At 44.6% G+C, this 144,179-nt stretch overlaps 1 protein-coding gene across 1 annotated transcript; it reads right to left on the reverse strand.

Annotated features, from left to right (window-relative positions):
• Window positions 1-49,613: 49,613 nt before the first annotated feature.
• ARID3A (AT-rich interaction domain 3A) lies at window positions 49,614-101,512 on the reverse strand. Its single transcript, XM_044284277.1, has 8 exons — window positions 101,163-101,512; window positions 98,612-98,855; window positions 66,790-66,862; window positions 63,280-63,463; window positions 61,182-61,432; window positions 60,822-61,082; window positions 54,934-55,026; window positions 49,614-49,879 (listed from the first exon to the last, which is right to left on the reverse strand). The coding sequence occupies exons 1-8, from the start codon at window positions 101,510-101,512 to the stop codon at window positions 49,731-49,733; spliced, it is 1,605 nt and encodes a 534-aa protein (XP_044140212.1). The 3' UTR covers window positions 49,614-49,730.
• Window positions 101,513-144,179: the final 42,667 nt, after the last annotated feature.

The following is a 144,179-nucleotide window of genomic DNA, read 5'->3' on the forward strand; positions in this document are numbered from 1 at the left end:
CCGAAGTCTGGCGTGAGTGAGATCCTAAAGCGCATGCGCAAAGATATCCCGGCCGGCGTACTCAAGCAAGCAAGATAAGTGCAGGAAGATCAACAAGTCTGGTAAGCGATACCCAGCTTTCACTAACAGTATCACAGAAACAATACAATGTTATATGATCATAAATATTGTTCATTATGGGACATGATATCTAGCCCTATTGGAGCGCAACACCTATAGTAAATTTGTCCGGTATTAAAAAGCCCACCGTGCGAATTGCAGCATAAGTGTGAACTGTTATAATACAAGGAAAATACATGGCTCTGGAGTGTGGGGAAAAGAGCCGTCATTTGAGAGGATACATGTGTGAGCTGTACATGTGATTATTAAAGGGACCGAGACCTCATTAGTATTATTTTAAGATTTTTTTTTAAGTGTATGTATTTTAAACGGATATTAAATATTTTGATGTTACTGTGAGCCAACCGTATATATATATATATATTTAAATCTCTATAATGGCAAGATTTTACAGTGCATAGCAGGCATCTGCCACCCAGCAAACAGGGGATGTACCACCACCCCCCCCCCCCCCCCACCTCCGTCACCAAGCATCTCAACCATGTCACACGGCAGTGTTCAGCTCTCCATCTCACAAACATTTGAGAGAAAGCGTAAATTCCCACCTAGCCACCCTCGATCCCTGGCCCTGAATGCCAGCATTTCTAAACTACTGGCCTATGAAATGCTGTCATTTAGGCTGGTGGACACAGACCGCTTCAAACAGCTCATGTCGCTTGCTGTCCCACAGTATGTTGTTCCCAGCCGGCACTACTTCTCCAAGAGAGCCGTGCCTTCCCTGCACAACCAAGTATCCGATAAAATCAAGTGTGCACTGCGCAACGCCATCTGTGGCAAGGTCCACCTAACCACAGATACGTGGACCAGTAAGCATGGCCAGGGACGCTATATCTCCCTAACTGCACACTGGGTAAATGTAGTGGCGGCTGGGCCCCAGGCGGAGAGCTGTTTGGCGCACGTCCTTCCGCCGCCAAGGATCGCAGGGCAACATTCTTTGCCTCCTGTTGCCACCTCCTCCTACTCAGCTTCCTCCTCCTCTTCTTCCACCTGCTCATCCAGTCAGCCACACACCTTCACCACCAACTTCAGCACAGCCCGGGGTAAACGTCAGCAGGCCATTCTAAACTCATATGTTTGGGGGACAGGCCCCACACCGCACAGGAGTTGTGGCGGGGTACAGAACAACAGACCGACGAGTGGTTGCTGCCGGTGAACCTCAAGCCCGGCCTGGTGGTGTGCGATAATGGGCGAAATCTCGTTGCAGCTCTGGGACTAGCCGGTTTGACGCACATCCCTTGCTTGGCGCATGTGCTGAATTTGGTGGTGCAGAAGTTCATTCACAACTACCCCGACATGTCAGAGCTGCTGCATAAAGTGTGGGCCGTCTGTTCGCGCTTCCGGCGTTCACATCCTGCCGCTGCTCGCCTGTCTGCGCTACAGCGTAACTTCGGCCTTCCCGCTCACCGCCTCATATGCGACGTGCCCACCAGGTGGAACTCCACCTTGCACATGCTGGACAGACTGTGCGAGCAGCAGCAGGCCATAGTGGAGTTTCAGCTGCAGCACGCACGGGTCAGTCGCACTACGGAACAGCACCACTTCACCACCAATGACTGGGTCTCCATGCGAGACCTGTGTGCCCTGTTGCGCTGTTTCGAGTACTCCACCAACATGGCCAGTGGCGATGACGCCGTTATCAGCGTTACAATACCACTTCTATGTCTCCTTGAGAAAACACTTAGGGCGATGATGGAAGAGGAGGTGGCCCAGGAGGAGGAGGAGGAGGAGGAGGAAGAGGGGTCATTTTTAGCACTTTCAGGCCAGTCTTTTCGAAGTGACTCAGAGGGAGGTTTTTTGCAACAGCAGAGGCCAGGTACAAATGTGGCCAGCCAGGGCCCACTACTGGAGGACGAGGAGGACGAGGCATGGTCACAGCGGGGTGGCACCCAACGCAGCTCGGGCCCATCACTGGTGCGTGGCTGGGGGGAAAGGCAGGACGATGACGATACGCCTCCCACAGAGGACAGCTTGTCCTTACCTCTGGGCAGCCTGGCACACATGAGCGACTACATGCTGCAGTACCTGCGCAACGACAGCAGAGTTGCCCACATTTTAACGTGTGTGGACTACTGGGTTGCCACCCTGCTGGATCCACGCTACAAAGACAATGTGTCCACCTTACTTCCTGCACTGGAGCGTGATAGGAAGATGCGCGAGTACAAGCGCACGTTGGTAGACGCGCTACTGAAAGCATTCCCAAATGTCACAGGGGAACAAGTGGAAGCCCAAGGGCAAGGCAGAGGAGGAGCAAGAGGTCGCCAAGGCAGCTGTGTCACGGCCAGCTCCTCTGAGGGCAGGGTTAGCATGGCAGAGATGTGGAAAAGTTTTGTCAACACGCCACAGCTAACTGCACCACCACCTGATACGCAACGTGTTAGCAGGAGGCAACATTTCACTAACATGGTGGAACAGTACGTGTGCACACCCCTCCACGTACTGACTGATGGTTCGGCCCCATTCAACTTCTGGGTCTCTAAATTGTCCACGTGGCCAGAGCTAGCCTTTTATGCCTTGGAGGTGCTGGCCTGCCCGGCGGCCAGCGTTTTGTCTGAACGTGTATTCAGCACGGCAGGGGGCGTCATTACAGACAAACGCATCCGCCTGTCTACAGCCAATGTGGACAAGCTGACGTTCATAAAAATGAACCAGGCATGGATCCCACAGGACCTGTCCATCCCTTGTGTAGATTAGACATTAACTACCTCCCCTTAACCATATATTATTGTACTCCAGGGCACTTCCTCATTTCAATCCTCTTTTTATTTTCATTTTACCATTATATTGCGGGGCAACCCAAAGTTGAATGAACATCTCCTCTGTCTGGGTGCCGGGGCCTAAATATATGCCAATGGACTGTTCCAATGTTGGGTAACGTGAAGCCTGATTCTCTGCTATGACATGCAGACTGATTCTCTGCTGACATGAAGCCAGATTCTCTGTTACGGGACCTCTCTCCTCTGCCTGGGTGCCTGGGCCTAAATATATGACAATGGACTGTTACAGTGGTGGCTGACGTGAAGCCTGATTCTCTGCTATGACATGCAGACTGATTCTCTGCTGACATGAAGCCAGATTCTCTGTTACGGGACCTCTCTCCTCTGCCTGGGTGCCTGGGCCTAAATATATGACAATAGACTGTTACAGTGGTGGCTGACGTGAAGCCTGATTCTCTGCTATGACATGCAGACTGATTCTCTGCTGACATGAAGCCAGATTCTCTGTTACGGGACCTCTCTCCTCTGCCTGGGTGCCTGGGCCTAAATATATGACAATGGACTGTTACAGTGGTGGCTGACGTGAAGCCTGATTCTCTTCTATGACATGCAGACTGATTCTCTGCTGACATGAAGCCAGATTCTCTGTTACGGGACCTCTCTCCTCTGGCTGGGTGCCTGGGCCTAAATATATGACAATGGACTGTTACAGTGGTGGCTGACGTGAGGCCTGATTCTCTTTTATGACATGCAGACTGATTCTCTGCTGACATGAAGCCAGATTCTCTGTTACGGGACCTCTCTCCTCTGGCTGGGTGCCTGGGCCTAAATATATGACAATGGACTGTTACAGTGGTGGCTGACGTGAAGCCTGAGTCTCTGCTATGACATGCAGACTGATTCTCTGCTGACATGAAGCCAGATTCTCTGTTACGGGACCTCTCTCCTCTGGCTGGGTGCCTGGGCCTAAATATATGACAAAGGACTGTTACAGTGGTGGCTGACGTGAAGCCTGATTCTCTGCTATGACATGCAGACTGATTCTGTGCTGACATGAAGCCAGATTCTCTGTTACGGGACCTCTCTCCTCTGGCTGGGTGCCTGGGCCTAAATATATGACAATGGACTGTTACAGTGGTGGGTGACGTGAAGCCAGATTCTCTGCTATGGGACCTCTCTCCAATTGATATTGGTTAATTTTTATTTATTTTATTTTTATTTTTATTCATTTCCCTATCCACATTTGTTTGCAGGGGATTTACCTACATGTTGCTGCCTTTTGCAGCCTTCTAGCTCTTTCCTGGGATGTTTTACAGCCTTTTTAGTGCCGAAAAGTTCGGGTCCCCATTGACTTCAATGGGGTTCGGGACGAAGTTCGGGTCGGGTTCGGAACTTCTCGAACCCGAACATCCAGGTGTCCGCTCAACTCTAATTATGATGGATCAAAACGGAATGCCTCTTCTTCATACTCATGCAGTATGTTTCCGTCTTATTGATTCAGTTATTTTCCATTATAACCATGTTATAATGGAAAGCAATAACGGAATGCATAACGGTGATGTGAACCTGGCCTTACAAGCAACTGAGTTGGTTGCTGACCCCTGATATACTGTATGATCTGCTGCTCAAGCATATGTCTTTGTGCACCTGTGCACTAATACAACTGAAATGAAATAGTTTCCAAGTCACCTGAACTGGTTTCAAACAGGTTAGGCAACCCAGAATAATAAAGAATATTACCTTGTTTACTTCTAATAGTTGACATAGATTGGAAATATGTCAGTGGCAACTGCCTAAAAGTATTTATTTACACTCCTTGACTACTATATACTGGAACCATATTGTCTTTAGGAACAAACCCCGGTCCTGTTTGGAACCTGACAACTGCTGGTGTCATGCTCTAGGGAGCCATGGCATACAAGTCAATCACCCCTAGTAGTTATAAGACAAATGGTAACAACTGAGAAATTCAGTATGTGCAAGACATCCCGAGGCCACATGTGATGCCCAACTCTCATTTTTCAGTAGGATAATGCTACCCACCCCACCCCCCCCCCCACCCCCCCACACACACACACACACAGCAAGGGTCTTCCAGGAATGTTTCCACCAGATTAAAACACTTCATTGGCCTGTCTAGTCGCCAGATGTCTTGATTGAGTATTTATGGGACCATCTGGGATGCTAGCTTTGACAGTATACGAGTGTGCCGGATCTACAGGCCCAGGTGTAACCTCTGTGGGCAAAGGTGCAGCAATATACCATGCCCAACTGTATGTTCTCTTGTATCAATGCTAGAGAAGGCCCAACAGGGTAGTAAAGCCTCCTTTGAATTGTACAGTTTTCCCCAATAAACATCCTTTCTAATATTGTAACCACACATATATATATATATATATCTCACTCAGCAGAGCTGGAGAATGCAGAGTTGAAGCAGCGCAGAGCAGGGAAGGGAGATCTGTCATCTGCTCAGTGTATAAATGAAAGCAACATGTGGTAAGAGGACCCCTTTGTGCTGCAGTAGATTAACCCTTTAGGGGGGAGGGCTCTGGTTACTGACACTTTTGGGGGGCTATTGTTACTGGCTAGTGAGGGCAGGCGGGATTAGCCTCAGGGTGAGGGCAGTGGCGGCCATCTTAACTGAATAGTGAAATTGCAGTTTTATGCAGACTGGTTGCTAAGGGCTGAATCTTATTAAATATGGGGTAAGTCAGTCTAATAGTAACTGATTCTGGAATATCATGTGATTAGTAACTACATATATGAAAATTTAAATTAGGATCTAAGTGTGACAGTTAATCCTTTAACCACCTCAGCTCCCCTAGCTTAAAGGGCTTCTGTCACCCCACTAAACGCATTTTATTTTTATTTTTGTGTACTTATAATCCCTATCCTCCCATTTGCCATACATTATGTTATTAATAATTTTCCAAAAACTTACTTTTATGATATGCTTATTACCTTTCTACTTGCTGGTAGCAGCCGCAGAAAACCGCCCCATACTCCTGTTGATTGACAGGACCAGCCGCGATCTCCTCCTCCGGCCAGCCCTGTCAGCCTTTCAAAAATCGCGCACCTGTGTTGATTCGGCGCAGGCGCTCTGAGATAAGGAGGCTCGCTTCCTCAGCACTCCCTCAGTGCGCCTGTGCTGATGACGTCACCGAAAGAGATGGCAATATGGCAGGATAGGGATTATAAGTAGACAAAAAAAAAAAGCGTTTAGTGGGGTGACAGAAGCCCTTTAAACCAGACCACTTTTTACAATTCTGCACTACACTACTTTCACCGTTTATTGCTTGGTCATACAACTTACCACCCAAATAAATGTTTTCTCCTTTTCTTCTTACTAATAGAGCTTTCATTTGGTGGTATTTCATTGCTGCTGACATTTTTACTTTTTTTTTTATTAATTGAAATTTACAGATTATTTTTTTTTCTTTCAAAAAAATGACTTTTTACTTTCAGTTGTAAATTTTTTAAAATAAAACTACATTTATATATACATTTTTATCTAAATTTATTGTTCTACATGTCTTTGATTAAAAAAAATGGGTAAAAAAAAATGGTTTGGGTAAAAGTTTATAGCGTTTACAAACTATGGTACAAAAATGTGTATTTCCACATTTTGAAGCAGCTCTGACTTTCTGAGCACCTGTCATGTTTCCTGAGGTTCTACAATGCCCAGACAGTAGAAGAACCCCACAAATGACCCCATTTCGGAAAGTAGACACCCTAAGGTATTCGCTCATGGGCATAGTGAGTTCATAGAACTTTTTATTTTTTGTCACAAGTTAGCGGAAAATGATGTTTTTTTTTTTTTTCTTACAGTCTCATATTCCACTAACTTGTGACTAGGGATGAGCGAACCCGAACTGTATAGTTCGGGTTCGTACCGAATTTTGGGGTGTCCGTGACACGGACACGAACCCGGACATTTTCGTAAAAGTCCGGGTTCGGGTTCGGTGTTAGTCACTTTCTTGGCGCTTTTTGAAAGGCTGCAAAGCAGCCAATCAACAAGCGGCATACTACTTGCCCCAAGAGGCCGTCACAGCCATGCCTACTATTGGCATGGCTGTGATTGGCCAGTGCAGCATGTGACCCAGCCTCTATTTAAGCTGGAGTCACGTAGCGCTGTACGTCACTCTGCTCTGATCAGTATAGGGAGAGGTTGCAGCTGCGACGTTAGGGCGAGATTAGGCAGTGATTAACTCCTCCAAAAGACTTCATTCAGAGATCGATCTGCAGCTGTGGATGATTGAACTGCTGCTATTGAATTGCTCACTGTTTTTAGGCTGCCCAGAGCGTTTTTCAGTCACTTTTTTTCTGGGGTGATCGGCGGCCATTTTGTGTATTGTGGTGTGCCAGCACAAGCTGCCACCAAGTGCATTTAACCCTCAATAGTGTGGTTGTTTTTTGGCTATATCCTACATCAGGGTGAAGCTGTCACACCAAGTGCATTTAACCATCAATAGTGTGGTTATTATTTGGCCATATACAGGGAGTGCAGAATTATTAGGCAAATGAGTATTTTGACCACATCATCCTCTTTATGCATGTTGTCTTACTCCAAGCTGTATAGGCTCGAAAGCCTACTACCAATTAAGCATATTAGGTGATGTGCATCTGTAATGAGAAGGGGTGTGGTCTAATGACATCAACACCCTATATCAGGTGTGCATAATTATTAGGCAACTTCCTTTCCTTTGGCAAAATGGGTCAAAAGAAGGACTTGACAGGCTCAGAAAAGTCAAAAATAGTGAGATATCTTGCAGAGGGATGCAGCACTCTTAAAATTGCAAAGCTTCTGAAGCGTGATCATCGAACAATCAAGCGTTTCATTCAAAATAGTCAACAGGGTCGCAAGAAGCGTGTGGAAAACCCAAGGCGCAAAATAACTGCCCATGAACTGAGAAAAGTCAAGCGTGCATCTGCCAAGATGCCACTTGCCACCAGTTTGGCCATATTTCAGAGCTGCAACATCACTGGAGTGCCCAAAAGCACAAGGTGTGCAATACTCAGAGACATGGCCAAGGTAGGAAAGGCTGAAAGACGACCACCACTGAACAAGACACACAAGCGGAAACGTCAAGACTGGGCCAAGAAATATCTCAAGACTGATTTTTCTAAGGTTTTATGGACTGATGAAATGAGAGTGAGTCTTGATGGGCCAGATGGATGGGCCCGTGGCTGGATTGGTAAAGGGCAGAGAGCTCCAGTCCGACTCAGACGCCAGCAAGGTGGAGGTGGAGTACTGGTTTGGGCTGGTATCATCAAAGATGAGCTTGTGGGGCCTATTCGGGTTGAGGATGGAGTCAAGCTCAACTCCCAGTCCTACTGCCAGTTTCTGGAAGACACCTTCTTCAAGCAGTGGTACAGGAAGAAGTCTGCATCCTTCAAGAAAAACATGATTTTCATGCAGGACAATGCTCCATCACACGCGTCCAAGTACTCCACAGCGTGGCTGGCAAGAAAGGGTATAAAAGAAGAAAATCTAATGACATGGCCTCCTTGTTCACCTGATCTGAACCCCATTGAGAACCTGTGGTCCATCATCAAATGTGAGATTTACAAGGAGGGAAAACAGTACACCTCTCTGAACAGTGTCTGGGAGGCTGTGGTTGCTGCTGCACGCAATGTTGATGGTGAACAGATCAAAACACTGACAGAATCCATGGATGGCAGGCTTTTGAGTGTCCTTGCAAAGAAAGGTGGCTATATTGGTCACTGATTTGTTTTTGTTTTGTTTTTGAATGTCAGAAATGTATATTTGTGAATGTTGAGATGTTATATTGGTTTCACTGGTAAAAATAAATAATTGAAATGGGTTTATATTTGTTTTTTGTTAAGTTGCCTAATAATTATGCACAGTAATAGTCACCTGCACACACAGATATCCCCCTAAAATAGCTAAAACTAAAAACAAACTAAAAACTACTTCCAAAAATATTCAGCTTTGATATTAATGAGTTTTTTGGGTTCATTGAGAACATGGTTGTTGTTCAATAATAAAATTAATCCTCAAAAATACAACTTGCCTAATAATTCTGCACTCCCTGTACTACATCAGTGGCAAGCTGAGCCTGTCACCAAGTGCATTTAACCCTCAATGGTGTGGTTGTTTTTTGGCTATATCCTACATCAGGGTCAAGCTGTCACACCAAGTGCATTTAACCATCAATAGTCTGGTTATTTTTTGGCCATATACTACATCAGGGGCAAGCTGTCACCAAGTGCATTTAACCCTCAATAGTGTGGTTGTTTTTTGGCTATATCCTACATCAGGGTAAAGCTGTCACACCAAGTGCATTTAACCATCAATAGTGTGGTTATTTTTTGGCCATATCCCAGTCTAATTCTGACTGTAAACGTATACCTGTCACCCAGCGCCTAAATAATAGGCCTCATATTTATATTCATCCAAATCTGTCATTATTGCTGTAGCTGGTCAAGTTATTTAGTGTCCGTCAAAGCACAGTTTTTGTTCTGGGTTGAAATACAATTCCCAATTTTGCAATTTCCTAATTTAGTGGTTTCTGCTGTATCAGACCTACATTAAATCTATCCCTAAAAGGGTATATTAGATTCAAGGTGCACATAGGGTCATTCTCAATAACTTCACACACACGCTACTGTGCATATCCCAGTCTAATTCTGTCTGTAAACGTATACCTGTCACCCAGCGCCTAAATAATAGGCCTCACATTTATAGTCATCCAAATCTGTCGTTATTGCTGTAGCTGGTCAAGTTATTTAGTGTCCGTCAAAGCACAGTTTTTGTTCTGGGTTAAAATACAATTCCCAATTTAGCAATTCTCTAAATTAGTGGTTTCTGCTGTATCAGGCCTACTTTAAATTTATCCCTAAAAGGGTATATTAGATTCAAGGTGCACATAGGGTCATTCTCAATAACTTCACACACACGCTACTGTGCATATCCCAGTCTAATTCTGTCTGTAAACGTATACCTTTCACCCAGCGCCTAAATAATAGGCATCAAATTTATAGTCATCCAAATCTGTGGTTACTGCTGTGCCTGTATTAGTGTAATACGGTACCTAAATAGATAGCCAGATAGTGTTAGGTGTCTTTAAAAAAAGGCCTGAATTTGAATTCAATACATTGGGCCAAATAATATTTTAGTTGTTGTGGTGAACGATAACAATGAGGAAAACATCTAGTAAAAGACGCGGACGTGAACATGGTCGTGGTGGTGTTAGTGGACCCTCTGGTGCTGGAAAAGGACGTGGCCGTTCTGCCACAGCCACACGTCCTAGTGTACCAACTACCTCAGGTCCCAGTAGCCGCCATAATTTATAGCGATATTTGGTGGGGCCCAATGCCGTTCTAAGGATGGTAAGGCCTGAGCAGGTACAGGCATTAGTCAATTGGGTGGCCGACAGTGGATCCAGCACGTTCACATTATCTCCCACCCAGTCTTCTGCAGAAAGCGCACAGATGGCGCCTGAAAACCAAGCCCATCAGTCTGTCACATCACCCCCATGCATACCAGGGAAACTGTCTGAGCCTCAAGTTATGCAGCAGTCTCTTATGCTGTTTGAAGACTCCGCTGGCAGGGTTTCCCAAGGGCATCCACCTAGCCCTTCCCCAGCGGTGGAAGACATAGAATGCACTGACGCACAACCACTTATGTTTCCTGATGATGAGGACATGGGAATACCACCTCAGCATGTCTCTGATGATGACGAAACACAGGTGCCAACTGCTGCGTCTTTCTGCAGTGTGCAGACTGAACAGGAGGTCAGGGATCAAGACTGGGTGGAAGACGATGCAGGGGACGATGAGGTCCTAGACCCCACATGGAATGAAGGTCGTGCCACTGACTTTCACAGTTCGGAGGAAGAGGCAGTGGTGAGACCGAGCCAACAGCGTAGCAAAAGAGGGAGCAGTGGGCAAAAGCAGAACACCCGCCGCCAAGAGACTCCGCCTGCTACTGACCGCCGCCATCTGGGACCGAGCACCCCAAAGGTAGCTTCAAGGAGTTCCCTGGCATGGCACTTCTTCAAACAATGTGTTGACGACAAGACCCGAGTGGTTTGCACGCTGTGCCATCAGAGCCTGAAGCAAGGCATTAACATTCTGAACCTTAGCACAACCTGCATGACCAGGCACCTGCATGCAAAGCATGAACTGCAGTTTAGTAAACACCTTAAAAACAAGGAAGTCACTCAGGCTCCCCCTGCTACCTCTTCTGCTGCTGCCGCCTCGGCCTCTTCCTCCGCCTCTGGAGGAACGTTGGCACCTGCCGCCCAGCAAACAGGGGATGTACCACCAACACCACCACCTCCGTCACCAAGCATCTCAACCATGTCACACGGCAGCGTTCAGCTCTCCATCTCACAAACATTTGAGAAAAAGTGTAAATTCCCACCTAGCCACCCTCGATCCCTGGCCCTGAATGCCAGCATTTCTAAACTACTGGCCTATGAAATGCTGTCATTTAGGCTGGTGGACACAGACAGCTTCAAACAGCTCATGTCGCTTTCTGTCCCACAGTATGTTGTTCCCAGCCGGCACTACTTCTCCAAGAGAGCCGTGCCTTCCCTACACAACCAAGTATCCGATAAAACCACAGATACGTGGACCAGTAAGCACGGCCAGGGACGCTATATCTCCCTAACTGCACACTGGGTAAATGTAGTGGCAGCTGGGCCCCAGGCGGAGAGCTGTTTGGCGCACGTTCTTCCGCCGCCAAGGATCGCAGGGCAACATTCTTTGCCTCCTGTTGCCACCTCCTCCTACTCAGCTTCCTCCTCCTCTTCTTCCACCTGCTCATCCAGTCAGCTACATACCTTCACCACCAACTTCAGCACAGCCCGGGGTAAACGTCAGCAGGCCATTCTGAAACTCATATGTTTGGGGGACAGGCCCCACACCGCACAGGAGTTGTGGTGGGGTATAGAACAGACCGACGAGTGGTTGCTGCCGGTTAGCCTCAAGCCCGGCCTGGTGGTGTGCGATAATGGGCGAAATCTCGTTGCAGCTCTGGGACTAGCCGGTTTGACGCCCATCCCTTGCTTGGCGCATGTGCTGAATTTGGTGGTGCAGAGGTTCATTCACAACTACCCCGACATGTCAGAGCTGCTGCATAAAGTGCGGGCCGTCTGTTCGCGCTTCCGGCGTTCACATCCTGCCGCTGCTCGCCTGTCTGCGCTACAGCGTAACTTTGGCCTTCCCGCTCACCGCCTCATATGCGACGTGCCCACCAGGTGGAACTCCACCTTGCACATGCTGGACAGACTGTGCGAGCAGCAGCAGGCCATAGTGGAGTTTCAGCTGCAGCACGCACGGGTCAGTCGCACTGCGGAACAGCACCACTTCACCACCAATGACTGGGCCTCCATGCGAGACCTGTGTGCCCTGTTGCGCTGTTTCGAGTACTCCACCAACATGGCCAGTGGCGATGACGCCGTTATCAGCGTTACAATACCACTTCTATGTCTCCTTGAGAAAACACTTAGGGCGATGATGGAAGAGGAGGTGGCCCAGGAGGAGAAGGAGGAGGAAGAGGGGTAATTTTTAGCACTTTCAGGTCAGTCTCTTCGAAGTGACTCAGAGGGAGGTTTTTTGCAACAGCAGAGGCCAGGTACAAATGTGGCCAGCCAGGGCCCACTACTGGAGGACGAGGATGAGGTGGAGGAGGATGAGGATGAAGCATGATCACAGCGGGGTGGCACCCAACGCAGCTCGGGCCCATCACTGGTGCGTGGCTGGGGGGAAACGCAGGACGATGACGATACACCTCCCACAGAGGACAGCTTGTCCTTACCCCTGGGCAGCCTGGCACACATGAGCGACTACATGCTGCAGTGCCTGCGCAACGACAGCAGAGTTGCCCACATTTTAACGTGTGCGGACTACTGGGTTGCCACCCTGCTGGATCCATGGTACAAAGACAATGTGCCCACCTTACTTCCTGCACTGGAGCGTGATAGGAAGATGCGCGAGTACAAGCGCACGTTGGTAGACGCGCTACTGAGAGCATTCCCAAATGTCACAGGGGAACAAGTGGAAGCCCAAGGCCAAGGCAGAGGAGGAGCAAGAGATCGCCAAGGCAGTTGTGTCACGGCCAGCTCCTCTGAGGGCAGGGTTAGCATGGCAGAGATGTGGAAACGTTTTGTCAACACGCCACAGCTAACTGCACCACCACCTGATACGCAACGTGTTAGCAGGAGGCAACATTTCACTAACATGGTGGAACAGTACGTGTGCACACCCCTCCACGTACTGACTGATGGTTCGGCCCCATTCAACTTCTGGGTCTCTAAATTGTCCACATGGTCAGAGCTAGCCTTTTATGCCTTGGAGGTGCTGGCCTGCCCGGCAGCCAGCGTTTTGTCTGAACGTGTATTCAGCACGGCAGGGGGGCGTCATTACAGACAAACGCAGCCGCCTGTCTACAGCCAATGTGGACAAGCTGACATTCATAAAAATGAACCAGGCATGGATCCCACAGGACCTGTCCATCCCTTGTGCAGATTAGACATTAACTACCTCCCCTTAACCATATATTATTGTACTCCAGGGCACTTCCTCATTCAATCCTATTTTTATTTTCATTTTACCAGTATATTGCGAGGCAACCCAAAGTTGAATGAACCTCTCCTCTGTCTGGGTGCCGGGGCCTAAATATATGCCAATGGACTGTTCCAATGTTGGGTTACGTGAAGCCTGATTCTCTGCTATGACATGCAGACTGATTCTCTGCTGACATGAAGCCAGATTCTCTGTTACGGGACCTCTCTCCTCTGCCTGGGTGCCTGGGCCTAAATATATGACAATGGACTGTTACAGTGGTGGGTGACGTGAAGCCTGATTCTCTGCTATGACATGCAAACTGATTCTCTGCTGACATGAAGCCAGATTCTCTGTTACGGGACCTCTCTCCTCTGCCTGGGCCTAAATATATGACAATGGACTGTTACAGTGGTGGTTGACGTGAAGCCTGATTCTCTGCTATGACATGCAAACTGATTCTCTGCTGACATGAAGCCAGATTCTCTGTTACGGGACCTCTCTCCTCTGCCTGGGTGCCTGGGCCTAAATATATGACAATGGACTGTTACAGTGGTGGGTGACGTGAAGCCTGATTCTCTGCTATGACATGAAGCCAGATTCTCTGTTACGGGACCTCTCTCCTCTGCCAGGGTGCCTGGGCCTAAATATATGACAATGGACTGTTACAGTGGTGGCTGATGTGAAGCCTGATTCTCTGCTTTGACATGCAAACTGATACTCTGCTGACATGAAGCCAGATTCTCTGTTACGGGACCTCTCTCCTCTGCCTGGGTGCCTGGGCCTAAATATATGACAATGGACTGTTACAGTGGTGGGTGACGTGAAGCCTGATTCTCTGCTATGACATGAAGCCAGATTCTCTGTTACGGGACCTCTCTCCTCTGCCAGGGTGCCTGGGCCTAAATATATGACAATGGACTGTTACAGTGGTGGCTGACGTGAAGCCTGATTCTCTGCTATGACATGCAGACTGATTCTCTGCTGACATGAAGCCAGATTCTCTGTTACGGGACCTCTCTCCTCTGCCTGGGTGCCTGGGCCTAAATATATGCCAATGGACTGTTCCAATGTTGGGTGTACGTGAAGCCTGATTCTCTGCTATGACATGCAGACTGATTCTCTGCTGACATGAAGCTAGATTCTCTGTTACGGGACCTCTCTCCTCTGCCTGGGCCTAAATATATGACAATGGACTGTTACAGTGGTGGCTGACCTGATTCTCTGCTATGACATGCAGACTGATTCTCTGCTGACATGAAGCCAGATTCTCTGTTACGGGACCTCTCTCCTCTGGCTGGGTGCCTGGGCCTAAATATATGACAATGGACTGTTACAGTGTTGGCTGACGTGAAGCCTGATTCTCTGCTATGACATGCAGACTGATTCTCTGCTGACATGAAGCCAGATTCTCTGTTACGGGACCTCTCTCCTCTGCCTGGGTGCCTGGGCCTAAATATATGCCAATGGACTGTTCCAATGTTGGGTGACGTGAAGCCTGATTCTCTGCTATGACATGCAGACTGATTCTCTGCTGACATGAAGCCAGATTCTCTGTTACGGGACCTCTCTCCTCTGCCTGGGTGCCTGGGCCTAAATATATGACAATGGACTGTTAAAGTGGTGGGTGACATGAAGCCAGATTCTCTGCTATGGCTTCAATGGGGTTCGGGTTCGGGACGAAGTTCGGGTCGGGTTCAGATCCCGAACCCGAACTTTTCCGGGAAGTTCGGCCGAACTTCTCGAACCCGAACATCCAGGTGTTCGCTCAACTCTACTTGTGACAAAAAATAAAAACTTCTATGAACTCACTATGCCCATCACAAAATACCTTGGGGTGTCTTCTTTCCAAAATGGGGTCACTTGTGGGGTAGTTATACTGCCCTGGCATTTTAGGGGCCTAATGCATGAGAAGTAGTTTGAATTCAAAATGTGTACAAAATGCCCTGTGAAATCCTAAAGGTGCTCTTTGGAATTTCTGCCCCTTTGCCCACCTAGGCTGCAAAAAAGTGTCACACATGTGGTATCACCGTACTCAGGAGAAGTTGGGCAATGTGTTTTGGGGTGTCTTTTTCATATACCCATGCTGGGTGAGAGAAATATCTCTCTAAAAGACAACTTTTCCCTTTTTTTTTTAAACAAAGTTGGCATTTGACAGAGATATTTATGCATGGGTATATGTAACAAGACACCCCAAAACACATTGCCCAACTTCTCCTGAGTACGGTGATACCACATTTGTGACACTTTTTTGCAGCCTAGGGGCGCAAAGGGGCACAAATTCCTTTTAGGAGGGCATTTTTAGACATTTGGATTCCAGACTTCTTTTCACACTTTAGGGCCCCTAAAATGCCAGGGCAGTATAAATACCCCACATGTGACCCCATTTTGGAAAGAAGACACCACAAGGTATTTCCATGAGGGGCATGGCGAGTTCATAGAAGATTTTTTTTTTTTGGCACAAGTTAGCGGAAATTGATTTTTTATTTGTTTTTTTTTCTCACAAAGTCTCCCTTTCTGCTAACTTGGGACAAAAATGTAAATCTTTCATGGACTCAATATGCCCCTAAGCGAATACCTTGGGGTGTCTTCTTTCCAAAATAGGGTCATTTGTGGGGTGTTTGTACTGCCCTGGCATTTGAGGGTCTCTGCAATCATTACATGTATGGCCAGCTTTAGGAGTTTCTGCTATTCTCCTTATATTAAGCATACGGGTAATGAGATTTTTTTTTTCCGTTCAGCCTCTGGGCTGAAAGAAAAAAATTAACGGCACAGATTTCATCATTCGCATCGATCAAAAAAAAAAAAGAAAAGGAGGGGAAAGGCGTCTGCCAGGACATAGGAGCTCCGCCCAACATCCATACCCACTTAGCTCATGTGCCCTGGCAAACCCGATTTCTCCATTCACACCAATCGATGTGGATGAATAAATCATTGCCGTTTTTATTTTATTCTATATATACAAAGTGTTTGCCAAAGCATATGAACACCACGCGCCCTCAGCTCATAAGCCTCGAAAAAACATATCTTTTACTGCAGAGGAGAAATCTCGTCTTGCAGCACCGCATACACCGACTTTTGTGTAATCTGACAGCAGCGCAATGCTTCTGTCAGAATGCATATCAGTGCTGCAGCTGGTTCATCAGTTGGTCCACCAAGAAGGTAAAAAAAAAAAAAAAAGAAAAAAGAAAAAAACAGGCCGCAACGCAATAAATTTATTAACATTATAATAACAGTTGAACGGAACATTAACTTTTATAAACTTTATTTAACTTTTTGAACAGAACATTAACTTTTTTGCTTACCGGTGATTTTTTGGTTTTTTTAATTTTTTTTTACCTTTTTTATAGGACAAACCTCTCCTTCCCCATGGGACAATGTGCAAAGCGCAAAGCGCCCAGAGATGTGGCGAAGTACATTATGCACTTTATCCCAGGTGAAAGGAGAGGTTTGCAGCAGCTGTATGTGAATGGGCCCTAATAGCCCTGTGTGCCTGTCCTGGTGAGATGTGATCCCTATGCTAGGTGTACCTGTGAGTGGTACTTCCGGAAACACTCCCCTAAGCATAGGGCAGGGTAGTCAGGGCAGTCAGGACAGAAATAGCGGGTGTCACGCCTTATTCCACTCCTGCTACAGACACAACATCTTTTTCGGGGTGACGCTTGGGTTGAGGTACCAGAAACCACATTGGGGAAATGTCGCTCGTGTAGGCAGCTCACTACACTGGTGGATGGGGCCACGGAACCTCCTGAATACAGGAGGTTTTCGATGATCTCTTCTTGAAATTTGAGGAAGGATCTTGTTCTCCCAGCCTTACTGTAGAGAACAAAACTATTATATACAGCCAATTGAATCAAATATACAGACACCTTCTTATACCAGCATCTGGTGCGGCGGGACACTAAATAAGTAGCCAACATCTGGTCATTGAAGTCCACCCCTCCCATGAGCGAATTATAGTTGTGGACAGAGAGGGGCTTTTCAATGACACTGGTTGCTCGTTCAATTTGTATTGTCGTGTCTGCGTGAATGGAAGAGAGCATGTAAACGTCACGCTTATCTCTCCATTTCACCGCGAGCAGTTCTTCGTTACACAAGGCAGCCCTCTCCCCCTTGCAAGACGGGTGGTAACGAGCCGTTGGGGGAAGCCCGCGCGACTAGGTCGCACGGTGCCACAGCAGCCAATCTGTTCTAGGAACAAATGCCTGAAGAGGGGCAAGAGTGTAGAAATTGTCCACATAAAGATGGTACCCCTTGCCAAATAAGGGTGAAACCAAGTCCCAGACTGTCTTCCCACTGCTCCCCAGGTAGTCAGGGCAACCAACCGGCTCCAGGGTCTGATCTTTACCCTCATAGATCCAAAATTTGTGGGTATAGCCTGTGGCCCTTTCACAGAGCTTATACAATTTGACCCCATACCGGGCGCGCTTGCTTGGGATGTATTGTTTGAAGCCAAGGCGCCCGGTAAAAGAGACTCATCTACGCAGATGTTTTGCTCAGGGGTATACAAATCTGCAAATTTAGTGTTAAGGTGGTCTATGAGGGGCCGAATTTTGTGGAGCTGGTCAAAGGCTGGGTGGCCTCCTGGACGGGAGGTGCTGTTGTCACTAAAGTGCAGGAAACGCAGGATGGCCTCAAATCGTGCCCTGGACATGGCAGCAGAGAACATGGGCATGTGATGAATTGGGTTCGTGGACCAATATGACCGCAATTCATACTTTTTGGTTAGGCCCATGTGGAGGAGAAGGCCCAGAAAAGTTTTAATTTTGGAAACTTGGACGGGTTTCCTCCGGAAAGACTGGGCATAAAAGCTTCCCGGGTTGGCGGCTATAAATTGAGTGGCATACCGATTTGTTTCTGCCACGACTAAGTCCAAGAGCTCCGCAGTCAAGAACAGCTAAAAAAATCCCAGTGCTGAACCGATCTGAGCTGTCTCAACCCGAACTCCAGACTAGGCGGTGAAAGGGGGAACTAATGGTGCGGTTGAAGTTGGGGGCTGCCAATCAGGGTTTGCCAGCACCTCAGGGACTATAGGGGCTCTACGGGCCTGTCTGTGCGGTGGCTACGACAGGGGAACTACTGCACGTGCCACCGTACCAGCTTCAACTGCCCTTCTGGTGCTCGCCACTTCACCATGTTCTATGGCAGTGCTGGTACTAGGTCCAGGATGGGCTGCGCTGCTGGTGTATGCCTCACCACGTAATCCGACAGTGCCAGCCCCACTCTGCTGCCCTTGAAGCGGATCCTGCGCAATCTGTGGTCTAGCAACACAGGGCCGGGTACGCCTGGTGGTATCAGGGACCTCAACCTCCTCGTCCGAACTTTGGGTCAGACTGCCACTGCTTTCTACAGGTTCATATTCTGACCCGCTGGATTCGTCCGATGAGGGTTCCCATTCCTCATCCGACTGGGTCAGAAGCCTGTAGGCCTCTTCAGAAGAATACCCCTTATTTGCCATTTGGACTATTACATTTAGGGGGTATTCCCTGAGACTACCCAAGAAAAAAAGCAAGCCTGTCTTACAAATGGGAGGCTAGCGAAGTACCGGAGGCCGCAGCGCTTGTAAAGTGAAATTTTTGTCACTGCGGCGGGGCTGGCGTGGGTGAATGCACGTGTGGGCGACCGATCAGGCCTGATCAGGAAAACACTGCGTTTTGGGTGGAGGGCGAGCTAAGGTGACACTAATACTATTATAGATCTGACTGTGATCAGTTCTGATCACTTACAGATACTATAACAGTACAAATGCTGATTAGCGATACGCTAATCAGCGAATCAGTGACTGCGGTGCGGTGGGCTGGGCGCTAAACGATCGCTAACTACCTAACAAAGGGGCCTTAACTATCCTAAAACTATCAGTCAATACCAGTGGGAAAAAAAGTGACAGTTTACACTGATCACTTTTTTCCCTTTCACTAGGTGATTGGCAGGGGCGATCAAGGGGTTAATTGGGGTGATGGGGATTGATCTGGGGCTAAGTGTACTGTTGGTGTGTACTCACTTTGAACTGTGCTCCTCCGCTAGAACCAACCGACGAAAAGGACCAGCAGAGGAGCACAGCAGCCATTTAATACATTATATTTATAAATATAAGGTGTTAGATGGCTTCTGATTCGATTTTTTTGAAAATCATCAGCCTGCCAGCGACGATCATTGGCTGGCAGGCTGATGACGAAATTGTCCTGAAACTTTTGCCGGCCCGCGATGCGCATGCGCGGACCGGCTGTGAGCGTCATCTCGCGTCTCGCCTGAGTGAGCAGCCTCCGGAACGCGATCCTGCGTTAGGCGGTCCGGAGGCGGTTAGGGACTCGGCCCTATTTCACCTTAAGGACTTGGCCATTTTTTGCAAATCTGACCAGTGTCACTTTATGTGGTGATAACTTTAAAACGCTTTTACTTATCCAGGCCATTCTGAGATCGTTTTTTTTTGTCACATATTGTACTTCATAACACTGGTAAAATGGAGTAAAAAAAAAAACATTTTTATTTATGAAAAAATACCAAAATTTACCAAAATTTTGTTTCCAAGTTTCAATTTCTCTACTTCAATAATACATAGTAATACCTCCAAAAATTGCTATTAGTTTACATTCCCCATATGTCTACTTCATGTTTGGATCATTTTGGGAATGCCATTTTATTTTTTGGGGACGTTACAAGGCTTGGAAGTTGCAAATCTTGAAAATTTTCAAAAACCCACTTTTTAGGGACCAGTTCAGGTCTGAAGTCACTTTGTGAGTCTTACATTATAGAAACCATCCAAAAGTGACCCCATTCTAGGTATTCAAAACTGATTTTACAAACATTATTAACCCTTTAGGTGTTCCCCAACAGTTGATAGCAAATGGAGATGAAATTTCAGAATTAAAATTTTTTGCCAAATTTTCAATTTTAATCAATTTTTTCCACTAACAAAGCAAGGGTTAACAGCCAAACAAAACTCTATATTTATTGCCCTGACTCTGCGGTTTACAGAAACACCCGATATGTGGTCGTACACCACTCTCCGGCCCCATGTCAGGGCGTAGACAGAAAGGAACGCCGTGTGGTTTATTTACACCATGTCCCATTTGAAGCCCCCTGATGCACCCCTAGAGTAGAAACTCTAAAAATGTGACCCCATTTTGGAAACTACGGGATAAGGTGGCAGTTTTTTGGGTACTATTTTAGGGTACATGTCATTTTTGGTTGCTCTATATTACACTTTTTGTGAAGCAAAGTAACAAAAAATAGAAATTCTGAAATTTCATCTCCATTTGCCATTGACTCTTGTGGAACACTTAGAGGGTTAAAAACGTTTGTAAAATCAGTTTTAAATACCTTGAGGCATGTAGTTTCTTAAATTGAGTTTCTACTCTAGGGGTGCATCAGGGGGCTTCAAATGGGACATGGTGTCAAAAAACAAGTCCAGCAAAAACTGCCTTCCAAAATCCATATGGCATTCCTTTCCTGCTGCGCCCAGCTGTGTGCCCGTACGGATGTTTACGACCACATATGTGGTGTTTCTGTAAACTAAAGAATCAGGGCAATAAATATTGAGTTTTGTTTGGCTGTTAACTCTTGCTTTGTTACGGGAAAAAATTTGATTAAAATGGAACATTTGCCCAAAAATGCCTGTTTTGGCACAGTTTTTATTTTTTATTATTTACAACGTTCATCTGACAGATTAGATCATGTACTATTTTTATAGAGCAGGTTGGTACGGACGCAGGGATACCTAATATGTTTACTTTTTTAAATTTAGTTAAGTTTTACACAATAATATCATTTTTGAAACAAAAAAAATCATTTTAGTGTCTCCATAGTCTGAGAGCCATAGTTATTTATTTTTTGGGCGATTGTCTTAGTTAGGGTCTCATTTTTTGCAGGATGAGATGACTGTTTTAATGGTATGATTTTGGGGTACATATGACTTTTTTTGGAAGTAAGGTGACAAAATTATGGCTTTTTTTTACACCATTTTTATTTTTACGTTGTTCACCTAAAGGGTTAGATCAAGTGATATTTTTATAGAGCAGGTTCTTACGGACAAGGCAATACCTAATATGTGTACCTTTTTTTATTTATTAAGGTTTTACACAATAATATTATTTTTTAAACCCCCCAAAAAATTGTTTTAGTGTCTTCATAGTCTGAGAGCCATAGTTTTTTTATTTTTTTGGGCCATTGTCTCATGTAGGGGCTCATTTTTTGCAGAATGAGACGACTGTTTGAATGGTACTATTTTGGCGTACATACGACTTTTTTAATCACTTTTATTACTTTTTTCTTAAGTAAGGTGAGCAAAATTTCAATTTCATCATAGTTTTATTTTTTATGGCATTCACCGTGCGGGAAATGTAACATGACCGTTTTATAGATCGGGTTGTTACGGACGCGGTGATATATTTACATGTGTAGGGAATTTTATTTTTTAAATCGGGGATAAATGTTTTTTTTTTATTTTTACTTTTATTCCCTTTTTTTTTTTTTTTACCCAGACCCACTTGGTTCTTGAAGATCCAGTGGATCTGATGTCTGTATAATACAGTACAGTACACTATATAGTGTACTGCACTGTATTTCATTCACACGTTGTCTGAACAGATCTCTGCCTTTAGCACAGATCTGTTGGGCACCATGGACAGCAGAATACCTGAGAAGGCATCCTGTTGCCATGGGAACCTTCCCCGTCTGCCACAACTGAGCAGAAATATAACAATCACAATTTATTGCAGAACGGATAATAGGAAGTAGGTTTATTTCCCTTCAATACACCCCGTAAATGGCTGTAGTACAATGTAACTTGACCGCAGAATGGCAATTAAGACGTATCCTTTTTCCTATTTCTACACCTCAAAAAAAGAAATATAACAATCACAATTCACCGCAGAACGGCAAATGGGACATACGTATATTTCCTTTAAATACACCACGTAAATGGGTGTAGTACAATGTAACTTCACCGCTGAACGGCAATTAAGACATATATTTTTATCTTTTTTTTCCCAATGATTACACCCTACCAAAAGTAAAACAATGTAAAATCAACGCAGAACGGCGAATAGGATGTAGGTATCTTTCCTATTAATACACCCCATAAATGGCTGTAGTATAATATAACTTCACTGCTGAACGGCAATTAAGACATATTTTTTCTTTTATTAATACGCCCCCCAAAAAAGATATAACAATCACAATTCACCGCCGAACGGCTAATGGGGCGTATGTATCTTTCCTATTAATGCACCCCGTAAATGGCTCTAGTACAATGTAACTTCATCGCTGAATGGCAATTATGACATATATTTTTTCCTTTTTTCCCCCCTATTAATACACCCCAAAGAAAGAAATATAACAATCACAATTCACCGCAGAACGGATAATGAGACATACGTTTATTTCCTTTTAGTACACCACGTAAATGGCTGTAGTACAATGTAACTTCACTGCAGAACGGCAATTAACCACTTCAGCCCCGCTAGGTGAAACCCCCTTCATGACCAGAGCACTTTTTACACTTCGGCACTACACTACTTTCACCGTTTATCGCTAGGTCATGCAACTTACCACCAAAATGAATTTTACCTCCTTTTCTTCTCACTAATAGAGCTTTCATTTGGTGGTATTTCATTGCTGCTGGCATTTTTACTTTTTTTGTTATTAATCAAAATGTAACTATTTTTTTGCAAAAAAATGACATTTTTCACTTTCAGCTGAAAAATTTTGCAAAAAAAACGACATCCATATATAAATTTTTCGCCAAATTTATTGTTCTACATGTCTTTGATAAAAAAAAAATGTTTGGGCAAAAAAAAAATGGTTTGGGTAAAAGTTATAGCATTTACAAACTATGGTACAAAAATGTGAATTTCCGCTTTTTGAAACAGCTCTGACTTTCTGAGCACCTGTCATGTTTCCTGAGGTTCTACAATGCCCAAACAGTAGAAAAACCCCACAAATGACCCCATTTCGGAAAGTAGACACCCTAAGGTATTCGCTGATGGGCATAGTGAGTTCATAGAACTTTTTATTTTTTGTCACAACTTAGCGGAAAATGATGATGATTTTTTATTTATTTATTTTTCTTACAAAGTCTCATATTCCACTAACTTGCGACAAAAAATAAAAAATTCTAGGAACTCACCATGCCCCTCACAGAATACCTTGGGGTGTCTTCTTTCCAAAATGGGGTCACTTGTGGGGTAGTTATACTGCCCTGGCAATTTAGGGGCCCAAATGTGTGAGAAGAACTTTGCAATCAAAATGTGTAAAAAATGACCGGTGAAATCCAAAAGGTGCACTTTGGAATATGCGCCCCTTTGCCCACCTTGGCAGCAAAAAAGTGGGACACATCTGGTATCGCCGTACTCAGGAGAAGTTGGGGAATGTGTTTTGGGGTGTCATTTTACATATACCCATGCTGGGTGAGAAAAATATCTTGGTCAAATGCCAACTTTGTATAAAAAAATGGGAAAAGTTGTCTTTTGCCAAGATATTTCTCTCATCCAGCATGGTTATATGTAAAATGACACCCCAAAACACATTCCCCAACTTCTCCTGAGTACGGCGATACCAGATGTGTCACACTTTTTTGCTGCCAAGGTGGGCAAAGGAGCGCATATTCCAAAGTGCACCTTTCGGATTTTGCAGGCCATTTTTTACACATTTTGATTGCAAGGTACTTCTCACACATTTGGGCCCCTAAATTGCCAGGGCAGTATAACTACGCCACAAGTGACCCCATTTTGGAAAGAAGACACCCCAAGGTATTCCGTGAGGGGCATGGCGAGTTCCTAGAATTTTTTATTTTTTGTCACAAGTTAGCGGAAAATGATGATTTTTTTTTTTTTCTCTTTTTTTCTTACAAAGTCTCATATTCCACTAACTTGCGACAAAAAATAAAAAATTCTAGGAACTCACCATGCCCCTCACAGAATACCTTGGGGTGTCTTCTTTCCAAAATGGGGTCACTTGTGGGGTAGTTATACTGCCCTGAAAATTTAGGGGCCCATATGTGTGAGAAGTACTTTGCAATCAAAATCTGTAAAAAATGACCGGTGAAATCCGAAAGGTGCACTTTGTAATATGTGCCCCTTTGCCCACCTTGGCATCAAAAAAGTGTCACACATCTGGTATCGCCGTACTCAGGAGAAGTTGGGGAATGTGATTTGCGGTGTCATTTTACATATACCCATGCTGGGTGAGAGAAATATCTTGGCAAAAGACAACTTTTCCCATTTTTTTATACAAAGTTGGCATTTGACCAAGATATTTTTCTCACCCAGCATGGGTATATGTAAAATGACACCCCAAAACACATTGCCCAACTTCTCATGAGTACGGAGATACCAGATGTGTCACACTTTTTTGCTGCCAAGGTGGGCAAAGGGGCACATATTCCAAAGTGCACCTTTCGGATTTTGCAGGGCATTTTTTACACATTTTGATTGCAAAGTTCTTCTCACACATTTGGGCCCCTAAATTGCCAGGGCAGTATAACTACCCCACAAGTGACCCCATTTTGGAAAGAAGACACCCCAAGGTATTCCGTGAGGGGCATGGCGAGTTCCTAGAATTTTTTATTTTTTGTCGCAAGTTAGTGGAATATGAGACTTTGTAAGGAAAAAAGAAAAAAAATGAAAAATCATCATTTTCCGCTAAATTGTGACAAAAAAAAAAAAATTCTAGGAACTCGCCATGCCCCTCACGGAATACCTTGGGGTGTCTTCTTTCCAAAATGGGGTCACTTGTGGCGTAGTTATACTGCCCTGGCAATTTAGGGGCCCAAATGTGTAAGAAGTACCTTGCAATCAAAATGTGTAAAAAATGGCCTGCGAAATCCGAAAGGTGCCCCTTTGCCCACCTTGGCTGCAAAAAAGTGTGACACATCTGGTATCGCCGTACTCAGGAGAAGTTGGGCAATGTGTTTTGGGGGGTCATTTTACATATACCCATGCTGGGTGAGAGAAATATCTTGGCAAAATACAACTTTTCCCATTTTTTTATACAAAGTTGGCATTTGACCAAGATATTTTTCTCACCCAGCATGGGTATATGTAAAATGACACCCCAAAACACATTCCCCAACTTCTCCTGAGTACGGCGATACCAGATGTGTGACACTTTTTTGCAGTCTAGATGCGCAAAGGGGCCCAAATTCCTTTTAGGAGGGCATTTTTAGACATTTGGATCCCAGACTTCTTCTCACACTTTCGGGCCCCTAAAAAGCCAGGGCAGTATAAATACCCCACATGTGACCCCACTTTGGAAAGAAGACACCCCAAGGTATTCAATGAGGGGCATGGCGAGTTCCTAGAATTTTTTTTTTTTTGCATAAGTTAGCGGATATTGATTTTTTTTTGTTTTTTTCTCACAAAGTCTCACTTTCCGCTAACTTAGGACAAAAATTTCAATCTTTCATGGACTCAATATGCCCCTCACGGAATACCTTGGGGTGTCTTCTTTCCGAAATGGGGTCACATGTGGGGTATTTATACTGCCCTGGCTTTTTAGGGGCCCTAAAGCGTGAGAAGAAGTCTGGAATATAAATGTCTAAAAATGTTTACGCATTTGGATTCCGTGAGGGGTATGGTGCGTTCATGGGAGATTTTATTTTTTGACACAAGTTAGTGGAATATGAGACTTTGTAAGAAAAAACAAAAACAAAAACAAACAAAAAATTTCCGCTAACTTGTGCCAAAAAAAATGTCTGAATGGAGCCTTACCAGGGGGGGGGGGGGGGGGGTGATCAATGACAGGGGGGTGATCAATGACAGGGGGGTGATCACCCATATAGACTCCCTGATCACCCCCCTGTCATTGATCACCCCCCCTGTAAGGCTCCATTCAGACATCCGCATGATTTTTTACGGATCCATGGATCGGATCCACAGAACGCATGCAGACGTCTGAATGGAGCTTTACAGGGGGGTTATCAATGACAGGGGGTGATCAGGGTAATCAGGGTGATCACCCCCCTGTCACTGATCACCCCCCCTGTAAGGCTCCATTCAGACATCCGCATGATTTTTTACGGATTCATGGATACATGGATCGGATCCACAGAACGCATGCGGACGTCTGAATGGAGCCTTACAGGGGGGTTATCAATGACAGGGGGTGATCAGGGTAATCACCCCCCTGTCACTGATCACCCCCCCGTAAGGCTCCATTCAGACATCCGCATGATTTTTTACGGATCCATGGATACATGGATCGGATCCACAGAACGCATGCGGACGTCTGAATGGAGCCTTACAGGGGGGTTATCAATGACAGGGGGTGATCAGGGTGATCACCCCCCTGTCACTGATCACCCCCCCTGTAAGGCTCCATTCAGACATCCGCATGATTTTTTACGGATCCATGGATACATGGATCGGATCCACAGAACGCATGCGGACGTCTGAATGGAGCCTTACAGGGGGGTTATCAATGACAGGGGGTGATCAGGGTAATCAGGGTGATCACCCCCCTGTCACTGATCACCCCCTGTCACTGATCACCCCCCCTGTAAGGCTCCATTCAGACATCCGCATGATTTTTTACGGATCCATGGATACATGTATCGGATCCACAGAACGCATGCGGACGTCTGAATGGAGCCTTACAGGGGGGTTATCAATGACAGGGGTGATCAGGGTAATCAGGGTGATCACCCCCCTGTCACTGATCACCCCCCCTGTAAGGCTCCATTCAGACGTCCGCATGATTTTTTACGGATCCATGGATCGGATCCACAAAACGCATGCGGACGTCTGAATGGAGCCTTACAGGGGGGTGATCAATGACAGGCGGGTGATCACCCATATAGACTCCCTGATCACCCCCCTGTCACTGATCACCCCCCCTGTAAGGCTCCATTCAGACATCCGCATGATTTTTTACGGATCCATGGATCGGATCCACAGAACGCATGCGGACGTCTGAATGGAGCCTTACAGGGGGGTTATCAATGACAGGGGGTGATCAGGGTAATCACCCCCCTGTCACTGATCACCCCCCCTGTAAGGCTCCATTCAGACATCCGCATGATTTTTTACGGATCCATGGATACATGGATCGGATCCACAGAACGCATGCGGACGTCTGAATGGAGCCTTACAGGGGGGTTATCAATGACAGGGGGTGATCAGGGTAATCAGGGTGATCACCCCCCTGTCACTGATCACCCCCCCTGTAAGGCTCCATTCAGACGTCCGCATGATTTTTACGGATCCATGGATACATGGATCGGATCCGTAAAAATCATGCGGACGTCTGAATGGAGCCTTACAGGGGGGTGATCAATGACAGGGGGGTGATCAATGACAGGGGGTGATCAGGGAGTGTATATGGGTGATCACCCGCCTGTCATTGATCACCCCCCTGTAAGGCTCCATTCAGACGTCCGTATGCTTTTTGCGGATCCGATCCATGTATCCGTGGATCCGTAAAAATCATACGGACGTCTGAACGGAGCCTGACAGGGGGGTGATCAATGACAGGGGAGTGATCAGGGAGTTTATATGGGGTGATCATGGGTGATCAGGGGTTTATAAGGGGTTAATAAGTGACGGGGGGGGGGGGGTGTAGTGTAGTGTAGTGTTTGGTGGGACTGTACTGACCTACCTGAGTCCTCTGGTGGTCGATCCTAACAAAAGGGACCACCAGAGGACCAGGTAGGAGGTATATTAGACGCTGTTATGAAAACAGCGTCTAATATACCTGTTAGGGGTTAAAAAATTCGGATCTCCAGCCTGCCAGCGAACGATCGCCGCTGGCAGGCTGGAGATCCACTCGCTTACCTTCCGTTCCTGTGAGCGCGCGCGCGCCTGTGCGCGCGCGTTCACAGGAAATCTCGCGTCTCGCGAGAAGACGCATATATGCGTCCAGGAGGAATAAAGCAACCACCTCCCGGACACATATGTGCGTACAGCGGTCGGGAGGTGGTTAAGATGTACTCTTTTTTTTTATTTTTTTTTTACTGCACCCCAAAAAAAGAAATATAACAATCACAATTCACCTCAGAATGGCTAATGGGACGTACGTATAATTCCTTTTAATACATAATAATAATTAATGGCTATAGTACAATGTAACTTCACCGCTGAACGGCAATTAAGACATATATTTTTTTCCTTTTTTTTACCCCTATTAATACACCCCCAAAAAAAGTAAAACAATGCAAAATCAACGCAGAACGGCGAATAGGACGTACGTATCTTTCCTATTAATACACCCCATAAATGGCTGTAGTACAATGTAACTTCACTGTTTGCCCAGCGGTCCATGCCGGCGCTGCTGCCCCTAACCGCGGGCAGGGGCGCTGGGCTCCCTCTTTACCTCCTGTGCGCCGTGCTGACAAGCGCGGGCAGCAGGTAACTTAAATATGGTATCTGTGATCCATGCCATCGTTTCCTTCTTGCTGAAGACTTGTACTGGTGTTTGAGCTGGCGTAGGTGTGTCTCTCTTCACCATTTAAAAGGTGTATTAAAAGAAAATAACATATACGTACGTCCCATTAGCCGTTCTGAGGTGAATTGTGATTGTTATATTTCTTTTTTTTGAGGTGTAGCAATAGGAAAAAGAATGCATCTTAATTGCCATTCTGCGGTCAAGTTACATTGTACTACATTGTATTTTACAGTATGTCAGACAGGTGACATGCCCTTCAAAGGAAACGGCCAGTGGCCAAAAAATTTCTGTCGCAGGTAGCAGAATAAGAGGGGGAAGGTGGCGACAGGAGTCGCAGTGAGAGGCCTGAACTCCCAGTGTCATCTAGCGGTTGTGTCTTGACCAGCAACCCAGCGGTCAGTGGCATAGGGATCGCCATAGCATCCATAGCAGTGGCTATGGGGCCCTACGCCACTGGGGGCCCGCCTGGGCTGCCTTCTGTTTTTTTATTTGCATACACTTGACTAGTGCTGTCCATGGGCATTCCGCGGCCCGCGCCAGCTCGGGCCTGGCTGGGGAGAAGCAGTCAGGAGCAGAAAGCAGGGCACGGGGTCGGGCAGCTGATGAGATAGGCCGCGGTGGAGGGGGCCGGGCCGGGATCACGGGGTGTACTACCTGGAGTCTAGGTGGGAGTGGTCCCGAATCCTGCCGCGGCGCCATTCAGATTCCCGCCGCAGCAGTGTCTGACTGAGACTGAGTTTGTCTCACTCAGTCTCACTGCTGCCAGCCTGTGCCTCAGCATGCCTGCGCTGTGGGACCGGTCCGAGTCCGACCCTTCTCCAGTTTGCTCGGTACCAGCCAGTGCTCCTGCCTCCTCCTCAACTAGTCTCCACTCCGGCATGCGGCGTCCACTGTCTACAGTCCCGCCTCTGTGCCTGCCCAGTGCCTGCTGTAACAGCTGTTGCTGTTCTGACTGTGCCTTAGCCTCTAAAAGTAAGTAAAAAGAATTGTGAGAAGAACTAAGAAGATTATGATGAGAATGATACTGAGTGATGATGTTGATAATGATGATCTGAATTCTGAAGTTAAAAAGAGCTGCCTGCAGACTTGACGTGAAGGAGGGTGCGGGGGCCCCTGCCTCCTTCCTTCTCTTGGGGCCCCCGCGCCCTCCTTATCATTGCAGGTATGCAGGCAGCTCTTTTTAACTTCAGAATTCAGATCATCAGACTCTCACTAATTACAAATTTACAGCACACACCCCTGTAGTATCCACCATCAGACAGAGGAGGGAATAAACCCCAAAACAACAGTGTGCCCCCCAACTCGGGTTTCTTCCCCTCCCCTGTCTGATGGTGGACACCACAAGGGTGTGTGCTGTAATTAGTAAGTGAGAGTCTGATGATCTGAAGTGAAAAAGAGATGCCAGCAGTGATAAGGAGGGCGCCCCTTCCTTCTTTTGGGGGGCACACTCTAGTTCTGGGGTTTCTCCCCCCCCCCCCCCCTTATATGACAGACTAAGGCCTCGTTCACACTTCAGTGTTTGGTCAGTGATTTGTGAGCCAAAACCAGAAGTGTAACCTCCACAGACATGAGGTAGAAGGGAAAGATCTGCTCCTGTTCTGTGTTTAGAGTTGCACCTGGTTTTGGCTCACAAATCACTGATGGAAATCACTGACCAAACACTGAAGTGTGAAAGAGGCCTAAGGGGACTTTTACACTTGCGGCAGGACGGATCCGACAGGCTGTTCAGCCTGTGGGATCCGTCCTGCCGCTATTTCGCTGGACAGCTGCTCTGTCCCCATTGACTATAATGGGGAAGGGGCGGAGCTCCGGCGCATCACGGCACTGCACAGTGAGAGGCTACCGGACAAAAAAGTTGGACTTGCAGTACTTTTCGTCTGCCAGCCTTTCACCACACACTGCCGTGCTGCACCGAAGCTCCATTATAGTCAATGGGGATGGAGCAGCAACACGGCGAAATAGCAGCATGACGGATCCGACAGGGTGAACAGTTACTACACTTTTTTCAATTCTTCATGTTACAGATTGGCCACTTTATCAGTTACTGAATGGTTTTCAATTTTGAATAAAAAGGTTCATATACTTATTAGTTTTTTCCTCTGACTTTTCTATGCTCATGGCGGTGGGAGCTCTGGAAGGGGTGGTGGGAGGCCCGATAGATATGTGGGGGTGGGAGATTGGGGGGCCCTCATGAATTTTTTTTTTGCTATGGGGCCCATGCATTTCTAGCTATGCCCCTGCCAGTGGTGCTTGAATGGTTGACTCGGTCTTTTGACTTCGTCGCAAGTGACATCAGACACCCCAAGCCAAGAGTCGTGGGTTGCTCTGACACAATGCCCTGTGCCCCCACCTGTCGTGAACCTTCCTCTGTTATTTTTAGTTCCCTCAGCGTGAGAAGTGTTATACGCCGTAGGCTCGGCTCCAGTTTTTGGCGAGGACAAGCTACTAGAGGACAGTCAGTAGCTACTGCCCAGCCAAGATCTGGAGGAGACATCCGCTGCTTCCTCTGGCAGGCGGGAAAGTAGTGATGATGAGAGTCGCATGGGAGCAGGTGTTGCGAGTGGTCAGGCTCCTGGCCCTGAGACTGTTGAGGAGGACATCAGTGACGTGCAGACAGTAGCGGATGATGATGATGTAGCCGATCGCAATTGGGAGCCGGGTGAAGAAGGGGCTTCATCATCATCAGGAAAAGAGGATGGCAGCTTGCGCGTGAGGCAGCGGCTGCCAGCAGGGTGGTAGCATGGCTGTGAGTCATCAGGGTGGCAGCAATGGGAGGTCGGGAGCAAAACGTGCCTGGGGTAGACCATCCGCTTCACAGGAGCCTACTGGCCCAGAAAGTATCGGTGCAGGGGTTCGCAGAGGCAGCAGTAGCAGGCAGTCAGTCAGCAAGTAGTGTTGGGGGGAAAATGCCATATTCGGCGGTTTGGCAATTTTTTGTTAGGCTGCCGGAGGAGGTGAACATGGCCATTTGCCAAATTTGTGGGCAGAAGGTGAAGCGTGGCCAGGGTGCCAATGTTGGAACCACGGCCCTGCGTCAACACATGCAGCGTCACCATAAAGTGACCTGGGAGAACCGTGGCTGATGTCGTGGTCCAGCCTGCCGCAGCAACCGCTGCGTTACTCAGTGGCACGGACCCAATTTCATGCAGTCAAGGCTCCTCCACCTCAGCTAAAGGGAGCTGTCTGTTCTTCCTATCATCTGCTGGTCCTGATGCTCCTGCTCCTCGTCAGTCATTCTGTCAGCAATCGATCACCGAATCGATTGCCGAGAGACAACCGTATGCGTGCACTCATCCTACGGTGCAGAAGCTGAACATGCTCCTGGACAAGTTGCTGGTGCTGCAGTCCCTCTCTTTCCAAGTGGTGGGCCAGTCCTTGAGCCTGTCGGTGTCTGCCAAAGTGCACGGCAGTGCTGACATGTGGAGCTGTAACTACGTTTAAGGACAATATATGTCCTTTACGGCCCACTGGGTAAATGTGGTTCCTGTCCAGCCACACCAGCAACTTTGCCAGGTGACGCCACTTATGACGTTGGTCCTGCGACAATGTCCTCTGCCTCATCCTCCACCGTGTCCTCAGCCTCCACTGCAGGGACAATTCACAGTGCTCCTCCAGCATACCACATGTGCGGTGTTCTGCACTTAGTTTGCCTGGGCGAACAAAGTCACATAGGGGAGGAACTGCTCCGCGTCCTTTAAGAAATCAAATCCTGGCTTTCTCCTCGACAACTCAAAATCGGAACCATGGTGACCGACAATGGGAAGAACATGGTGTCGGCGCTGCATTAAGTAGGGCTGAGCCATGCGCCCTGCGCCCTGCATGGCGAACGTGTTCAATCGGGTTGTAAAGCGGTTCCTGAAGTCTTCACCCCATCTGCAAGATATCCTGAAAATGGCCAGGAAACGTTGCATGCACTTCAGCCACTCACACACCACAAAGCACACCCTCCTTGAGCTGCAGCGGCCTGGGCGTCCCTCACATAGGCTGACATGTGATGTTCCCACCCGTTGGAATTCCACCCTCCATATGTTAGACCGATTTTTATATGAACAGAGAAAGGCAATAAACGATTTCTTGATGATACAGGCGGACAGAGGTACTCCCATGTATAACTTCGATGTTAGCCAGTGGCAGCTCATGCGTGATATCTGTCGTTTGCTGAAGCCCTTTGAGAAGGCCACTTTATTTGTCAGTCACTAGGACTACAGGATGAACAACGTCACGCCACCGATTCATGTCCTGGAGTACATGCTGCTAAATCTGGCTGGCCAGGGGACAGGAGATGTGGCGACTACATCTCAGCGCCACCTGAGCCCTGTGGAGAATGAACTAGAGCAGGAGGAGGACATTCAAGCACAAGCAATGCATAGAGACATGGCAGGTGACAGGAGAAGCAGCCAGAGGAGCTACATTGCGATGAGGAAGATGAAGCAGAGGACCCAGACACACCGTGGCAGTATGCAGTGGAGATGGAGGCAGGGAGTCCCTCCGAGTCAGTTGCTTGCAGACGTGGATCAGCAAGGATTTTCAAACACCAGTGCCTGATGCATCAGACTAGATCAGGGATGGCCAACCTGAAGCTCTCCAGCTGTTGCAAAACTACAACTACCAGCATGCCCACACTGCCTATAGCAGGGCATGGTGGGAGTTGTAGTTTTACAGTAGCTGGAGAGCCGCAGGTTGGCCATTCCTGAACTAGATCATCCATGGTGCCACACCTATACTTTGACAAGAAACCTGTTTCTTCTGGCTACCTGCTTCAGCTACTATTCTGCTGCTGCCACACGCCTCATGCCAATGCTCTTACTGCGACCCACCATCTTCAGCTGATACTGCCCCCCACCTCCCTACTCTGTCACTGGGCCACTCTATGGTCTCCTCCTGCTGCTGCCACTTCAACACTATATCACCAGGCTGCTCTGTGGTCTCCTCATGCTGCTGCCACCTCCCGTCATTGGGTCACTGTGTACGTCTCATGCTGTTCCCACCCTCCCAACGCCATGACTGGGACACAATTTTGCCTTTTTGGCCTGGTTGACATCATCATTTATTTGACCTTTTTTTCTGATCTGTCAGAAGGAAGGAAAAATGAGACGCACAACGGATCCTGTCTATGTAGCAGCTTTATGGCCTGTATGACATGGTCCCTGTTTTGCATCAGAATTGGCTTACGGTTTGGTAGCCAAAAGTAGGAGTGGGTACAAAACAGAGAAGACATGCAAATATTCCATTCATGTGTGATCTCTGTTTTGGATCCACTCCTGTTTTTTTGGGCTTTCGCAATACTGATGGATTACTGACCAAATGCTGACTGAGTGAAGGCGGATGCTCAACAGACAGGATCCATTTTTTTAGGGCAATTGTTCAGAGAAAGGGCAAAATAATCAGTGACGTCAACACAAACTGTGTCAGGGGGCTCTACTTGTATAAGCATTTAATAGAACAGGTTCTGTAGACATCTGTGTGGAATCAGCTGACGAGGGTGTTTCACACTATAGTAGGATCTTGGGTCTCTGCATGGTTCTTTATACCTGACGCTAACATTGACCTGTAAGGCTGAGTTCACACTTGAGTTATTTGGGTAGTTATAGGCCAAAACTGACCAAATAACTAAAGTGTGCAGTGATTCTAAGAGCGACGCCTGTCATACTGACTCACAGTATTGGCAAGCATGAGGAGCCTGCATCCCCTGAATATAATGGAGACCATTTGGGCACCATAAGAGGCATAATATAATGTGGGCTCGGCCTGCATTCCCTCAATTTAATGGAGTCCAGTATGGCACCAGTTGATGTGGTATTTAGTGTTCGGTTCCTGTCTTACTGAGATCACCTTGACGTTTGGCCGATGGGCCCAAATAATTTTGTTCAAAATGATTTGCCAAGCATCTAAAATTTATTAGCGTAGCATTTGCACCAGAATACTTACTATTATTTTGCCATTATTGTACTTTATTTGGTTTGCAGAGTGCTGTTGCATTGTATATATTTTTTGCCTTTGATCTTGGGTCTCTGTATGGTTCTTTATACCTGGCGCTAACATTGACCTGTAAGGCTAAGCTCACACTTGAATTATTTGGTCAGTTTTGGCCCCATAACTGCCCAAATAAGTGAAGTATGCAGTGATTCTAAGAGCGCCGTCTGTCATACTGACTCACAGTATTGTTTCACTACCACAGCACACTCCCTATGCGTTACTGCAAGACACAGTGCTCTATACCACTATACAGGCAATAGCTGTTTTTAAAGCGATTCGCCACAAATAAATTCGAATCGAAACCTTTCAGAAAAGTCGGTGAACCGACCGAAACTAATTTTTGAGAAATTCGCTCATCTCTAGTCAACATTATCAAGTCTTTCTGGGATTACATAAAGAGACAGAAGGATTTGAGCAAGCCTAGTACCTAGAAGAATTGATGCTGTTTTCAAGGCACTTCTATTATATAAAGCATTCTTAGGCCTTTTGTACACAAATGTTTTTTTTTTTCCATTTACGTTCCATTTTTTCAGTTCCATATATGGAACCGTTTATCTCAATAGATCCGCCCAAAAAAAACTAAGGTACTCCGTATGCCTTCCATTTCTGTTCAAAGATAGAACATATCCTATTATTGTCCGCATAAGGAAGCATTCACACGACCGTGTTGGTTTTGCGGTCCGCAAAACACAGAGCCGTGTGTTCCATATGTCTTCAGTTATCTTTCCGTAAGTCCGTATAATACGGACGTGGTGCTTCCGTGTGTCATCCGTTTTTCACGGTCTGTAAAAAAACTGAAATGGGGTTTCCTAGAATAATTACAGTCCAGGGTCCGCAAAAAACGGATGACATACGGATGCATTTCCATGTGCTATAAGTTTTTTACGGACCCAATGACTTTCTATGGGGCCACGGACCGCAATTTGCGGCCAAGTATAGGACATGTTCTAAAATAAAAGGAACGGACAGCACACGGATGACAATGAAAGACATTCTGCAATTTTTGCGGACCCATAGAAATTAATGGGTCTGTGCATTGTCCGCAAAAAATTGCAGAATGGACACGGAAGAAAAACACTGTCGTGTGAATGCTCCCTTACAGACAAGAATAGTACAGTTTTGTCAGGGGGCAGCTGTTCCATTCCACAAAAACCGGAATGCACACGGACGTCATCCGTATTTTTTGCAGACCACAAAATACAGCAAAAGCCATACGGTTGTGTGCAAGAAGCCTTACTTTGTAGCATTTTTTTTCCACACCTGCCTAAACGTTTTGCAGAGAACTGTGTATATATAATGCCTTGAAAAAGCATTCATACCCCTTGAACTTTTCCAAATTTTTTCACGTTACATCCACAAAATTTATTTTATTGGGATTTTATGTGATAGACCAACACAAAGTATCAAGTATGTGTAAAGGGAAAAGAAAATGATACGTGATTTTCACATTTTTTTAATAAATAAAAATCTGAAAAGTGTGGCATGCATTTGTATTTAGCCATCTGTACTCTAATACCCCTAAATAAAATCCATTGTGATCATTTGTCTTCAGAAGTCACCTAAGAGTCCACCTGTGTGTTATTTATTTTCAGAGCTGTTCTGTGAAGGCCGCAGAGGTTTGTTAGCGGACATAAGTTATTAAACAGCATAATGAAAACTAAGGAACACACCAGACACATCAGGGATAAAGTTGTGAAGAAGTATAAAGTAGGGTTATGAGATATCTCTCTCTCTCTCAACATCTCACGGAGCACTGTTCAATCCATCATCCAAAAATGGAAGGTATATGGCACAACTGCAAACCTTCCAAAACATGGCTGTCCACCTACACTGACAGCCCAGGCAAGGCGAGCACTAACTAGAGAAACAGCCAAGAGGCCCATGGTCACTCTTGAGGAGCTGCAGAGATCAACAGCTCAGGTGGGAGAATCTGTCCACAGGACAACTACTAGTTGTATACTCCATAAATCTGGCCAACAAGAGCATACAATTTAATAAAAACGAATAAACTGAAACAGGCTGTTTTTCAGCTGATCAAAAGTTTAGGAGCCCACCTCCAAAAAAATAACTAAAACCCCTCCAAAACAGAAATCCAACTTCCAAACATGAACTCAGTAATGGAGTAGCTCCGCCATTATTGTTTATCACTTCCAAAATTCGTTTCGGCATGCTTGATGGAAGAGTTTCCATTTTTGTAAACTTCCCTTGCCATCCATCCCCAAAGGTTCTCTATTGGATTTAGATCAGGGGAACACGCAGGATGGGCCAAAAGAGTGATGTTATTCTCCTGGAAGTATTTTGTCCTGCGGGCATTGTGTACTGTAGCTTTGTCCTGTTGAAAAACCCAGTTGTTACCACACAGACGAGGGCCCTCAATCATGAGAAATGCTCTCTGCAACATCTGGACATAGCCAGCGGCCGTTTGACGCCCCTGCACTTCCTGAAGCTCCATTGTTCCACTGAAGGAAAAAGCACCCCCTCCACTGTGGCGCGTAGAAAAGATCTCAGGTGGGATCTGCTGGTCATGCCAGTAATGTTGGAAACCATCAAGGTTAAATCAGAGAATAAAATTTCTTCCACCTTTCAATGTCCCATGTTTGGTGCTCTCTTGCAAAGTCCAAACGAGCAGTTCTGTAGCGTTCAAGGAGACAAGGTCTTTGAAGACGTTTTTTGTTTTTGAAGCTCTTCAGTCTCAGATGCCGTCTGATGGTTATGGGGCTGCAGTCAGCACCAGTATGGGCCTTAATTTGGGTCGAGGATCATCCAGTGTCTTGACGGACAGCCAACTGGATCCTCCGGCTCAGTGCTGACATTATTTTGGGTCTTCCACTTGACTTTTTGTTCCATAACACTCAGAATTATTTAAGAAATTCCAAATGACTGTCTTACTGCGTCCCACCTCAGCAGCGATTGCACGCTGTGAGAGACCCTGCTTATGCAGTTTAACAACCCGACCACTTTAAAAAAAAAAAAAGGGAGTTCTTTTGCCTTTGCCATCACAACGTGTGACTACCTGACAGAAAATGACAATGAATGCACATCTTTGCACAGATTTGGCCTTTTAAAAGGCATGTGGTCCTGAAATTTGGAATTTGCATCAGCTGAAAAACAGCCTGTTTCAGTTTCATTGTTATTTTCAATTAATTGAATGCTCAAAAAATGTTTTGTCTCACTCTCATTTCTTCTTGTTGCATGTTGAAGCTCTACTTGGAACATTGTTAAGATCCAACAATGTAAAATATTATTTTTTGCCATTTTTCAAGTGGTCTTAAACTTTTGATCAGGACTGTACTATATATAAAATTTTCAGTAGGCCAACATTTCTGTATTGAAAATAATTTTTTAATTGGTCTTATAGAATATTCCAATTTTCAGAGATACTGACTTTTGGGTTTCCATTAGCTGTAAGCCATAATCATCAACATTAAAAGAAATAAACACTATAATAGATCACTCTGTGTGTAATGAATCTATATAATATACGAGTTTCACTTTTTGAATGGAATTCCTGAAATAAATAAACTTTCCAATGACATTCTAATTTATTGAGATGCACCTGTATATGCAGGGGTCGAATGAGAACTTACAGTAGCCCTGGAAGAACTAACTGCATGTTGTAGGCTGGTCCAAATTAACAGAAGGCAGGGCAACACAAGTAAGCAGGGCCAACACAAGTAATTAGGGCTAATAAGTAGGTGTCAACAATACCATAGTGCAGCACAAAATAGCTTCCTAGTAGAACCAAATATCACAGTGCCAAATATACTGAAGAAGCTCTCTGTGGTGGCCATGAATATTTGCCCCATTCTGTCCTCCTGTGATTGTATCCAATTAAGATATGGAGAAAGAACTTTAGGAGGCAAGATGCGGGCCACAGCACCAAGCAAGCCTTACCTTCAGCATGGTGCCTGGACTTCCCCTAGTGCTGATCTCTATAGTGCCCGAACAGTGAGTAAAGAAGAAAATATTAAAATCTCAGAGCGCCGTTCCAGGTCGCTGTCTCCAGTGCAGACCACAGACGTTTTTCAGTCTGCGGCCTGAGATTACTAATGTCCCTGTGACATTTCTACACTGCCACATATTGTGGCCTATAAGAGTGAACAGCAGCACAGAGAATTGTAGGCTCTCATACCCTGCCTGATGCTCCCAGCTTAAATTATCGTTTAAAGCATCAGTTCATTATGTACACAGCCAGCAGCAATGAAGAGCACTTGGGTGGCACCCTGGGCATTGGCGCACCAGCAAATTTCCATGCAGGGTTTATGGCCTTGTCAACCCTGCATATATGTACCACCTACATACACATCCTTTTGTAGTGTTATATTACTAAGCAGCCAATGCCACTAAACGCAGTATAGGGGTCTGAGCAGGGACCTATTCTTGCTCAACATGTTGCAATTTGGTTAGTAACCTTTCACTCTAAAGCTGCCTATACACGTTCAATAGCTGTCAAGTTCGGCCAACATTATCTCTACTGACTCCCTCCCCTATCCCCCACACACATACATGGCTCAGCTGAATGTGTATTCTATGGGAAGAGTAGCGAAAGAAGTTGCCATACACCTCTAGTGGTGGCTTATCTCCCAGTAGAAGAAAAGGATTAGGAGAAACTATTCATTTTACCCAATCTTTGTCTTCCCCGACATCCTCTGTTGTAGGAGAGTTGAAAGCTCCCCACACACATTAGTGTGTCGGCTGAACCTCCCATTCTTGGTGGGTGCGGCTGACAAAAGACTAATATGTATGGTCACTTTAACTGTATCCCACTGTACTGGACTTTACTGTAATATTTACCTACAATTATGTACCAATTTAGTGGCATTGGATGTATGTTGTGGTACAGATGAGTATATATTATAGCAATAGAATAATGCAATTTACTGTATCAATATCTGTCCTCATAACATTGTTTTATTTATTCTATGGGTTTGGGATTCTTGTGTCATGTGGCGATAGATTTGCTTTATAGAATTGAGATTTAATGATAATATAGATGGTACATAAATCTGCGATATAGGCATTTTGTGCGTTTTTTTTATATTTTTTTTAGCATAAGAATGCATTAAAAAGCTCAGACCTGAAAGAGTTAACTAATGCAGTAGCTGAAGAAGTTAGCCTGAAATAAGAGCCTAAATAGATTTTGGGTTTCTCTCCCCTCTTTCAATAAATGTGCATCCTGTGCACACAAAGCCTCTTCCTGTCATCTGAACATAATACTAATTAAACAGTCAGTGTCTTAAATTGGGATACCAAAGGCTTCCTCCCCCTATTCAAACAGAAGGATACAAAAAGATAGGGGTGGAAATTGGTGTTAAAGAGAGATGTACTTAAAACCTATCATAAAAGAACAAGGTCCACGAAAGCCTTCATTAAAGGTTTTATACTTAGGAAATGTGAATACAGCTGCCCATTAGGGCTGTAGCTAAATTATGAAATATTAAAAGTATAGAATTAACAAAATGAGAAAGGCTATCATAAATTTAGAAAAATCCTTTACAATTTCCTCCAGAGCTGCTAAAAACAACCACTGTTAATACATATTTATCATCCAAATTTGTGTAGGCTACTGTTAGACCACTATATTTCTCACTGGGGTCAGGGTTTCTTCAGGGCACGGCTTGAGTACGGCTATAACATAAAACGTCACTTTTTGGTATATATAGGCTTAATTGAGTAAAGAACCATTGAGGTAGATGCTGACGTCCATGGAATTTTTTTTTAGGCTTTATTCAGTCAGCTCCATTAAAGATGTACACACAGATCATATGAAAGTTGGCCAAATCCACCAATCATCTAATTTGTATGGAGGTGAGGATTGGTCAGGCCAGCTAGGCTTATGTGTGGTGGGAAACTGATGTAAATACCCATTACAGGAGAAGCTGGAAGCCTTTTCCACCAGCATTCTTTTAACCTTTTCATGACCAGGTGATTTTCTATATTTTTTTCTTCATTTTTGTTTTTACTCCCAAACTCATAACTTTTTTTATTTCTCCATTCACATAGCAGTATGAGGGCTTGTTTTTTTTCAATAAAAGTTTCACTTTCTAATGGCACAATTTACAGTTGCATGCAATGTAGTGGGAAGTAGGGAAGAATATTCTTCATGAGGTCACTTTCTTTCTCTAGGTCAGTACAATTACATTACCAATTTGCATAGTTATTCTAGCCTGGCTGAGTGAGTGGGAGCAGCACTACATGAACAGGTAAGTACTAGTGATGAGCGAACTTCTGTTTTAAGTTCGGCGTCTAAAGTTCGGCTTCCGGTTAGCGGAGAATCCCGATATGGATCCCGACTTCCGTTGTGGTCCGTGGTAGCGGAATCAATAATGGCCGATTATTGATTCCGCTACCACGGACCACAACGGAAGTCGGAATCCATATCAGGATTCTCCGCTAACCGGACGCCGAACTTAAAACAGAAGTTCGCTCATCACTAGTAAGTACCTATTATTTAAAGGTTCATTTGGAAAGTTGTCTGGTTTCATCCTGAAACTGGACAACCCCTTTAACTCTTGGAAAACTGTCACTCTGTACAATTTCAGGTGACAAGATTTCAGTATATGCTGTTTTGCTGCCATGCACCTACTGGGTTTATTTTTGCATCAAGTTCCTTAAATACTCCCATAAAGCTCTCCTGAATGTTTGGAACAATGATGGGTGTAACAGATGGTTATTTTTTTCTTTTTTTTTTTTTTATTGACATCAGCTACAGATCCTAGGTTCCACACTAAACAATGTACAGGTCCTTCTAAAAAAAATTAGCATATTGTGATAAAGTTCATTATTTTCTGTAATGTACTGATAAACATTAGACTTTCATATATTTTAGATTCATTACACACAACTGAAGTAGTTCAAGCCTTTTATTGTTTTAATATTGATGATTTTGGCATACAGCTCATGAAAACCCCAAATTCCTATCTAAAAAAATTAGCATATCATGAAAAGGTTCTCTAAACGAGCTATTAACCTAATCATCTGAATCAACTAATTAACTCTAAACACCTGCAAAAGATTCCTGAGGCTTTTAAAAACTCCCAGCCTGGTTCATTACTCAAAACCGCAATCATGGGTAAGACTGCCGACCTGACTGCTGTCCAGAAGGCCATCATTGACACCCTCAAGCAAGAGGGTAAGACACAGAAAGAAATTTCTGAACGAATAGGCTGTTCCCAGAGTGCTGTATCAAGGCACCTCAGTGGGAAGTCTGTGGGAAGGAAAAAAAGTGTGGCAGAAAACGCTGCACAACGAGAAGAGGTGACCGGACCCTGAGGAATATTGTGGAGAAGGACCGATTCCAGACCTTGGGGGACCTGCGGAAGCAGTGGACTGAGTCTGGAGTAGAAACATCCAGAGCCACCGTGTACAGGAAATGGGCTACAGGTGCCGCATTCCCCAGGTCAAGCCACTTTTGAACCAGAAACAGCGGCAGAAGCGCCTGACCTGGGCTACAGAGAAGCAGCACTGGACTGTTGCTCAGTGGTCCAAAGTACTTTTTTCGGATGAAAGCAAATTTTGCATGTCATTCGGAAATCAAGGTGCCAGAGTCTGGAGGAAGACTGGGGAGAGGGAAATGCCAAAATGCCTGAAGTCCAGTGTCAAGTACCCACAGTCAGTGATGGTCTGGGGTGCCATGTCAGCTGCTGGTGCTGGTCCACTGTGTTTTATCAAGGGCAGGGTCAATGCAGCTAGCTATCAGGAGATTTTGGAGCACTTCATGCTTCCATCTGCTGAAAAGCTTTATGGAGATGAAGATTTCATTTTTCAGCACGACCTGGCAGCTGCTCACAGTGCCAAAACCACTGGTAAATGGTTTACTGACCATGGTATTACTGTGCTCAATTGGCCTGCCAACTCTCCTGACCTGAACCCCATAGAGAATCTGTGGGATATTGGGAAGAGAAAGTTGAGAGCCGCAAGACCCAACACTCTGGATGAGCTTAAGGCCGCTATCGAAGCATCCTGGGCCTCCATAACACCTCAGCAGTGCCACAGGCTGATTGCCTCCATGCCACGCCACATTGAAGCAGTCATTTCTGCAAAAGGATTCCCGACCAAGTATTGAGTGCATAACTGAACATAATTATTTGAAGGTTGACTTTTTTTGTATTAAAAACACTTTTCTTTTATTGGTCAGATGAAATATGCTAATTTTTTGAGATAGGAAATTTGGGTTTTCATGAGCTGTATGCCAAAATCATCAATATTAAAACAATAAAAGGCTTGAACTACTTCAGTTTGTGTGTAATGAATCTAAAATATATGAAAGTCTAATGTTTATCAGTACATTACAGAAAATAAGGAACTTTATCACAATATGCTAATTTTTTTAGAAGGACCTGTATACTACTACGTTTGCTGGGATGCAAAAGGTCCCAACTGCCAAAGTTCTTTATAGAGTCAAAAATGTGCAAGGCTACTGCCCTCCAGCAAAAAGTATCACAAGACTGTCAGGGAAGAACACAATGGGCCCTATTCATGGCAAAATGAAAAGCAGAGATCTGATTAGTCACAATAGGCAACAAAGACAGTTTTATTATAAGAATTTTGATTAATGAGGCCCAAGAAGCATTAGGCCTCAAGCACATGACTGCATATTCGGTCCTCGTCAGATTTGGCATTTTTTGAGCATTGAACGTGGACCTGTACATTTCTATGGGGCCGCAAAAAATGCAGACAGCACACAGATTTCATCCATGTGCTGTCCACATCCATTTTTCTGTGTGCGGCCCGCAAAAAAAGAAAAAAGTAGAACATGTCCTATCCTTATCCGTTTTGCGGACAAGAATAGACATGTCTACAATAGTGCGGGACAGGAAAGTGGGGGATGCACACAGCCACTATGCGTTTTGCTAATCGCAACATGTCGATAGAATGGATAAGCAGAAATAGCTAAACACATCAAATGTAGTAAGACAAAACAAAATTTAAAAGATTTTTTTAATATGTCATCAAGCTCAGAGTTACAACTGTTTGTTTTCTTTAAATATTCTGGAGTTTAAATACAATCTGCATAATGTTATAAAATGTAAACTTTCAGGTTTTTTTCTTTTTTTTATACATTAGACTATTTATAATCACAAGGCTTTTAATACCTGAAGAATTTGAGGAACAAAACAAAACAAAAAAAAAAAGAATGTGAAATTCATATTCCAGCAATGTGAGTATTTATACCCACAGACTTTTGAGGTAGAGATGTGACATTCCTGAGTTTAACCCCATTTACACCAGAAAGGCATCAACATGCTGTTGGACAAAAACACCATCTGTCCTGATGTAAGGGGGTTCACGTGATTTATCTGCATTTTATTGTTTTATTTTTCACCACTAAATTCTATAGCCCTGTCTTACATGAAACAATGGAATACTGCCAATCCAAACCATAAAACAACACCTACTTCAATTTAACTGGGCATATAATTCACAGGACTACAGGATAAGGTGGTGAAATGATATTGACCAAAAAAAAGAAAGAAAAAAGACAATTCCCCATAAAAGCAAGAAACAAAAAGGGATATTTCACAAATATTGCTAAATAATCTACTAACCCTTAACATAAAAAAATAAAAATAAAGAGAGAAAGAAGAGTCCCATAACATGGGATAGGTTTGGGGTGTCCCACCGACCCCAGACAATATTTAGCCACTGGGCATTACCTCGGTAGTTCAGCAAACTGTAAAGAGAAGGCATTTAGTGCATCAAGAAATAAATGACGAGGAGAGCTATCCTGGACAAAGGCTTAAAATGTGAGAGGGCAAAAACAAAGGATCCCTGAGGAGGATATGGTAACCAGTAGGGCAACTTGGTGAAAGACACAGGCCTACTTAGTAGTAAGTTCAGTAAACCAAAACTGCCGAACATTTAATTAATTTTACCACCAATGCACCAGATACTAAGCGTTGATGCCACAGCACGCATGTAGAGCACTGAGCCTGAATTGGCTATGGCCCCTGCAGGGCAGTAAATAATATTGTACATGGTGTACCTCAAATGCATGAAAATTCTGTGTGGCCAGCCATGTGGCAGCTGCCCCTTAAGAGTTTGAGGTATCCCAATATTGTGGGTTTCAAATATTTTAAATGACAGCTATAAAATATGAATATTTTCTTATAAAATTCTTATAAAGGGAATCCCCAAACTTAGACATAAGGCAAACAACTCCAAAATGTCTCTTCCCTGAGGCAGGCTTTATATCAGGGTTAAAGCAAGTGTTTCTGAACTTTTGCAGTCTAAAAAGGTGGCCATACACATTGATAAATGTCAGACCAACCCACTGACCATCTAAGATGTATGGGGGTGACCTGACTCTCCCCCCAATGGCAATAAAAATTTTTTTTTTTTTATGAAGAATCAGGCAGCTGGATTTAGGCTGTGCTCGCATCTGTGGCAAGCTGTTCCAGCACAAATGCCGGCTGTTGTACAGACCTAAAACTTTTGCATGCAATGGCATTTATGCTTAAGGTGGCCAGATCACTGCCGGACCTCATTACAGACAATGGGGATCCAGCAGTAAACTATAGAATCTGGCAATGTTGGACACGGTGAAATCTGGCAGAGATGTGAACGAAGCCTTAAAACATACCTGATCCTTTCTGTTCTTAAAAGGGAACCAGTCCCCACGAAAATGCAGTACAACCTGCAGGCACCATGTTATAGAGCAGGAGGAGCTGAGCAGTTTGATAGTTTGGCATTTCATTCATTTACATTTTCTGCTCATTCTGGACTTTGTATGCACAATCACTGATCAGACCGCCTCCATAACTTCAGAGACAGCTGTCAATCACTGATTGAAGTCAAGGAGGCGGTCCCAAGTCCAGAATAAGCAAGGTTTACTGAAGCTTTTCCCATAAAACTATATATCAATCTGCTCAGCTCCTCCTGCTCTATAACATGGTACCTTCAGCTCAGACACCATGTTCAATGTGACAGGTTCTCGTCAAGTGCCTTATTCCCTTACCCGTACTGTGAACACATGCAAGCTCGGCTGAGTGGAGCCTCCATGCGTATGGCGGGAGTTGGCCCACAGTTATCTAAGGTGTATGGCCGCCTTAACACTGCCTCCTAAACTCACACAATGACAAAGGAAATTACACACACAAAAAAAAAAAAAAATTATATATATATATATATATATATATATATATATATATATATATATATATATATATATATATATATATATATATATATATATATATATATATATATATATATATATAAAAAAAAAAATCACCAAAACAACCCACATGCCCCCAGGCAATAAAAGCAGAGCCAGAGAAAACAAAATATCCCCTGAGTTATACTCCAACTCCGCCAAAGATTCACATGGTGCATTTAAATGTATATACAAACAATATATATATTAGAGATATTTTTCTAAATTCAATCTATCCCCACCCAATTAGGGCATTAAGGGAAAAGCAGCGAGAAGAGAAGGAACAATATCCTGTCCAGCACACTGTGCCCTTCACAATTATTTGCTTCAACAGGATTACTTATTCTTTAGACTGGTCCAAGTTATTCTATTAGCATTTACTTTTCACTGCCCACATGGGATGTGTCAGGAGGCTTGCTTCAAGTCAAAAATCCTTTGGGCAACATCTATCTTGACTTGGCAGAACAGTATTTCTATTAATATGTGGTGACAAGCAGCTGTCAGACATGGTGGGGAACCCCCAAAGCCAAAATCAACTAGATCTGTCAACAAAAATTATATGTATTTCACCAGCTATATAGCAATGTGAGGCAGATGAGGTATTTGGTTCATTTTAAACTAACCACTACCAGGTCCAGGAGTATTATTGCTAAAGGTTATCTTACATAAGAATGGGTTTAATAGAAAAAGTGACAAATTTGACTAGGTGTCCAATAGTATACAATGCTCTACAGGCAAAAATAAATGCACTTTTTAAAGTCATTGGGAGCGCATGGTGCCATCATGCTAGGATCACAGGTCCTTCTGCATCAAGTGAAGAGCGACTTTCTCTGCATGTGCAAGTGGATGAGGTTTTAAAAAAAAAAAAATAATTTTAACACAAGCAGAACGAAGGGTGTACTATTGAAAGCATTAATAATCTTGGATGCCATTAATTGGGTAATTCTTTATACTGGGGGGTTTACTATGGGAGCCATGTGACGTTCAGGGGCATTATGCATACTGCGAGGGCATTGCAGGGGTTGGGATGTTAAAAAAAAAAACCAATACAATGATTCAATTTTTTTAATGGATGTTTTTAAAGGGTTATGCTCACCTCAGACAATGGGGTCAAATCTCTATATGGTGCACATTCACAGTCGTCCTCCATTCATTATCTATGGGGCCGCCAAAAACAAGCTAAAAAAGCTATTTACGCCGTGCCCATAGAAGTGAATGGGAGCGGTGGCCGGTCGTGCGCAGTGTGCTCCCATTCACCTCCATGGTGAGAGCGCTTGGTCGTGGCCGGACCGGAGTCCTCCAGCCACCACTTTGAGAGGCTCTGTTTTCTATATAGTTGAGTGTCCCAGCGGGACTCGCACCTATAAGACAATTTGTGCATATTCCAGCGATATGCTCCCATTGTCCAAGATGAGACACCCCTTTAAAAGGCCATTAAAAAGTAATGCAAACCGGCTGGAAAATGGATGCAAAACTTTTTTTTTTGTGTGAATGTAGCCCAAGGGTATTATTTTCATGACATTAAATAAGCGTTATAGTAACAGGCTGTATTCGTTGCACTGATGATTCGGGGGTATTTGTATTTCACACATAATTGGCATATCCACATGCCATACATGTCTAATAGATAAGGTCTTAAACTTTCAGGAGAACAGCTGTCTCTAAACCGAGTGACTGGCAAACAAGATATAGGATTTGAGGGGAAAAAAAAAAAACTAACTAAATGGTGGTGCTTTCTATTGAAAGAACAGCCAAGCGCTCTTCTGTGCCTCTGTCATACATGTCTGAAGTCGGAGTAGCATCTAAGTCATCTAAGTCACTTTGCAATGTATTTAACAATCTGTCCCTCTGCAGGTACAGTGGGGAATTTTGTAAAGGAAATTAGGTGGTCAGTTAGGTTTTATGTATGCTGTACACAGTTCATACATGAAGTACTGTACATGCAAATGTTAAAAAGCACCATTATTAAATACACTCCAAAATGATTACAGATTTAGTGTTCAGTATGATAAAAAAAAAAGTTAATCCTACAGAGCCAGTGTGATGCGTCATGTACAGGACATTTTCATCAACAGCCTAAAAGGTGGTCATACATATTAGATGAATGTCAGCAGAATCTGCAGATTTCAGTGGGACAGATCTAAAATATATCGTCATGTCCCCATATGTTGGGGAGAAAATGAAGGACGACATGAATGATTTTAACATGCCCAATCCAGTTTTCAAGGGAGATGAGCAGCTGCCAGAAGTGCCTGGCAGGGGTTTACTTCCCTCTCCCTGCCGAGAACACATTCATGTACGGCAGTCCAAAGGTGCATGTGTACGGAGGGGTCCGGAGAAATAGCCGACAGCTACTGGCCAAAGGGTACCTCCCTTTTTGTTCCTGCCAATGTAAGGGCACTTTCTGATACAAAGGTGGCTGTGAGGGCCACTGTTTCTAGTTGTGTCTATGCTATATTTCAGTATTAATATATTAAAAAGGATTGAGCTAGTCTAGACAAGCTATTAGGACAATTAATTTTGCATGCGGTTTTTGAACACAAAAAAAAAAACAAAAAACTAAAAACTTTCATATATTTTATACCCTTCACTTCTCCTGCCCAGTCAATGAAGCAAAACTGCTTGAGCCCATCTGCAAAGGAGAGGGTAAAAAGAGGGGCAAAAACCCATAACATTTGCCACTGCTAAACCACCATGTAGACGTTAAAAGTTAATTATTACAACATAAAATCAATATGTGTTTAAAACTGACACAGTATCATACTACAAGAGATTAACACTGCCAACTCAGCAGCAATTAAGACATTCAGGGTGAACTGCTAATGCCATCTTGAATTGACACATAACAGAGTTGGCAGTAGAGCGTCCTGTGGCATAGCATGGACACATTTACCATTATATCTGTGTTAAAAAAATATTCTGTGATATATAAGCAATTTAGTATGCACTTCTGTTTTCATCCAAGCTACCAGAAGCAGCAAAAAGTTAAAAGAGCTACATACTGTCGGCATGTACCCAGCTAAGAGGGCAAACACAGGAAAAGTTCTAAGATGAAGTACAGGGGAAAAAAAAAAAAAAAAAAATCATTTGCTTTTTGGATTGTTTTGCCAGCTGATATGACCCGTATAAAAATGCTGAATTGGGGAGGGAGGTAATGGAATGGTGGAGTCTACTTGAGGTTCAGATGCTGCCTGAACCCCAATACTTCAGGCAACCAAAAGGAAAAATGGGGGGGGAATAAAAAATACAAGAGAAACATTCCATTATCTGCATTCCCTGCTCCTCTTTACTACATTCCAGAGCTTGAAGGGTGGGAATGACTAGATACAAGCCTGTGAAGGAGAAGCAGGCACATCCCATCGTGTAGATATTCTCTGCCCCATAGAAGTCCAGCGCCAGGAATACAGCAATATTTATATATATATATATTTTTTTTATATAGATTTCTTTAGAAGTTTACATTTTTCGTCCTTCCTTTAAGAATAAAAAGGCATGTACACAAAAACCCTCTTTAAATTTCATAGATTTTTGTGGTTTGCAGCCATTAAAAAAATAAAAATGTATGTGGGTTCCAGAGAGCAAAGTTGGGATGAGGGTTTTTGGTTTTTCTTTTCTGTATTTGGAGGTATCTGAAAGAAAATTTATGTATTGTTGCAGTGCAAGAAATGAGGTATATGAGGTTTTTTTTTTTCCATAGAGTTAATTCTAACTCTATACTGGCTCAACCTGAACCCCATCTGAACCCATCAATGCATTCCGGAGGTTCCCACAGACAAGGAGTAATAAACCTGAGTGTGAAACAGAGTGATTTTTTTTTTTTTTTGGCTTCAGCTGTACTGGATTTGGCGGAAATGTCAGGGTGAAGAGCTGTTAGAACCGGTAACATGGGGAGTCGAAGATGGAGCCACTGATGTGCTACTGGTCCCTCCCACACTTGCTGTCCTGGTAACATTTCCTTTGCCGATTCCAGATGTTGAGGTAGGAGGTTGAGCAAACAAGACCCCTAAAAAAATAAAATAAAAATGCGATGAAATATAAAAAAAGTTTTCACTTGCGTTCGATTAAGACCCCAAAACACCCATATTATCACACAATTCTAGCATTCAAAGAAATAAACTGATTCTTAGCAATAAGATGGTGGACAATCCTGGAAAACCCCTTTAGTTCTCCACAGTCAGGCGCTTAAAGGGAACCTGTCACCAGTTTTATGGTGTCCTAACTAAGGGCAACATAAATAAGTGACTGATTCTTTTAGCAAAATGCTGGGTCACTTTCTTTAATTGACCGAGTCAATCTGCCAACATCTTGTATTGAAAAGCTCCACCTGATAACGATGGGTCCTGAATATTCATGAGCTCCTGACTCTCCCCGCCCACCTGCTGCTGAATGACAGTTTGTTTCCATATGAATCAGCAGCAGGTGGGCAGGGGAGTGGCTATAGCTCTGAATTAAATAAATATACGCTGGACTCAATGATATCACGCTGGACTCAAATCAGCTCATTAGCATGCGGCATCTTTGTGTGTATATTATGAGGTAACCATCTGTCACACCAGTAAGTGAATACATCTAAGGTACTTTTTAGTAGTTGATGATTGTATATAATTAGATTATAATCAAATATCCACATGACAGGTTCCCTTTAAGGGGCTCTGGAAGCAGTTCTTGTTGTGGTATTCTAACTAGTAAATGCACTTTTAATCTTCTTCCTGTTGTGTGGAGTCCATTCAAGTCAATGAAGCAGGCAGTTTACTCCTCCGAGTCAAGGTTTTCAGTCACCCCTGCCTCCTGTAGCTTGATTGATGGAGCCTGTGTGGCATCTAATGAGACCTGGTGATAATGTTCCCTGCCCGAGAGAACGTCAATCAAGCTACAGAAGAAGAGCGGGGAAACCTTGATTCAGGAGTAAACCGTCGCCTCCTTGACTTGAACAAATTCATTTCCATTCAACGGGAAGATAATTAAAAGTGCATTTTCCGCATATTTACTAGTAAGAATACCACAACAAGAACTGCTTCCAGAGCGCATTAAGCACATGAATAAAGTACTGTGGACAGCTAAAGTTGCATATCTGAGATGTCAGGTTCCCTTTAAAAATAATTTTTCCTGTCTGACAACTGAAACCCTTTAAGTGTAAGATCTGTCTTGGGGAAGAATTACATGTCACACAGTGAAATAAATGGGTGACCATGGTGGCTCCAAGCCCTCCAGAGTGTCCTGAACTGGAGACATCCTCCCCACTCCAAACATTAATAGAGGACATATGTATGTCACAATGGAGAACCAAGATGGAGCTTTAGTTTTAATGATGCTAACACTTCTCTAACTAAAAGATGAGCTGTAAACTCTCCTGACAAGTCTTAGTAACTACCTGTATTCCCCGTGTATTAGTTCTAAAGCAGAGGAAAAAAGGAGGAATGCAGCAGCACCCTGCAAACCAGATAAAGTACAATAATGCCATAGTCACAAAAAAATATTACAGTGCTAATACTACGCTTATTTATAAAGAGAGATACTTGGCAAATGCATTTTTTACAAAACCATCTGAGCCCGTCACAACTGTGGCGTCCTCAGGGGAAAGGGAGCTACTATCAACCTAGTTTATAGATCCATTTCCCCTGAGGATGCCACAGTTAGGCCCCTTTCACACGCGCGAGTATTCCACGCGGATGCGATGCGCGAGTTGAACGCATTGCACCCGCACTGAATACCGACCCATTCATTTCTATGGGGCTGTTCACATGAGCGGTGATTTTCACGCATCACTTATGCGTTGAAAATCTATATCTATATTCTGCGTTTTTCACGTAACGCAGGCCCCATAGAAATTAATGGGGTTGCGTGAAAATCACAAGCATCCGCAAGCAAGTGCGGAGCGATTTTCACGCACGGTTGCTAGGAGACGATCGGGACGGAGACCCGATCATTATTATTTTCCCTTATAACATGGTTATAAGGGAAAATAATAGCATTCTGAATACAGAATGCATAGTCAAAAAGCACTGGAGGGGTTAAAATATATATATATATTTATTTATTTAACTCACCTTAGTCCACTTGTTTGCGTAGCCTGGCATCCTTTGCTGAACAGGACCTGGGGTGAGCATTAATTACATGAACAGGACCTGTGATGACGTCACTCTGGTCATCACATGATCTTTTACCATGGTGATGGATCATGTGATGACTGACGTCACCAAAAGGTCCTTGTTGCTACAAAAAGCTAAGATGAAGACAGAAGGAGATGCCGGCCTGCGCGAACAAGTGGACTAAGGCGAGTTAAATAATTATTATTTTTTAACCCCTCCAGCGCTATTGTACAATGCATTCTGTATTCAGAATGCTATTATTTTCCCTTATAACCATGTTATAAGGGAAAATAATACAATCTACAGAACCCCGATCCCAAACCTGAACTTCTGTGAAGAAGTTCGGGTACCAAACATGCGCGATTTTTTTCACGCGAGTGCAAAACGCATTACAATGTTTTGCACTCGCGCGGAAAATTCACGGGTGTTCCCCCGCAACGCAACCGCACATGTTTCCGCAACGCGCGTGTGAAAGGGGCCCTAAGGCGAAATATGTCGGGGGAGCTGCAATTTAGTTTTTAAATAGTACGGCTGGCTGTGACATGTCCGCATCTTTGTGCGCTGCAGACATAGCATGTGGACACAGGCGACAGGGTAAAGTACTCATAGGGGAAGAGTAGCAAGCATAGGGATAGAATTGCAGGCACCGGACAACAGCCCCCATTAATCACAAAGTATAGGCATATGTAGTCAAGATCCTAACAGCAAATCGGCAAGTAGCCAGAAGGTTGATGTCTTTAAACAATACCTACTATCCCCAGACATTGACAGACAACATATAGGGGCAAACGTTTGCTGCAATAGTGAATCAAGAAGTTTCATACTGTAGCCTGGGAGGTATGCACAATATCTCTTAGGCTGCCCCCCATATCAGTACACCTGAAATATAGTACTCCGATTGGAGAATTAGTAGGATTTGATGTAGTATCCTAGCGACAGAGCCCAGCCGTAGCTCATTTTAAATTTTCCTCTTTCGGTTTGACACTTTCTTAAACTAAAACAAATAAATGTTACTTTTAATTCTGACCACTAACTCGAACCCATTAGCCTCAGGCTACTGAATTGAAATATTTAATTTCCCGGGTCCAAAAGGTCCCTGAAGCAAAAAATGTGTTTGATTAGGCACTGTCTGTTAGAAGATGGGCCCAACATATTTTTGAGTCTTTGTGCAGTAAGCAATGTGCTGTTACTTCTAGTTCTATGTATGTATCAATATGAGACAGACAGGTGTCTGACCCCAGCACCCCGCCAATCAGCTGTTCAATGAAGCAGCGGGACTCACCGAAGCTCCCTGGCCTCACAGATTACAATGCACAGAGCTGTCCCTTGTACATCGGCCATGCTACTGCAGCTCAGCCTCTAACACTTGAATGGGACTGAACTGTACCTAGGCCATGTGATTGATGAAGGTGAGGACTAATGGGGTCATTTATCAAACTGGTGTAAAGTAGAATTGGCTTAGCTTCCGATAAACAATCAGATTCCACCTTTCATTTTTGACTGCTCCTTTTGAAAAACGAAAGGTGAAATCTGATTTGTTGCTATAGGCAATTACCACTTTACACCAGTTTGATAAATGACCCCATAAGTGCTCAATCAGTGCCTCAGCCTCTTTATACAGCTGATTGGCAGGGGTGTCGGGAGTAGGACCCTCACCAATCAGATACTGATGGCCTATTCTGAGGATAGACCATCAAAAATCACAGAAAACCCCTTCTATATATGCAATTTAAATGTGATCTCTAAAGCCTAAGTAAAACAGAGCACGTTACAACTTGGGATCCATTTACACAAGCCGATACGGAGGGGCAATGGGGAACAACCCCCCCCCCCACCACCACCACTCGCTTTAAGGGGTTGTCTCACTTCAGTAAGTGACATTTATCATGTAGAGAAAGTTAATACAAGAAACTAATGTATTGTGATTGTCCATCCATCAGTGGTGGTCCTGCTTGCACACTATATGAAAAAGCATCAGCCTCTCTGGTGGCCGGGACCGTGGGAGTGCACATAGGCTAGAGTTTTTTCCTATATTGTGCAAGCATGACCACCACTGATGGATTGCAGGGTGGTCTGTAACCATGGAAACGAGCAGTGTATAATGTGATGGAAAGATGAATCCCGCCAGCAAAGGAAGCAATATCAATAACAATATATTAGTAAGCGCCTTGTATTAACTTTCTTTACATGATTAATGCTACTTGCTGAAGTGACAACCCCTTTAAGCCACATTTGCATGAAGCAATCATCCCCTCTGTTTAAACGATCATAGTAAATCATTTGTACGCATATCGTTTCATTGTTTGTCGACACCACACCCCTGTTAAAGAAGGGTGACGGACTGACGAAAAACAAGCTTTTTATGTGCTGCATAAATCACCACATTAGTGGAACATTTGCATGGGACAAATATTAGGAACGAGTTTTCGTAGAATTTGTTCCCGACAATAGGATCAAATTAACATAGGCATTAGTCTCAGGAACAAGATCATCTTGATATAAGATCAAAGCAAAGGGAATGAATGCACAGGCATGTTCAGTCTAACTACTTACATTAATATAGATGTCACCTCTATCCAACATGGTTACATTTAGACACTCAACTTGCAAACGGCTGTGAAACAGTTGGATTCTGATCCTGAGAAGGTTGAATAGCTAAGCAAGCACACTTCTCACATGAACAGTCCAAGAAGTGAATGCTGGCAGGTCATTGGCTAGGGCTTAATTCACAGGTCAGTGTTTGGTCAGTTATTTTGAGCCACACGCAGGAGAGTAGCCTCCACAGAGATCAGGTACAATCAAAAGATTTCCACTAGTTCTGTGTTTTTGACCCGTATCTGGTTTTGGCTCAGAATCACTGATGGAAATTCTTAATGTGTGAATAAGGGCTAAGTGAATAAAATTCTGACTGGTACAATCCACAAACGGGTTGAGGGAAGACATGGTAAAAAACAAAGCAAAAACCTACCAGTGTATACGATACCGTTCAGTTCCACCGACATGCTAATACTGTTAGTGCCATTGGTAGTAAGGTTAACAGCAGAGTCCTGTCTACCTTCAGCTGAAAAAACAAATGAACAGGAAGAGGCTTTATCGTACCTTCAGAAACCAGACATTTATTCATACCATGTGCAGTTTTCTGTGGAGTTTCTACATTTCCACTTTATGAACTGGCCAAGCCTGGGTTTGTCATAACTGATGGCAATCACCAATTTTATAAAAAAAACTATTCTGCAGTACTCTACACAGGTTGTAATCACTCACATCATAAGGCCTCATGTACACAACAGTATTTTTTTGCAGTCCGCAAAAAGGGGTTCCGTTGTTACGTGATCAGTGTCAGTTTTTGTTTCCGTGTGTCTTCCTTTATTTTTGGAGGATCTCCAGACATGAAGGAAAGTATAAAAAAAAAAAAAAAAAAAAAAAAAAAAAAATCTAAGTCACGTTTGCCATGCAAAGGATAGGAAAAAAAAAAAAAAAAAAAACGGACCCGGACGACAATCTTGTGTGCCTCCGTGTTTTTTCACGGACCCATTGACTTGAATGGGTCCGTGAACCGTTGTCCGTGGAAAAAAAAAAAAATAGGACAGGAAACACTGATCACAGATGCGGATGACAAACTGTGCATTAGCAGAGTTTTCCATGGACCCATTGAAAGTCAATGGGTCCGCAGAAAATCACGGAAAATGGAACAACGGACACAACAACGGTCGCGTGCATGAGGCCTAAGTCACATGAGTCCCGGGATCTGTTTACACTAAGGCATGGGAGCCATGGCTCCAATTGTGCATTTCTTCACGTTTCTCGGTTTGGTTGGCCAATGATGTGTTCACGTAAATATTCACTCACTCGGATTAATGATGGGCTCTGCAATTCCCCCCACCAACCTACTGTTCCCGTCTTGTCTCCAGTGTACGTTTACTAGTTTAAATTTATCGTGTTGGTCAGACCGACCGCCTCATAAAAATGACACCTTACCGCTTTGTAAACATGGTGGGTAATCCTGATTGTTTCAGACACCTACTCTCCATCATTTTTTATGTCTAATAATACCTTAATGACAAAATACACGATAGTTTGTACTGTTGCACTGCTTTATTGTACAAGTGTTTTAATAAACAAAGTCACATGAGTCCCTGTCCCCATTGGGGCCAAAAACTATTTTCTTATGACACACACTAGGGGCTATATCATATACAGTTTATCTGGGGCATACACAAAAACTCTTGGGCAAACAATTGTTTTGCCAACAGCCATGACTCCCGATCCTCCCATATATAAGCTTGCTCTGTGAACACAGATATACCAGCTTACCACACTGCCAGCTTCTGAACCATCATACTACCAAACACACACAGTATATTCTAGATCGTTATCATCATCTTTCTAGCCATCTCCGAACACTTTGACCCGACATGATAATCTGGGCAGTAGAAATTGACGGATGTAGCTTTTAGAGGGCTACCGTTTTTCTCTATGCAGAACGGTGTAAGTCTGTGATGGCTGACCTCTGACACTCCAGCTGTGGTAAAACTACAACTCCAAAGATGGCTGTTCTCAGAACTCCATAGAAATGAATAGAGCATGCTCAGAGTCCTTTCACCACAGCTGGAGTGCCGGAGGTTAGCCATCACTGGTGCAAGTGATGGTGGATACTTAAAGTGAGCTATATGTAGCAGGGATGCACAAATATTTCTGGTCCAACGGCCACATTATCCAACTGAAGCAGTCCTAAGAACAATAAACCTCTGGAAAAAACACGGGGGAAAAAGCTCTAATCAGAGCAGTCTGCCTCTTCAACTTTCATCGGCTCTGCCATAGAAAATATATGGGATCCATATAGGAGAGTCCAGATGAAAGTTGAAGAGGAAGCAGCGCTTCCGTTATTCCTGTTTTCTTACAAAGGTTTAACCCCTTGAGGACCCTGCCACTTTTCACCTTAAGGACCATGACACTTTGCATAGCTGACATGTGTCACTTTATGTGGTGATAATCTTTAAAACGCTTTTACTTATCCAAACCATCCTGAGAATGTTTTCTCATCACATATTGTACTTCATGACCGGCGTAAATTGGAGTCAAAATATTTAATTTTTAATAATAATAATATAATAAAATATATATATATATATATATATATATATATATATATATATATATATATATATATATATATATATATATATATATACCCAAGATTTAAAAAAAAATCTAAATTTTCAAAATTTTAATCTCTCTGCTTTTAAAACAGATAGAGATACCTCCTAAAATAGTTATTACTTTACATTCCCCACATGTCTACTTCATGTTTGGATCATTTTGTAAATTACATTTTCTTTTTTAGGGACATTACAAGGCTTAGGCTGGTTTTACACGGGCGTTGCGTGAAAAGGTGCGGGTGCGTTGCAGTAACATGCGCGATTTTTCCGCGCGAGTGCAAAACATTGTAATGCGTTTTGCACGTACGGGAGAAAATTTACCTCGCCTTAATCCACTTGCTCGCGCAGCCAGCATGTCTGTCTTCTTCTTTGCTGTATACAGGAAAAGGACCTGTGGCGACATCACTCTGGTCATTACATGATCTTTTACCATGGTGATGGACCATGTGATGACCGGAGTGACATCACCACAGGTCCTTTTCCTGCACACAGCAAAGAAGACGACAGAAGAGATGCCGGCTGCGCAAGCAAGTGGATTAAGGCAAGTTAATTTTATTTATTTTTTAAACCCCTCCAGCGCTATTGTACTATGCATTCTGTATTCAGAATGCTATTATTTTCCCTTATAACCATGTTATAAGGGAAAATAATAAATAATCGGGTCTCCATCCCAATCGTCTCCTAGCAACTGTGTGTGAAAATCGCACCACATCCGTACTTGCTTGCGATTTTCATGCAGCCCCATTCACTTCTTTGGGGCCTGCGTTGCGTGATAAACGCACAATATAGAGCATGCTGCGATTTTTAAACAACACATAAGTGATGCGTGAAAATCACCGCTCATGTGCATAGACCCATAGAAATGAATTGGTGCGGATTCAGTGTGGGTGCAATGCGTTCACCTCACGCATTGCACCCGCGCGGAAGACTCGCCCATGTGAAAGGGGCCTTAGAAGCAAGTCTTAACATTTTTAAGAAAATTTCCAAAACCCAATTTTTAAAGGACCAGTTCAGGTCTGAAGTCATTTTGTGGGGCTTACATATTAGAAACCACCCATTAATGGCCCCATTTTAGAAACTACACCCCTCAAGGTATTCAAAACTGATTTTACAAACTTTGTTAAACCTTTAGATGTTCTACAAGAATTAAAGGAAAATGGAGATGAAATTTCAGAATTTCACTTTTTTGGCAGATTTTCCATTTTAATCAATTTTTTTCCCCACTAACAAAGCAAGGGTTAACAGCCAAACAAAACTCAATATTTATTGCCCCGATTCTGTAGTTTACAGAAACACCCCTATACGTGGTTGTAAACTGCTGTACGGGTACACGGCAGGGCGCAGAATAAAAAGGAACGCCATATGGTTTTTGGAAGGCAGATTTGACTGGGAAAATTTTAAGTTGCCGTGTCACATTTGAAGACCCCCTGATGCACCCCTAGAGTAGAAACTTAAAAAAAACTAAAAACTACGGGATAAGATGGCAGTTTGGTTGGTACAAATTTTAGGGTACATTTGATTTTTGGTTGCTGTATATTACACTTTTTGTGAGGCAAGGTAACAAATGGCTTTTTTGGCACAGTTTTTATTAACACAGTTGGCACAGGTTTTTATCTGACAGGTTAGATCATGTGGTATTTTTATAGAGCAGGTTGTTACGGATGCCACAATACCAAATATGATTACTTTTATTGGTTGCTTATTTCAGTAAAAAAATAAAAATAAAAAATATATACGTTTTATTATGTGAAATGAATTTTTTGTGTCTCCATATTCTGAAAGCCAATTTTTTTTAGGAATGAGATGGCGGTTTGATTGGTACTATTTTAGGGTGCATATGACTTGATCGCTTGGTATTACACTTTTAATGATGCAAGGTGACAAAAAAAAAAAAAAAAGTTTTTTTACACAGTTTTTATTATTTTTCTTTTACAGTGTTCACCTGATGAGTTAGTTTGTGATATTTTTATACAGCAGGTTCTTACGGATGCGGCAATACCCAGTATGTATACTTTTATTTATTTAAGTTTTACACAATAACAGCATTTTTGAAAAAAATAAATAAAGTCATGTTTTAGCGTCTCCATATTCGGAGAGCCATAGTTTTGTTATTTTTTTGTAGGGGCTCATTTTTTGCTGGATAAGGTGAGTGATTGGTACTATTTTGGGGGGGGCATACGCCTTTTTTGATCGCTCGGTGTTGCACTTTTTGTGATGTAAGGTGACAAAAAAATAAATAAAAAATGAGGGGGGTGGATCATGTCATTTTTGTAGAGATGGTCTTTACGGATGCGGCAATACCCAATATATCTGGTTTTCTTTTTTACAATTGTGTGTTTTATTTTGGGAAATTATATATATTTTTATTATGAAAACTGGGACCTGATGGGGAAGTGGAGGGCAACAGGCACCCTGCGCGAAGCCTCTGCAGTCTACGGTCAGCCTTGACCGTGGCATACACGGGGTTAACACGCCGCATCAGTGTTTTCACAGATGCTGGCGTATGCAGCAGGGGTCCGGCTGTCAGTAACTGTCGGGTCCGTGCTGCTGATCGGGCGGGCGCAGCTCCTGCCCGATCAGCCCGCCATACATGTACGGCGCCACCAGCGCCGTACATGTACGTGCGGGTCCTTAAGGGGGTTAATTACCCCTTAAAATCTAAGACATTTATGACTAAATAATGTGCCATAATGTCTGATAAGTGCCAGTTCCACTTCCAAAACTCTCCCCCCACCCCCCTTCTCCCACATTCACACTCCAGAAAGGAGGGGGCTAAGCATGCATATTGCGTTCTCCAGCAAGTTTCTGAAACTGCAGAATGCTTCATTATTCCGATAAAATGCAATGAATGACCACCTATCCACCTCTTATCCTTTCTAGAGTTCCATTTAGGGGCCAGGAGACTCCCACTGTGCAGGTCTATGGGGATCTTAGAGCTAAACACAAAGTGCACCAGGTACCAGCAGATGGATGACTAGATGGATGGTTGGGGATGAATAGCAAGTGGTCAATGGCCGCATGTGGCACTGGGCTGCAGGTTGTACACCCCTTGCTCCAAATCAATATCCAGCCTTTTGCCTTAAAACACGAAGCCAAGTCAGAGTCTCCTTTCTACATAGGAGGGCACTGGTGGCTTTGAAAGACCATTTTCTTCTTTCTGGAGGAGAGCTACTTTGCATACCTTTTACAAGAGAGCACTGTGTCTCTCTAAAGCCATCAATAACCTGATTTGTACTGATTACAATCAATATCCATACAGCTGTCTATAAAGGGCTCACTTTTCCTTTTGGAGAAGACTCTGGCTTAGCTAAAGTCTAGTCATGTTTCAATGCTCTTGGATGGAGACTTATGGAGTAGCTAGCTACCTATAGGTGGCTTTACAGAAACTGTTTTCCTTCTACTGTACCAAAGCTGATTTGCATGGTGAAGGTATACCCACTAATTAGAGTCTTTGTGGATTCCTATTTAGAGTGAGAAAAAAGCAATGTTAAAAGCTACGAAACACATTTTCTGTACCAGACTAATATGCGATATGTAAGATATATGACCTGCATAACACAATCAACAAACATTAGTTTTGTTTCTAATAGAAAAATACAAAAAATTTTATGTCAGACACAATTGTCTTAGTATTGAATAGCATTGTAATCGATCTAGTACAGTCAGATCGTCAATTTTTATGTCAACAGTAAACTACCTTGGCTGTTAATGCGGATGTTCATGGGAAACTGTGTGGTCATTGCCAAGAGGTTTTGCTGGATTGCTCGCTGCACCAAGCGCTGCTGCTCGTCAGTTCCCAATGTCAACTTTTTCTCAGGGGGCTCCCCAGACTCTAGCTTTTCTCTGAGCTGTTCCAGAGCAGCTGCCTGAGCAGCCACTTGAGCTGCCACCATAGAGTGCCCTGCCAATGTGACTGGTATCCGTGATGGCACAGTCAAGGACAAAGGGGAGTCCTCTTCTAGAGAGGGAAAAATATAAATAAGTTCAAGAGAATCTTGTATTTGAAGCATTTCCAAACAACATATTACCGGGCTAAAACAGGCTCATTCGCACTCACCCTTCTTTATCTTCTGCATGGTGGTTAAAGGGCTTCCATTTGTGACCGCTCCTCCTAGCCCCATGGCAGGCATCTGAATCTTTGGTGAAGAAAGCATATTTGGAGCTCCACTAGGGGAATATGTAAAGAGGGAGCCCCCAAAGCTCTGTCTGCGCCCTTCTCGGCGGTTACTGTCTATAGCGGCCTGCAGTTCATTAGGATTGCTAAGGCCTCTCTTCTCACATTCATAGGGATATAAATACTTCATGTATCTGCAGAGAATAATTGTATAGTTATAGCACTTGTGTCTGAAGTCATTTTGCAAAAGAAACAGGAGAAAAATGTAAAAAAAAAATGTAAAAAAAATAAAAAAAAAAAATACAAAAAATAGGGTAGACCAAACTATATATATATAAAAAAAAAAAAAAAAGCGATAGTTGTTGCAGAGTAAGGGTATTTTAAAAAGCTATATGATATTGGAAACCCCTTTAATGTCATCATGGAAGGCCTGGCATCAACTTTGTAAAAAAAAAAAAAATTATATATATCATTTCTACTTTTCTTGTACAATGACCTGGCACTCACATGTAAATCAATAGGGTCCCCTTCTGTCCATTGTGTCTATGGGGCTGCCATAAAGCAATTTTTGCTGTGTAAATGCTGTTTAGAACAGCTCAGGCAAGATGGTCACCCCCAAAATAATGTTCAGGAAATATAATATAATTTTCTGATGACTTTTTTATTTTTTTTAAGAAAGGAGATGTTTGACATCTGGTTTTAACTGGCAGATATTTGTGGTGACACATATCCTTTAAGTGCTCTCTCTCCAAGGCTGAATGGGACTCAGCCTTAAGTGAGGTTCTCAACCATTCTACAAGCAAATCACTGCTATATATAAATCCCTACACTCTACATTAGGTTATCGTGCTTGCTCCACAGGACTGAAGGCATGGCCCTCGGTCTTGGACATTCCACAACTTTTGAAGAGAACGGACTACTCTTTAAACACTTCTATCAACCAGATATTTGGATCTAGTTCTGCTGACCTTCCACAGGTCATACATCTCATCTGTTTGATAGTGGGTATCTACCATTCAGACTCATGCTTCCACTGATCTGTCCACAAGATATTGCTTCTCGTTTATGGTTTTGCAATGCCATTTAACCTCGCTGGTCTGGAGTTCACAACTTTACCCAAATGCACTTAACCAACTTTTTAGCCTTTAAGGGCCGCTTCACACGAGCGGATGCCGTGCGTGGCATCCGCTCCGTGAAAGAGTGCCAAGACCCGCTGCAGACTGCAGAGGCACGGAGCGGTAACATGACTGTTAATGCTCCGTGCCTCTCTGTGATCTCTTTACTACGAAATCACAGTGACAACTGTGATTTCGTAGTAAAGAGATCACAGAGAGGCACGGAGCATTAACAGTCATGTTACCGCTCCGTGCCTCTGCAGTCTGCAGCGGGTCTTGGCACTCTTTCACGGAGCGGATGCCACGCACGGCATCCGCTCGTGTGAAGCGGCCCTAAAGCTCTTTGCGGTCTGTTTAGTTGGGTGGGCACTAAGGAATACCATTGTGATCCAGGGACCAGAAAATGACTCCCCTTGATCTGGGCAGCACTCTTTCATGATACAGTGAAGGCTCATTTTCAAATCCACAACCTGGTACCTAGAACGTGAAACATGTGGTGACCCTCTGATGTTATCATTTATATAATATAGCATCACTTATCGATGGAGCAACTTTTTAGACTCATTTGCTTTTCCCCCCTCCTTTCTTAATTCCCCCCCTTTATAACTTCACTGAAATCCAAGTGTACAGTGTTGCCTCATGTGCTGGATCACTGTACCAGGATGTTTTATGGGTCTCTGGTTAACCACGCCATTTTCTTCAGGTGCTGACCATGTTAACTTTTACTCTCAGCATGTGTCTTTACCATAATCGATTACTTCATTTTTGGCTTGCGAGTCCTAAGAATAGGCCACCAATATTTATCGATGGGGCTTTACCTCTCAGAACCACTGGAAATCCACAGAATGAAGGCCTTGCAGGGCTCCAACAAGTGCCGTGGCCTACTCTTTTCTTTGCAAGTGTAAAAATTAACAGTATACACTTACTGAGTGCGCAGAGTAAAGGCGGCACTGGTGATTGATGTTGGCAGATTTAGGCCTTTGGTGATCTCTCGCCAGAGCTTCTTATTGATTACTTCTACTAGCCCTCCCTTCTCAGTCACCAAGACATACAACATGTACAAGTCTAAGACCTGCTTGGCCATTATCGGAATTCTGTTCACAGGTGTCCCTAGGAAACAGACCATGAAAGTTAGTTAGTAGCTCTATACAAATTGTCAGCAATGCAATGTCAGCTTCATCTGGTATTCCACAAATGACAATGGTCTACGTATTCAGTTTTTATCATCTTCATTCAGAAATCTGTCACTTTGGCAATGGTTTCAAAGAGCATGACAATTACTTTGGACATGGTTAGACTAAAATGTAGTCAAAATGGCACAAAAAAAAATTAAATAAAAATAATGAAAAATACTGCAAAATCAATTTCCTATCCACAGGGCTGTCAATGCAAGTGCCAAATTAGTGAATCAAAAAAGCATATGCATGGAACCTAGTTATAAAAAAAATGAATCTACCGGTACAGTGTAGGATTTACTATAGAAAACAAACTGCAGAAATCTGAATAACATTTTAAAACTGCTCAGATTAGACATTTAAAAGTTAGATTCATTTTTATTTTTTCTCCCAACCATAGCTAAAATGTTTTACGCATCCGATTATGGCTTCTTCATTGACCCCTTTACACTGCTTGATGAGTAGATGATTGTCAGGAAGGAAGTGTTCCTTTCCGGCAATCGCCTGCTTGTCAGTGAAGGAGACCTCTGCTATTACATGCTGTGATCTCCACCACAGTATGGGAAGGAGAGATTGCTAATGCCATCACTCGTCACCATACTGAATCATTGTTCTGCCGGCAGCAGAAGCAGTTTATATGGCACGATCGGCTGCTGGCAAAGGATGATTTAGGTGACCGCACAAACTATCATATTACCCAATGAACAAGCTGTTTGCTCATTCATCAGGTAAAGGGCAGCACCTTTTCACCGGCAGATTATTGCCAACTAACCTTACTATCAATGCTTGTTGACGATTATCTACTCAACGCTCAGCCAGTCTAAGGCCTCTTTCACATGGGCGTCAGTTTTTTGGCCCGGATAAGAGCCGGGTGCGTTGCGGGAAAATGCGCGATTTTTCCGCGCGAGTGCAAAACATTGTCATGCGTTGCACTCGCGTGAGAAAAATCGCGCATGTTTGGTACCCAAACGCGAACTTCTTCACAGAAGTTCGGGCTTGGGATTGATGTTCTCAAGATTGTATTATTTTCCCTTATAACATGGTTTATAAGGGAAAATAATAGCATTCTGAATACAGAATGCATAGTAAAACAGCGCTAGAGGGGTTAAAGAATAAAATAAAATAAAAATTTAACTCACCTTAGTCCACTTGATCGCGAAGCCAGCATCTCCTTGTGTCTCCTCTGCGCTGAACAGGACCTGGGGTGAGCTGCTGCATTAAATACCGGTTAAGGACCTTTGATGACGTCACTCCGGTCATCACATGGTCTTTTACCATGGTGAATCACCATGGTAAAAGATCATGTGACGTACCATGTGATGACTGGAGCGACGTCATCGAAGGTCCTTAACCTGTATTTAATGGAGCAGCTCACCCCAGGTCCTGTTCATCAGCAGAGGAGACACAAGGAGATGCCGGCTTCGCGATCAAGTGGACTAAGGCGAGTTAATAAAATAAATAAAAATTTAACCCCTCTAGCACTGTTTTACTATGCATTCTGTATTCAGAATGCTATTATTTTCCCTTATAACCATGTTATAAGGGAAAATAATAATGATCGGGTCTCCATCCCGATAGTCTCCTAGCAACCATGCGTGCAAATCGCACCGCATCCGTACTTGCTTGCGGATGCTATGCGATTTTCACGCTTCCCATTCACTTCTATGGGGCCTGCGTCGCGTGAAAAATCGGACAATATAGAGCATGCTGCGATTTTCACTCAACGCAAAAGTGATACGTGAAAATCACCGCTCATGTGCACAGCCCCATAGAAATGAATGGGTCAGGATTCAGTGCGGGTGCAATACGTTCACCGCACGCATCGCACCCACACGGAAAACTCGCCCGTGTGAAAGGGTCCTAAATGCCCCTGAAGCGGATAATGTGGTACTACCAACTGCATAGAGGCATTTCTCTTGCCTCATTGCTTGTTAGAAAGTCCTTGGATGCCTGTAGACGGCCCATTTATTTACCGTAGTTAACTCATTGGCCGGCCCCCTCCCTCCCCTGTAGTTAACTCATTGGTGGCCAGTGGAGAGTACCGATCAGAGTCCCAGTTTAATCGCTGGGGCTCCGATTGGCAACCATGGCAACCAGGACGCTACTGCAGTCCCGGTTGCCATGGTTACTTAGCAATTTGTAGAAGCATTATACTTACCTGCGAGCTGCGATGACTGTGTCCTGTCGGGAGCTCCTCCTACTGATAAGTGACAGGTCTATGCGGCGCATTGCTTAATGATCTGTCACTTACCAGTAGGAGGAGCTCCAGGCAGCAGGAGGCAGTCATGTACACAGTTTTTTTTAGTATATTCTAACCTGAAGCGTCCCCATCACCATGGGAACGCCTCTGTGTTAGAATATACTGTCGGATCAGAGTTTTCACAAAGTGAAAACTCAGCTCTGAAAAAGCTTTTATGCAGACGGATCTGCGGATCCGTCTGTGTAAAAGTAGCCTACGGCCACCAATCTTGTGTGCATCCGCGTTTTTTCACGGACCCATTGACCCGAATGGGTCCGTGAACCGTTGTCCGTCAAATAAATAGGACAGGTCATTTTTTGGACAGGAAACACTGATCACGGATGCGGCTGCAAAACGGTGCATTTTCCGATTTTTCCACGGACCCATTGAAAGTCAATGGGTCCGCGAAGAAGAAAAGAAAAGAAAAAGAAAAAAAACGCACAACGGCCACGGATGCACACAACGGTCGTGTGCATGAGGCCTATGGAAGATGAAGACACTGTCGGACGGGTGCAAAATCAGGCCAATACAAACAGGCAAAATCGGGCCAAAAGAAAAAAAGCCAGCAGCACTCCAATAAGATCAAAATACACGTGTGGTTTATTCACCCAGTGTCAAGTCGCGACGTTTCAACCGCTTGTTGCGGTCTCTCTCAAGCTATGTATGTATATATCTCTATCACACATTCTGGCACGTTCCAGCATTATTTTGAGAGAATATCTCCACACATACAGCTCCCAAATGGAAGCATGTAAAAGTTGTTAAAGTAGTAATTCCCCATTTGCTAGTAGACCTGCATATTCCACTAATTGCTTTGTTGATAAGGCCTAATCCCCCTGAGGGCTGAAGGCGGGTTGGGGTTGGAATGCAGCATTCCCAGGTGAGTGAGGCCATCTAGATCAAACACCAGCCCCCACCTGGAATTTCTGCAGCACCCCCTCCCCCTTTCAGCCCTAAACAGCAGCCATTTTTTCACACCTTGGTATAAATTATAGGACAAGATATGTGGGCATTGTACGTACCTCGCTTTTGCATGAAACTGAATAAGTCATCCAGAAACTCTTTCCTTTTTGGGTCACCGTCCAGTTCATAAAGCTACAAAAGACAAAAAAATACAAAATTAAAACCAAGGCGCACCAGGCTCAATAGAGGAAGCAAACATGCTTTGTGACAAGACAGACATAGGTAGAGAGCGACAAAGAGAACATTGTGCCGCATGGTAAGGACGCTACATCTAGCCCAAGGCTGGCTTGGAATTCCAGGTTTCTATGCACAAACTTCATATAGGATTTTAAAACATGTAATATAAAAGCAAAGAGAAAAAGAACGTAAAGCTATTAAAACCTCCCATGATCACACACATCTGCTGATGGAACTGGCATTTAACACCCCAATTCTCTAGGGTGAAGAGGGTGGGTCGGCAGATGTGGGGAAACAATAGAATAACCTTGTAATAGCCAACATTTTGACTCCCAAGGCAACTTTCCATAGCCATGGCAATTCAAAGACTGTAGAGAAGTATATTTTTGAAGCAAAAACTGCAAAGGTCAGTATGGAAAGCTCCTATATTCCCTATTGTACTAGTTTTCTATGCTTGGGTGAACACATTTCAAGATGGGGGGGGGGGGGGGGGGGAGGAGTGTTTCTTAAAACAACTGGTTATTTCTTCTTTATGTTCTAAGCAGGTGAAGACAAGTCATCGCTCAGACCTAACAGATGGCAGGGTTTCTTACTGGGCTCATCTCCAGTAACCGTACAGGAACTTACATGTGGGAATAGAGGGTTTGTGGGCACTTCTGCCTCTGATTCACAGGAACTTATATCTCAGAAGCGAAGACCATAATCCTTAGCTCAAACAGAATAATGCCTTATATTTCAAACGATTCAATAAGTTCAAGCATTTAAAAAAAAAAAAAAAAAAAAAAAAAAAAAACACACACATTAGGCCATGTTCACACAGCAAAATGTGCTGTGCATTATGACAAAAAAATAAAAATAATTACTGAAGGACGCTCTCCATTGTTGGGTAGAAATACATGCCATAGTTCACACTGTGCTCATTTTAACAATGCAGTTACACTCACGTTTTGCACTGAAGTAAATGGGAAGGCATAAAAATACTCTCCAGAAATGCTGGAGTGGTATTTGGAGCATTTAGAAATATGCATAAACAGAAAGTGACCGAATTTCACAGGCCAATAACGCTTCTAATCGGCTTTGGATTTTGCAGAAAGCGCACTATACTACAACGAACAGGCCCCGAAATAAAAACGTCAGAGCAGCAATGATTAATGCTAGAACATATGAAAAGATGTAGCAACCTCAAACCTGTGAGCAATATCACGTCCTGCTTATCTGACAGTAGATAACTAATTTGGAATCCAATAATCTAGAAAGAACATTTCAGAAAACGTCCGATAATGATTAATTTTCAGCACAAAAGCAGTGGACTTGGACCAGACCGGAAGCAGCAGCCTGGGATCAAGCGTGGCACATTAAGGGTGTGGGTTTACAAATGGAATTTCCACACAGATTTTTGTGCACATTTCTCAGCGTTTCCACGCCAAATCCGCATGTGTTACCAGAGGATTTTATTGCACTAACACTAGCGCCCCCCCAAGTTTCACTCTGCAGTTGTTTTTCCACCATCAGCTACAGGGCCATGAAACGCATCTCGCTTCTGTTATATACCAGAAAGCACCATCACAAGTGCCATTTTCCACCAACGCAATTCATCCTCACTGCAGCCATGAATGGTATTTAATCACCTGGCCAGTACATCTGAATACACTCCATAGCGCAAAGTCGGCAATGCTGTGAGAAGCATGTCACCAGCACGTGTGCGCAAATTCATATGTGCGACGTACAGATGTCGTGGACCTACATGACGTGGTATAGTAATGGCCTGAATATAGTTCTCTCCCCCAGATACTCTGAATGTTTGGTTTGTATATACCGGGAAAGCTCCTGACTAACACAGTAAACATGTCAATAGGGTTACAGTAGACAAAAAAAAAAAAAGTTTAACCTGTAGTACTAGTTCTTCGATTGTTCTACTGCTATACTAGAACGCCATGTAGTACAGCTGTACCTGTTTTTAAGAAATGAACACTATAGGTGACTGATGCCCCCCTTTCAATACCTTTAGAAAGCATTCATTTTATGTATACATCCTGCCTTCCATAAAACTTAAATTCCCAAATTTAAAAAAAATAAAAACACACCGTGTCCACCCTGCTTAACCTCTCAGCAATATCGGGGATTCTGGGAATAAGCTAACAAGTTCCCAACATCTGCTGCTACTGTAAAAGGAGGAGATGAAAGTCAGGCTGGATGAATGAGTCAGACAGAAGGCTCTTGGACTAGATCCAGCAACTGTCAGAGGGGTAATAAACCCGCAGGGTGTACAGCTTTGGCGAGGTCCCATATCGGAGGAGAAAACGCCATCACAGGCACAAAAATTCTCGACATTTGCAATGATGACATACAGCTGTGTAAGAACCGTGTTTACCTCTCCAGCAGAACACGTGGTGCGTGGAATTGGCACGCAGCCACGCAAAGTGTGCAAATCTGCCAGAATCAGTGTACTCATTTACATGACAAGATTGCCAACAACGATTACGCTGTGTGTTTAACTCCTTCCCAACATCTGCTCCCATAAACCTTCCTCGAAAGGCTCAGGGAGACACACAATGCACAGCGGCCACAGAGCAAGATTACCTATTTGCTGGTTAAACAATAAGACATCCCTCGCCTGCCAACAACCATGACAGTGAGAGGGGGGCTCACAGCAGGCAGTTTATTCTTAGCCAGGTGGCCACCGAAACAAACTTCTATTAGCCCTGGCTCCAACCAGACGGATCCATTCAGATAGTACAGAAATCTGCATCTGTTCAGAACAGATCTGTTTGTATTATCTTTAACATAGCCAAGACGGATCCATCTTGAACACCATTGAAAGTCAATGGGCAACTGATCAGTTTTCTATTGTGCCAGATTGTGTCAGTGAAAACGGATCCGTCCCCAATGACTTACATTGTGTGTCAGGACAGGTCCGTTTAGCTCAGTTTCAGACGGACACCAAAACGATGCAAGCAGCATGGTGTCAGTCTCCAAAGCTTAATGGAGACTGAACTGAGGCAAACTGATGCACTCTGAGCGGATCCTTATCCATTCAGAATGCATTAGGGTAAAACTGATCTGTTTTGGACCGCTTGTGAGAGCCCTGAACGGATCTCACAAACGGAAAGCCAAAACGCCAGTGTAAAAGTACCCTTAGGCTACTTTCACACCTGCGTTAGGTGCGGATCCGTCTAGTATCTGCACAGACGGATCCGCACCTATAGTGCAAATGCTTATATCCATTCAGAACGGATCCGTTTGCATTATTCTTTAAAAAAAAAAAAAAAAGTCTAAGTCAAAACAGATCCGTCCTGACTTACATTGTAAGTCGGGACGGATCCGTTTGACTCTGCATCGCCAGGTGGACATGAAAACGCTGCAGGCAGCGTTTTAGTGTTCGCATTCAGAGCGGAATGGAGGCGAAACGGAGCCAAACTGATGCATTCTGAACGGATCCTTGTCCATTCAGAATGCATTGGGGCTGAACTGATCTGTTTTGAACCATTTGAGATCCCTGAAATGGATCTCACAAACGGAATTCAAAACGCCAGTGATAAAGTAGCCTTAGTTTTATGTAGCACAGATTAGCTTGACACTTGAAAGATGAGATTTGTTTTCACATTTGATATACGGAATATGCTGCAAATTTGTTTTTAGAGAAAAATGGCAAGACGTGTACTGTACTCCATGTGTATGAAGATGTCAACATATTGTGCAGCGCTATATAGAGCTAGTCATCCCCAGATCAGGCCCTGTCCACAATGGGGGAATCACAATCTCCAGATTCAGCCATCAGTATCTTTTTTGTCTAAAGTGAGAAAGTGGTTCTGCTGTGGCGTAATATTGGTGAACTATCCCCAGATAGACCTTCAGTATCATATCGGTGGGGGTCTGACTCCTGGTACACCCGCCAATCAGCAGTTTGAAGGGATTGTGGTGCTAGTACTTCAAAGTTTACCTGCATGTCGTCTGCATTGCACGGTGTATTGTAGATGACTGCTGGGGTACATTCTAGGTCACCAGGGCAGACTGTAGAAGGTTTACACAGCCTCCAATCAGATAAATGGGTCCCCTTTATTCATGACTGCAGCAATCAAAGGGTTAAAAAAGTTGAACTTCGAGCTACCGCCAATCCTGGCTGTAGAGCGAAAGGCTGCTCCAAGAACAGGAGCCGTTACAGTTCATTGGTAACGCAGCAGTGCTCACAGAAGTGCTCTGCTCCCTCTAAAGCAGCGACGACAAAAGAAAGTTGGTGGTCATTAAAAGGGACCTATCAAACTTACACTGCCTGTCTGTCAAACATAATCACACCTGCCAGGCCCTGTCAAAGTGGAGAGCGTGTGGCAGCTGCAGAAAACATAGCCTCTAGGTGTAACGGATACGCCCCCGTTGCTCCTAGAGCCTTATTTGCATACATTAAAACATAATTTTCCTCAGCAAAGCAGGCACTTATGAACATGGGGCCAACACAGATGCCTTCATCTGCCAAGTGCACATGTAACAGGTCAGCCAGTGTCATAGGTACAAATCTGCTGACAGATGTATCCTCGGTCCATAATGAGTGCAGGGTAGATTATATTCAGGTGGGCTGGAGCTAGTTATTCTAAATTCAACTGTTCAATAACAGAGGGAGAATGAATGATCATGGGATCACAATGTTATACAGGCATGTCACATGGGGCTGATATGCTGGATATTTTCCATTTGGATTCTGAGGGTAGAGATACCACAGTGTGTTACTGCTGAAGCAAAGTGGATAAGGCCTCTTTCACACTTGCATTGTCCGGATCCGGCGTGTACTCCACTTGCCGGAATTACACGCCGGATCCGGAAAAAACGCAAGTGTACTGAAAGCATTTGAAGACTGATCCGTCTTCAAAATGCTTTCAGTGTTACTATGGCACCCAGGACGCTATTAAAGTCCTGGGTGCCATAGTAGTAGTGGGGAGCGGGGGAGCAGCATACTTACCATCCGTGCGGCTCCCGGGGCGCTCCAGAATGACGTCAGAGCGCCCCATGCGCATGGATCATGTGATCCATGCGATCACGTCATCCATGCGCCTGGGGCGCCCTGACGTCACTCTGGAGCGCCCCGGGAGCCGCACGGATGGTAAGTATGCTGCTCCCCGCTCCCCACTACAGTTTACCATGGCTGCCAGGACTTTAGCGTCCCGGCAGCCATGGTAACCATTGAGAAAAAGCTAAACGTCGCATCCGGCAATGCGCCGAAACGACGTTTAGCTTAAGGCCGGATCCGGATCAATGCCTTTCAATGGGCATTCATTCCGGATCCGGCCTTGCGGCAAGTGTTCCGGATTTTTGGCCGGAGCAAAAAGCGCAGCATGCTGCGCTATTTGCTGCGGCCAAAAAACGTTCCGTTCCGGAACTGAAGACATCCTGATGCATCCTGAAGGACGGACTGTCCATTCAGAATGCATTAGGAAAATCCTGATCAGTATTCTTCCGGCATAGAGCCCCGACGACGGAACTCTATGCCGGAAGACTATAACGCAGGTGTGAAAGGGCCCTAAGATTTTACCAGGTCTCATACAAACACTGCGGTGTGGATTTCCATCTACAACACTGCTGACCTTAGTTGCCAACTTTCCCTGCAGATTTCACCCTTTGAGACACTGGGAGAAACTCACGGCCAACCCTGCAGCCAAAACCACCACTAACTTGTGCAGATTTTGGCACAGTTCTGCACCGATTTTTTTATGCTCAGTTTACATTCCCACGTGGACATGTTCTTATGGCTACTTTCACACTGGCGTTTCTGGGTCCGCTTGTGAGATCCGTTTCAGTGCTCTCACAAGCGGCCCAAAACGGATCAGTTTAGCCCCAATGCATTCTGAATGGAGCGTTTTGATTTCCGTCTGACGAAACTGAGCCAAATGGATCTGTCCCGACTTACTTGTGGGACACCAACAAAGACGGTAGGAGACGAGGAGGTGGTGCGGGAGTGGGAGACGCTAAACCTCCGGTCTGTGAGGTAGGATGTGATCCAGGAGAGTGCCAGGTCAGTGATGCCAAGAGAAGAGAGAGTTTGCAACAGAAGGGAGTGGTCAACAGTGTCGAAGGCAGAGGACAGGTCAAGGAGAAGTAGGACAGAGTATTGTTTCTAAGAATAAGCTGACTTTTTTGGCATTTATCTAGCTGAGGAATACCAAAACTCCACAGTAAATTTTGGCACTGTGACCGCAGCAAATAATTTCATGTGTGTCCTGGGCCTAACGTTGATTTGATCTGTCAGAGCTCTTGGGTAGAAGAAATGCACAGGGATAGAAATTATAAAGGTCGCTCAAGCAAAGCCATTACTGTTCTGACCGCCCATTAAGATCCCCCCCTCCCAGTGTAAAATGGCAAAAAGATAGTGATCAGATTAACACATGAAGTTGATTTGAGATCATGATCTTTCCCCATATAAGCTCATGACTTCATTTAGGAGGTGAAAATAGGAGGTCTTGTGGAACTAAATGTTATTTGTGGTCATTTTATATAAAAATGGCAATTATCCAAAATTAACTACTTGAGGTTAACTAAGCAGGTTCCATGAACGTCCTTGCGGAGTCTGCAGCTGCATAGAGACTGTGCAGAAGCAGAAGTGAGCCTGCAATCGGTGACAGCAGGTCCCCCCTCCCTGCACATACAAACACAAGGCTGATATCATTTATTACAGTCCATGCCTTCCCCATTACTGTATGCAATTCAGGAAGCAGCTTTTAATCCTGCCTCCATGATCACTGGGAAAACTGCAGGAGCTGCTGGATTTTAGCAAGTGCATTTAAGCTTTGCCGTGAGGCCCCAGGGGTTGTCCCCCTGTAAGGGGTGCCAATATGTCAGCACCATTTACAGGAAAAGCCTGAAAAATTAAAAGTGAAACAGATTTCCTCTTTCATTTCCCCGTGTTTAAAAAAAACACGCATCATGAAAATGTATTACAGAAAAAAAAAAAAAAGGGACAAAAGTTGGTTTTCGAACTGGCATGCAAAACATGCAAAAAAACTAAACAAAAAACACCTTTCCATGCACAATCCTGAGCCCACTTCATTGACAACACAGATAGGTGTTTAGTGAGTACAGAGTGTGCAGGGCCTGTCCCTCCTCTGAAGCCAGGATAAATAAAAGATGAGAATGGCTATACAGCACTTCCCAAGATTAATTATTTAATGAGTTGCTGCAGCATCAGCTAAATGACAGGGGGGGGCTAGAGATATGGCAGGGGAGCAAAAAGTTCGGACCAGAAAAGATACCCGACTGTTAGGATGTTTTCACACACAGGTTGGCGTGTCCTGCATTTATGTTGCTACTGGCATTTTTGCCTTTCCTGCTGCTTTTCAAAAATGCAGAATGCTGTTCTGAAGGTGAAAAAATTAAAAATAGCCATGGGAGAAAACATCAATACATGACACTCGGTCTTGGCACTAAAGACCAGCATTTTATGCCAGGCTTTGATATCACTCATGCTGCCGGCCGAAGCATGTGTCCAGTTTATGATGAGCCTCAGACTTAGGCCGAATGCACAAAACCATGGAACAGGGCCGTGAGCGGTCCGTGGTATCCCGGCCTGGCAAGGAGTCATTGGTTGCTATGACGCCATGTGCTTCATGCCGCCGCACTACAGTAATACACTCGTATGATCTATACGAGTGTATTACGGTACTGCAGCGGTGGCATTGAAGCGGACGGCGGCATAGCAACCAAGACGCAGTGCGCTCCTGCTCTCAGCAGGATGCCAGGTCGGGATACCACGGACCGCTCACGGCAGTGTTCCACGGCCATGTGCATTCGGCCTTAGTTATAAGTTAGGTGCATCCTCAAGCAGTCTGTGCACCTAGATTGAAGTCTACTTCAGCTGGTACCTGTAGTAGATTTCAAATGTCATTTATGTCAGTTAACCGGTGTAAAAGGACAGCAAAATGTGTTGGGGGGGGGGGGGGGGGGTGACCCTGCCCACACCACTCCCTATTCAAGTGGTGAGGTTGGTGAAGAAACCCCACCGGTAAATGGCTTAAAAAAATAAATAAATAAAATCATACATGTCAAATTCATGTGTGGGAGGACCCTTAGGCCCCTTTCACACGAGCCTGACTGATTAGGTCTGGATGCGTTCAGCGAATTTTACACCATTTTGCAAGCAAGTTCAGTCAGTGCGTTTTTTTTCCGCGCGAGTGCAATATGTTTTTTCACGCATGTGATTTGTGGTTTAGAAACAACATCTAGCAGCCATCAGTGAAAAACGTATTGCACCCGAACTGCAGCCAGGTTACATCTGGATGAAATACGTTTTTTTCACTGAAGCTCCATTCACTTCTATGGGGCCAAGGCTGCGTAAAAAATGCTGAATATAGAACAACTGATGTGTGTGTGGGGGGGGGGGGGGAGGGGGGAAGGCTCATGTACACAGACTCCTTGAAATCAGGATTCAGTGCGGGTGCTATGCATTCATGTCATGCATTGCACCCGCACAAAAAACTCGCTGGTGTGAAAGGGGCTTTAAGAGAGGAAACTAAAATGTAACTCCACGTAAACCAATTACCCAAGAAAGCCTGGTAGACCTCTAGACCATAGGAGTAGTTGTGTTTTCAGGAGAAACTGAAGAGGCATGGGTTCATTTATCAAACTGGTGTAAAGTAGAACTGGCTTAGTTGCCCGTAGCAACCAGATACCTCCTTCCATTTTCCAAAAGGAGCTTTCCAAAATGAAAAGTGGAATCTGATTGGTTGCTGTAGGCAACTAAGCCAGTTCTACTTCACACCCGTCTGATAAATTACCCCAATAAGTCCTTAATGACAGGTATGGAAGGACAGATCTGTATGAATGTAATGCCGCAAGTAAGCGCCATTTACATAGGCGGATTATCGGTTGTCTATTAATCTGGAACAAACATTCCTACAAATGCTCAGTCCCCATAACTGGCCTGTTATATCACCTGACAAACTGCTTGTTTGTCAGGTGATCCAACTGTTTAACTGTTTATGAGGCACAAAGAAAACATTTCTGTCAGCACATCACCCTAGGTAAAACAGGGAAGTACTGCAGACAAACAAAGGGGGGGAATTTATCAAGAGGGTAATATTTGAAGAGGTGTCAAATTTATCAGATGTTACGCTGTTCGTTAAATTTAGTGCCTCTTTAAACCTAACCCGTGTCTACAAAACCTCCTCCGTTTTTTTTCCACACCATCCCCCTACTTGAGGGGATGTGCAATATTTTTTTCCCCCTCTCGGTGATAAATCTGGAGCATAACTAATTAATATAGCTCACCGCACCAACTTTTCCACCCACTTTACATAACTGGTGCAACAGAAAAAAAGTCACAACACTTAATGCCAAAAAGCCTCAAAAGACCTATTTTGTGACTTTTTGACGCAAAGGGCGTTATAAAAATTCCCTAAAAAAATAAATAAATATGAATGCTCGCTCTCCATGTCCAGAGATATCAGTCGTGCATAGGCAACATCCTTATTAGCAAAGCACAAAACACAGTAGTAGTATATAAAAGAAAAAGTAGTGAAAAAAAGGCTATATATTAAAAAGGAAAAAAAGCCAGACATTAGGCATGTTGGAGAAAACAGGTGTGTGGCATTGCCAGGGATATCATTTTATCAGCTAGGGCGACAAGCTGGATCCAGCCGCACTATGCTGGCCTCTCACTCCACAGACATTACGGCCGTTTGTAATAAAAGTCTGCCATGGAAACCCCAGCCTAAAGACTGGTATGTAACTGCAGACATTTAAATACCATCACAATATGTACTTTTAAACATTAGTCGTTGTGCTTTCAACATATATAATTGGACAGACTGGATAGGCCTGTTTGTTACATTAGCCTGTGTACATAAACCCCGGGCCTGGAAATTTCCATTAAGACTCCACAGACTTGTTTCCCCACTTGGCTAGTAATGTTTGACTAGCAGATTTAAAAGCCTATACTTTAGTAAAGAGAGGCAGGCAAATCATATGGAAACAGGGAGCAGATTGGCCATCTAGGAGACTGGATAACCGCAATTAGGACACCAGCATTGGCTTGGCTCCTAAATGATATATGTACAGAAGGGGATTATACTATTGATATGTAGCATCCGGTAATTCACAAACATAGCCTATAGTGTTTAATGCTTAACTGGCATAAGATCCAGAACACCGCACGCAGCAGTAAGTGCAGCTCAACACCACGCCAATGTAGCGTCTCTATGTAAATCCTGTACATGTGATTTTCCTGCCGCAATCTCTTACCTCTCCGGACATGTTTGTTTTACTAAATACCTGCATTCCCCATTAAAATGATCAATTCCTAAACAGCTTTTCTTAGATCTTTACATTATGCTGCTCCGTTATTCCTCCTAAGGGCTGTATTACACCAACAGATTATCCGACAGATTTTCTGACCAATCATTGGTCAGATGGAAGTTTACACACACCAACTATTGGTCTGATTGGACAGAAATTGGCCAGATAAGGCTACTTTCACACTAGCGTTCGTCGGTCCGCTCGTGAGCTCCGTTTGAAGGGGCTCACAAGCGGACCCGAACGCAGCCGTCCAGTCCCTGATGCAGTCTGAATGGAGCGGATCCGCTCAGACTGCATCAGTCTGGCGGCGTTCAGCCTCCGCTCCGCTCGCCTCCGCACGGACAGGCGGACAGCTGAACGCTGCTTGCAGCGTTCGGGTGTCCGCCTGGCCGTGCGGAGGCGTGCGGATCCGTCCAGACTTACAATGTAAGTCAATGGGGATGGATCCGTTTGAAGATGCCACAATGTGGCTCAATCTTCAAGCGGATCCGTCCCCCATTGACTTTACATTGAAAGTCTGGACGGATCCGTCCGAGGCCATTTTCACACTTAGCTTTTTTTTTGCCATTTTAATGCAGACGGATCCGTTCTGAACGGAGCCTCCGTCTGCATTATTATGAGCGGATCCGTTCAGAACGGATCCGCCCGAACGCTAGTGTGAAAGTAGCCTAAATCTGTTGGTGTAATACAGCCCTAATAATAAACTGACAAATGGTTGTTAGCATTTGGGGGGCTTGCCTACAGGGTCAGCGACTGTTTAATCATGGCTGACAGTGCCAGACTGTGCAGAGACATACCAGGTTGAAAAGGGGGAATTCTATCAATTTATTCATAAGTATTCAGGAAGAATAACAGAAGAACCCCAGAGACAAGTTCTCAAAGTAATCAAGGAGCTTTACTAAGAAAGCTCACAACGCGGTGTAAAAAAAAAAAAAAAAAAAAAAAAAAAAAAAGGAAGGAAGAAGGAGGAGGACATGCCAAACAGATGGATCAGTCAATTACATTTTTAACCCACACTGGAAAAATTAGAGCTGAAATAGGATCATTGCTAAGGGCAACTACTTTTTGCAGGGACTGACCTATGTTTTACCTTTTCCAAGATAGCGATTGTTGAGGAATACTGCGCAGGCGCAAGTTTGCCATGACGCTTTTACATGACACAAATATGATTCTCTCTCCATCTATATTTTGTTATACAGATCCACAGACACGGGAAGGTTTTTAAACCTATGACGTGTGTAAGATTCATCTGCACTGGAGTGTGTATGTGTAGCCATGACATGAATATCTAAATACATGTGACGCTCGGTCATTAAAAAGATGGGGGAGGTGCGACACAGAAGACCATATTAAATATATATATATATATATATATATATATATATATATATATATATATATATATATATATATATATATATATATATATAATATAGCATGCAGCGCCTCTAAACTATACTCAGGCCGATCTCAGACATAAAAATCCACACTACTTTCCCATGTGAAGATGAATAAATGCAGTAACGTCTCAGAATCTAGAAGCACAAATGTGTTCTGGGTGATAAGACTTCCTGCCGTGTGCATGGAATTTCCTTATAGAATTTGTGCAATTAAAACATTTAGCAAAGGAATAGGGTGTGTTTTATTTGTGGCAAATCTGCTTACAACGTTGCTATAATTTCCGACGATGCCAGATCAGAAAACACAGTCAAAGGGGCTACATGTTATTAAGTAGCCTTAGGGCTCATGGACACGACCGTTGGAGGTTTTGCGGTCCGCATATCGCTCATCTTCAAAACACAGATACTGGTCGTGTGCATTCTGCTGAACGGAAGGGCTGGACCCCAATAGTACAGGCCTATCCTTGCCCGTAATGCGGAGGGCACCGAACAGCCATATGGATGCAGACAGCACACAGTGTGCTGTCTTGGGGTACTTTCTAGGTCCCCAAGGATGACTGCAGAGGGCTTACCCAGCAGAGACATACCAGGTGTGCATGAGCCCTTACAATGATTAAAACAATTAACTAAATAATTAAAATGTTCCCTAACTGCCATGTCTAGCCACCAAAGCACTGAATGTTTCCAGGGTAGACAGACCCCTTTGTACATCTTCAGCATAGAGGTCATGTCCTATTCCACGTGTCCTTTGTTTGAAAGGGCTAACACTAATGCATGGATCCCCACCTCCCATTCACCCGGAAGTTACCAATTTGTCACGCCTCGTAATGGCCTGTCGCCTTCCATCACCCAGTTCTTGGAAACGCATCTAGCACATACTCCCAGGCAAGCATCATGTGCTTCTAATTGTCCAAATGCTAATATGCCTACATTTCACTGTATATACGCCTTTGCTCAGAGCCATCGGTAGACATAGCTGTAAAGACGTCTCTGACCAGCCATACGTTTTGTTATGACAGCCAATTACACGGCGGACTCGGATCAATAAGAGTGTAAGTTACCATTTAACCTCCGTAGAGCTCTCCACCACCCTACAGAAACATCCTTCCAATACCCAGAACAGAACATCGCTCATTGGGTTCTTGAGATGAATAGCATTCTGGCTACTAGTTATTAAAGAAAAACAAAAAACACATCTAGCTCTAACATATGAAAGGAATATACAACACTATACACTATCTATATTGTAGATAGTGTGTTTTACAGTGTGATAGATCGATATAGATAGGTCTTTTACGGGTGGCTCCTTAGCCCACAAAAGGAAGTTTGATCATCAGTCTATCTCAACACTTCCTCACGCGATCTTGCATTAGGGCATGAAAATGAGCTACAAACCAAACATTTTACAAAACCCAAGAGGGAAATTCAACCAGATATTTAACCCCTTAATGACTAGCACATTTTTTTTACCTCTTCAGATTTAAGCAGAACATAACAGTTTTTTCATTGACATGGCTGTGTAAGTTTTACGAGAGGACAAAAATTGCATATTTTTGTGCCGCTTGAAATACTTTGAGATGTGTGTCAGGTATCCAAAATTTTATAATATATATTATACAATTTTGAATACCTAATCACGATCAAGAATGCAGAGATTTTTTTTTTTTTTTTTTTTTACATTGCAACTATAAAATTATTTTTTGACACTCCTTTACTTTGTTTACTCTGCACATATTTCACACTGAATAACCTGTCAAATTAGTTATTCAGGTTATTTTGGTTGCGTAGATACCCTAGTTTTTATTTTGTGCAGAGTATGAACAATAAAATGTTATACAAAAAAATAATCCCTTATTACATTTTTTGTAAAAAAAAAAATATATATATATATAATTAAATTTGCATTTTTTACAACATGTATTACATTTTTAATAAACCCATTGAGGAATTACAGTCTTACATTTTTTTTATACTTATGTATGCTAACATATTCTGCTCTGTGCCTCTATGACACAGACTGCAGTTACGCTGGGTTCACACCTGAGCGTTTTACAGCGCGTTCCTACGCGCTGTAAAACGCACAACAGGCAAGAACCAATGATTCCCTATGGGAAGGGTTCACACCTGGGCGTTTTACAGCGCGTACGATCGCGCTGTAAAACGCCCGACACTCAAACAAGTACAGGAGCTTTTTTTGGCGCGTTTGACGCGCATTTGGGCCATAGACTCTTTGGACAACACTGCTGTCAATCACCCAAACGCGCGTCAAACGCGCGTTCACTATTAAAAAAAACGCGCGACAAAAACGCGCATAGAAACGCACGTTTGAGAAACGCCTAGGTGTGAACCCAGCGTTAGGGCAATGCTAGTGTTCCCCAACAGCCCGATTACTGAATTTACAGTCCTGGGGTACTTTCTAGGTCCCCTAAGGCTGACTGCAGAGGGCTAACCCAGCATCAAATCATATCACTGGGACCCAATCAGAGGGGGAAATACCCTCCGATTGGCCCGCTGTCACAGACTATGGCAATAAAATGGTTAACAGTTGAGATTGCAGCTACACGGATCCTGCGTAAAAGGCTGCTCTAAGAATCAGAGCAGTTACAGTTTACTCGTTGAGGAGGAGTGCTCGCAGAAGTGCTCTGCTCCTCCTAAACCAGGCATCCTCAAACTGCGGCCCTCCAGCTGTTGTAAAACTACAACTCCCACAATGCCCTGCTGTAAGCTGATACCTGTAGGCTGTTCAGGCATGCTGGGAGTTGTAGTTTTGCAACAACTGGAGGGCCGCAGTTTGAGGATGCCTGTCCTAAACCAGCGATGACAAAAGACAAAGGGTGGTCCTTAAGGGGTTAAAAGGGTCCACAAGCATAAGACAAGGCGTAAGAATTTGAGAAAACAAATACAGCTTTTGAACTCTATATTTACATATACACAGTCGTTATATGCATATACTTATTTGTGTTTAATTTTACTACAAGCGTCTAATCAGATTGCAAACACAGTACTTGAAATTTTTAACAAACACGTTTGTGTAAGGCCTCATGCACACGACAGTGATTTTTTTGCGGAATGGCACGGACAGCCTTCAATATAAATGCCTATTCTTGTCCGCAAAGCGTGGACAAGAATAGGACATGTTATATTTTTTAGCGGGGCTACGGAATGGAGCAACGGATGCAGACAGCACACAGAGTGCTGTCCGCATCTTTTGCGGCGCCATTGAAGTGAAAATGGTGGCTTGGATACGGACCCAAACAACGGCCATGTGCATGAGGCCTAAGGCTACTTTCACACTAGTTTTTTTGCGGATCCGTCATGGATCTGCAAAAACGTTTCTGTTACAATAATACAGCCGCATGCATCCGTCATGAATGGATCTGCTTGTATTGAGTCTTCTATAGCTATGACGGATTAGTCTTCAACTCCATCAAAAGTCAATGGGGGACGGATCAGTTTTCTATTGTGCCAGAGAAAACGGATCCGTCCCCATCGACTTACACTGTCAGGACGGATCAGTCTTGCTCCGCACCACATGGCGGACAGAAAAACACTGCATTATAGTGTCCGCCTCCAGAGCGGAATGGTGACTGAACAGAGGCAAACTGATGCATTCTGAGCGGATCCTTTTCCATTAAGAATGCATTAGGGCAAAACTGATCTGTTTTGGACCGCTTGTGAGAGCCCTGAACGGATCTCGCAAACGGAAAGCCAAAACGCCAGTGTGAAAGTAGCCTTAGTGAATAGCTACACAATGCATATACGGGCTCTATCCTATGGCGTCATCATAAAGATAAATAAGCCATGTCAAACCTGAGACAGAACACAAATGTAGCAGAGGTCAACTCAAAATCCAATGAATGACTGCAGAGAAAAAGTGCAGTTCTTTCCACGTTTACTGCCACGCAGGAGGCCATACAATCTAAAGTCTTGAGTCTAAATTGAAAAAAATAAAATAAAATGGACAACCAAAATTATAATTTTTTTCAGATGGAATTTAACGACAAGCCATTGTTTTAGCGGATCAATGACAGATCATTGGCGCTTGGAAAAAAAAAAAAAAAAAAAAAAAAAAAAAAGTCGTCCTCGTTTGAAATTTTGGTCCAATAGTCAGAGAAAAGCTCTTTTGTTCACATAGTCAAAAGATCCTCCTTTGAAAGAACGTTACCAGAAAGAACTTTTCGGCCATCTCCCAGTTTCATTGAATGTGCAGGGCCAATTCGAACAACATAGGCCTCGTTCACATTTCCATTAGGAGATCCGGCAGGCTGTTCTGGCACAGAGCAGCCCACTGGATCCTCTACTCCGCCACTGACTGCAATGGGGTCCGGCAGTGATCTGGCCGATTTGTGGCATAAACGCCAGGTTTCAGCAGGACAAGAACTATTGCATGCAATGTTTTTTGTTTTTTGTCTGGCCAACAGCTGGCATTTGCGCCGAATCTCCAAAATGGAGATGTGAATGTAAACTGATTGCCGATATGTTCTAAAACATGTATGGCGGCGTCTGCGAAATGTTTGTTCACCAGATGATTATTTGTTTAACTGCTGTTCAATCAACCACCTTCTATAGAATGCTTATGGCCACCTTTAGGCTACCTGCACAGGTTGTGGATTACACACAGATTTTCCTGCTGAAAAACGGCAGCGCAATACAGTACACTTTGCATACCGTATATTTTCTGTGCATATTACAAGCTATATGGAATGAGTCAGGATCTGCGCACGCAAGTTCAATAAGTTTGGTCTGTGACAGTCTTTTCCGTCCAAATGGTATCCGGTTGCATGCGTTTTTTCACACGAGTAAAGAATAACACTCAATAGTGAAATCCACAGTGAATCTAGATGCCTTCCGTTTTTTAAGCAAGTTCCATTCATTTATAGAAGGCCAGGGATGTGTGAAAAAATGCACAATATAGAGCACGCTGCAATTTTTGCTGAACGCAGAGATGAACGGTCAAAAATGATGCTCATGTGCACATACCCAGCGAAACAAAGGGGGTCAGGATCCAGTCTGGATGCCGTTTCAAAACACGCATCTGGATGAAAAACTTGTTGTGTGAAACAGGCCCAACACATGCAGATTTTGGTACAAATACATAAAAACTTGTGCAGAAAATCTGTGCAGGTAGCCTTGGTTCACATCTGCATTTACGCAGGTTGTTCCCAGCTGGAACAGCCTGATCTGCTTAAACAGATGTGAATGCGATATTACTCCGGGAAATCCGTCCGGTCCCATTCACCATCATGGGGACTTACAGCAGTGGCGGATCTGGCAGGCTGTTCCTGGATCTGCTTAAACACAGATGTGAAACAGGAGCCAATCAGTCGAGGAAGCATGGCAACAGACATCAGCAAAATGTACAGTGGAGAAGCACCAAGAAGGAATTTCCCTTCTTTCTTGCCTCTACTAAACCTGGGAAGACACTACACCATTACATTAACAGGCGTTGTCAGGCAAACTGACCAACATAATACCGCTGCATGGTTGCTACAGATGTCTTTATAAACTGCTGCGAGTCATGCTTCAAAACGCTGGCCAAAAAACTGAGTCACCAACAGAGGTAACCTGTGACACTCTTGAAATCAGAGCTCGTGGTTGGTCGTGTAAGAGAATGAGTTATTTCAAGTAATTAAGGTTTATAGAACATGGCTCGAACCCAAACCAAAGACGGGAAACAATCACCAGACGGCGGGCAAGAAGCCAAACCATGATTCCTGGAGAGAACCTGCACATTAACATTCATCTGTGATGCTGGGCTCCGAGAAATTACTGGCAGCTATTAAGTAACACACGCACACACCCAATTCCTTTTAGCAGCATTAGATCAAAACGCATTTTGTCATTTTTTGCAGCAACTTTTGTAAACACAACAGGAATCGCGACAACAAAAAACACCCACTCAACAAATCCTCCATTATACAGGTGAAACTCGGAAGATTGGAATATTGTGCAAAGTTCATTTATTTCAGTAATGCAACTTAAAATGTGAAACTAACATATGAGATAGACTCATTACATGCAAAGCGAGATATTTCAAGCCTTTATATGTTATAATTTGGATGATTCTGGCTTACAGCTTATGAAAACCCCAAATTGTAATATTACATGAAATCAAAAAATAAAATATGTATGTTAAATAGAAAAATGTAGGACCTCTGAAAAGTATAATCATGCATATGTACTCAGTACTTGGTTTGGGCCCCTCAATGCAGCGTGGCATGTATGCCATCAGCCTATGGCACTGCTGAGGTGTTATGGAAGACCGGGATGCTTCAATAGCAGCCTTCAGCTCTTCTGCATTGTTCGTTCTCATGTCTCATCTTTCTCTTGCCAATGCCCCATATATTCTCTATGGGGTTCAGGTCAGTTGAGTTTGCTGGCCAATCAAGGACAGTAATCCCATAGTCATTGAACCAGGTTTTGGTACTTTTGGCAGTGTGGGCAGACAGAGACAATATAAAGGCTCAGGTCCCCTTTGCTCAGGGGGTATGGATTAATTAGCTGACTAGAGTGTGACACTTTAATTTTCTTATTTATAACAAATAAAGGCTTGAAATATCTCGCTTTGCATGTAATGAGTATTGCATATATTCGTTTCACCTGCATTACTGAAATAAACCAACTTTTGCACAATATTAAAATTTTTCGAGTTTCACCTGTACATAGCAAGAATTAATAGACACAAGCACAACACGCGGGGGTGGGGGATCTAGAGAGTCTGTTTATCCTCCCCCTCTCCATTGTACAATAACCTATACAGCACATAAACAGGTTACAGTCCCCAGACGCGCTTCTTTAAACAAACTTTAACGTTCCACCTGGCATTTAGCAGAGACAAAAGAACTGCCCCCACATGTTCGGTGACACCAACTCCTTTTTGCATCTCAGTTACACAAAAAGTCAGACAGGGAGTGAGGCAGGTGCAGCCGGTAGATCTCCTCCCTCCGCAGACATGAAAAAGATCTGTACTCAGGGGGAGCGGGGTAAAAATAACCTCGCCGGGAACATATGTGCACCTGTAACTGCCACAATATGAAGACTTTAGTCTGACGCTCACAGGTTCTTCACATTTAACCCCTTTATTGCTCAATTACTCTGAAATAACATTTACTATATAGCAAGATTGGCATTTGAAAGCCTAACTGAATTTAGTTTTTATAGAATTTCAGTTATTTAAAGGGGTATTCGGGTAGGTACAAGTTAGGATAGAGCATAAATATCAGATCGGTCAGGATCCTAACACTGGGACCACCCCCTGAACACGAGAACGGGAGCCCCGTACCCCCTGCTGCTCCCATGAAATGACCGCAGCGGTGGGTCGCACATGTGCGCAGCTGTTCTATTCATTTTTATGGGAGTTCCAGAGTAGATTAGTAGAGCAGCAGGGGGCAAGAGACCCCCTTCTTGTGATTAGTGGGGGGGGGGGGGGGGTCCCAGCAGTAGGATCCCCACCAATTGTGTGGATAAGTGATAACTTGTACCTACCAGAATACTCCTCTAACTTCTTCTTAGGGCTCTTTCACATCTGCGTTCTTTTCTTCCGGCATAGAGTTCCGTCGTCGGGGCTCTATGCCGGAAGAATCCTGATCAGGATTATCCTAATGCATTCTGAAATGGAGAGAAATCCGTTCAGGATGCATCAGGATGTCTTCAGTTCCGGAACGGAACGATTTTTGGCCGGAGAAAATACCGCAGCATGCTGCGCTTTTTGCTCCGGCCAAAAAAACTGAAGACTTGCCGCAAGGCCGAATCCGGAATTAATGCCCATTGAAAGGCATTGATCCGGATCTAGCCTTAAGCTAAACGTCGTTTCGGCGCATTGCCGGATCCGACGTTTAGCTTTTTTAGAGTGGTTACCATGGCTGCCGGGACGCTAAAGTCCAGGCAGCCATGGTAAAGTGTAGTGGGGAGCGGGGGAGCAGCATACTTACCGTCCGTGCGGCTCCCGGGGCGCTCCAGAGTGACGTCAGGGCGCCCCACGCGCATGGATGACGTGATCGCATGGCACGTCATCCATGCGCATGGGGCGCTCTGATGTCATTCTGGAGCGCCCCGGGAGCCGCACGGATGGTAAGTATACCGCTCCCCGCTCCTACTATGGCAACTACTATGGCGTCCTGGGTGCCATAGTAAAACTGAAAGCATTTTGAAGACGGATCCGTCTTCAAATGCTTTCAGTACACTTGCGTTTTTCCGGATCCGGCGTGTAATTCCGGCAAGTGGCGTTCACGCCGGATCCGGACAACGCAAGTGTAAAAAGAGGCCTTACTGATCTTGCCAATCAGCTGTTTGAGAAGGCAGCAGCACTCGCACTAGTGCCATGGCCTTCTCGCAGGCCAGCGACGTCCTGGCTATTTCACGTGGCCTGGGCGCAGCTCAACCCTTCACTTCAATGCAGATGAGCTGCACCCGGGCCACATGACACTCGTGACATCACTACTGCACCTATGCAGAACGCACTGAGAAAGCTGTGACGCTAGTGCAGATAGATCATCAGTAAGAAAAAAAATATATATATATTATCGAACCCCTTTAAGATTGCTGCACAACACATACATGAATGGACATACTAATATACAATTTGTTAGGAATTAAAGATGTTCTCGAAGACCCCAAACATTTTAGGCAACGGCAGGGATTGTCCACTACCTCTCCAGTGCTGCCTGTATCTGTACATGCACTGGACATCCATTTGCCATCAGCACCTGTTCAGAATAACCACTACCCAGGAGCAGCAAGAAGCAGACACCGCCATCTTGCAGACTGTGGTCAAGGAGAACTACAGGAGAGTAGGTTTACTTCACTTGGGGTGCATTCACCAGACCGTATAAACGGAACTGCATCTGTTCCACAAATTTGCGGAATGGGTGCAGACCCATTCATTTCAATGCGGCAGCAAGAGATGCTGACAGCACACAGTGTGCTGTCCGCATCCGTTGTTCCTTTCCGTGGCCCCGCAAAAAGATAGAGCATGTCCTATTCTTGTCCGCGTACAAGCTTAGGCATTCTCTATATAGCGCTGGCCATATGCGGTCCGCAAATTGCGGAATGCACACGGCCGTTATCAGTGTTTTGCGGATCCGCAATTTGTGGACCACAAAACACTTAATCGTGTGAATTCACCCTAACTGGATAGGGTCTCCATTAGGGTAGCTAGGTGACAATATACAGTCATGTATGCTTGTAGAGGATATATGACAGTACATGGCAAGTTGACCAATTACACAGTAAATTGACCAACCCCTTTAAGCCGAAGCACTGGAAAGGAAGGTGGGCAGACAGGTAAGTAACTCTAGTTTTGTTGCAGATTCCTTCTAGACAAAACTAGTGCAGCAGTCAATAGGGTTCTTCATGTGATGGATCAGTATTCAGTTTTTCTTCTCCTATGACAGAACCAAACGCCTGACAGGTGTAGGGCTGCAGTAAACTATTATTTTAAAAATAGAGTGTTCTAGCGATTATTTTTTACGATTAATAGACTGTTTACTTTTATAAAAACTCAGACCCCCTGCCATCAGTCGCGAACACCCTTTGTTCCCCCCTGTGCGATCAGTTCCCCCCAGTGCCATCAGCTACGTTCTCCCAGTGCCTTCAGCTCTCCCCCACCTGCTTGCCCCCCTCAGTGCCATCAGCTGCCCCTCCGAGCCAAGACCCCAGTGACAGTACTTACCTTTCCTGTAGGGGCGCCGCTCCACAGCTCCTCCATCTTCTTCTCGGCGTCACACAGAGTCAGGTCATAGTGCACGTAAGCGTGCACTGTGACCTGATGATGTGTCAGGAAGAAAGTGCAGCGCGGTGCGGGCCGGCGGGTGACCACGGAGCGGTAAGTAATAGCAAGCGCTTCACTCCTGCTCCATGGTCATAAGACACAAATGAATCCTTGATGCAAAAAAATTTGCATAAAGGATTTTTTGTGTCGAATTACTCAATTCAATCGAGTAATCGTTTCAGCCCTACACAGGTGTTAAAGCTTAAAGATGACTCATTTTTAAAACACAACCATAGTGCAAATATATACTGTAGTACACATTTAAAAGGGGTTGTCTGGGTTCAGAGCGGAACCCCAGACCCATCCCCATTTTCACCCAGGCAGCCCCCCTGACTTGAGCATCGGAGCAGTTCATGCACCAATGCTCTCCTTTCCATAGGGGTGCCAGGCGGAGGCTTCCGCTCAGCAGTGAGCCTGGTGACGTCACCAGACACACTGCTGGGCAGAAGCTTCCGCCCGGCAGTGTGTTACTGTAAATAAAAGAGCCCTTGCCCTGCGAAAGGAGAGCATTGCAGCATGAACATCAGGGGGGCGGCCTGGGTAAAATGATGGGTATGTCCGGGTTCAGCTCTGAACCCGGACAACCTTTTTAATATGTTATTCCACCCCCCGCCCCAAACGGAAATGGACTTGACTGGCAAGAGGTGATGTTAGTTGTTATAAAGCCCTGGCCTAAAGATTTCATATGGCCTAGTAATTATAAACATATATTGGTTTGTCCATAGTGATATGCATTTTCGGCCATGAAAGCAGAATACGGCAAGCTGTGTGCATGGACCAAGTATGACAGAGGTTACATCTCCAAAATACCTCACTAATTACACCATTTTGTTTTGGGGATCTCTCTCATGAAATCAGAGATATAGTATAGGCTCACAGATTTAATTAGGCAATATATTAGAGCAGAAATAGAAACAAGGTAGAAAAAGGATCACCCAGTCTGCCCTTTTTATTATTTATAAATATTAGTGTGTGAATATATATATATATATATTAGATAGATATAGATAACACACACCCTTATTTATAAATATTACTTTTTATCTGTGTGTTTTATTATTTATAAATATTACTGTGTGTGATAGAGATATATATCACACACACCCTTATTGCTGATTTTCCAATCACATCTGCTGGACATTAGTTCCAAGCATCTACCACTCTCGTTAAAGTAATACTTTGACATTATTTCTAATTTCGGATTGTGCCCCCTTCGTTTTGTGCTCAGTTTCTTCCCTTCTGCACCCTATTTAGTCTTTTGACACATTTAAAGCTATCCATCACGTCGCCCCCTTTTTTTTTCTTTAAGACTATATACCGTCATGTACATGCCACACTAGAGGTGATATAAAAGCAGCTAATATCAGCCTTTGCATACATGAAATCACACTACTATCAAGTTGTCAAACGTTGAAGGCAACCTACTTCACATGGCAGATTTAGGCAGTGTGCAGATACAGTGGCCAACGACTACTTGTCTAGACCAACTGCCCTGTGCATGGCTACAGAGGGAGGAGAGAGAAGAAAAATAAGAAAAAGAAAGGTCCTGCTATATTTGCAATGTATCAGTAGGCACAGACACACACCTCCAGCCAGCTACCCCTTATGTGCCCACCCTGCAGTGTCACACCCTACTCCCCCTCCCCCCTCCCCCCTCCCCCCCGCTACAGGAAGTGAGAGAGAAAAACCCACACAGAGAAGCATTATCAGGGGAGGAGAGGGGAAGCAGAGCGATATAAACAAGGATCTAGTCACGCAATACCTGCTGCTAGGCAGACCGACAGCTAGAAAGGAAAAAGCAAAGACTTGACAGAAAGTGAAGACAGCAATCCCTGGTGCACATGGAGGCAGCCTTCAGAAATCACACCGTCTCCTATACAAGTCAGAAACAAAGCGCCTAATAACCTCAAGCCACTAAACCAGCGCAGCGTCCTGCACACTGGAGTTACTGTGACAGACATGTGGCACCAAACTGGTGTGAAGGAAGAGTAGAGGAGTGGCACAAAGCAAACAGCTGCCACCCGAGAGTAGAATGTATATATTCATGATGGGTCTCTCACTGGAAAACCCCTTCAGGCTACCTGCACACAGGTGCGGGGGTTACAAACAGATTTCTCTGCATTTCCGCATGTGGATTTGCACTAATCTCACTCTTCGCAATCGGCACAAAAATAAAATAAATAAAAATATCTGCAGAAACTATGGACATTCTGAAGGTTTCAAAATCTGCAGGGCAGGTTAATTTCCACACGTTAACAATAAGCGAAGTGTGAATAAGATTTGGCAGATCTCATTCACTTTGCCGATACTGTATTAGGGCTCCTTTCAGACGAGAGTGTCGTGTGCGGGAATCGCACTCAGTGTGTGAGCCCGATTCCCAGTTATAGACACTGCTCATCTCTCAGAAACGCACGGCATTATATTGATTTATAATGTTAGTCTCTGTATGACCTTACTCCATACACTCAGAATTAGGGTCCATACACACGTCCGTAGAATGGGTCCAGATCCATTCCGCAACATTGCGGAACGAATCCAGACCCATTCATTCTCTAGTGGGCCGGAAGAGATGCAGACAGCACGCAGTGTGCTGTCCGCATCTCCGGTACGCGGCTCCCGAAAAATCTCGGAAAAAAAAATAATAATAATAATAGAACATGTTCTATTCTTGTCCGCAATTGCGGACAAGAATAGGCAGTTCTATGGGGGTTGCCGGCCGGGTGTATTGCGGATCCGCAATACACTACGGACGTGTGAATGGATGCTTATATTCGCATAATGCTGTCACTATAAGGCCTCATGCACACGACAGTTTTTTTTCACGGTCCGCAAAAACGGGGTCCGTGGGTCCGTGACCGTTTTTTCGTCCGTGGGTCTTCCTTGATTTTTGGAGGATCCACGGACATGAAAAAAATAGTCGTTTTGGTGTCCGCCTGGCCGTGCGGAGCCAAACAGATCCGTCCTGAATTACAATGCAAGTCAATGGGGACGGATCCGTTTGATGTTGACACAATATGGTGCCATTTCAAACGGATCCGTCCCCATTGACTTTCAATGTAAAGTCTGGAGTTCTTTTATACCATCGGATTGGAGTTTTCTCCAATCCGATGGTATATTTTAACTTGAAGCGTCCCCATCACCATGGGAACGCCTCTATGTTAGAATATACTGTCGGCTATGAGCTACTTCGTGAACCTCAGATCCGACAGTATATTCTAACAGAGGCGTTCCCATGGTGATGGGGACGCTTCAGGTTAGAATACACTACAAACTTTGTACAAGACTGCCCCCTGCTGCCTGGCAGCACTCGATCTCTTACAGGGGGATATGATAGCACAATTAACCCCTTCAGGTGCGGCACCTAAAAGGGGTTAATTGTACTATCATATTCCCCTGTAAGAGATCAGGGCTGCCAGGCAGCAGGGGGCAGCCCCCCCCCCTCCCCAGTTTGAATATCGTTGGTGGCACAGTGTGCGCCCACCATCGCCCCCCCCCTCCCTCCCTCTATTGTATTAAATCGTTGGTGGCACAGTGTGCCAACCACCATCGCCCCCCCCCCCCCCCTACCTCTATAGCAGTAACATTGGTGGCAGTGTGCGGTCTCCCATTCCCCCCCCCCCCCCCTCATCATTGGTGGCAGCGGAGTTCCGATCGGAGTCCCAGTTTAATCGCTGGGGCTCCGATCGGTAACCATGGCAACCAGGACGCTACTGCAGCCCTGGTTGCCATGGTTACTTACCAATAGTACAATTGTAGAAGATTCATAGTTACCTGCTTGCTGCTGCGATGTCTGTGAACGGCCGGGAGCTCCTCCTACTGGTAAGTGAAAGGTCTGTGCGGCGCATTGCTAAAGAACTGTCACTTACCAGTAGGAGGAGCTCCCGGCCGTTCACAGACATCGCAGCAGCAAGCAGGTAAGTATGAATCTTCTACTGTTGTACTATTGCTAAGTAACCATGGCAACCAGGGCTGCAGTAGCTTCCTGGTTGCCATGGTTACCGATCGGAGCCCCAGCGATTAAACTGGGACTCCGATCGGAACTCCGCTGCCACCAATGATGGGGGGGGGGGGGGGGGGAAATGGGGGGAGACCGCACACTGCCACCAATGTTACTGCTATAGAGGGAGGGGGGGGGGGCGATGGTGGTTGGCACACTGTGCCACCAACGATTTAATACAATAGAGGGAGGGAGGGAGGGGGGGGGGGGTCGATGGTGGGAGCACACTGTGCCACCAACGATATTCAAACTGGGGAGGGGGGGGGGGGGGGGGGGGTCTGCCCTGATCTCTTACAGGGGGATATGATAGTACAATTAACCCCTTCAGGTGCGGCACCTAAAGGGGTTAATTGTACTATCATATCCCCCTGTAAGAGATCGGGTGGTGCCAGGCAGCAGTCTTGTACAAAGTTTGCAGTGTATTCTAACTAGAAGCGTCCCCATCACCATGGGAACGCTTCTGTGTTAGAATATACTGTCGGAAATGAGTTTTCACGAAGTGAAAACTTAGATCAGAAAAAGCTTTTATGCAAACGGATCTTCGGATCCGTCTGTATGAAAGCAACCTACGGCCACGGACCACGGACACGGATGCCAATCTTGTGTGCATCCGTGTTCTTTCACGGACCCATTGACTTGAATGGGTCCGTGAACCGTTGTCCGTCAAAAAAATAAGACAGGTCATATTTTTTTGAAGGACAGGATACACGGATCACGGCCTCGGCTGCAAAACGGTGCATTTTCCGATTTTTCCACGGACCCATTGAAAGTCAATGGGTCCGCAAAAAAAAAAACCGGAAAACGGCACAACGGCCACGGATGCACACAACGGTCGTGTGCATGAGGCCTAACTCAGTAGATACAGGTCATGCAGACATACAGCATTATAAAATCAGTATACAGCATTGTGTGCTAGTAGCCTAAAACATCTGTCCGTACAGACAATGAGGGACATTTATTAAAGATTTTACGCATCGTGAAAAAGTCACAAATTATGAGCCATAATTTGCCACTTTTTGTGGCAAGAAATGAGGACAGGGATTGGCGAGAGGGGCAGGACCACCGGATTCACTATAACTTTTGCCAGAAACTGCAATAGACTTCATTTTCTAGCGCATGGCAAGGTAATGATGTGCCTAATTTATTAGGAGGCATCTGCCTGGGCCATAATACATTCTACTTGGCGACTGTGTGTGTACATTAAGTAGAGACGTCTAGCCTGGTATTTCACACTACACATTAGGACAACAGCGGCATCTACTAGACCATGGACACAGATCAAGTGCACAGCAGAAGAACATACATTCTAGAAACAGATGGCTGCTTGGTCCCTGTATTTCACATAAAATTAATGTGCAAGTTTCTACATACTAGCATATACACACACAGCTAGCTTATAATACACAATATAAAATACCAGGACAGCGGTATGTACATAGTGGCCCACATTTACTGAAAGTAGGACACTGTAAAATGCTACAGACTTATCAGTGGCCGAAACTGGCCGATAAATCTGGTGCACCTATACAATGTCTAGCCCAAGTTTATACCACTTACTTGTTGACTTTGCTTACTTAACACCCACTGACTACATACATCTGGGTGGTCTGCACATCTCTGTACAGGAGTTGTAAAGGGTCCTTGCAAAGACTGCAGCTGTGGGAGCAGGTCGGCCACCGTCAGTGACCACAGGTCTCCCCCACAGAGAAGACAGGGACATTTTACCATCCCCGATTTCCTCAGTGAACTATAAAACAGTTCTCAATAAAGGCTGTGCATAGAGCCAGATCAGCTCTGCAATATGGCTGTACAGTGATGTACAACCTCTCTATGGGCTGTATTCTCTGTGTAACTGGAGCTGCTATGTCAGACATTAGCAATAAAAAGCAGTAATGTTAAATGTGCCCCAAAGGTTTTATATGACCCCCACACTGCTACCAATAAGGTTACAAAGAGAGGCTGGATTAAAGGGGTTTTCTGAGATTAATACCGATAATCTATACTCTCAATAGGTCATCAGTATCTGATTGGTGGAGGTCCAACACTCAGGACCCCTGCCGATCAGCTGTTTGAGGAGGCAGCGGTGCTCTCAGTAGCGCCACGGCCTTCTCTCCGCTTCCCCTAGGCCAAGTGATGTCACATTCAGTCACGTGGCGTACGCGCAGCTCAGGCCCTGTTCACACAGTGCATTTTCCCAGTGCGGTATCTGGACAGATGCTGATGGAAAAAAATGGCAGGTGTCCACAAACCGTTTAGCGCCATTCAATAAGTGCACTGATTATCCTTTATAACTGAAGGTGTAGAACACAGGAACGTGATTTAAAGATGGACGTTTAATCATACTTCAATAAAGACTGCTTTTATTGCATCAAGCATGGGTTCCAGCCATCTTTATATATTTTTTGTATTCATAGGAATAGTGTTCAGGATGCTGAGCTCAGATCAGTGATTTTTATCTTTACACCCACCACCGTCACTTTCGGTGTGCCAGCAAAATGGACGTGTGATACATACAGTTGACGAGTACTACAGTGAGAATTACTGATCTGAGTTTGTACAACACACATCCATTAGGGTAGTTTATAGATGCTGTCTGAGGTGACAGACTCAGTTTAAAAAAGGATGACTGGTCAATAATGTCACCTAAGACATAATGCTTAATCTGAAGGGTCATCTCTGTACCTGGAGCCTTTAGGCCCCTTTCAGAAGAGCAAGTTCCATGCTCCGAACATGAAGCGCGAGTATGCAGCAGCTCTCGTCCTGACGGGTCACATAGCATTATATTGATTTAGGATGCTATGTAATAACCCTAAGGCCCCTTTCACACGAGCGAGTTTTCCACGCAGGTGCAATGCGTGACGTGAACGCATAGCACCCGCACTGAATCCTGACCCATTCATTTCAATGGGGCTGTGCACATGAGTGTTGTTTTTCACACATCAGTTCTGCGTTGAGTGACAATCGCAGCATGTTCTATATTCTGCGTTTTTTCACGCAGCCCTGGTCCCATAGAAGTGAATGGGGCTGCGTGAAAAACGCATTGCATCCGCAAGCAAGTGCGGGTGCGATGCGTTTTTCACCGATGGTTGCTAAGAGATGTTGTTTGTAAACCTTCAGTTTTTTATCATGCGCATGAAAAACGCATCAAAACGCATTGCACCCGCGCGGAAAAAACTGAACACCTGAATGCAATCGCAGACAAAACTGACTGAACTTGCTTGCAAAATAGTGCGAGTTTCACTGAACGCATCCGGACCTAATCAGTCACGATTGTGTGAAAGGGGCCTTAGAGTTCTGCAATATATGGATAACACTGACAGCAATAGGTCATTACAGAACTGTAAGGGTTACATAGGGTTGTTTCTATACGACAAAGATAATTTTTTTTTATAGTACCGAAACCAAAAGCTGCGTGCATTCCGCATTTTATGAAACGTCTGGCCCATAATCGAACAGTCCTATCCTATTTTTTTTTGGGGGGGGGGGGGGGGGGGGGAAAAATAAATCACGCTTTTTTTTTCCCCCCTTTACGGCGTTCACAGCATTGGCGATATTTTTTATATTATAATAGTTTGGACTTTTCGGACATGGCGATATGAAATATTTTATTTATTGTTCATATATTTTATATGTAAAATTGGGAAAGAGGGTGATTTTTATTTATATTACAGTTTATTTAATAACCATTTCCCCACCTTAGGGGCTAGAACCTGGGATCTTTTAATCCCTTGTCCTATTCACCCTAAGGGACCATATACAAGTTCGCAAAATGGGTCCGTATCCTTTCCGCAATTTTGGAGAACAGGTGCAGACCCATTCATTTTCAATGTGGTGTCCGCATCCGTATTTAAGGATCCGCAAAAAAATATAAATAAAAAAAAAAAAATTTTTTTTTTTTATATAGAACAGGTCCTATTCTTGTCCGCAATTGCGGACAAGAAAAGGCATTTTCTAAGAGCGTCGGCGATGTGCGGTCCGAAAAATGCGGAACACATATTGCCGCTGTCAGTGTTTCGCGGATCCGCAAAACACACACGGACGTTTGAATGGACTCTGATAGAACTCTATTAGGGTGAATAGGATCTTACACCGTCTCTGCTGCCCTGTGCATAGTACACGCAGCAGCAGGGAGATTACCATGGCAGCCAGTGCTTCAGTAGCGTCCTGGCTGCCATGGAAACCGATTGAAGCTCCGCAATTACACTGCTGGGGCTCCGATCAGTAGCTGCCACTGCCCCACCAATGAGGAGGAGGGAAGAGGGGACCCTGGGGCCACTGAAACAAAATGATTTTAATACTGGGGACGGGGAAGGCGCACTGCGTCACCAATGATAATTAACGATTAATATACAAATGCAGGCGGCGGCAGAAACACATTGCCGGCACCCGACCTCTGACAGAGCGCTGCAAACAGCGGCAGTTAACCCCTCAGGTGCGGCAACTGAGGGGTTAATTGCATCGCCCTGTCAGAGGCAGGGTGCCGGCAATGCGTTTCTGCCACCGCCCGCATTTGTAATGTATTAAACGTTAGTCATCATTGGTGGCACAGTAGCCACAGCCCCTCTACTCCTCCGCCCCTCTGCGCTCTCATTCGAGGAAGCGGCAGCAGCAGCACGGGGGGGGGGGAGGGGGTATGACTGCTTCCTTCTCTCCATGCTACTGAGGGAACATGGCGAACGCTGAGAGCAGTGCGATCCATATTCTCTGATACTGGGCTGTCCGGAGTAGTAAGAATAATCCTAAGCTGGCCTTGTTAAACTTCACTTCAATGCAGTAGCACAGCCTAGTATAGATAAAAGACAAATCCCGGTATCGATACCGGGCTAAACGTATCGATTGGGTATTGAAAGTTCAATACCCAAAACAACCCTAGGTTACATCATAAATCAATATAATGCGCTGCGACCCAGTCAGTACTGGGAGGTCAGGACAGGTGCTGCTGCATACTCATGCTGCAAGTCCAGAGCATGGAACTCGCTTGTCTGAAAAGGGCCTTAGACTTGAGCTGACCCTTTAGACAAATGCAATAGAAAATCAAAGTAAAAGTAAATCATGATAAACTCTAAAAAGATTTAACTGAAGGTCCGCAAGTGAATATAACAAACTCAAAGATTATATCCCAAAGACAGGTGACAGGTACACTATAAGGAGAGAGTTCAATGCAGTGAAACAAGTAAAACATTAGGATCGGAGCACCCCAGTTACATTTTTTGTTTTTCTGCTTAATCACAGGAGCAAAAATATTAAAGTTGCAGAATGCTGGATTTGTCCTATGATGAAAACCAACAGACACCAAAACTTAAAATGGGTCCATTGGGTTTTTGTCATGGCATCTGTCACTTATGATGCAGATCATTAATACCATATCGGTGGAGGTCCACTAAACAGGAGTCTCCACCAAGTGTGTAGTGGCCATGCCAGTGTACGGCAGCCCAGCACCCATTCAAGTGCTCTACTGCTTCTGACCAGCTACTGTTTAGTTTCCAGAGCCAGCCGAAAAGAGCAGATGGGTGGGAGTGCCGAGTGTCTGACCTGGATAGGTCATAAATATCTAAATTTACCAGGAGTAACAAAAATGTCCACAACAAAATCAAAGGTTATATACAGTAACGTATTACTCTTTAGGCATTTGTGTTGCTGTATGCATCATCTGAATGTTAGCAATGGCAATCTGCACAACAAAATTAATTGCCAAATACTTAACAGTCTGACCACTGAAGCCAAATTATCCCAGAACATGGGTACCCAGTGGAGAAGTGGCCAACCCATCCATGGTCACATTCCAGTAAGGCTGGGTTCACACCTACGCGCTGTAAAACGCTCAACAAGGAGAAACCAATGATTCCCTATGGGAATGGTTCTCACCTGGGCGTTTTACAGCGCGTACGATCGCGCTGTAAAACGCCCGACGCCCCAAGAAGTACATGAGCTTCTTTGGGGCGTCTTGTCGCGCGTTCCCGTACATAGACTTTCGGGAACGCGCGACAATGGGTGTTCGCTTGTCTCTGTATGCGCGATTGCAAACGCCGGTACAATCGCGCATACAGAGCTCTCCTTTCAGAACGCTCAGGTGTGAACCCAGCGTAAGACCAAAATATATAGCTCAGCAGTCATTTACAATGGTTGTAAAGCTGAGAGCACAGACAAAAAAAAAAACAGGCTCTCAAGCCTCAAATTTCTCTCTCCTCCACAGTACCCAAAATGCAAATTATGGTACATTTTTTATTGATTATTTTGAAACACTTTTTTATTGCTTTACACACCTGTTTGAACTGCTCTTCATACGTCCAATCCCCATGGTCCTGAACTGGAGGATGTGCATTTTGTGGCAGTCCTGGACGTTCTACTCCACCGGATGGGCGAGATGGTAAGGTCTGTTGAGCAGGGTGCTTAGGTGGCAAGCTTGCCCCTTTAACCGGCCTGCCAGTTTCACCCACGTCAAGTCCCTCCTCCATATCATCATAATCATCTTCCTCCTCAAAATCATCTTCATCCCATTTCCCCTTCCTAGGGAGGTGAACAAAGTTAAAACATTTGGTTTGAATCACTCCAACAGTTGCCCTCTTACATCAACCCTGCATGAGGAGTAGACAGATATAGCCGTATAAACATAATCATATACGGTACTTCCACCAAAGCAAACTACAGTCAAAGTTAATCCAATAAGATAAACCATGTATAACTTGGCACAGCTAGCAAGAACAAAGATGCTGCCACTTCAAAACAGTTTGTCTGAGGTTTCTAACCACCCCGACTGACTGCCAACTTATGTAGGCCTGCTGCCAGCTTCTGGCACACACTGTATCTCTAGGTCATCCAAGGGACAGCACACATTACTACTTCTCTGTACGACACAGGCAATTACATTTGGTAATTAGATTAGTATGTAATGATTTCCTCTACCCAAAAAAAAAACAACTTAAACGGATTCTGTCCATGAGATTTTACCCCTATAACCTAAACATATGCCCATGTCCGGAGAAATAAGAATAATCCTAAACTGGCCTTATTAAACTTCACTATGGCTCTATTTGATAAAAAATAAAATAAAAATGGTTTTTATAAGCTGTCCCTCACTCACTTAAGGTGCCCAAGGGGAGGTCCATTAATACAGGGTGCCCGGCCGCTCCCCTCGCCGTCCAGTACTGATTTTTGGGCAAATAGAGCCAGAGTGAAGTTTAACAAGGCCAGCTTAGGATTATTCTTACTACTCCGGACATGAGCATATGTTTAGGCTATAGGGGTAAAATCTCATGACAGAATCCCTTTAAGGCACATTTATACGGGGGGCACACACATTCGTATGAATGCTCACCCAAAAAGTGAGCAAAATGCTGGGTGATTCGATTGTTTAAGTGGCACAGAAAATTGTTGTCAGCTCACTGTCCTGTGTTATTTGGATAGAGATGTCCCAACTCTTCCCTGATGACAGGGCAAAGGAGGGCTGATCCTTTGTACTTGCAGGAGATAAGATGCTGCCAGCGGTCTCGAACCCATGCACTTTTGGATAAGCCTTGCGTGCACTTGTAGACTAGTGATCTAAGATGTATGGCCACCTTAAAAATATATAACGATATTCACTCTTCACATATACAGACACTAGATACGGAAAGTCATTTTTATTGGATCAACACTTCAAAGGGTTTTCAGACTAGAGTACCTGATTGTGGGGGTCCAACACCTGGGGACCCCCACCGATCAGCTGTTTGAGCAGACAGCAATGATCCTGTAAGTGCTGTGGCCCTCTCCCAGCTCCCCAAGCACAGCGCCATACATTGTATAGCAGCTCAGCCCACTTCAATGGGGCTGAGCCTAGGCCATGTGACCAACGAAGGTGACATCACATGACCTAGGGAAAGCGTCAAAAATGCCGCACTCCCAACAATCAGATACTGATCGTATTAGGCCTCTTGCACACAAACTTTTTTTTATTCCGTTTACGTTCCGTTTTTTTGTGTTCTGTATACGGAACCATTAATTCCAATGGATCCAAAGGGAGAAAATAAATAAACGGAAGGTATGCCTGCCGTTTCCATATTTCCGTTCAAAGATAGAACATGTCCTATTATTGTCCGCATAACGGACAACGATAGTACTGTTCCATTAGGGGCCAGCTGTTCCGCAAAAAACAGACGTCATCCGTGTTTTTTTTGCGGATCCGTTTTTTTGCAGACTGCAAAATACTGAAAAAGCCATACGGTCGTGTGCAAGAGGCCTTAAAGAATCGGAAAACCACATTATACCCTGCTCGTTTCTAGGGGATATGACCATACTTGCACACTACAGGAAAAAGAGCCAGGAAGGTGGGAGGGCGCATAGGCATGCATGTGCACCAGCCCTCGTCCACCTTGTATCTGCTGGATTACTTGGTGGTCATAACCTATGGATACAAGCAGTGTATAATGTGATGACAAAATGAAATCAAGCCAGCAAGAGACAATATGGACAATCACAATACATTAGAAAGTGGCTTGTATTAATTTTCTCTCCATAATAAATGCTATTTACTAAAGCGAGACAACCTCTTTATAACATAAAACTGTACTAAACAGATCTAAAAAATGGCTAACTGGCATAAAAGGATTTTTTTTTTCTACCAGTGACTATTTATTGCAGTTAAATTTCTGCCTGGTTAACCATTCTGCATTACATGAATAACCCTGACCCTTAGACAGAAGGTAAAGTGTGCAAACAAAGTAAGGAACTGCCGAAAAACAGACTGATTGCAAATAAAAGTTGTAAAGCCTCCCACACAAGCATGGGGTGTAGAGGGACAATGCAAAAAAAGGAATCCTGTAATATATACACACTCACAGTTCATCCTCCTCTGAGCCCATGTCCTGGTATTGCTCATTTTCCCTATCCCTCTCTCTTTCATCCTCTGATGCCATGCTGTCCCCATCGTCGTCATCTTCATCTGAAGCTGCTGGACTTGGCTGTTGACTTAGGCCAGCAGCTGCAGCCCTCATGGCGGCAAGAGCTGCTGCCTGTGCCCGCTGCATTTTTAAGGTCTCTGGTTCAGCATCTTCAGTACCATTAGTAGGATAACCCCTATCTGGTGGAGCACCCACCGAATCCTGCTGAAGCTGCCTTGCTTCCAGTTCCTGCTGCAGCCGCGCCCGCTGCTGGCGCTGAAGCGTCTCCATCACCGCCTGCAGCTTCATTGCGCGGTGAGGCGGGCGAGGCGGGCCACGTGCTGCCTCCTCCACCTTCTGAATGTACTGAGAACTAGCAAACAAAGATCTGTGAGGTTCCAGCAGCGAAAAGGTTCAAGTAGTAAGATGGCGATACAGTCTCAGCTTGGGTAAACTGGGCCTTTCTGCATGGCAATGGATCTATGCCTTCTTTATAATGTGCCAGTTCGAAGACTCTGTTGCGTCAAGTTAGATCGGTGGCAAACCATGTGATTGCAGCAAGAACTCTATCAGTGGAGGAGGGGAAAAAAAAAAAAACACACAACGTTAAAGGGTGATATAATGTGAACAAGTATTACATCACTATCACCAGTTACACAAAGCATACATAACTATACAAGCCAGTTCACAGAGTGCACACACACAATTCACAGCAGACACTGGGACTCGCACCTCCACAAAGTTTTTGTCCGGACTACAAATTAAATTACTAGAAAACATGACTGCTTGCAAAATGCCTGTGGCACACGCTTGTGTGGCTGGACCTACCTTCCAAGTTGTAATACCACACATACAGAAGTGTACAGGGCTTTACCGTACCTCCATATGCCTATGATTCGATAGGTAGGAATTTGTGGATTTTGTAAAAAAATAAAATGGCAGTTCAGAAGCATCATATGTCAGCGCCTATGGCTCCATAACACAAGACTACATGGACACCACACACATTTAATAGTTGTCCGGCCAACAGCTTCACTCTCTCCCGACTCCCCCCATACACATACACCTTTGGTTCATCAGAACATCTTTGTGTAGTCAATGCCAGACACCTCTGGCGGTGGTTTATCTCCCAGGAGGCGAGAGAATATTTTTTGGCCGATTCTTTTCACACCAGACATCATCTGGTCAAGGGAAAGTTGGGAGCTCCTCACGCAAAATAGATAGACCGCCAGACAAACCTATCGAGAACTGAAGGTTAAGCCAACAATAAGCTAAAGATACGTTCACAGTAGAGTTATGAAAATAGCCTGCCGGGGTGCACCATATGCGGCATTGGCAGACCTGGCCGTTGGTCCCCCTGGACTATAATGGGAATGGATGATGATCTGACATAAATGGCGGCTTTTGGCCAGACAGATACATTTGCACGCAGTGATTTTTGGTCTGGCCAACAACCAGCATTTATGCCAGAACAGGCATAAAAGGTGAAGCGACCCTACAGTAATGTGAGGGCACCGGACAGAATCAAAACATCACCCCAGGTAAAATAAGGATATTGCATTTTCTGGTAACATGGCATAACTTCACTAAGTTGTGTTTGGGATGGATCAAAGAACATAGATATGGCTACTTGACAGGTGTGGCACCATGCCCATGTGAGTGCTGGGGATGCATGGTGTAACGTGTCCAGCATCAGGCATTCCATCCTATGTGGCTCGGGATCTATGGACATATTTTAAAGGGTTAGGAGAAGCTGGATCTGCTGTGACCAACCAATTGCTACTTCACCATCATGTCTGGGAAACAAGCCCTTTACTAAATATCCAAGGACAAAGTGGCAAGGTAAAGGATAATGAATAGAAAGCACAAACTATACGCAAGAGCAACTCCACACACATTAAAGTATATAAAAACATGCTGAACAAGACAGTACAGGATAATGGCGACCACACACACTGAAATCTGCCAGATCATCAGGATCGCTGAATGACTGGGGAGATAAGCAACCCGATACCCTCCACAACTGAGCAAGTCCCACTAACCGGCTGCTACCTCACTGCCACTCCAGGCAATACAAGGGGCCCCACCAGTTTTTCTATTTGGCTTCTAGAAGCTTTTAGTGAAACAACTTTTAATCTTAATAGGCAACATTTTGAATTTAGACCACTTCTATCAGTTTCACTGGACAGTATAGTCTTTCCAAACAGTAAAAGGAAAGTTGTGGCGTGTAAAATGATTGTGCTTAGACCTCTTTCACACTACTTTTTTTCCGTTTGCGGGCAGTTTTTCGCGTTCTGTATACGGAACCATTCATTTCAATGGTTCCACAAAAAAAACGAAATGTACTCCGTATGCATTCCGTTTCCGTTGAAAGATAGAACATGTCCCATTATTGCCCGCAAATCACATTCCGTGGCTCCATTCAAGTCAATGGGTGGGCAAAAACCACGGAACACATACGGAATGTACTCCGTATGTCTTCCGTATCCGTTCCATTTTTGCTGAACCATCCATTTAAAATGTTATGCCCAGCCCAATTTTTTCGATGTAATTACTGTATACTGTATATGCCTTACGGAAAAACAGAACAGCGGATCAGTGAAAAACAGACTGCAAAATACTGAAAAAGCCATACGGTCATGAGAAAGAGGCCTTATACCAATATTAAACATGCATAGAAAATCCCACACATGGCAAAAAACTGTTCTAGAAACTCAAAAAGATCCCATCATAAGGAATATCAATACAAAGGCCTGAGTTCTCGAAAACTGGAGGAAATTAAAGGGGAAAACAAACTCCCCTCCCCCATCCTGTTAGGAGTGGGCTCAATGCATTTCCTACAAAAAAGGTGACATAACTCTACAGCGTAAAATGCCTGCAGCATGTGCTCTATGTCACCGCTAGCTCCTGTGCCAAATAGAGGTTAAATATTAGTCACTATCAAAGCACAAGGTCTAGCTGGTAGAACAGAAAAAGTCCACCTCGGTAACAAGTCCACATCCTCCCCCTTTCTCAAAATAGAGCAGCAAGCAACATGTATCAAGTCATACTTCACTCCGCACCACCACCAAAAAGACATAAAAGAACAAAAAGCCATATACACCTAACGGCTCCACTGACCAGCAGAGTAGATCCAGGCACTAAGTGGATGCACAGAAGAGGGATCACACACTGGGTGTTCAGAGATTACACAAATACACCAACTGGAGACAGGGTGGGAGGCCTTGGGGGGAGAATTAATGGAGGGAGGGGCTGTACACCTCCCCCATGGACATTAGCTCTTAATTATCTAAGCAGATAGACTGGATTAACTGAGTGTGTGCCACAGTAGTGAGCATGATAGAAGAGGGCAGGGCAGGAGGCCAAGCAGAGCTTTCTATATGTTCTGGAGAACAATAAACCAGAACATAATAATCACTGTACAAAGTAGAAACCAGATAAGGCCAAAGTGAACCAGCTCGAGGAACTTACTCCTCAGAGGACCCTGGCTTGAGTTCTCACTTCTTGCTTTACCCATTTATTAAGGGACTTAAAAAAAACGTCACAAGAGTGTGAAGTCGGAGAAGTATTTGAGAAGCCCCTCTGCCTCCTCCCCATGAAAGGTCTTGTTTCCAGGAATACTTGTAAACAGCCAGCATGGTATATCTTGCCCGAGGCCAACTCGTCATTGTTCTGTGAGACAAATGGATCCAGACAAGTAGACGTTCAATGGTTAATACAGCAGCTGGAATCCCCCCAGCTACTGGATGTTTCCAAGGAGGAGGGGAGGGGACACTTCCCAAAGTGTGCCTGTACACAGGGTCAGTGCTCCAATCTGGCACAAAGGGAGGTTTGTTTTGGACACGAGGCTCAATCAATGGAAGACATTCAAGTCTCAGACACTAGAGAAGTCGCCCTTGGAGTGCACTTCTGTGCAGGGCTTGTTAAGGCTACCTTCACACTGGCGGTTTGGTTTTCTGTTTGTGGGATCCGTTCCGGGCTCTCACAAGCGGTCCAAAACTGATCAGTTTGCATTCTAAATGGAAAAGGATCCGCTCAGAATACATCAGTTTGGCTCCGATCAGTCTCCATTCCTCTCAGGAGGCGGACACCAAAACGCTGCTTGCAGCGACACCTGACACACAATGTAAGTCAATGGGGACGGATCCGTTTTCTATAACACAATCTGACACAATAGAAAACAGATCCATCCTCCATTGACTTTCAGTGGTGTTAAAGACAGCTCTGTCTTGGCTATGTTAAAGATAATACAAACGGATCCGTTCTGAACAGATGCAGACGGTCGTATTATCTAAACGGATCCGTCCATGGCGCGAGTGTAAAAGTAGCCTAACACAAGCCACAATAACCATAGAAAACATGCAGCTCAGAAGGCCAGGTATCCTAGAGATCATAGTAAGCCTACAGAGATCAAGAAGATCTGGTTAAGGCCTCTTGCACACGAAAGTTTGTTTTTCCCCGGTTCCGTTTTTTTTTTGCGTTCCATATACGGAACCATTCATTTCATGGTTCTGAAAAAAAAAAAAAAAAGGTAGAACATGTCCTATTATTGTCGTCCGCATACCGGACAAGGATAGGACTGTTCTATCAGGGGCCAGCTGTTCCGTTCCGCAAAAAACTGAATGCACACGGTCGTCATCTGTATTTTTTTTGGCGGACTGCAAAATACTGGGGGAAAAAAAAAAAAAAAAAAAAAAAAAAAAAAGCCATACGGTCGTGTGCAAGAAGCCTAAGGCTTTGATTAATGCTTGAAGACCACACCTTTTGGAGTGCCAGTAGGAACATCACAGTTTCCTACAAGCCCACAACTGGTGACCAGGGAGGTCCCAGGTTCAGAAGATTACTTTCTGCATGAAAAATTAAAATTCCCCGCACTTCCTCTACAAATATCTCACAGTCAGCTGTGCTCCTGGCAAGGCTCCCATTACAAATACTTCTGTGTACAGAAAGAAATACGACATGTCAATATACACAGATAGGCCTGGGGTGGGGGCGCCAGGAGAAAGCCTGGCATCTAGGCCATGATGACAGTGACACCCTAGCCTATCACAGCCATGTTTTTAGTATTAGTTTCTATCATTAGGCCTCATGCACACAACCATGTCCGTTTCACAGTCTGCAAATTGTGGATCTGCAAAATACGGACGCCGTCCGTGTACCGCCTGCCTCTTTTTGCGGACGCACAAAGCGCACAGATGATCTGTGCGTCTTGTCCTATACTTGGCCGCACAACGAGGACCATGGACGCTTTAAAGTCCGGAAAAAAAAGCGACAAGGGCGGCATCTGTATTTGGCGGACATGTACCCTAACTTGCATCATGGGCAGTTGGCTATAACCATGTAGCTGATAAACCACAAGCAAACATGGGCACCAAGCTGTAGCCGCCACACAGTCACTGGGCAATGTTGGCACCATTTGTCAAGTTGAGGAGTTAATAGGCCTACACAGCAAAGGCCTTCTGAATGGCTCTGAGCACCTGGGCCACAGGAGGTGCCCGCACAGCTGCCCTGGTGGCACGTAGGATACTGCTGGGGTTTTTACATGGGGCAGCAGATACCCGGGTACTAGTACCAGCCGAACAGTGTACAGTCAGACCCCAAACCTACCCTACGACCTGTCACCGCTCAGCGACAACTCCCGTCACCCCAAATAAACACCTGCACCCACCAACTAGGTCCTCTCCCAGCCTTCAGCCCTCACCACGTCATTCCTGCCATCACTCCCTCCCCCCAGCCCCATCCCACACCCCAGAAGGCCCACTTATTTCACCCCCTCAGATAAGAGGGGCAGCCAGCAGTTCACCTCCCCGCCACTGGCCAGAGCCTTGAGCACCCCGCTGTACCCCACTCTTACCCCCACTGTCTCCGCTGCTTTTTCTCGGAGGAGAAACTTGGGATCTGAGCGAAAGGCGGAGCAACCACGCGAGGGGGGTACCTGATTGGCCACAATCCAGGGAGAGTCGGCAAACTTCCAACCTCGTAATACTAGAGAGTAGGGGAGGTCTAACCTTTAAAGGGAGCGTCTGCCAGCGTCAGGAGATAGGGACAGTCTGTAAATAAACATCCTTTGTAGTCAGCGGAGGAGTTTAAAAAAAAAAAAAAAAAAGTTCAACTGATTAAGGGTAGGTGAACAAATTACCGCCGCGCCGCCTTTAGAGTGTATTGTATACAGTGCTATTATACGCAGCAGACTTAAGGGATAGTCTGACAACTGTTGACCCGTATGAGAAAGTACCTAGATGATTTGTTTCTTGTGCCTATTACTGCAGGTGCAATTATGGGCCAGCTGCCAAGTATTGAGAAATGTTGCAAATACAGGGAATAATTATATGTATTTATTTTCAGCATACACGCAGAAATTTTATTTTGGCAGCTGTCCAGTCACAGGGGCGGACTGGGAACCTGAAGTGGTCCTGGAAAATAAAAACCTAACAGTGGCCCGGTGTGGCAACGCGTAAACCTAACAGTGGCCCGGTGTGGCAACGCGTAAACCTAACAGTGGCCCGGTGTGGCAACGCGTAAACCTAACAGTGGCCCGATGTGGCAACGCGTAAACCTAACAGTGGCCCGGTGTGGCAACGCGTAAACCTAACAGTGGCCCGGTGTGGCAACGCGTAAACCTAACAGTGGCCCGGTGTGGCAACGCGTAAACCTAACAGTGGCCCGGTGTGGCAACGCGTAAACCTAACAGTGGCCCGATGTGGCAACGCGTGGCAAAACACAAGTAGGCGGGGTCATCAGTACCATAGCGCTAAATACTGTCCCACCAGAGTCATATATCACAGTGTATATATTATACCAGTGCAATATACCATATATTGCCGAAAAGCTGTCCTTCTGTGGTGGCCATCTTCTGTTCTCCTCCTCCAGTTGTCTCTGATGAAAGGGGTTGTCTCATCACAGACAATAGGGGATATGTCCCCATTGTTTTATCTCCTAAACGGAGCCCCGAAAGGTGTGGAGGGCGCACTGTGCATGCGTCGCCACCCTCCATTCATTTCTGTGGGGCCGCCGAAAATACAGAGCACTGGCTATTTCAGTTGGGCCCATAGAAGTGAATTGCAGAGGTGGCTGGTCATGCATGGTGCGCTCCCATTCACTTCTTTGAGAAGAGCACTTGGTGGTGGCTGGACCGGAGTCTTCCAGCCACCACTTTGCCCGCTACGTTCTCAATATAGGTGCGGGTTCCAGCAGTGGACCACACCTGTCAGACAATGGGGGTATATCAGGGCGTAGCTAAAAGCTCATGGGCCCTGGTGTAAGAGTTCAGCTTGGGCCCCCGTCCCTCAGTGCTTGTTGGCAACGGGCAGGGGAGCACATAGGCTTCCTGCTGCCTGAGGCAAACATTGAAAGGGCACCCCTTCATGCCAAATTCTTAACCTAACCCCTTTCCTCCAGCCAGAGGTGTAACTTGACCAGTATGCACTTTCTATAATGTCAGTGTCTTATGTGGCACAAGGGTCTTTGGGCCCCGTCAGGCTCCTGGGCCCGGTAGCGACTGCCACATCTGCACCCCCTATAGCTACGCCCCTGGGGTATATCCTAGCGATATGCCAGCATTGTCTCAGATGAGAATACCCCTTTGATGTAAAAGATGAAAATACTCTTTCTAACAAAGCTAGAACCAGCCCTGTACCTCACATGGATCCAGAGATTTCCCCATTCATTGATCTGCTAGATTTAAATCAAGCTAACAGCTCAGGGGGCGTGTCTTCTCTGCTGCAGCTAAGGGGGCATGTCCATGCTCTCCCCATCACAGCTCAGGAGTTGTGTCCATGCTCTCCCTATCACAGCTCAGGGGGCGTGTCTTCTCTGCTGCAGCTAAGGGGGCATGTCCATGCTCTCCCCATCACAGCTCAGGAGTTGTGTTCATGCTCTCCGTATCACAGCTCAGGGGGCGTGTCTTCTCTGCTGCAGCTAAGGGGGCGTGTCCATGCTCTCCCCATCACAGCTCAGGAGTTGTGTCCATGCTCTCCCTATCACAGCTCAGGGGGCGTGTCTTCTCTGCTGCAGCTAAGGGGGCATGTCCATGCTCTCCCCATCGCAGCTCAGGAGTTGTGTCCATGCTCTCCCTACTCAGGAGGCAATTGAAGAATGAAACTGAGCATGTGCGGCCATTTCAGTGAGACGGACAAAGAAATAAGAAAGAAAACAAACAGCAGGTGTCTCTATACAGATTCATTTTATTGAACAGCTCAGTGGCTATGCTAAATTTTCAATTACATGCGATTAAAAAAGAATTCAGATCCAGGTGCTGATTTGAAAACTGTAGAATATTTTTCGTGGGACAACCCTTTTAGCATATGGAGCAGGGGGCTTAGGAGGTGAGATGCGGGCCCCACCAGTTGAATTCAGGAGGGCACATGTGATTGCTGGCCTGCTGCATGAGTACCTGGTTCTCACAGCTGAGAGCTCATTATGTAAACTGCCAGCAGCAGCAGAGAGGAAGGCTTGGGCGGCCCCCTGGGCATTGACCCACCAGGGAATTTACCTGTGAGTTCTGTGGCCATCCTGAGCACCCATATACAGCAATACAATAATGAAGCAGGAAGGCGTCAACTTTTGTAATGTTAAAAGAGTTTTCTGAGATTTTAATACTGATGACCTATCTCTTATATATATAAAAATGAGTTTGTCTGTCTAGACGTCTGTCGGGACGTTCTTTATGCGCGACCAAACGACTGGACCAATCTTCACCAAATTTGGCACACAGGTACATCAGGTGTCCGGGAAGGTTTGAGACTGGGTCTCAGTTCTCTAGGATGTACCGTTCCTGAGATATTCGCTCTCTAGGACGTACCATTCCTGAGATATTCCCCCAAAATTTCCCACATTAACCAATACAAGCCTGCAAGTCTTTCTCTTCAATTCCCAACTGCTATAAACACTGTTTTACTCCAGGTTTCCATAACAATCCAGCTATTTTTCTTTACTGCTTAAAGGGGCGGGCAATGTGGAGGTCAATGTTTTTAAAGGGGCGGGAACTGTGGAGGTCACTGTTATTAAAGGGGCGGGTACTGTGGAGGTCACTGTTATTAAATAGGTGGTCACTGTGGAGGTACTGTTATTAAAGGGGCGGGCGCTATGAAGGTCCCTGTTAAAGGGGCAGCACTGTATAAGTCACTGTTAAAGGGGCGGTTACTGTGAAAGTCACTGTTAAAGGGGCGGTCACTGTGAAAGTCCCTTTTAAAGGGGCGGGCGCTATGAAGGTCCCTGTTAACCTGTTCCGGACACATGACGTACCGGTACGGCATGTTGTCCCGGTACTTAAGGACACATGACGTACTGGTACGTCATGTGTATTTCCGATCACCGCTGCCTGGCGGGAGGTGATCAGAACAAGGTGCCTGCTCAAATCATTGAGCAGGCACCTTGGCTAAATGCGCGGGGGGGGGGGTCCAGTGACCCTCCGTGTCGGGGTCCAGTGACCCCCCTGTGTCGACCCCCAGACCTGCGGTTTGCGGCTTTTACATGCGGCAGCGGTAGCTGGAGGCGGTGCCATCGGGTCCCCGTGGGGCTGTAGGGGGGACCCGATAGCATGGAAAGCAGCGCGATGCCTTCCTGAGGCATCTGCGCTGCCTTCCGGTGACGAGCCTGTGATATGCAGCCCCCTGGATCTTACAGGCAGGAAGCTGTATGAGTAATACTCACTGTATTACTCATACAGCCAGTGCATTCCAATACAGAAGTATTTGAATGCATTGTAAAGGATTAGACCCCCAAAAGTTGAAGTTCCAAAGTGGGACAAAAAATAAAGTGAAAAAAAAGTTGAAGAAATAAAGTTTTCCCCCAAAAAAATTAAAAGTTTCAAGTAAAAATAAACAAAAACGTCATTTCCCCCAAATAAAGTTATTTTTATTTTTTTTTAAAAATAGGGGAAAAAAAGAAAGTATACATATTAGGTATTGCCGCGTCCATATCGACCGGGTCTATAAACATATCACATGACCTAACCCCTCAGATGAACACCATAAAAACTGCGCTAAATAAGCCATTTTTTGGTCACCTTGCATCACAAAAAGTACAACAGCAAGCGATCAAAAAGGCGTTTGCCCACCAAAATAGTAACAATCTAACCGTCACCTCATCCCGCAAAAAAAATGAGCCCTGAGACAATCGCCCAAAAAATAAATAAAAATATGGCTCAGAATATGGAGACACTAGAACATAATTTTTTTTGTTTAAAAAAGCTGTTATTGTGTAAAACTTACATATGGTAAATAAATAAAAAGTATACATATTAGGTATTACCGCGTCCGTATCGACCGGCTCTATAGAAATATCCCATAACCTAACCCCTCAGATGAACACCGTAAAAAATAAAAAATAAAAACTGTGCTAAATAAACAATTTTTGGTCACCTTACATCACAAAAAGTGTAATAGCAAGCGATCAAAAAGTCACATGCACACTAAAATAGCGCCAATCAAACCGTCATCTCATTCCGCAAAAATCATACAATACCCAAGGTAATCGCCCAAAAACTGAAAAAATTATGGCTCTCAGACTATGGAAACACTAAAAATGATTTTTTTGCTTCAAAAATGAAATCATTGTGTAAAACTTACATAAATAAAAAAAAGTATACATATTAGGTATTGCAGCATCCTTAATAACTTGCTCTATGAAAATTTCACATGACCTAACCCCTCAGGTGAATACCGTAAAAAATAAAAAATAAAACCAGTGTAAAAAAAGCAATTTTTTTGTCACCTTACATCACAAAAAGTGTAATAGCAAGCGATCAAAAAGTCACACGCACCCCAAAATAGTGCCAATAAAACCGTCATCTCATCCCGCAAAAAATCAGATCCTACCTAAGATAATCACTCAAAAAATAAAAAAAAACTATGGCTCACAGAATATGGATACACTAAAACATGATTTATTTTGTTTCAAAAATGATGTTATTGTGTAAAACTTACATAAATAAACAAAAGTATACATATTAGGTATCGCCGCGTCCGTGACAACCTGGTCTATAAAAATACCACATGATCTAACCTGTCAGATGAATTTTGTAAATAACAAAAAATTTAAACGGTGCCAAAACAGCTATTTCTTGTTACCTTTCCTCACAAAAAGTGTAATATAGAGCAACCCAAAATTATATGTACCCTAAACTAGTACCAACAAAACTGCCATCCTATCCCTTTTTTTTATAAAATGGGGTCACTTTTTTGGAGTTTCTAATCTAGAGGTGCATCAGGGAGGCTTCAAATGGGACATGGTGTCATAAAAACAGTCCAGCAAAATCTGCCTTCCAAAAACCGTATGGCATTCCTTTCCTTCTGCGCCCTGCCGTGTGCCCGTACAGCGGTTTACGACCACATATGGGGTGTTTCTGTAAATTACAGAATCAGAGCCATAAATATTAAGTTTTGTTTGGCTGTTAACCGTTGCTTCGTAACTGGAAAAAAATTATTAAAATAGAAAATCTGCCCAAAAAGTGAAATTTTGAAATTGTATCTCTATTTTCCATTAATTCACCTAAAGGGTTAAAAAAGTTTGTAAAAGCAGTTTTGAATACCTTGAGGGGTTTAGTTTTTAGAATGGGGTCATTTTTGGGTGGTTTCTATTATGTAAGCCTCGCAAAGTGACTTCAGACCTGAACTGGTCCTTGAAAAGTGGGTTTTTGAAAATTTCAGAAAGATTTGCTTCTGAACTACTAAGCCTTGTAACATCCCCAAAAAATAAAATGTAATTCCCCAAATGATCCAAACATGAAGTAGACATATGGGGGATATAAAATCTCAATTTTTGTAGCTATTACTAAACTTGGAAATTTTTCCAGTTTTCCAAATTTTTGGTAAATTTGGTATTTTTTTATAAATGAAAATGATTTTTTTTACTCCATTTTACCAGTGTCATGAAGTACAATATGTGATGAAAAACTATCTCAGAATAGCCTGGATAAGTCAAACCGTTTTAAACTTATCACCACATAAAGTGACACTGGTCAGATTTGCAAAAAATGGCCTGGTCCTTAAAGGGACAATAACCATAATTAGCTGTACATATGCATGCAAAGGTCTTTTAATGTGCATTAAAAACATATAAGTATCCCCCCTGTCCACATTATGAATACAGTAAACTCATGTTTTATAACCTAAAGTAATCGCATTTCTTTCTGCCCAAGGGGCGGGGTTTCAGCTCCACTTGCGCCCAGCCAGCATCAGCCCAACCGCCGTTTTGAAGCGCCGCCCAGCTCATCAATATTCGCTTTCAGCTTCTGCGCATGCGCCCAGCACCCATAGCTTTCTATTGGGCATGCGCCGGATCTCGGAAGGTCGGGGACAGCAGAAGCCGCCCAGCGAAGTGAATATTGATGAGCTGGGCGGCGCTTCAAAACGGCGGTTGGGCTGATGCTGGCTGGGCGCAAGTGGAGCTGAAACCCCGCCCCTTAGGCAGAAATAAAAACGATTACTTCAGGTTATAAAACATGAGTTTACTGTATTCATAATGTGGACAGGGGTTATACTTAAATGTTTATAATGCACATTAGAAGACCTGTGCATGCATATGTACACCTAATTATGGTAATTGGGCCTGTCAGTGTCCCTTTAAGGTGAAAATGAGCCCGGTCATTAAGGAGTTAAAGGGGCGGCCACTGTAAAAGTCACTGTTAGAGGGGTGGTCACTGTGAAAGTCACTTTTAAAGGGGCGGGCACTGTGGTCACTGTGGAAGGCACTGTGAAAGTCACTGTTAAAGAGGTGGGCACTGTGAAGGTCACTGTTAAAGGTACGGCCAGTATGAAGGTCACTGTTAAAGGGATGGTCAATGCTAAAGGGGCGGTCACTGTTAAAATGGCGGGCACTGTAGAGGTCACTGTTAAAGGGGCATGCACTGTTAAAGGCGCAGACACTCTGAAGGTCAATGTTAAAGGGGGGACCACTGTAGAGGTCAATGTTAAAGGGGCGGCCTCTGTGGAGGCCAATGTTAAAGGGACGGGTACTGTAGAGGTCACTGTTATGGGGGAAACTGTCAATATCTTTTTACGACACACGGAAACATAAAATTAAATAGATGAAATATGCCCGTGCAAAGCCAGGTCCTTCTGCTAGTCCTCTATATACGTCATCAGTATTTGAACGGTGGGGGTCCGACACCAGGGTTGCCGACTGTTTCTGTAAATTACAGAATCAGAGCCATAAATATTAAGTTTTGTTTGGCTGTTAACCCTTGCTTCGTAACTGGGAAAAAATTATTAAAATAGAAAATCTGCCAAAAAAAGTGAAATTTTGAAATTGTATCTCTATTTTCCATTAATTCTTGTGGAACACCTAAAGCGTTAACAAAGTTTGTAAAAGCAGTTTTGAATACCTTGAGGCGTGTAGTTTCTAGAATGGGGTCATTTTTGGGTGGTTTCTATTATGTAAGCCTCTGTGGAGGCCACTTTTAAAGGGGCGGGCACTGTGGAGGTCATTGTTAAAGGGACGGGTACTGTAGAGGTCACTGTTATGGGGGAAACTGTCAATATCTTTTTACGACACACGGAAACATAAAATTAAATAGATGAAATATACCCGTGCAAAGCCAGGTCCTTCTGCTAGTCCTCTATATACAGTACAGACCAAAAGTTTGGACACACCTTCTCATTCAAAGAGTTTTCTTTATTTTCATGACTATGAAAATTGTAGATTCACACTGAAGGCATCAAAACTATGAATTAACATGTGGAATTATATACATAACAAAAAAGTGTGAAACAACAGAAAATATGTCATATTCTAGGTTCTTCAAACTAGCCACCTTTTGCTTTGATTACTGCTTTTCACACTCTTGGCATTCTCTTGATGAGCTTCAAGAGGTAGTCACCTGAAATGGTCTTCCAACAGTCTTGAAGGAGTTCCCAGAGATGCTTAGCACTTGTTGGCCCTTTTGCCTTTACTCTGCGGTCCAGCTCAAACCATCTCGATTGGGTTCTGGTCCGGTGACTGTGGAGGCCAGGTCATCTGGCGCAGCACCCCATCACTCTCCTTCATGGTCAAATAACCCTTACACAGCCTGGAGGTGTGTTTGGGGTCATTGTCCTGTTGAAAAATAAATGATAGTCCAACTAAACGCAAGCCGGATGGAATAGCATGCCGCTGCAAGATGCTGTGGTAGCCATGCTGGTTCAGTATGCCTTCAATTTTGAATAAATCCCCAACAGTGTCACCAGCAAAGCACCCCCACACCATCACACCTCCTCCTCCATGCTTCATGGTGGGAACCAGGCATGTAGAGTCCATCCGTTCACCTTTTCTGCGTTGCACAAAGACACGGTGGTTGGAACCAAAGATCTCAAATTTGGATTCATCAGACCAAAGCACAGATTTCCACTGGTCTAATGTCCATTCCTTGTGTTCTTTAGTCCAAACAAGTCTCTTCTGCTTGTTGCCTGTCCTTAGCAGTGGTTTCCTAGCAGATATTCTACCATAAAGGCCTGATTCACACAGTCTCCTCTTAACAGTTGTTCTAGAGATGTGTCTGCTGCTAGAACTCTGTGTGGCATTGACCTGGTCTCTAATCTGAGCTGCTGTTAACCTGCGATTTCTGAGGCTGGTGACTCGGATGAACTTATCCTCCGCAGCAGAGGTGACTCTTAGTCTTCTTTTCCTGGGGCGGTCCGCATGTGAGCCAGTTTCTTTGTTGGTTTGATGCGCTTGATGGTTTTTGTGACTGCACTTGGGGACACTTTCAAAGTTTTCCCAATTTTCCGGACCGACTGACCTTCATTTCTTAAAGTAATGATGGCCACTCGTTTTTCTTTACTTAGCTGCTTTTTTCTTGCCATAATACAAATTCTAACAGTCTATTCAGTAGGACTATCAGCTGTGTATCCACCTGACACATCATACACACCCTTTAAAAATTATGACTGATGGCCTGCTGGTGACCCTCAAAAACATTAGGATCAAGGGCTTGCTGATCTGACCATCTAAAGCATTATGGGCGATGGCCTGCTGCCGCATTGGTGACTCTAGTTAACCTGGGGCCGATGGAAAGTCCCCGTGATGACGACAATCCATTCGGATGTCTGGCCTATCAACTTTCAATGTAATTGTTAGCTCAAAACCATTGTAAACTACGGGTAACGGGGAATCAGTGTTTGATTCCGGAGAGGGAGCCTGAGAAACGGCTACCACATCCAAGGAAGGCAAGTGGGTGGTGCGCAAATCACACACTTCCGACTCGTAGAGGTAGTGACGATAAATAACAATACAGGACTCTTAAGATGTCCCGTTATTGGAATGAGTAATAAAAAATTACAGGGAATGCCACTGTGGTATTTTGGATGAGGAAACGGTATACAGGAGAGGCCCTGCTGCTGCTTTGTTGACTCTAGATAACTTCTGCCTGATTGCACGTTCACGATCCATTTGGATATCTTCCCTATCAATTTTCAATGTTTTTTTATGCACCTAACATGGTGACCACCGGTAACGGTGAATCATTGTTCGATTTTGGAGAGGGAGCCTAATAAACGGCTATGGCTACTACTTCAGAGCAAGGCAGCATGAGTTGCCTGCCCACAGGTTGGCTGACCCTGTAAAAGATTTTAGGTGCAGGCCTGCTGGTGAGCTGACCCTGTAAAACATTATATGCGAGTGCCTGCGGGTGAGCTGACCCTGTAAAACATTATATGGGAGGGCCTGCAGCTGAGCTGACCCTCAAAAAAATTATATGCGAGGGCCTGCATGTGAGCTGACCCAGTAAAAGATTTGAGTTGCAGGCCTGCAGGTGAGGTGACCCAGTAAATGATTTTAGGTGCGGGCCTGCTGGTGAGCTGAGGTGGAACCAACAAACCCAACTTGATTTTGATGGCTCCATTAATCTGCAGGTGACCATCTTAAAGCTCTACAGTTTTGTTTCCACCTGCATCTTTCTCAACAATCTGAGGCCTCAGTCTTTTATCCAGACTCTGTCATTGTGCCTCATGCTGCCATCTCCACAGCATGTCACCTTGCCACTCATTTTTATCACCATGCCGCTGCTGCTTAAAAGGCCTTAAAGTGATCACCAGGCCCAAAATTTAATTAAGGTTTTTGAATCGATAAACTCAACTTGCTTTTGTGGGCTGCATACTGTGGCGTAGCTCGAAATGACTGGACCCCACAGCAAGTTTTTGAATGGGGCTCCATCCCACAGTAATTTTTTAGCAACCCCTTCCATTCATGCAGCCCCCATTCCTGTGGTTAGTAAAGATCACTCTCTCAGACCAGGGCCGGCAGCTGTTCCATCTGTTTTATACACTGTCATATAGACTGTCACTGTATATAATTTTATTGTGTAATACTGTTGAGGGGGCCCTTACCAAATTTTATTGTGTAATACTGTTGAGGGGGCCCTTACCAAATTAGCCACTTCCCCTGCTTGCCCTATAGCTACGCCCCTGGTCTGCATTAATCTGCAGGTGACCGTGATACAGCTCCACAGATTCTTTCCATCTGCATCTTTCTAAACAATCTTTGGCCTTAGTCTTTTATCCAAACTCAGTCATTGTGCCTCCTCATGCTGCCATCACACCATGTCACCTTGCCACTCATTTTTATCACCATGCTGCTGCTGATGCTACTTAAAAGACCTTAAAGTGATCACCAGGCCCACAATCTAATTAAGGTTTTACGCACAAAACCAAAGTAAAAAATCGATTTTATAGGAAAAATTTATTGAAAACATTCTTTCCTGTATATTTACTTGTATATAAAGTGCAAGTGCTGCCAAAAATTACAAGGAAGAGGCAGTCCTATACAACCTGTATATCACATAAAGGAGGGCCTCATTCACATTGAGTTGTGGTCCTGCAGGTGAGCTGACCCTGTAAAAGATATGAGTTGCGGGCCTGCAGGTGAGCTGACCCCGTAAAATATTTGATTTGCGAGCCTGCAGGTGAGCTGACCCCGTAAAATATTTGATTTGCGAGCCTGCAGGTGAGCTGACCCTGTAAAAAATTTGAGTTGCGACTCTGCAGGTGAGCTGACCCTGTAATAGATTTTAGGTTTGGGCCTGCAGGTGAGCCGACCCTGTAAAAGATTTGAGTTGCGGGCCTGCAAGTGAGCGGACCCTGTAAAAAATTATATGTGAGGGCCTGCTGGTGAGCGGACCCAGTAAAAAATTAGATGTGAGGGCCTGCTGGTGAGCGGATCATGTAAAAAATTAGATATGAGGGCTTGCTGGTGAGCGGACCCTGTAAAAAATTTGATGTGAGGGCCTGCTGGTGAGCGGACCCTCTAAAAAACTATATGTGAGGGCCTGCTTGTGAGCGGACCCTCTAAAAATTTATATGAGAAGGCCTGCTGGTGAGCGGACCCTCTAAAAAATTATATGAGAAGGCCATATATGCGAGGGCATTATATGTGACGAATAAGCAATGCACGTTGATATGACAGAAGAGGAGGAGGAGGAGAAAAGTAAGATTCAACCATATACTCTTGTTTGTGGTGGAAGGGGTGCATGGTAACACAGTCTATTAACTACATTAAACACAACACATGTAAAGTGCCTTTATGTTCATCAGCATTCCTCTGGTGGAGTCGAGAAGTCATGGTAAATCCAGGCCTTGTTCATTTTTATATGAGTCAACTTGTCAGCATTTTCAGCTGACAGGCGGATACGCTTATGTTATAATGCCACCAGCAGCACTAAATACACACTCATACAAAACGCTGGCGGCAGGGCAGACCAGCACCTCCAAAGGGAAGAGCGCAAGTTCATGCCACGTGTCCAGCTTGGACACCCAGTAGTTGTAAGGCACTGAGGGATCATTGAGGACGCTGACACGGTCTGCTATGTACTCCTTCACCATCTTCCAAAAATGTTCTCTCCTTGTGGCAGTAGGAAGCACATCAGAGTGAGGGTGCTGGCTGAGTGTTATGAAACTGTCCCAGGCTTTGGAGAGTGTTGCCCTGCCTCTGTTGGAACTGCTGGGTGTTTCCCTTGTCTCCTCTCCTCGATTGGCCAAGGAAGTATGGACTCTGACGCCAGCGTTGTCAAATGGAAAAATTTTGAGCAATTTTCCAACAAGGATCTTCTGGTATTGCACCATTTTGCTCATCCTCTCCACCAAAGGAATGAGAGATGAAAAGTTCTCTTTGTATCGGGGGTCGAGAAGGGTGAACAACCAGTAATCTGTGTTGTTTAAAATGCGTATAATGCGCGGGTCGCGGGTAAGGCAGCCTAAAATGAAGTCAGCCATGTGTGCCAGAGTACCAACAGGTGAGACTTCGCTGTCGTCATCAGGAGGATCACTCCCAATCTCCTCATCCTCTTTCTCCTCTTGTGCCCACCCATACAGATTCAGAACAGATGTAATTAAACTTCCATGGGTACTACCCTCTGTAGCTGAGGACACTGTCTCCTGCTCCTCCAATTCGCGCTGAGAAGACGATCTGGTCTGGCTATCATCAACCTGTGTAATGTCTTCCCCCATTTGCACCTCTTCCACGTGCACAGCGGCGTCCTTAAAGGGATTCTGTCACCTCCCCTAAGCCAAAAAACGATTTTAAAGCAGCCATGAAGCACAGCTTACCTGGATTAGGCTGTGCTCTTTTATCTTGCAATCCGTCCAGCAGTTACTGCAAAAAACGACTTTTATTCATATGCAAATGTGTCCTGAAGGTGCCCAGAGGGGCGTTTTGTTCTTCTTAGAGAGCCCAGTACCGCCCCTCTTACAGTGCCCAGCCCGCCTTCCTTGCACTGTCTAACCGCCCCCAGCCTGCCACAGCCTCTCCTCCCTCTCCTCCCCCTCCCTCACGCCGAACGAACTTTCGCACAGGCGCAGTACCCACTGAGGGCTGCGCCTGTGCGATCAGCAGGAGACTGAGGGCAGGAGCTTCATCCTCGTCACTGGGCATGCGCCGAGCCCAGTGACGTCCGATGCTCGCTCTTCCCTGCTGACTGAGGGAAGAGCGAGCATCGGACGTCACTGGGCTCGGCGCATGCCCAGTGACGAGGATGAAGCTCCTGCCCTCAGTCTCCTGCTGATCGCACAGGCGCAGCCCTCAGTGGGTACTGCGCCTGTGCGAAAGTTCGTTCGGCGTGAGGGAGGGGGAGGAGAGGGAGGAGAGGCTGTGGCAGGCTGGGGGCGGTTAGACAGTGCAAGGAAGGCGGGCTGGGCACTGTAAGAGGGGCGGTACTGGGCTCTCTAAGAAGAACAAAACGCCCCTCTGGGCACCTTCAGGACACATTTGCATATGAATAAAAGTTGTTTTTTGCAGTAACTGCTGGACGGATTGCAAGATAAAAGAGCACAGCCTAATCCAGGTAAGCTGTGCTTCATGGCTGCTTTAAAATCGTTTTTTGGCTTAGGGGAGGTGACAGAATCCCTTTAATTGTGAGCAGCGAGCATTTGAGGAGACACATACATTGCAGACCAAAAGTTTGGACACACCTTCTCATTCAAAGAGTTTTCTTTATTTTCATGACTATGAAAATTGTAGATTCACACTGAAGGCATCAAAACTATGAATTAACACATGTGGAATTATATACTTATCAAAAAAGTATGAAACAATTGAAAATATGGCATAATTTAGGTTCTTCAAAGTAGCCACCTTTTGCTTTAATTACTGCTTTGCACACTCTTGGCATTCTCTTGATGAGCTTCAAGAGGTAGTCACCTGAAATGGTCTTCCAACAGTCTTGAAGGAGTTCCCAGAGATGCTTAGCACTTGTTGGCCCTTTTGCCTTCACTCTGCGGTCCAAGTCACCCCAAACCATCTCAATTGGGTTCAGGTCCGGTGACTGTGGAGGCCAGGTCATCTGGCGCAGCACCCCATCACTCTCCTTCATGGTTAAATAGCCCTTACACAGCCTGGAGGTGTGTTTGGGGTCATTGTCCTGTTGAAAAATAAATAATGGTCCAACTAAACGCAAACCGGATGGAATAGCATTCCGCTGCAAGATGCTGTGGTTGCCATGCTGGTTCAGTATGCCTTCAATTTTGAATAAATCCCCAACAGTGTCACCAGCAAAGCACCCCCACACCATCACACCTCCTCCTCCATGCTTCAAGGTGGGAACCAGGCATGTAGAGTCCATCCGTTCACCTTTTCTGCATCGCACAAAGACACGGTGGTTGGAACCAAAGATCTCAAATTTGGTCTCATCAGACCAAAGCACAGATTTCCACTGGTCTAATGTCCATTCCTAGTGTTCTTTAGCCCAAACAAGTCTCTTCTGCTTGTTGCCTGTCCTTAGCAGTGGTTTCCTAGCAGATATTCTACCATGAAGGCATGATTCACACAGTCTCCTCTTAACAGTTGTTCTAGAGATGTGTCTGCTGCTAGAACTCTGTGTGGCATTGACCTGGTCTCTAATCTGAGCTGCTGTTAACCTGCAATTTCTGAGGCTGGTGACTCGGATTAACTTATCCTCCGCAGCAGAGGTGACTCTTGGTCTTCCTTTCCTGGGGCGGTCCGCATGTGAGCCAGTTTCTTTGTAGCGCTTGATTGTGACTGCACTTGGGGACACTTTCAAAGTTGTCCAAATTTTTGGGACTGAGTGACCTTCATTTCTTAAAGTAATGATTGCCACAGTCGTTTTTCTTTACTTAGCTGCTTCTTTCTTGCCATAATACAAATTCTAACAGTCTATTCAGTAGGACTATTAGCTGTGTATCCACCTGACATCTCCACAACGCAACTGATGGTCCCAACCCCATTTATAAGGCAAGAAATCCCACTTATTAAACCTGACAGGGCACACCTGTGAAGTGAAAACCATTTCAGGTGACTACCTTTTATAGCTCATTAAGAGAATGCCAAGAGTGTGCAAAGCAGTAATCAAAGCAAAAGGTGGCTACTTTGAAGAACCTAGAATATGACATATTTTCAGTTGTTTCATACTTTTTTGATAAGAATATAACTCCACATGTGTTAATTCATAGTTTTGATGCCTTCAGTGTGAATCTACAATTTTCATAGTCATGAAAATAAAGAAAACTCTTTGAATGAGAAGGTGTGTCCAAACTTTTGGTCTGTACTGTAAGTGGGATGGTGACGCTGATGATAGAGTTATTACCGCTCACCATCTGTGTTGATTCCTCAAAGTTGCATAAGACCTCACAGAGGTCAGACATCATGCCCACTCCTCGCTTGTGAATAGCGGAAGCTGACTGGAAAGGCGACGACCATGTTGCAGCTGGCATTCCACAACTGCCCTCTGCTGCTCACAAAGCCTGGCCAACATGTGGAATGTGGAGTTCCAGCATGTGCTCACGTCGCACAACAGCCACTGAGCTGGCAATTTCAAGCGCTGCTGCAGCATTGACAGACTGGCTGAAGCTGTCGGTGACTTGCGGAAATGTGCACACATGCGGCTCACCTTCACTAGTAGCTCAGGCAAATTGGGGGATGTTTTTAGAAACCGCTGAACCACAAGGTTGAATACAGGGGCAAAGCATGGGATGTGTCTAAGGTTGCCCAGCCACAAAGCCACCACCAAGTTACAGCCATTATCAGACACAACCATGCCTGGTTCTAGATTGAGTAGTGAGAGCCACAGGTCAATCTGATCTCTTATCCCCTACCACAGCTCTGTGGCGGTGTGCTGTTTGTCACCTAGGCAGATCAGCTTCAGCCCAGCCTGTTGCCGCTTCCCCACTGCAGTGATACACTGCTTCCAGCTACCGACCGATGACTGACTTGTGCTGCACGCGGATAATTCGGAGGTGGAAGTGGAGGAGGCGGAGGAGGAGAAGTGGGGGTTGGAGCCATTAACGTAGGTGGTGGCGGAAACCCTGTTGGAATTGGGGCCCGTAATCCTTGGCGTCGGTAGCACCTGTGCCATCCCAGGGTACAAGTCGCTCCCAGCCTCCACAACACTCACCCAGTGTGCTGTTAGGGAAATGTAGCATCCCTGGCCGAAAGCACTTGTACATGTGTTCGTGGTTGAGTGGACCTTCCCAGTAACTGCGTTGGTTAGGGCACGTGTGATGTTAAGGGACACATGTTGGTGTAAGGCTGGCACGGCACACCTTGAAAATAGTGGCAGCTGGGGACTGCGTAATGAAGGACGGCCACCGACATGAGGATGTTGAAGGCCTCAGTGTCCACAAGCCTAAATGGCCACATTTCCAAGGCCAGTAATTTGGAAAGCTGCGCATATAGTGCTATGGCCTGTGGGTGGTTGGGTATTTGCGCTTGCATTCAAATGCCTAGGGGTAATGACATTGGGACAGGGAAGTGGATGTGGTCACTGACTGTGCTTGCAAAGGTCCAGGTGCAGGATGGGCGGCATCCGGGCCTGCGTCTTGGACAGGGGATTGGCCAGCACGTAACACAGGGGAAGAGGAGGCAGTGGTGTGACCCGCAGACACAGATTGTGGACCCAGGCGTTCGGCCAACCTATTAGGGTGCTTGGATGCCATGTGGTGGATCATGCTGGTGAGGTTGCTAGTGTTCACGCCCCGGCTCATTTTGGTGTCGCACTGGTTGAAAACTACTATTCTTTTGTCGTCCGCACTTTCCTAAAAAAAGCACCATAATGCCGAACACCTACCCCTTGGCAAGGGAGATTTACACAAGGGGGTGCTCCGTGGAACAGTTGTGGGCCTGTTCGGTGGTGCCCGTCTTCTACCTTTTGCCACCCCACTGCCTCTTCCAGCCTGTTGCAGTGCTGCAGATCCCTTCCCCTCTGTACTGCTCTCCTCGCTCTGCTTGTTGCCACCTTCCCAGGTTGGGTCAGTGACCTCGTCGTCCAGCACCTCCTCTTCCACTTCCTCACTCTGATCATCCTCCTGATTTTTTTACCTAACGATAACCTCAGTGATTGACAACTGTGTGTCATCCTCTCCCTCAACCTTTTGAGACAGTAATTGCGGTTGAGTCTTTGGTAACTGTGTCTCATCATAATCCACCTCATTACAAACTAATTGATGATCAAGAGGTTGGGAATCGGGGCACAAGATCTCATGTCCCTCTTCAAGCGTGCTCGGCGAGAGGGCCAAATCAATTAATGGCGATGCAAAGAGGTCCTCGGAATATTCGAGTGTGGGGTCACTTGTTTGGCCAGACTGTAAATGGTGGGAGGAAGGAGGATCAGGGTGAGGATTGTGTGGACCAGACTCCTGGCTACTGAGACTGGACTAAGAAAGGGTGGTGCTTAACCGACTGGAAGCACTATCTGCTACAATCCAACCGACCACCTGCTTGCACTGGGCTGACTTCAAGCGTGGTCTCCTGCGCCGCCCTGCAAACTGGGAGATGAAGCTAGGTATCTTGGATGATTGTTTTTCTTGTGCTCTGGCAGCAGGCACAGTTTCACAGCGCTCAGGGCCTCTGCATGCACCATCAGCATCAAGGCCACTTCCCCGTCCCTCAATGCTCGTCTTCTTCATATTAAATGTTATATGTTATAAGGGACTGTTTATAGGAAAAATGTGGATAAATTATGGAAAAAATATATTTGTTGTCAGTAATATTTTTCACAATATCTGGCCCTGGCACACACACACACACGTGCTTGCAGCGCAGATGTGACAATTCACTGCAGACACCATTTATAGGCAAAGTGTGGGTAAATTATGAAAAAATATATATTTATTGTCAGTAATATTTTTCCTAATATCTGGCCCTGACACACAGAAGGTATTGCAGCCAGCACAGATGTCACAAGTCACTGCAGACATCCTCTATCAAAAAAGTATTGTAAAAGTATTGTAAAAAGGACTTAAAAGGACTTTTGGGTCTTTGAAATGTTTTCTGTTGAATATATTGTGATCACATTTCTGAAACTATCTGTCCCTTCCTAAGCGCAGCTCTCCCTGACTCATGATGAGCCAAACCCACGTCATCGGGTGCTATATAGCACTCGATGAGGCGTTCCGGCCAGCCAATTACTGTAATGCCAGTAGCCAACATGACTACTGGCATTACAGTGATGGCAGCTCTTACCTGCACGTTTATTGGCTGCTTTGAAGCCATGAAAAGTGCGGGGAGGAGACACGAGCATGGTATTCGGCCAAGCATGCTTGCTCAACATTAGTCATCAGTATCTGATTGGTGGAGGTCCGACACCCAGGCTCCCCACCGATCAGCTGTTTGAGAAGTTACCAACATGTCTGCAAGTGCCGCGGCCTTCACTCTGCTTTTCCAAGGCCAGTGAGGTCACATTCATTGTTTACGTGGCCTAGGGGCCACTCAGCCACATTCAAGCACAGCCGCTATATTATGTACTGCGCCGTGCTTGGTGAGCTGCGTGAGTGCAGCAGCACTCACAGAAGTTCCACTGTCTTCTCAAAACAGCTGATCGTCAGGGGTCTTGGGTGTTGGACCATCACCGATCAGATACTGATGACCTATCCAGAGGATAAATCATTGGCAGAAAAAATTCTGAAAACCCTTTTAAATATTTTTTTTCTGCTGTCATTGTTGAGAAACCTGAGGTTGTCAGATTAATGTCATGAAGATATCCCCTTTCCAGCTGCAAACCTAACAAGACATGACTGTCCACCTAAACTGATAGCAGATACAAGGAGAGTACTAATTAGAGAAGCAGCCAAGAGGTCCTTGGTCATACTGGAGGAGCTGCAGAAATCCACAGCTCAGGTGGGAGAATCTGTCTCCAGGACAACTATTAGTCATGTACTCCACAAATCTGGCCTTTATGGAAGAGTGGCGAGAAGAAAGCCATTTTTAAAAGCAAGACATAAGAAGTTCTATTTGCAGTTTGCCACAACCATGTAGGGGACACCGCAAACATGTGGAAGATGAGACCAAAGTTGAATTCTTTGGCCTAAATAAATATATATAAATCTCATAGATACAAAAACATGATGAGAAAATACAAAAGTCTGGTCAAAACATGATTATTACAATTCATATATATTAACAACCAAAAACAAGTGAAATAAAACCAGTGCAAAATTCATAATAACCATGATTTAAAATTGCTTCCACATGTGGAAATTGATAAAGGTTCAGACAATTGTGCCCAAGTGGCTCAAGTGCAGTAGTAATGGAAAACGTAGGTGTGCTCACCATATGAAAGCTCATGCAGAAACACAGCGCACCATGTTCGGCGTTCCTAATGATGAGACCGCCATCTTCGTTGATGTAAAGACATAAGACAAAATTAAAAAGAACAAATGGCTCGACTAGGAATCATATATATATATATATATATATATATATATATAGTGGGGATTCGCTCTTGTAGACAGGACAAGCGGATGCAGTATAGAGGCAAAGAGCAGTTTGTAACTCAAAAACTTCAGTGTTTTAGTCACACTTATGGCAAAAAAACTGTACGACGTGCATTTGCAGTTTTGGTGTTCGTTCACACCTAGACAGTTCATACAGCAAAACAGTTACCTGTTATCCTAGGTGTTAGTTCACACCCGATCGGCATTGCTCAGGACAGAGCAGACCTCCCAAACTGAGGCCTCCAGCCTAGCACACGGCTCAGATCCCAATCCAATTCCAAAATCCGATTGCCAGAGCTCCTCTGTCAGAGAGAGAGGTAATTACCACCAGCTGACACTGCTGGCTGGATCACCCGGCTTGGAACGTGGGGAGTAGTCACCCACCCAGCACTTTTACTACTCCCAGTAAGAGCCGTCCCGGATCAGCTATTACAGCTATACTAAATAGCAAGGTGTCAAACAGCAACTGCTGCTGATACATGAAAACTGTCTCTTTCTCCACAGAGGCCAGGAACCTCGGTGACACATACCTTCCATCAACGACGGTCCCTTGCGCCTTCCTACAATATATGCCTTCCTACTGAAAAAAGTGGCCTAAACGGGTGACAATGCTCCAAACCCAGACACTGTAGCGTGAGACACCGTGACGTGCTGTATGAGGTGATCCGATATGTTCCTGACTGGAAGATATTGGCAAAGTTCTCAGCTTTTAACATTGGCCTGAGGAATTAACTAGTATTGTCAGTTGCGTATCATTTTACATAGTAACATAGTAACATAGTACATAAGGCTGAAAAAAGACATTTGTCCATCCAGTTCAGCCTGTTATCCTGCATTTGTTGCAGTGATTTTTGTATATTTTTTCATCTGCACAATGTATCATTTTGTGTAAGATCTTCTTGTGGTGCATGCTGTCTGCCCTGGCATCCTCCATTGTACGCATTTTTTGCTGGGGATTGCTGTTGTCTGCGGACTGCATGCGGAGGGATTGCTCACCCGGTTATAGACACGCTACAGTCTCTGGGTTTGGAGCATTTTCACCCATATAGGCCTCCTACTCCTGAGGGACAGTGGCAGTGTATTTCTCAGTCAATTTTAATGCATTTTAATGTGTATTTATGTGTGTTCTCCCCTGTTAGCTGTGCAGCAGGCCAATTTGGGTGCAGTTATGCATCCTAGACACTGGAGGGAGATAGGGAGCCCCTAGTATATATATTCAGGCCCAGACAGGGAGGAGGGAGTCTGTAGTCAGGAGTCTGTGGAGACAGAAGTGAGAGGGCACCAGCCAGAGACAAGCTGAGGGCCTCCTCCTGACATGCAGCTAGACAGCCCAGGCTTCTAGTTGCCACCAGGAGGCTAGTGGAAGAATCCTAGTCTGCCTGCAGTTCTTGAACCTCAGTTAGCCCAGAAGATTCACCCCAAGAGAAGAGTTTGCCTCCTGGGAGAAACCTGCAGATCTCAAAAGCAGAGCAGAGCCAGTCTTCCAGCTAGTCAAGTAAGCTGAAGGGCAGACGGATTATTAATTTAAAGCAAGGGATATATACCGGAGGAAGATTGTTACCAAGGATAAAAGCCAGCATTAGGACATCCGGGCCTTGGGATACAGACAGGAGTTCTTAGGAACGGTGTACAGTATTTCTGAGGAGAAGGTACAACCTGATCTGTGAGTGTTGTTGTTACCCTCTGATTATCTTGCAAAGTACATTATACCTGCCGTTGATGTGAAAGCCTGCTTGTAATGTGAACCTGCTATATGGATCTGAACTTACAAAAAACTGTATAAAGTTTAACCATTTCCAGTAAAGAAAAGTTTGGTTCACCACTACCTACCTGTGTTCCTCACTTATTACTACTACCAATCGGTGTGCCACCGTTACAGGCACTGGCGTCACAAACCTTAAAGGGACCTTGCCCCAGGCACATTAAACATCTGCAACATCCAGGGCACCTCACCCAACATCAGGCCTGGTCCCTACATACAGAGAGTGCCCCAGAGGACTTCTGTGCCAGCCTCTCCATCACTGCTCTACGCCTGCCCAGGGTCTCCCTACAAACTGTGAGTAACCATCGTTTGCCCGTTAACTGTGACCTCACATCGCAATACCCTGCAGGTCGGCGTACTGCAAATGTGCTACTTTATTTTGTTGGTAACATTCTTTTGCACCTGGTAGCTTCTGTGTCACATGGTCTGTTGTGGGTGCGGCTCACAGCTTTATCCTACCTCACAGGGCATTGGTGATACCACTGTGGAGGCATGTGAGAGTCTGGCTGCGAGTTGATTTCTAGCACTGATTCAGACTCTGTTCACACACCACGGGCAGTTGAGTGGTAGGACCCCATGCGTGCTGAGACACCGTGACGTGGTGTATGAGGGGCTCCGATATGTTCCTGACTGGAAGATATTGGCAAAGTTCTCAGCTTTTAACATTGGCCTGAGAAATTAGCTAGTATTGTCAGTTGCATATCATTTTGGTGCATTTTTTGCAGTAATTTATCAGAACACAATAGTCTAAGTTGGTGAAGTGAAATGAGAAAAATATATAAATAAAACAGAAAACAGAAAATTGGGATGTGAGTATGTATTCACTCGCTTTGTTAGGAAGCCCATGAAAAGTTCTGGTGCAACCAATTACCTTCAGAAGTCACATAATTAGTGAAATGATGTCCACCTGTGTGCAATCTAAGTGTCACATGATCTGTCATTACATATACACACCTTTTTTGAAAGACCCCAGAGGCTGCAACACCTAAGCAAGATGCATCACTAACCAAACACTGCCATGAAGACCAAGGAACTCTCCAAACAAGTAAGGTACAATGTTGTTGAGAAGTGCAAGTCAGGGTTAGGTTATAAAAAAATATCCAAATCTTTGATGATCCCCAGGAGCACCATCAAATCTATCATGACCAAATGGAAAGAACATAGCACAACAGCAAACCTGCCAAGAGAGGGCCACCCACCAAAACTCACAGACTGGGTAAGGAGGGCATTAATCAGAGAGGCAGCACAGAGACCAAATTTAACCCTGGATTTGCTGCAGAGTTCCACAGCAGAGACTGGAGTATCGGTACATAGGACGACAATAAGCCGTACGCTCCATAGAGTTTGGATTTATGGCAGAGTGGCCAGAAGAAAGCCATTACATTCAGCTAAAAACAATAAGGCACGTTGTGAGTTTGCGAAAAGGCATGTGGCAAACTCCCACAATGTATGGAGGAAGGCGCTCTGGTCTGATAAGACTAAGATTGAACTTTTTTTTCCATCAAAGAAAACGCTATGTCTGGTGCAAACCCAACACATCACATCACCCAATGAACAACATCCCCAAAGTGAAACATGGTGGTGGCAGAATCATGCTGTGGGGAGGTTTTTCAGCAGCCGGGACTGGGAAACTGGTTAGAGTTGAAGGAAAGATGGATGGTGCTAAATACAGGGATATTATTGAGCAAAACCTGTTCCACTCTGTGTGTGATTTGAGGCTAGAATGGAGGTTCACCTTCCAGCAGGATAATGATCCCAAACACACTGCTAAATAAACACTTGAGTGGTTTAAGGAGAAACATTTAAATGTGTAGGAATGGCCTAGTCAAAGCCCAGATGTCAATCCAATAGAAAATCTGTGGTCAGACTTAAAGATTGCTGTTCGCAAGCGCAAACCATCCAACTTGAAGGAACAGTTTTGCAAGGAGGAATGGGCAAAAGTGGTAAGGTGTGGCAAGCTCATAAAGACTTATCCAAAGCGACTTGGAACTGTGAATGCCGCAAAAGGTGGCTCTACAAAGTATTGACTTTAGGGGGGTGAATAGTTATGCACATTGATTTTTTCAGTTATTTTGTCCTATTCGTTGTTTGCTTCACAATAAAAAAAAAACATCTTCAAAGTTGTGGGCATGTTCTGTAAATTAAATGATGCAACTCCTCAAACAATCCATGTTAATTCCAAGTTGTAACATAGTAACATAAGGCCGGAAAAAAAATTGTCCATCCAGTTCGGCCTGTTAACCTGCAAGTTTATCCACAGGAAGGCAAAAAAAAAAAAAAAAAAAAAAAAAAAAAAAAGAAAAAATTCCTTCCCGACTCCAATCAGGCAATCAGAATAACTCCTGGATCAATGACCCCTCTCTAGTAACTATAGCCTGTAATATTATTACGCTCCAGAAATACATCCAGGCACCAAAACACTAAAAAAGTCAAAGGGGGTGAATACTTGTGCAAGGCACTGTATATACTTCAGTCTGCACTCAATCTGCACTTAACCACTTAAGGACCACAGGTTTATACCCCCTAGTGACCAGGCCCTTTTTTACAAATCGGCACTCCACAACTTTAGCGGTTTATTGCTCGGTCATGCAACTTACCACCCAAATTAATTTTACCTCCTTTTCTTCTCACTAATAGAGCTTTCATTTGGTGGTATTTCATTGCTGCTGACATTTTTACTTTTTTTGTTATTAATCGAAATTTAACGTTTTTTTTGCAAAAAAATGAAATTTTTCACTTTCAGTTGTAAAATTTTGCAAAAAAAACGACATCCATATATAAATTTTTCACTAAATTTATTGTTCTACATGTCTTTGATTAAAAAAAAATGTTTGGGTAAAAAAAAAAAAATGGTTTGGGTAAAAGTTATAGCGATTACAAACTATGGTACAAAAATGTGAATTTCCGCTTTTTGAAGCAGCTCTGACTTTCTGAGCACCTGTCATGTTTCCTGAGGTTCTACAATGCCCAGACAGTAGAAACCCCCCACAAATGACCCCATTTCGGAAAGTAGACACCCTAAGGTATTCGCTGATGGGCATAGTGAGTTCATAGAACTTTTTATTTTTTGTCACAAGTTAGCGGAAAATTATGATTTATTTTTTTTTATTTTTTTTTCTTACAAAGTCTCATATTCCACTAACTTGTGACAAAAAATAAAAACTTGCATGAACTCACTATGCCCATCACGAAATACCTTGGGGTGTCTTCTTTCCAAAATGGGGTCACTTGTGGGGAAGTTATACTGCCCTGGCATTATAGGGCCCCTAATGTGTGGTTAGTAGCTTGAAATAAAAATGTGTAAAAAATGGCCTGTGAAATCCGAAAGGTGCTCTTTGGAATGTGTGCCCCTTTGCCCACCTAGGCGGCAAAAAAGTGACACACATCTGGTATCACCGTACTCAGGAGAAGTTGGGAAATGTGTTTTGGGGTGTCATTTTACATATACCCATGCTGGGTGAGAGAAATATCTTGGCAAAAGACAACTTTTCCCATTTTTTTTACAAAGTTGGCATTTGACCAAGATATTTATCTCACCCAGCATGGGTATATGTAAAATGACACCCCAAAACACATTGCCCAACTTCTCCTGAGTACGTCGATACCAGATGTGTGACACTTTTTTGCAGCCTAGGTGGGCAAAGGGGCCCACATTCCAAAGAGCACCTTTAGGATTTCACCGGCCATTTTTTACAGATTTTGATTTCAAACTACTTCGCACACATTAGGGCCCCTAAATTGCCAGGACAGTATAACTACCCCACAAGTGACCCCATTTTGGAAAGAAGACACCCCAAGGTATTCCGTGAGGGGCATGGCAAGTTCCTGGAATTTTTTATTTTTTGTCACAAGTTAGTGGAATATGAGACTTTGTAAGAAAAAAATAAAAAATAAAAAAAATCATCATTTTCCGCTAACTTGTGACAAAAAATAAAAAATTATAGGAACTCGCCATGCCCCTCACGGAATACCTTGGGGTGTCTTCTTTCCAAAATGGGGTCACTTGTGGGGTAGTTATACTGCCCTGGCATTCTAGGGGCCCTAATGTGTGGTAAGTAGTTTGAAATCAAAATGTGTAAAAAATCACCTGTGAAATCCGAAAGGTGCTCTTTGGAATGTGTGCCCCTTTGCCCACCTAGGCGGCAAAAAAGTGACACACATCTGGTATCGCCGTACTCAGGAGAAGTTGGGGAATGTGTTTTGGGGTGTCATTTTACATATACCCATGCTGGGTGAGAGAAATATCTCTGCAAAAGACAACTTTTCCCATTTTTTTTATACAAAGTTGGCATTTGACCAAGATATTTATCTCACCCAGCATGGGTATATGTAAAATGACACCTCAAAACACATTGCCCAACTTCTCCCGAGTACGGCGATACCAGATGTGTGACACTTTTTTGCAGCCTAGATGCGCAAAGGGGCCCAAATTCATTTTAGGGGGGCATTTTTAGACATTTGGATCCCAGACTTCTTCTCACGGTTTCAGGTCCCTAAAATGCCAGGGCAGTATAAATACCCCACATGTGACCCCATTTTGGAAAGAAGACACCCCAAGGTATTCAATGAGGGGCCTGGTGAGTTCATAGAATTTTTTTTTTTTTGCATAAGTTAGCGGAAATTGATTTTTTTTTGTTTTTTTCTCACAAAGTCTCACTTTCTGCTAACTTAGGACAAAAATTTCAATCTTTCATGGACTCAATATGCCCCTCACGGAATACCTTGGGGTGTCTTCTTTCCGAAATGGGGTCACATGACCGCAAAACACATACGGACGTCTGAATGGAGCCTTACATGGGGGTAATCAATGACAGGGGGGTGATCAGGGACTGTATATGGGGTGATCACCCCCCTGTCATTGATCACCCCCCGTAAGGCTCCATTCAGACGTCCGTATGCGTTTTGCGGATCCGATCCATGGATGCGTGGATCCGTAAAACACATGCAGACGTCTGAATGGAGCCTTACAGGGGGGTGATCAATAACAGGGGGGTGATCAATGACAGGGGGTGATCAGGGAGTGTATATGAGGTGATCACCCCCCTGTCACTGATCATCCCCCTGTAAGGCTCCATTCAGACGTCCGTATGCGTTTTGCGGATCCGATCCATGGATGCGTGGATCCGTAAAACACATGCAGACGTCTGAATGGAGCCTTACAGGGGGGTGATCAATGACAGGGGGGTGATCAATGACAGGGGGGTGATCAATGACAGGGGGTGATCAGGGAGTGTATATGAGGTGATCCCCCCCCTGTCACTGATCACCCCCATGTAAGGCTCCATTCAGACGTCCGTATGCGTTTTGCGGATCCGATCCATGGATGCGTGAATCCGTAAAACACATGCAGACGTCTGAATGGAGCCTTACAGGGGGGTGATCATCCCATATAGACTCCCTGATCACCCCCCTGTAAGGCTCCATTCAGACGTCCGTATGCGTTTTACGGATCCGATCCATGGATGCGTGGATCCGTAAAACACATACGGGCGTCTGAATGGAGCCTTACAGGGGGGTGATCAATGACAGGGGGGTGATCAGGAAGTCTATATGGGGTGATCACCCCCCTGTCACTGATCACCCCCCTGTAAGGCTCCATTCAGATGTCCGTATGTGTTTTGCGGATCCGATCCATGTATCCGTGGATCCGTAAAAATCATACGGACGTCTGAATGGAGCCTTACAGGGGGGTGATCAATGACGGAGGTGATCAGGGAGTCTATATGGGTGATCATTCCTCTGTCATTTATCATTCCCCTGTAAGGCTCCATTCAGACGTCCGCATGTGTTTTGCGGATCCGATCCATGTATCAGTGGATCCGTAAAAATCATACGGACGTCTGAATGGAGCCTTACAGGGGGGTGATCAATGACAGGGGGGTGATCAATGGCAGGGAAGTGATCAGGAAGTCTATATGCGTGATCACCCCCTTGTCATTGATCACCCCCCTGTAAGGCTCCATTCAGACGTCCGTATGCGGTTTTCGGATCCTATCCATGTATCCGTGGATCCGTAAAAATCATACGGACCTCTGAATGGAGCCTTACAGGGGGTGATCAATGACAGGGGGGTGATCAATGACAGGGGGGTGATCAGGGAGTCTATATGGGCTGATCAGTGGTTTATAAAAGGTTAATAAGTGACAGGGGGGGGTGTAGTGTAGTGTAGTAGTGTTTGGTGCTACTTTACTGAGCTGCCTGTGTCCTCTGGTGGTCGATCCTAACAAAAGGGACCACCAGAGGACCAGGTAGTAGGTATATTAGACGCTGTTATCAAAACAGCGTCTAATATACCTGTTAGGGGTTAAAAAAATCACATCTCCAGCCTGCCAGCGAGCGATCGCTGCTGGCAGGCTGGAGATCCACTCGCTTACCTTCCGTTCCTGTGAGCGCGCGCGCCTGCGTGCGCGCGTTCACAGGAAATCTCGGCTCACGCGAGATGACGCCTATTGGCGTTAGCGTAGCCTGGGAGCGCCGCAGAGATGACGCCTTTCGGCGTTAGCGTAGCGGTAAGTGGTTAATTCCCTTTAGGGTTCATGCACATGACAATGTTTTGCAGTCCGCTAATTGCAGACTTGCAAAACATGGCTACTGGCCGTATGCATTCCGTATTTTGCAGAACTGAACGGCTGGCCCCTAATAAAACAGTCCTAGCCTTGTTTTTAATGCGGACAATAATAGGACATGTTCTATTTTTTTGCGGAACGGCCATGCAGCCCCTCTGAAGTGAGTGGTTCCACATATGGGCCTAAAAAAAAAAAACTGAATGGACACAGACACAGAAAAAATAATCGTGTGCATAAGCCCTTAATGAGAAAATAAAAACAGAGAATTCTGCTTTCAGAATTGTTTGAGATGTTTGCAAATTTATTAAAATTTCGAGTTTGATACCAAGGTTTTTTACAGTAATAATTAATTCCAGAAGTTATTACACAAAGTCTCGTGCGACTTTGCGAAGTAATAACTTCGGCATCTGGGCCAATTCATTCTAATACTGTACGGAGCGGGGACTTCGTACAGTCTAACAACAAAGTTTTTTGCGAATCCACTTCGGATGTACCATTCTAAGTTGATTCGCTCATCCCTAATAGCCACAATGGCACTTGGGACAAATTAACAGCAGGGAACTGGGAAGGGAGCCAAGAAGCCCACAATCATATATCGCAGTCTGATAAATGTGGCGGGGAGGGTGAGGACTATGATGATGATTGTGTGTTGAACAGGACCTGGGAGAATGATCAGGGCACTGAGGAGGAAGAGGAGACATCAGAGAAAGGTGGTGGCCATGGTAAAAATAAAGAGCAGAGGCAACATGTGTCCAAAAGAACTGTCTGGGCTCGATCTGCTTCTATTGTGTTCAGCTCTGGAACTGATGATGCCACTGATACTGTGTGTCCAGGCTCAAAATGTCACCAATGTCCAATCTTGGCTGCCACTAGCTCTGTGTGAGTATTACCAGTATGGTGTTTTTTCTCCACAAGGCTGCCCAAAAGAACACATCCATGTGCAAGATCTGCAGGATTAAAATAATCTGTGGGCCTACCCAAACATACCGTGCCATATCTATATTGCTGCACATGACATGCCATCACCAGATCCTGTAGGAAAATACAAGTGGCTAACATTCTGAATGGGAACAAGTTGGTCCTCCTGGTCTTCTTTGTGGCAGCCTGCATCCTCGACCAATACAGTGTGCTTGTCATCATCAGCTGCTTCTTCTCTTGCCCAGACTATTTCTCCTTTTTCTCTATATATCTATAATGGAATGTGTGGCCATAAGAAAACTATTCGAGACCAGCAATTTAGCTGAATCCCCACCTGGCCAAGTTGCTGCTGTACCTCTTAGTTGTGGTGAATGTGTGAAGTTCCACCCCTTCAAAAAATGTAATTCTTCTCTAAATTGTAATTCTTCTGTATGACATCAGTCATAGTTTTTGCCATATCCCATACGTACTGGGGCAGTTCTGGCCCTTCACCAAATTGTTATTCTGTTAAAAAATGTAATTCTCTACCTGAAGCCACAATTTTTGCCATATCTCATTCCTTTGGCTAGGTTCCATAGTGGCACAATTCTGTGCCTTCACCAAAATTGAATTATTTTCAAAAATGTAATTGTAATTGTGGATACAAATCCCACGTGGACATAAAAAGGTATTCAGAGGATTATCTGGCCTGCAGGGAATGCAATATTCCACTTCCAGATGGCTATGATTATCCATATTGTCATGACTGGGCTTCTCTTCTTTCTTTTGATAGTCCCCGGGCTTCCGCAGTAGAAATGTGGTCATTTGGGTGAGGGACTATATCCATTCTTCTATTAATGAAATTAGAGACAAATTTAACATCAAGTGAAAAGGACGAAGCCATGCCATTGAAGTGAATAGGACAGAGGACCTGTAATTACACTGATCACCACTGCAATGTCGCTGGTGAGCAGGCAAACAGTGAATGGGTGTCGGCAGTCAGGGGTGTCGGCTGTCAGGGCCCAGCCGATCTGATATTGATGACCTATCCTGAGGATCAGTCATCATATCGATATAGAAAAAGCGGAGAACCCCTTTAAGCATCCAGAAATAGGGGTGCCACACTTCTCACTTTCTCTATGCAATGCAACCATGGGTCAGGTCCCTCTATATGGAAGACTAAATTCTGCTGCATATTGCAGGTTTCACAATATCCTTAGTGGAATACCAAATACCTTGGCTTTTCTGAAAGATCTTTGGAGGAGACTTCCTTTTGACGGTCTGCCTGAGCTTGAGGTCCCTCCCTAGTGGATATTCTTACTACGTCTCCATCATTGTGCTGCTTTAAAGAGGACCTGTCACTTCTCCTGACTAGTGATGAGCGGCATAGGCTATATTCGAATTTGTGATATTTCACAAATGTTTTGCTGAATATTCACCATACATTTGCAAATTCACGATAGCAAAAATCAGCAATGTAATATGCACGTATTTTGCACGCACACTTTCATTACTTATGACAAACAATCACACAAAGGCTATATGCCAAAAGCTAGGTATTGTGGGGTTTCACTCTGGTAGATAGGGTAAGCGGGCGCAGTACAGAGGCAAAATACAAGTTCTTAACTCAAAACGTCAGTGTTTATTCACACTTGAGGTAATTGCACAAAACAGCACGTAACTTTGAAGTCTTAGTGTTAATTCGTACACAATGGAAAGTTCATATAACACAAGTGACCTTGCTGTCAGTTCTGCCTCCAGTAGTCCACAGCAGACTTTAGGGCGCCTGTTTCCCCAGCATGCGGCTCTCAGACCTCCAGCACGGCACAAAGCCGCAGATCCCAAAACCAGAGACATCTCTGCAGAGCCCAGCTTCCTGTTTAAGGACAGCCAGGTGCTGCCAAAGCCTGGATCGGCACTTAAACTCCGGTCCGGTATTTGACCTCACCTGGCTGGAAACCTGCCCAACCGCACATGCTGGGAGGAAAATACCTGCCTTGCCAGACACAACCCCTCACTGTGTCACATACCCCCCCCCTTTGTTCCACCCTGAGGGGGTGGACACACACCAGACAATGCACCCGAGACAGGGCATCCGTGTTTCCCTGCAACCGACCTGTTCTGTGTTCTACCGAGAACTTAAAGTTCTGCTGAGACAATAACCATCTGGTGACCCGGGCACTCCTGTCTTTGGCCTGGCTCATCCACTTGAGAGGGGAGTAGTCGGTCACCAGGCGGAACTTTCTCTCCAACAAATAGTAGCAGAGAGACTTGAGTGCCCACTTGATAGCCAGGCACTTTCTCTTCACTATACTGTACCTGGTTTCAGTTGGGGTGAGCTTGCGGCTTAGAAAGACAATAGGATGCTCCACCCCCCCGCTGACTTCCTGAGACAGTACAGCACTGAAGCCTACATCCGTTTGTACCACAAACTCCCTCTTGAAGTCGGGCGTCACCAAAATCGGTGACCCACACAGTGCCAACTTCAAAGCGGCAAAAACCTGATCAGCTCAGCGAACCTTCACTGATTTTTGTCCCTTCAAGAGCCCTGTCAAGTAGCAAAGTGGGGAACAAACCTCATGTAATAGCCCACCATTCCTAGGAATTACTTTATTTACCTAATGGTGACAGGTTGGGGCCAATTCCATATCGCCTCTATTTTTTTCACTTGGGGTTTGATGACTCTGCGTCCAATGACATACCCCAGGTACTTAGTCTCTTCTAACCCTATCGCACATTTTTTTGGGTTAGCGGTTAGGCCAGCTTTCTAAAGGGAGTCCAATACAGCCTGCACTTTGGGTAGGTGACTTTGCCAGTCGTTACTGTGGATGACAATATCGTCCAGGTAAGCCGAAGCGTACCGACGATGTGGACGAAGCACAATGTCTATTAGTCGCTGAAAAGTTGCAGGGGCGCCATGCAGACCAAAGGGTAAGACCTTATATTGCTACAACCCCTCAGGCGTGATGAAGGCAGTTTTCTGTTTGTTAAGGGCACCTGCCAGTACCCTTTCATGAGGTCCAAAACTGTCCTAACCTCTCGATGAGCTCATCCACCCAGGGCATGGGATACGTATCGAATTTGGAAACCTCGCTAAGTTTTCGAAAGTCGTTACAAAACCGCAACGTCCCGTCCGGCTTGGGTATCAATACTATAGGACTGGCCCATTCACTTTTTGACTCCTCAATGACGTCTAGCTGCAACATTAGCTGCACCTCCTTTAATATGGCTTGTAGCTGAGCCTTAGGTATTCGGTATGGTTTTAATCAGACTTGTCATATGGAAGTGCGTCCAGGGAGGTCCGAGAACACATCCGTGTTCTGACCAACGAACTCCCTGGCCTCCTGAGTCTGTTTAGAGGAGACGCTGTCAGCAATTTTTACTGTGGCCGCCTCTCTTGCATCAGACAGAGGGGCCGGTAACTCTTCTCCTAGAAAACCCGGCCGGCGGGCTGTCTTCTGTACAGGTTTCCCTATCTTTCCACGGTTTGAGTAAATTCACATGGTAAACCTCGCTGGTGTACCTTGTAGTTTGCATCTCCAATTTTCTGAAGTACCTTGTAGGGCCCCTGCCACCTAGCCAGGAACTTACTGTCCACGGTCAGTACCAGAACCAAAATCCGATCACCCGGGTTAAAGATCCGGACCCGAGCCTGCCGATTATAGACCCGACTATGGGCTTGCTGAGCTGCCTCCATATGCTCCCTAGCAAGAGGCAACACTGTCTCTATCCGATCTTGCATCTGGGTAATGTACTAAATGACACTTTTATGTGGAGTGGGTTGTTGTTCCCACGCCTCTTTGGCCAAGTCCAAGAGACCGCGAGGGTGTCTCCCATATAGCAGTTCGAAGGGGGAGAACCCAGTAGAGGACTGGGGTACCTCTTGCACTGCGAACATGAGATAGGGCAGAAGGAGGTCCCAGTCCTTACCATCTTCAGACACTACCTTTTTCAACATATTTTTTAATGTTTGGTTAAACTGTTCTTCCAGACCGTCCGTTTGCTGATGGTAAACTGACGTCTGTAGTTGTTTTATGTGCAGCAACTTACAGAGTTCCCTCATCATCTTGGGCATAAAGGGGTCCCTTGGTCGGTCAGAACCTCTTTAGGTAGTCCTACTTGGGAAAACATCTCCATTAACTCCTTAGCTATGAGCTATGAGGTATGTCGCAGTGGCACTGCCTCCGAGTACCGAGTGCGGGGTCTGAAATGACTAAGATGTGTTAACGCCCTCTGGTGGACTTCGGTACTGGGCCTATGAGGTCCATAGCTATTCGGTCAAATGGTACTTAGATAATCGGGAGAGGTACTAGGGGACTACGGAAATTTGGCTGGAGGCTAGTTATCTGGCAGGTCGGGCAAGACTTACAAAAGTCTTCCACTTCTTTGAATATGCTGTGCCAGTAAAACCACTGTAGAATATGATTCTGAGTTTTCTGCAGCCCCAGGTGGGCTATATCCAACACAAGCTTGCGATAAGCCTTGAGGACCACCAATTGTTCAATAGACTCAACCCGTAGTTGGTTTACCCAATACAACATATTCTGATGAGCCACAAAACGGAGAAACACTGACTCTGCCCCAGGTTGTTGTGGTTCACCATCTACTATTAACACATTTTCCCAGGCGCGGGATAAGGTTGGGTCCCGAGGTTGGGCGGTACAAAAATTATCCCCGGAGACATTGAGGTCTGCCAATTCAGGACCCGGCGGCAAGTCCTCCACGTTTCCCACCATCACACTTAGCAGGGTTGTCTCCCCCTCTTCCACCAAAGTGGCAGTCACCCCTACCACTGGCCCTTCAGTCTTAGGTTCCCAGGGTTCTGGTCTCCCCGTGAGCCGGGCCACTCTGCTAGGGTTACCCCTGTCTCATGGGTATCAGTCACCGGGAAGCCCGGGAAGTCTCTCCTTATTATAAGTTCGTAGTGTAAATTCGGAGCAACTGCCACTTCATGAGTCCATCAGCCAGCCCCTGGGGTTAGAGACACCAGGGTGGTGGGATAAGTCTCCATGGACTCACATGACCCCGACTTTCCAGCCAGTATACTCCGCTGACCGTTCCAGGGGAGCCCTTACTAGGGACACCAGACTCCCTGAGTCCAGCAGAGCCTCTGCTGGAGTGCCTCCTACCTTCACCTGGCACAGGTGGTTTAGAGTTTTTGGGTTACCCGCTGCACACAGCTTCCTGGCATATGGCAATTGACGGTAGCCATAGTTAGTATCCATGGGTTCCACCTGATGGGGACAGTCAGCTCTTGCATGGCCTGGCTCTTGACACCGCCAGAAGACTATCGGAGCCAGGTCCGTAGAGGGTACACCCCGGGTGTATTTGGTTAGTACAAGTTGTCGGGTCTGCGATGAAGATTTACAGGGTTTGACTGCCCACCTCCCAAAAGAAACCCCAGTAACAGTCTTAGTAGCGTTGTAGCACTCCATTAGGTCCATCATTTCTAGGGCATTGCCAGGAGACACCTGACCGATCCAGTGCTGGAGAGGGGGTGGCAGAGCAGCATAGCAGTGGTACTGTAGCCACTATTGCAAGAGGTGGAGTAAGTCATAATACTGGCGCAGGCGCAGTACAGAGGCAAAATACAAGTTCTTAACTCAAAACGTCAGTGTTTATTCACACGAGCCAATTGCACAAAACAGCACGTAACTTTGCAGTCTTGGTGTTAATTCACACACAATGGAAAGTTCATATAACACATGTGACCTTGCTGGCAGTTCTGCCTCCAGTAGTCCACAGCATGCTTTAGGGGGCCTGTTTCCACAGCATGTGGCTCTCAGCACAGCACAAAGCCTCAGATTCCAAAAACAAAGACATCTCTGCAGAGCCCAGCTGCCTATTTAAGGACAGCTAGGTGCTGCCAAAACCTGGATCGGCACTTAAACTCCGGTCTGGGATTTGACCTCACCCAGCTGGAAACCAGCCCAGCTGCACATGCTGGGAGGAAAATACCTACCTTGCCAGACACAACCCCTCACTGTGTCACAGTATGTACAAGCCAACAATCTATTCATGGGACAGATGCTGTCAGCATACCTTACAATGGCAGCCTTGTGTGCAATGAGATTTTCAAAACCAGCTCTCATCTGACTGAGAGCCAGTAAGTTGTTTTATTTGAGTTGGATAGCTTGTGGGACCTGCAAACCTAAATTATTATCATTAGGGTGACAAAAATTGAAAATTATTTTTTTGGATGCCAGCTAACTCTTTGATTCATACTTGCTCTCAGTCAGATGAGTCTTGGGTTCCTACATCTCAATCTTCTGATTACGATCAAGGCATGCCCGGACATGGTCAGAAGGTGCAAGGTTTGAGCTAAATTGGTTTCCTTTCTTAAGGTAGATATTTTTTTTTTCCTGTGGCTTTGGCTGACAGTTCCTAAAGATGGCTGGAATTCCGCACACCATTCATTTGGAAGTGAACCCGAAGGATACAAGAAAGAATACTTTGGAATTTATTGTGACCGAGCTCGTGGAAAGGAAGGCTGGAACTGGGAGACATCTAATTTATAGTGTCCAAAACTTCCCTAAAACAGGTGTGTACGATGTAACTTTTCTTAATGAGAACCTTTGTTTGGAGGCATATGAATGGTTCAGAAACAATTCAGAAGATCCTGAATTAATGGGAGTGAAGATAACTCTGTTGCTTGGTCTTCATGAAATTTCTATTGTAGTACATGTTTATAATCCTTTTACTGAAGTTAATTTGATTATGGACTTTTTGTTGATATATTGTGAATATGTGGGGAAACCTGTGCCTCAAAAGAATCATCTTGGTATTTTTAATTGTAAATATCGTTTCAAAGCTAAGTTGAAAAAGGACCCACAGCGTGTAGGAGGTTTTAGTCACCTGCCGGCTAATTTTTCGGTGGCGGGGAAGAGAGGTTACTTAATGTACCCTGGGCAGCCATTATATCGCAGAAAATGCTATTCTTTTGGACACACTCAGGTGAGTTGTCAGAAAGGTGTATGTTGTAGGAACTGCAAGCAGGAGGGACATACTGCTGGGGAGTGCCCAACTCCTAAAACATGTGATATATGTGGGAAAACAGATCACATGTATAGAATTGTCCAAGTGTTGAAGCCCAAAGAGACAACATGAGGCAGCAGCAGATAGTTCAAGAGGAGCGGAAAAGGAGAAGGATAACCTATGCGGCTGTGGCGAGTGAAGGTGTAAGGAGGGAAAGAAGAGAAGGGACTGTGTTGCACCCTGCTACAAGACTTGATTGTGCAACCCTCCCTAAAGCACTTCCTGTAAGAAGCTTGGAGAAAGTTATAGATGATCTTCCAAGTGCGTCTGACCCAATAAATATTGAAGAATTTATGTCTGGAGAGGCGTCTGGAGGAGGGCGGTCTGGAAATAGTCAAAGGGAGGGTGGTGGGGAGTCCCACACAGAAGAAGAAGAGAGCTTTTCAGTCGTACGGAAGAGTAAGAGTGTCAAAAAGAGAAGGGGTTATATGAGTGGACCAGAAATCAGCGAACCCTACGAAAGCCAGCAAGAGGAGAGCATGTTTTCTGGTAGAGGTGGCGAAACTGTATGACTTTGAGCATAAGCTACCTGGAAAATATGGATGAATTTAAAATGGGGAAAAAAAAAAGAATATGGGTTTCAAGATCTGTGTACAGAATGTAAGAGTATTTAAAAGTAAGATTAGAAGAGTGGCGATTCTCGAGTTTCTAGCACAAGAAGATGCTGCAATTTTTTTGTAGTAGTGAGAGAAGAAGAGTGGATGCGTGGAAAGTCTATGTGGTCTGAGAGTGTTTTAAATAAAAATGATGGTGTTGGCTTCTTAGTTAAAGGGAGAGATGTATCTTTAGTAAGTTACATGGTAATAGAAGAAGGTAATATGTGTATATTAGCAATTTTTTAATATAAAAATGTAAAATTTTGTGTGATTAATATTTACGCACCTATAAATAAGAATGAACGGAAACTTTTGTTTGAGAAGATGAGATTATTTATCCCTGGGAGAATGCCAGTAATTCTTGCGGGAGATTGTGATTTACATAAGAGTTATATTGATGAGTCTGGGAAAGGGTTAATAGACTTTCGGATTTTAAATTATTTGATATGCAAAATTTATGTAAAGTTGAACCTAAATTGAAGACCTATCATGCGGATAGTGGCAGATTTCATAGCAGGTTAGACTATTGTTTTGTATCACAAAATGTGTGTTCTTTATGTTATAAACAGAAAGAAGTTGTTTTTTCGGATCATGAATGTGTGATATGTGAGTTGGATATAGAACTATATGAGTTGGATATAGGAGCGTATGGACATGGGTTGTGGAAATTAAATGTGAGTTTGTTGGAAAAATGAGGATGTTAAAATGGATTATAGAAGATTGTATGAAAGTTGGTGTAGGAGAAAGAGTGAGTTTAGTGATATGTCTAAGTCGTGGGATTGGATGAAAATGAAAACAAGTTTTTTTAAAAAGAATTTAGGTTATAAAATAGCGACGGCAAAAAGAGAGCAGTATGTAAGATTGAATGCTAGGTTAAGGTATTTGTATAAATTTAGAGAGGGGGGATGTTGATGTAAGTAAGGATATTGTGGGAGTGAAACGTGAGATTAAAGAATTTTTGATCGAAAAAGAAAGAAGTATAATTTATAG

This window comes from Bufo gargarizans, chromosome 1 (genome assembly GCF_014858855.1).
Source record: "Bufo gargarizans isolate SCDJY-AF-19 chromosome 1, ASM1485885v1, whole genome shotgun sequence".
Taxonomy (NCBI): Eukaryota; Metazoa; Chordata; class Amphibia; order Anura; family Bufonidae; genus Bufo; species Bufo gargarizans.

Coding starts and splice junctions, on each gene's coding strand:
- ARID3A (XM_044284277.1), bottom strand. CDS start 101,512: ATGAAGCTGCAGGCGGTGATGGAGACGCTTCAGCGCCAGCAGCGGGCG. Junction 61,433..63,279: donor GCCTTTACTCTGCGCACTCA/GTAAGTGTATAC, acceptor TATTCTCTGCAG/ATACATGAAGTATTTATATC. Junction 49,880..54,933: donor GAACGGTATCGTATACACTG/GTAGGTTTTTGC, acceptor TTATTTTTTTAG/GGGTCTTGTTTGCTCAACCT.